General features: G+C 43.4%; 4 protein-coding genes across 4 annotated transcripts in view; 1 reads left to right on the top strand and 3 right to left on the bottom strand.

Annotated features, from left to right (window-relative positions):
• Positions 1-2,337: 2,337 nt before the first annotated feature.
• On the bottom strand, positions 2,338-22,617 carry snapin (SNAP associated protein). Its single transcript, XM_084312280.1, has 4 exons — positions 22,486-22,617; positions 21,632-21,678; positions 14,253-14,371; positions 2,338-3,454 (listed from the first exon to the last, which is right to left on the bottom strand). Exons 1-4 carry the CDS (start codon positions 22,596-22,598, stop codon positions 3,350-3,352), a joined length of 384 nt encoding a protein of 127 aa, XP_084168406.1. The 5' UTR covers positions 22,599-22,617; the 3' UTR covers positions 2,338-3,349.
• A 4,275-nt stretch (positions 22,618-26,892) lies between these two features.
• chtopa (chromatin target of PRMT1a) lies at positions 26,893-53,178 on the top strand. Its single transcript, XM_084312831.1, has 6 exons — positions 26,893-27,178; positions 27,770-27,861; positions 29,017-29,167; positions 35,147-35,324; positions 47,287-47,436; positions 51,294-53,178. The coding sequence occupies exons 2-6, from the start codon at positions 27,797-27,799 to the stop codon at positions 51,521-51,523; spliced, it is 774 nt and encodes a 257-aa protein (XP_084168957.1). The 5' UTR covers positions 26,893-27,178; positions 27,770-27,796; the 3' UTR covers positions 51,524-53,178.
• Positions 53,179-64,642: 11,464 nt separating this feature from the next.
• On the bottom strand, positions 64,643-96,205 carry LOC311227354 (zinc finger protein 706-like). Its single transcript, XM_084312970.1, has 3 exons — positions 96,110-96,205; positions 83,860-83,995; positions 64,643-65,682 (listed from the first exon to the last, which is right to left on the bottom strand). The coding sequence occupies exons 2-3, from the start codon at positions 83,992-83,994 to the stop codon at positions 65,587-65,589; spliced, it is 231 nt and encodes a 76-aa protein (XP_084169096.1). The 5' UTR covers position 83,995; positions 96,110-96,205; the 3' UTR covers positions 64,643-65,586.
• Positions 96,206-109,021: 12,816 nt separating this feature from the next.
• Positions 109,022-110,288, bottom strand: part of tert (telomerase reverse transcriptase) — a 155,036-nt gene continuing 153,769 nt past the window's right edge. The window contains exon 17 of the mRNA XM_084312955.1: positions 109,022-109,848. Within this exon, the coding sequence (XP_084169081.1) occupies positions 109,745-109,848 (104 nt within the window). The 3' untranslated portion in view covers positions 109,022-109,744. The remainder of the gene's footprint in view (positions 109,849-110,288) is intronic.

Raw genomic sequence — 110,288 nt, 5'->3', positions numbered from 1 at the left:
AAACAGCAGTCAAAGTGTATATTTTCAGCAATACGTTTGTTTACCAATAGGTTAAAGTGTTATTAGTGAAATATGAGTTTTGGAAATGTACACGGAAACAGGCAAATATCGATGCTAGGAAATGCACGCCGCCATTTTCTTTGTAGTCATATGAGGAGAGGAGACCCAGGGCTTTGGAATTTCGAAAAACGACACTACCCAGCTCCTGTCAATCGTATAACTTGTGGATTTACTTTTTTATTTATCTTATTTCTCGGGATTATCTCCCACAAACCTGAAAGTTATTGGCATAAATTAGAACGCAGTTCGTTTCTCTACCTTTCTGTGAACGTCTAGCAAAAAACAGCGTTGCAATCTGATGAAAAATGGAAAGAAATCGATATTATAAACAAGTAACTGTACTTACAGTAGATTTCATTTACGGTTTTTGCTGCACGCCTGGTGATACTAAATCCATATTGAACTCTGCCATTCTACATTATATAATCATATTTCAAATGGCATGTGTCCGGATGGCAGAATTCAGTACTGTATCTACAAAACCTTCTTTTTAATCATCTTCCCTTTATTCATTTGCTTAGATCTTTTGTACACGTGATCTCAGGAAGGTGCTGAATCTTCCATGTCTGGTAAATTTTTGCATGGTGTTTTTCACCGTCAAATATGTTAATAATCATTTATTTATCTTTTGCTGTAGTGGATAGGTATATTATTTTTTGATGTCGATAGATAACTTATTACATATTAATATGATATTGTAAGGAAGGGGCAGGACCAGATAAGCTTTGCTTAATTCTGTCCCTTCTCGACAACAAATTATGCTGATTCTTGTATTTTATTTAGTTTTTGTTATTACAAATGTGTGTTTGTTTTATGGTTGAAATGTTGAGATAAATAAAGATCAAATAAAATAAGAAAAATGAAAAGAAAAAAGAAATTTGATATTCTTCTTTGGTTCATTACAATTTACTCAAGCCTAATAACAGACACAATATTTCTGACACTGGGAATACATTCCCTGAGAGCCACAGATGTCCCTAGATACCAAGAAAATGCAAATGGCCTTGTAGAAGTGGAGCAATTACTTAGGTATGTATTTGTAGGCAGATTTTCAGAAAATAGGGCTTAAGAGGTTAACCTAATATTGTGCTCGTCATTATGGAAGCGATGACTAACTTTAATTATATTAATATACTATATTATATTAGGTGTTCTCTTCTAGTAAAAGGACAGTGTGAGTTCTCTCTTCTAGGACAGTGTGAGGATTTCTCTTCTAGTAAGAGGACATGCTATACCCCAAGTCTCATATTAACATCAATAGTCTGATGACAAGCTGTGTAAAAGCAGTATTAATAACAAGTTTGATGACAATCTGTCTAAAAGCTGTATTAACATCAAGTTTGATGACAAGCAGTCTAAAAGCTGTATTAACATCCAGTTTGATGACAAGCTGCATAAAGCAGGCATTTCAATATTATGACATTTGAATAGATTGGCGCTTCTCCATTGACCACCAACCATGTTTGAGATACAATATTCCCCCCGAATATTATGTTGACTGGCTACCTCTCGCAATCATACCTACATGAGGACCTTAACTTGCACCACACAAACATACCTACACAGACCATATCAACTTGCACCACACAATCATACCTACATGGAGAAGAAATTCCGACAGCTTGTTTAGGATTGAATCCATGGCAAAAACGGCAAGGAATAGCGTTAAATACTGCATTTCTGCAGTGCCCAAATATAACTGCTAAATAACACCCGACTGCTAAAGCCATGGAGGACTAGGCAAAGATCTTTTAACATAATATGTCCCCTTTAACTGCCACACTACATAAGGTTAACCCTTTAATATCACACTACCGACGGTTACCGTCGGTAGTGTGATAGTAAAGGGTTAACCTTCTGTAGTGTGGCAGTGAAAGGGTTAACCTGCTGTTGTGTGGCAGTGAAAGGGTTAACTTTCTGTGTATTGTCACAGTGAAAGGGTTAGCCGTTTGGTAGTGTGGCAGTGAAAGGGTTAACACTCACAACTCACACCATTCAACTTCATGGACATGAACCTCTAACCAAAGCAAGGAAGCTATGGAGCCTACTGCTAGCTATGTCTCGTCATTGTGCCCTATCTGGGGTGTATGGCAGAGCACATTGGTCCTAGAGTAGAATGACATGTCTCCTCATTATTTTGGATTTTCCCACAAAGATCAAAAGACATGCCAACAAAGATAAAAGGAGAATTTCTATGGAGCGCCCCCTGTCTGTAACTCGGCGAAGGCCAGAGTAGGTTCCAATTTCTCAGAAACTCAAAAGACCCCTGAGAAAAACTTGATTTTCAGAGACATGGTTAGTGATTAAAACAAAAGATCCTGAAACTAAGAAATGTGGGACAAGTTGGGTTGTTGACATGAGTAACCTCAACCAGCAAAAAAAATACATAATACTGTACATAGTCAAATATCAAGCACTTCCCACTTCTAACTAAACCATAAGCAACATATATTTGGTGTAATATTACAAATAAAGATGCAAACATTTCAGCAGGTAAACAGAGCTAAAATCCATGGTACGTGAAGCCTAAGCTTGCCACGGCTACAGCGTCCTTTGTGGCAAGTGATTTCATTTTAAATTGTTATCCAGTCTCAAAACACAGGCATTCAAGCACAGTCTTAGTAGACAATTCCGTTCCATGGAGTAGAGAGGAGCTGGTCATGGTTTGCTAGGTGACGGTGTGGAGAGGAGCTGGTCATGGTTTGCTTGGCCGTGAGGTGAGGAGCTGGTCATGGTTTGCTAGGTGACGGTGTGGAGAGGAGCTGGTCATGGTTGGCTAGGTGACGGTGTCGTGGAGAGGAGCTGGTCATGGTTTGCTAGGTGACGGTGTGGAGAGGAGCTGGTCATGGTTGGCTAGGTGACGGTGTCGGAGAGGAGCTGGTCATGGTTTGCTAGGTGACGGTGTGGAGAGGAGCTGGTCATGGTTTGCTAGGTGACGGTGTGGAGAGGAGCTGGTCATGGTTGGCTAGGTGACGGTGTCGTGGAGAGGAGCTGGTCATGGTTGGCTAGGTGACGGTGTCGGAGAGGAGCTGGTCATGGTTTGCTAGGTGACGGTGTGGAGAGGAGCTGGTCATGGTTTGCTTGGCCGTGAGGTGAGGAGAGGAGCTGGTCATGGTTTGCTTGGCCGTGAGGTGAGGAGAGGAGCTGGTCATGGTTTGCTTGGCCGTGAGGTGAGGTGAGGAGCTGGTCATGGTTTGCTTGGCCGTGAGGTGAGGAGCTGGTCATGGTTTGCTTGGCCGTGAGGTGAGGAGCTGGTCATGGTTTGCTTGGCCGTGAGGTGAGGAGCTGGTCATGGTTTGCTTGGCCGTGAGGTGAAAGCTCCCGACGCCTCCAGCATGGTCTTCCTCCGGGCCGTCTCTTTGGCCACGTTGTGGTTAAGCCGTCTAAGTCGTTCCTAAAGAAAGATAAACACTAAAGTTAGAACTGAAGGATGAAATCGAACCTAAAAACACACCAATTTGTCTCTAGTCATTGGATAATATAGTCATTGGATAATACAGTTTGACTATGTAAATAATACACATTCATACCATCTGTATGATACCACAAAAGGACAACACATTTCAAATGTCATCATGATCGAACAAGCTGCTGACTTTATGTAAATAGCACACCAATTCCTATTTACCATGCATTATTCAACATTTGATTGGATCTGGTGGTCAAATTGTTTGTTTAATAAACACATTTAAAGATAATCAGTGCTCAGTGTGAATTTTTCCACATCTGGTCAATGTAAGCATGGTGTTATTCACTGTCAAAGATGAAAAGAAAAAGATGATAATGATAATAATTGATATTCTCCTTTGGTTCATTACAATTGACTAATTAATATTTCTGGCACTGGGAATACATTCCCTGAGATCCCTAGATACCAAGAACATGCAAATGGACCTTGTAGAAGTGGAGCAATCTTCCATTTACTTAGGTGTGTATTGTTAGGCGAATTTTCAGAAAATATGGCTCGGGCACATTAATTGCCAAAAGCGAGAATTCTCGTTTCTGTGCCCCAACCGTTCAGTGCCAAAAAACGAAGATTCTCGTTTCTGGGTAATTTTTCCCTTTTTAATACCCTAGGCCTATTTAATCTCAGGGTGAGGGTTGGCTGAAAAATGTATAGTGGGAATCTGAAGGTGCAGTACCGGCCGCATCCTACCAGGTGGCGGTATCGAGCTACATTTCTAACATTGTATCCTGGGCTGTGGAATGACCCCAGGTCACGGATTTCATTTGTTGTTCTCTGGGAGGCGCACAGTTCAGCCGGTTACATCGAAGCCCGTCAACTATGCTTGATCCGTATGGTATGGTTGTTTATAACGTCGAGCAAATGGGGATTGGATCTACCAGATGGCGATCAAGAAATTGGAATATTCTTTTTGGATTACTTTCGGCCAAAGGTAAAAGCGATTTGACGTCAATTCTAGCTTGATCCTGCAATGCTTTCACAGCGATCGGGCTGGTAACCATTTTTAGTGTTCAATTCGAATGCCGTTACTGACGCTCGAATAATCAGAAACTACCCCCCCCCCTCCCCCTTTCATGCATTCATGATGGAACATAATACCGATAATGTGGATTTGAATCCGGAACAATAGCGGGTTCAGGCGAGGAACGCTAGCGTCTACAATGTAATCGATGTGTAGGACTTAGGGGTGGACGGTATGGTCTAAAATGTATATCACGGTATAATTTGAAGCATAGACGGTAACGGTATATATCACGGTATCATCGTTTTTTTTTTTTTTTTATTATTTTATATAATTTTTTTTTTTTTTTATAAAATATATATATTATATAATTAGACTTGTACTTGTATTATCTGCGAGACATCGCCACCACGCAACAAGCTCCACTGTCTGTGTGTACTCTAGTAGCCTCCAGCTACGGCCAGGATTCCCCGGAGCTGCACCTGGACCTATACTCGAGTAGCCTCGAGCAGAGCTACGGCCAGGATTCTCCGGCGCTGCACCTGGACCCTATTGTATTGGTATAACGTTAGCAAGCCCTCAGCTCGAATACACATCGAATCAGTGTTATAAGACATTGATATCACGAGCTATCTGTAGCTACTGCTAGCCGTATATATAACGTTAATACAACGCCTCAGTGAATTATTTAGTTAAATGGGACATTTCGTTTTGAACGGTGAACTAACTTGCGTTAACGTGAGCTAACAGGTAGCACACACGTCTCTCTCTACTAGACTTTGTGGAGCGTTTGTTGATGTCAGGAGCTATCGGTAGCTGGCCGACTAGATACCGTTCGGTTAGACAATGCCTCATCATGTATTAAACTAAAAGTGAATAGTTGACTGGGTCATTTTGTAACGGTAGCTAAGCTAACGTTAGCTCAGGGAGACGCCACCGTCCTCCCGTCCCACTAGACTACTAGACCCGTGTTTACATGCGTGCGGTAGGGGCTGGCACGCCCACTGCGCGAAGCCTCCTAAATAACTTTTTCCAGTTCGCACATATCTATTATCTATGACTAATTCTATCTATTTTTAGGGGCAAATGCGAGTGAAATAGTCGCGCTGTGGTTACATGACGTCATTGCTATTTTAGAGCTGCACTACCGGTTACACGGTATAGTCAAAATCCATACCGTAGAGCAAATTCATACCGTTTATACCGTATACCGTTTATACCGTCCACCCCTAGTAGGACTATAACTCAGCATTTCCTGGATTACGATAGACCACTCTAAAACCACTTATATTCACCACGGTATAACACGGGAACGTATAAATGGGAAAATTATTTCTTTTTTGCATCTTGACCGGAAGAAACCCAGTGTCAAATGACTATAGTACTGTATCCATAGCTATAATATAGAATATGGTTATAGCTCTACAAACAAGGTGATCGATTACATGGGTCTAATGGTTGGCATGAGGCGATAACTTCCCGGGAAGAGGCGCGATGCACTGCTCTATTGTTAAGTTAAGAGCAATAATATATATATAGCAACACCATATAATATCACACCTCTCTGGGCGTTTTTTAGCAGACAATATGAAAATATATCCATTTTGGTGTTGCCTTCACATACACACATGTCCATCATATAGCTCTTCTCTTCTGTTGTGGGCTCCCATCAATGTCCCTCTCTGCGTCTTCCAAATAGCATAGTTGCACACATGAATCATCAATGGGTGATTTTCATTCAAGCTGCACAATAAATTATAGTCGTCAGATCAATTGATACGAGGCTACTTCAAACCATAGCTTTAACCCTTCACTATGATTGTGGAAAGATGATTGTGGACTTCAGGAGGTCGGGGGTCAAGGACTACAGCCCCCTCAGCATCGACGGGGCACCGGTTGAGAGAGTCAACAGCTTTAAGTACCTCGGAGCCTACATATCCGAGGACTTGACATGGACCACACACATTGACAGTGTTGTGAAGAAGGCACGACAACGCCTCTACTTCCTCAGGCGCCTAAGGAAGTTCCAAGTCAGTCAGAAGATCCTTAAGAACTTCTACTCATGTACAATAGAGAGCATCTTGAACGGCAACATCACCTCCTGGTTTGGGAATAGCACTGCACAAGACCGAAGCGGACTACAAAGAGTGACACGTTCAGCCGAACGCACAATTGGAGGGGGGCTCCCCACCCTCCAGAACATTTACAACAAGCGTTGCAAGGGCAAGGCTAAGAGAATCATTAAAGACTCCAGTCACCCGAACAACTGCCTCTTTGAACTGCTGCGGTCAGGCAAGCGATACCGGAGTCTCAAGGCGAGCACAGAAAGACTCAGAAGAAGCTTCTATCCCCAGGCCATCAGGCTGCTAAACGAACAATGAATGAACACTACACAACAACAACCACCATAGATCCTCCCCTACATATGTCTATACCGAACACTGTGACCTCATTTTCTTCTTCTAAACTACATGCTATACTATGTTATTTGATACTATCTTGTCTAGCACAGTCTCTGGAGCGTAACAGTAAGAAGCATTTTGTATGAAAGTATTCTGTACTTCTGTATGACAACTATTAAAGAAACTTGAAACTTGAAACTTGATTGTCACCATCACTGTGTAGGTATCTGGCTCAAGAGTCCTTTTCATTTTATATGTTCTGTGTCGTCCTCAACAAGTTCCAATGCTTGTTGAACATTATACCTCTTTTCGTGTCTTTTTGACATTTCATTAGAAAACCAGGGACAAGCTCCTCTCTCCTCTGCAACCAGTGCTGTCTGACGGCTCGATCTGCGGAGCGCACTGGAGTACATTGAAACGATAGGAACTTTCCATTGGTCCTCCCAGCCCATGTGACAATTTCTAGCATTTCCATTGGCTATAGGCTAAAAGCTACATAGATGAAAAACTTTAAATTTGAATTGAAAACCTTTATTTATCCCAGAGGGGAGATTCAGGTGTCCATCACAGCATCAACAGCCATTTAAAAACAGTTAATACATAACATACAATTAGTTAGTATATGTTAAAAAACAAAGACTGACATAATACGTAGGGCTAAGAAAAAGCAAAAAATAGGGCTAAAATAGAGCTAAAAGTGAGAATTACAGTCCACAAATCAGCTCCTCCAGTCCATGGCAGTTAGCCCGTCCTGGCCTAACTGATTAAACAAAAAGATTAGATGCAGCCTGCATTCGGAAAAGAGAAATAGACTGATCTAGATATTCCAGATTCTAGGCCGTACTTCTAGGCGCACTGCCAGTCAGCCTGTGAGTGACCGATACTCAATTCTGACAGGGAGAAGATAATCTCCTGATTAAGATACTAAATCGGGAGTGATCAGAATGTCTAGTGTCATGTGGGTGACACTCTGCTTTAGAGTCTTAATTACATCAGTATTGACTGAACAGTTTGGTGTTTGTAGGTGAAGTATTTACCTACCTTCCTTTTAAACCTAAGCCTGAAATGTAGTTGTTATTGCTGTGTAATTGTCAGAGAATGTGCTGTGAGTAAGTGCTTTTCACGCTTTTTTTCAGAACTACTTCAGCTTTCAATGTCTGTTATTGTTTGAACTTACTGTATGTTTTGAGTGTGTATCAAACGGTTATTAGACGAGGAAAACAAAAATCGGAATGGAATTCTTACAGGTTTTTAGTGAAGTAGACACTGCAATTGACCATCAATTTAGCTTATCACATGTACATTTTTAACTTTGAACTATTATGCAACTGCAATCAAGTTTGTGAACCCTGGCCTTTGAGGCAAATTTGACTCCCTTTTTTCTAGGGGGAATTTTGACCTTAGTGGTTGACCTTGAAGCTTCTAAAATTCTTCTCGTGTTTAATTCCTCAATAATTCCTCAGTTTTTGGATTACCGTAAAAGACAATATATGTGAAGAAAGCTCAGCTCCTTGGCTTTCAGATGGCGCAAATACTCAAAGAGTTACGGTACAGAGAAGCAGCAGTGGTAAATGGGCCCCAGGAGGGGCCTGTAGGTTTAGAAGGGTTACCAGGAGATGCGCAAGAAAAGGTTGAAATATTGTGATCCATGCGCAAGAACACAGTAAATCTCTTAGTTACAACCAGATTGTCAGTTTTATGTTCCTACATATTTTTGTGTTAGTTTATAGTGATGACTAAGGCTGAGACGATATGCCATTTGGAAGAATAGATAAATCGGGACAAAATTATCGATCGTTTTTTTATTATTATAAATTAAAAAATATATATATATTAAAAAATATAATGTAAAATATTATTATCACACACAAAATACTAACGTTAAATAAATTTTCTTTCTTTTTTACACATGCAAAAAAATTGATAAGTGATGCCACTTTGATTTCGATTTCACGCAGTTTTATAAATCAATAAGTGGTCTCAGCCTTAGTGACGAAAATGGTTATTGGCGCTTTAACAACGATGCTATCGATTGGTAGAATCCTTTCTCAGCACAATCCATGCAGTTCTTCATTACATAAATGGTATTTTTAAGCATATTCTTGGCCTGCTTGCCAGCTAGAGAAAGCTAGAGCATCACACGCGAAGAGTAAATGAGGGAAAGCAGTTGGAGCGTGCGAGACAGCGTCTTGTCAGATTTGATTAAAAACAGGAAAAACTATTTCTTGATTCAGAACAATTTGATCATGGATGAACAAAACATTCAATGCGAATGGTTGACTTGAATTTCAAGGACTTTTTAAGCACCATGTTAAATAAAATGGGCTGTTTTCAAGGAATTCCAGGCCTTGACTTTTTTTTGTAAAAAAAATCAAGCACTTCAAGGACCCTGTCTTCTGCTCTGACCCTTCTGCTGAACTGCAGGTGTGTGAGAGATACGCGTGTATGTTTCAGGATGATGTGTGATGCAGATGCATCCTAATTTCAGTTTGTAATATGTAGGACTGCCCAAATGAAATCGTTTGTGAATTGAAATGACCATCGAATCCCGATAGGTGGCAGTATCGCGTACCTTTTGAACTGGGCTAGTTTACTGTGGGGGGAGGGGGGGGTTTGCTCACTCACTGCTGGCCAGATTAGTAGCCACTAGCCTCGAAACTGCCTATTCAATGGCGAGCGAACTATTGGAGATTATTATGAAGAGGACAAAACTATCACACTTATGGATGATAAGGTGCGTTTTCACCAGACTACATTGGACTCAGCACTTCTGGTAAATCCTAAAAATACTATAGTCGGGGGCAGCTGGGTGGCGCTCGTCACCAACGCAAGAGACACCGGGTTCGAATCCGGCTGTCGACGTTGCCTCCGGCTTGGGCCGGCCGTCATACTAACTTAATTGGCAGAGTTAGCGGGTGGAAGTCGATGGGTGGTAATCTGAACATTGTGGACAGCGACTCCTACAGGTCGGTTGGGGGACACCTGCACAGCAGAGACAAGAAATGGCGTGGGTAGTGTGAGCCTCCCACACGTTACACCTCGCCAATGAGAGTCCGCGCTGGCAGGTGAAAAGATGTGACAGGCTGCCTCCTTGTGTATCGGAGGAGACACGTGATGCAAGGCTTCTATCCTCCCTACAACCGGCCAGTGGGGGGCATATGTGAGCAACGTTCAAGACGAGAGAGGGGAGAATTGGCACAGCGAAATTGGGATGGGAGAAAAATAGAAAAAGAGGAGGAAAAAGTGGATAAAAAAAAATACTATAGTCAAACCGGTCGAGGAGGTAACGTTCCGCGGTAGTCGCCGCCGGAGTTGAGAGCACTCCAGAGGCAACTGGTACCAGCAATGGCGATCGAGATCACGAACTATTGGAGATTATTATGAAGAGGACAAAATGATCACACTTATGGATGATAAGGTGCATTTTCACCAGACTATGTTGGATTCTAGTATTTTCAAACAGGCTGTTTGGATGTAACACTAACGTTATATGTTGGGCACTGCCAGGGCCAACTAACGTTATTTATTGTTTGTCAAGTTTGTTCTTATTTTCCCCACTTGAAGGGCTCAGGCAACGTGATAAAGGAAGGATATAACTCTGTGACTTCTTTGACCTTTGTTTGTCATTTATTTGGTTGACAAATGATGATGCTGGTCACAATAGCAGGTTATAAACCTGAAAGGGTATGAAAGTAAATGTTTCAACATCAACATAAATACATAGGCTATAATAATACCATAAATTATAGTTAACATTAATACATTTAGCCTATATTATCAGTTCATTCAAATAAACAATTACCAAATGCATTTTCATTAAGAACATTCATTCAGCATTTACCAATACATTTGACATTTTGTATTATTCTTATTTCTTATTATATATATATATATATATATATATATATACCATACAACCTATATTATATATATATATACCACATATAACCTATATTATATATATATATATATATACACAACATACCATATAACCTATATTATATATATAGTATTTACTTATTTATTTATTACACCAATCAACATTGTTCTTTAAACTTAACCATGTCATGAATGTCATGCATCAAAATGTTCAAACAATATATTCAAACTGTTGTAATGCCAGACATTACAGGCCTACAGAAACACCATTTCCTAGGGTGCACTGGGGCCGCATGTCAAACATAGCATGTTGAGCAGAGCTAACATGCTACAAACATTTCATGTTGAGCAGAGCTAACATGCTACAAACATATCATGCTGAGCAGAGCTAACATGCTAACACAAGCAAAGCACATGAACAGAGCTAACACAAGCAAAGCACATGAACAGAGCAAGCAGAGCACATATCATAAAGCAAGCAGGGCACATGCACATTAAGCAAGCAGGGAAGGTAAAAGTGAACATACCATTGGGTCATCACGTTCCTGGTTTGATTGCAGCTTAACTCACTGAGCACAATGAGCTGACTCAATGACTGATTGAATCATGGACTGAATGAGCTGGGGTTTTAATGCAAGTCCTCTGGGCTGCCCCCATAGATGCCGCGTCTCTACAATTCGTAGCCGCATTTCTGCAGACCCCTCTCTGATTGGTTGAACTCTATTTTTGCAGACCCCTCCCATTTCTGCAGACCCCTCTCTGATTGGTTGAGCGAAGCCCCTCTCTGATTGGCCCCCCGCATGAGCCGAGACAGGCTCCTTTAGCCAGGAGTCGAAACTCCGTTAACTCCAGAGAGAGAGGCTGAACGCAATTTATACGCATGGAAGTATTGATTACGCCATAACGAATCATTAAAAAAATATACCGTTAACTGGAATATGTTGTGTGTGCCTTTACACATGTTGGATAGGATTATGTAATTGGTTTGTATAGCGTCGCGTATAACGTTATTTCGCGTGACTTCACGGTTTATTCACATTTCACAACACAGCCAGCGGTCAACTTGTTTACACTCCCCACTTACTGTACAATGTAACATTTAGATTAACCCAGTTGTCTATCTGTATGTCATATGTTACGATGAATTGAAAATGGGGGACCCTGATGTAAACAAGACGAAAGTCTTTCTCTGGGGTCTGCATTCCCTTAACAATTGTATGTATTGAGCTGTACTGTGTACTGTATACCCATTCTGCAATCTGTTAATAAAGTTTTCAATCAATTCAATCAATCAATAACTAGACAGTTACAATATAACATTTAGATTAATTAACCCAGTTAATGCCTTAAGAGAGAGAGGCTGGTGGTCAAGTCAAGAGTTATTTGTCACAAGTTGTTTATTAGCCTAGACATTTTCAATTCATCATCTTGTTTACATCAGGGTCCCCCATGTTCAATTCATGATAACATATATGACATACAGGTAGACAGATGGACAGTACTGCTACATTTAGACATTTATGACATACCAGATTTTGAACTTGTGGTAGGCCTAGACATTTTCAATTCATCGTCTTGTTTACATCAGGGTCCCCCATGTTCAATTCATGATAACATATATGACATATATGTATGGGCCACTCTCCAGGTGACCTGCATCGACCTTGCCCACACCAGGATCTCCTCCTCAGACTGGTGAGTCATTCGCACAGTGGCCTCAAAAGAGGTATGGTCAACGCAGGTCCAGGATGGGTTCACCGCACGTCTGTACGTGCAGACATGATATGTGTAACCCTTCGGTAAAAGTCCTTCAACACACAAGCAACAAGATGTTATTTTTTTGAAAGCCAGTAAATACTGACAAAAAAAAGCATAGACACTTAGAAGAAGCAATGTATAGTCCCCCCCACCCACCCAACCTCCTCCAATGTACAGTTTCTACGTCAAATGTATAGCCTTTCTTTTCTGGACTCTTTTTGTATCACAAACAGTACTGTATTTGTAAATCTGGTATGTCATAAATGTCTAGATGTAGCAGTACTGTCTATCTGTCTACCTGTATGTCATATATGTTATCATGAATTGAACATGGGGGACCCTGATGTAAACAAGACGATGAATTGAAAATGTCTAGGCCTACCACAAGTTCAAAATCTGGTATGTCATAAATGTCTAGATGTAGCAGTACTGTCCATCTGTCTACCTGTATGTCATATATGTTATCATGAATTGAACATGGGGGACCCTGATGTAAACACGACGATGAATTGTGAAATGTGAATAAACCGTGAAGTCACGCGAAATAACGTTATACGCGACGCTATACAAACCAATTACATAATCCTATCCAACATGTGTAAAGGCACACACAACATATTCCAGTTAACGGTATATATCTTTTAATGATTCGTTATGGCGTAATCAATACTTCCATGCGTATAAATTGCGTTCAGCCTCTCTCTCTGGAGTTAACGGAGTTTCGACTCCTGGCTAGAGGAGCCTGTCTCGGCTCATGCGGGGGGCCAATCAGAGAGGGGCTTCGCTCAACCAATCAGAGAGGGGTCTGCAGAAATGGGAGGGGTCTGCAAAAATGGAGTTCAACCAATCAGAGAGGGGTCTGCAGAAATGCGGCTACGAATTGTAGAGACGCATAGATGCCAGATGGTAAACCAGTCAAGTCCTCCCATGCTGCCCGCATAGATGCCTGATGTAAATTATTCTCTTTTTACCCCTAAAGTTAATTTAATTTCAATTTACTTTGAAAATAGTTGCAAGGAGTACATTTGATCATTTAGGGGACATTTAAATTGTACCATTTGTTTTGGATAAATAATATATGTAATTTTGAGTCAATAAAATACATTTGGCTCTCTTTTCTCCTAAAGAGTTCGACATTGTTCCTGTTCTGACTCAAGACACTTCGGAGCAAGAGTGGACAGGGTTTTGGTGGACCTGCTGACAAAGGCAACGTCTATTTTACCGAACCCCATCATAAAACATGCCTTTGTAATGATCCCAGCGTCAGAAAACTATTCCGTGAGGGACCCCCCCCCATGGTGGCTTTGTGAATAGAATCATTCTATGTATGGTCATGTTTACCTTTGACCTGGAAATAATATAGGTATCAGGTGAGCAACAAGGACGAAATGCGCATATGCGCACAAAACACATCATATCTCGCGTTCCAGGAAACTGAACTGGATTATTTTGAAACAGGACGATTTTTTGCATGGGATAGCGCAGGAACGAAGATATGTAGAAGTAAACGGGTTGTTCCCTGTTGGAGTATACATATTTCCTTTCAAATGAGCCATACTATTGTCTCCATAGCTATAATATAGAATATACGATGAGTCTGCAAACATCGTGAAAATGGTAAAAAAAAAAAAAAAAAACACTAGCGGCAGGGAGTACAGAAGGAAAAACAGCGTGGCTGTCAAAGAGTTAAGACGGATGACAAAACATGGATATTTCAAACACTGACCTGAGCATTCTGAAGAATATTGTTCACCAGCACAACTCTGCGTCTGGCGTTGAGGAGCTTCTTCACATAGGGGTCCAGGTCTAGCGCCACCTTCTGGTGCTCATTGATCCTGCACAACTCTGCAATGAATTGATATTATATTCATTTACACAAAGCCTAAAATGTAGATTTCACAAATAATCATTCATGTTTTACAGTATGATGAAATAAGTGCCTTTAATAAAACGTAATCTTAGTCTGCTCATTTCTTTCAGCTGGATCTTGAAAGACTTGAATAGTGTTTCAGGAAAGGTACTTTGTGGCCAATTGTATTTGTAAAGCATGGGGGTAAGAAAACGGAATACTTTGTATGTGTGAAATGGAATTTTTATACTGGTGTTGATTTTTAAATGTACATTTCTATGTTGTAACCATTGCATAGGTTATATAGTGTATTGTAGTGATGCACGATATATATAATTTTTTTTTACATGTTTTGGTCTTAGTTTAAAAATATCAGTCATTTCTGAAAATAAGTTACAAAAGTTTTTAAAAAAACATGCGTTTTGGAAAATAGCTCTTTATTTGATTATCATAACAAAAGTGTTTTCTATACAGAGATATCGACATCGGTAAATATCGGTATCGGTCAGAACAGCAATATTAATATCGGTTATCGGTATCGGCCACAATTTTCACATCGGTGCATCACTAGTGTATTGTAAGTCTGTGTATATATAATACAAAATTCATCAATCCACTGGGTGAAGATATGTGTAGCCAATAATTTGCATACATCAGGACAACAAAAACAATATATAAATATACACACAGTGGGAAAACAGTGATTATCTGTAAGTTAATCAACTCTAGTCTGCAGTAAGTGATTATATAAATTTCCTGGGAAACCTGTATCTTTACCAACTCTGTGGTAAATGTGCATATTAACTGGTTATTGTGCATATCCTAACCACATTGTATATCTGGGTGAACTACATTATATGTATCTATTTATTAGAGATTTGCACTACATTCATACCTCATTTGCACCTTGCCTTAAAAAGATGTTTGTACCTCATTATCTGCATTTTGTACCTTTGTCTGCATTTTGACTTCATTGTACTTAGGTTGTACTTTAGTTTGTTTATTGTACTGTATTTTATATAGTGTTATTCCTCTTTTACTGTATGAAGCACATTCTCAGGGGCTCATACAGAACCAAGCATTTCACTGTAATGTACATGTACCTTATACGTGACAAATAAAAACAAACTTGAAACTTGAAAATCCCACAACAACAACTCTTAAAGATGTTGATACTTTCAACTTGCAGAACGAAACCTCGCCTTCCCTGGCACTGGCTACAAATCCATCTGATGTTCTGGGATTCTGGGTGAGCTAGATTATAATGCCTTATATTTCTAGAAACCTCCAAACTTGCTGTTTCATTCGGTATGACGAGGGCTGTAGGCAGGGACGTGCACAGGACTTTAGAGGGGCAGGTGCTCAAAGGCTGAAAAGGGCACTACACTTGTGTGTATATATTAACCGAGCGCGCGAGCACGATTTTTAAGGGCCCTTTTCGGGCGGGGCCCCCTTTTTATGCTTTTTGGGGGGTTTTGGTGATCAAATATTGAATATTGAACTATAATAATCAGTGCAGGAGGGGAGGGAATAAGTGCTTACCCTACAGACCCCAAGAAGTGCTGTATATTCTGTATTGTTTAATATAAATGCATTTTTTATTCCAATCCCGATTTGTATTTGAGATTCCCAAATCCCATCGGACTTGACTTCTTCGTGTCCCTCAATGAGTGTAATACCAGCATTCAACTGTATGCGCCACAGCGGTTTCTATCATCGTCATCACCACCATCTGGTATGTCATAAATGTATAGATGTAGCAGTACTGACTATCTGTATGTCATGTATGTCATATATGTCTATATGAATTGAAAATGGGGGACCCTGATGGAAACAAGACAAACGTCTTTCTCAGGTCTGCATCCCCTTAACAATTGTATGTATTGAGCCGTACTGTATTGTACCCATTCTGCAATCTGTTAAATAAAGTTTTCATTCATTCATTCATTCACCCACGCTATGCATAAAATATATAGGTCCGCGGAGAGGCACGCTGAGGAGGCTGTGCAAACTGCAATGGAATATGGGGCATCGCTCTCTCTTTACCTAATATTTTGATTCTATCCTAAAAAAATGAAATGTTCCTGAGGTGAAAGTAGCATGTCTTGGTGATGTTGTTGATGTGTGGTTCGAATGATAGTTTGGGGTCAAAAAGAACACCCAAGTTTTTCACTGTGGGGGAGGGGAGGATAGAGTCAGTGGTTGTTGATGGATATGGAGCAGTCAGGGTTTTTACGGAGAAGCTGAGGTGTGCCCATTACAAGGATTTCGGTTTTAGCACTATTGAGTTGGAGAAGGTTGTGATTCATCCAGATTTTTATTTCAGAGAGGCAGGAGGAGAGGGCAATAGTAGCAGCAGTGGTGTCGGGAGGGGAGTGAATGTATAACTGTGCGTCATCGGCGTAGCAGTGGTATTGGAGACCATGTGTTCTGGAAATGTGGCAGAGGGGTAACATATAAAGGGAGAAGAGTATGGGACCAAGGACTGAGCCTTGGGGGACACCAGATGTAACGGGGAAAGAAGTTGAGGTATGACTGTCCATGGTGGTGAACTGCTGTCTGTCTGATAGATAGGAGTAAAATAGGTGGAGAGCTGAGCCTGTGATGCCAACTGTGTGTTCTAAACAGGAGAGTAGGATGTTGTGATCAATGGTGTCAAAAGCAGCGCTGAGGTCGAGGAGGATGAGTATGTAGAGAAAACCGGAATCTGAATTTACCAGGATATCGTTGGTGACTTTAACAAGAGCAGATTCTGTGCTGTGGTGTTTTCGGAAGCCTGATTGAAAGGGTTGAAAAAGGGAGTTGTTCTCTAGGTGGGTGTGGGGCTGGTTGGAGATAATATTTTCAAGTATTTTGGATAGAAATGGTAGGTTGGAGATTGGCCTGTAGTTACTGAGGGTATTGGGATCCAAATTGGGTTTCTTGATGAGGGGGGTGAGGGTGACAGCTGCTGTTTTCAGTAATGGGGGGAAAACACCAGATGAGAGGGATGTGTTGATGATGTGTGTGATGGGGGGGCTGAGGGCAGAGATGCAAGATTTTGTGAGAGAGGAGGGGATAGGGTCAAGGAGGCATGTTGTGGGTTTGGATTGCATTATAGTCTTGGTGACAGTATCTGTAGAAAAGTCAGTGATGTGTGAGAGTTTGGTGCCTGTGAATATAGGATCTGGGGGGGGGGCTGGGTGTGCTGGGCGGTTTTGGCTAAGATATCTTTTCGAATGTTGTCAACTTTGTTGATAAAAAAGTTCATGAAGAGGTTACATTGGTCAGTGGATGCTGGGAGTGTGGCTGGTTTAACTGGAGTGTTGATGGTGGAAAAAATAAACCTGGGGTTGTTGCGGCGTGTTTCAATCTGGGTGGAGTAGTATTGGGATCTGGCAGTTTGCAGGGCTTTAGAATCTGTTGATGGGACCGATAGGCAATGAGGTGATATTTTGAACCAGTTTGCTACCATTTGCGTTCAAGCTGTCGACCAGTTGTTTTAAGGGAACGCAGTTCAGGGGTATACCAGGGAGCAGAGCGGGAAAAGGAGACTTTACGTGACTTTAGGGGGGCAGCTTTGTCTAGAATGGAGATGAGAGATGTGTTATACAGTTGAACAGCATGGTTGGGGGAGTGAGATTGAAGCACATTTACAGAGGAGGTGATGTCATTGCACTGAATGGGGAGATTAACAGATTGTACATTGCGGAAAGTGATTATGCGTTTACTGTTAGAGTGGTAGATGAATAGACAGATTAAAGCAAACAGCAAGGTGATCGGAGATTCCAAGTTCAGAGCTTGTGAGAGAAGTAATAGATAAAGGGAAAGGCTTCCGCCTACCTCCGGTCAATGGTCTCCAACTACACACAGGTATGACTGCGTGAGCAAATGTGTTATTTATTTATTTTTATTTTTTAATTGGAGTATCGGAGTGTGTATTGGCGTTCCATGTAGGAGATGCGACAGGACTATGCCAAAGAGTGACCAGACGCAGGTCCCATTCTGTTGCATGTGAGGTGTGGACGGTTGTAAGCGGGAATTAGTCGTGTGTATTAAATCAAATCAAATTTATTTATTTTTGTTTTAGTCTCCTCCCATCGATCATCCATAGCAACACTACCATCACCGACATCCAAGAAGGGGGATCCCCCCTTGAACAGCCCTTCTAAGGTTTCTCTCCACATTGCCTGTGGTGCTTTTTCCCTATTGCTAGGTTTTTTTGTGAGTTTTTCCTTACCTTCGCTTGGGGTATGTCTGGGAGTGTTGTTTTGGATTTCATGATGGTTTTTTTGTTCTTGATTTATTGTGATGTTTCTTCTTGACTTGTTTAAAGAAGACTTGTCCAGCCCATGGGGACATTAACGTGTGATTGCGGGCTTTACAAATACACTTTATTTGATTTAATTTAGAGAAAATAGGAACCACAAATGCCCGGTTAGGGGAAACAGGGGGAGGGGGAGGGGGAGGGGCCGGGCTGGTTTTGATAGGAATAGAAAAAAGAGCGATCAAACATGTGTCTTCCATGCGGCTAGTTCGGGCATTGGGTAAAGAGGTGCCCCTATTTTAAAAATTGACAGTTTTAATGTTTTTTCTTGTAATCAATCATAAAGCTGCAGATTGCTCATATAAAAAGGATCAAAGTGACACAGTAGGGCAAATCATTACCACGACCACCCAGACAGGGATAAAGGTATAACCAAGAAAGTGAAATAGCTTGGCGAGATATATACTGTAAAGGGGTGTGTTACAGACAACCTGGAAAAACAGAATGAAGAATATTCTAAGGTAGAGATATTGTTATGGATGTTACTTAGAAAGGGAGCCCATAAGGAACCTTAGATTGTGAAATGCTTTTCCGTTGTTAGAAAAGGAGCCGGAGAGGGAAGGTTAAACGCCCTTCCCCCTCTCCTAGACAACAGGATGCATGTTTAGTTCAGTAATTTTTTTCTTCAGTTTCCACATCAATGTAAATGTGCCAGAATTAGCTAATGAGCTAGTTTTCATCTGTAGTCCCTGCGTAACATGTTAGCAATAGCTTGTTCTAGTTACTTGAACAGCACCAATTAGAAATCCTATTTGTTAAAGGTTGGAGCATTAAAAAAAAAGTACAATATAACCACAGTAGAACCATAAGTATTTGTAAGGCAGAATAGTTTTGCTTAAAGTCAATCTTGTAGTGTGATGTTATGTTGAATGTCTCACCTTTGCCTATGCTAAATACCGCCCCCCCCCCCCCCCCTATTGAAACCGGCACCGAGATGCGTCACAATTTATAGTGACAACAGCAGGAAGCAACGGCCGCAACACCAAGACAATGGGAGGGGAACCTCCAACCCTCTAACAAAAATACTTTTGAAATGCATCTTCATCTAGAGCACAATCAGGACACTACAAAAAGGTCACCTGTTGAGGTGTGAACATGTGAACCTCTTTCCACAGTGACACATAATGAATGTGGTATAAAGTGAGATATAATGATGAGGTTAAAAATAACATGCGCCCAGAAAAGCGGCAATTTTTTTTTTCAAAGCTTATCTTTATACTTTATACGTATAGCACATGCATAAGCCTGGTCTCTTTTGAAAGATAACGTTCTTTTTTTGTATCCGCTTTTTCTCCTTATTTTTCTATTTTTCTCCCATCCCAATTTCGCCTCGCCAATTATCCCTTCAATTCTCCCCTCCCCTGTCTCGAACGTTGCTAGACTATGCCTCCCACTGGTCGGCTGCAGTGAGGACCAAGCCTTGCATCACGTGTCCCCTCCGGTACACGAGGAGGCAGCTGTCACATCTTTTCACCTGAACAGTGCGATCTTAAATGAAAACGAAATGAAAACGAAAAAGATCAAAATCGTTTTCATCTGGACATGGCCTTTATGGTCAAAATTGGACTTTATGGTGTTCTTGTTTTGTTCTTGACTTATTGTGATGTTTCTTCTTGACTTGTTTAAAGAAGACGTGTGCGGCCCATGGGGACATTAACGTGTGTTGTCGGGCCTTACATATAAATCTGATTTGATTTGAACTGTTTTTAAATGGCTGTTGATGCTGTGATGGACACCTGAATCCCCCTCTGGTATTTTTGAACATGCAGCATTCTCTCCTAAAGCTAGAAATCAGAGTGAGAACCCTCTGATTGGTGATGTCACTGGGATGTAAAATCTGGGGGGGGCTGCTCCATAGACAATGAATGGAGCCCATACAATGATTGTGTGAGCTCTTACACCCAAATGAGGTTTATATTCTAGCATTGCTAGAATGTCTGAACCAGATTTAAAACCTAATTTGGGTGTAAGCTAGAAAGAAATTCATGGTTGGTTTTATAAATTAGTCAGTGGGTGCACAAAGGAACTCATTAGCATCCATGTGTAAAAAGATACAAATCTGTTAATGAGGCACAAGCTAACACTAACAAAATGCCCAACAGTCAGTTGTGTGCGTCACTGGCAATGAGTTGATCTATCACACTGTTAATAATTGGATTTTATTGTTTACACTGACTCTTTTTTATTCTATTTTTTACTTCTCCACTGTACTTTAATTGTATGACCTGTATCATGTCTTCTACTATCACATGTACCTCCCCTCCCCCCATGCTGCCTGAATTTCCCCATGGGGATCAATAAAGGAATATCTTGTCTTTTATAACCATCTAGCATAATCCTGGATCTAAAATATTTATTGAGCATAGTTTCTAATCTATGTCTCAATAACACAGAAACAAAAAGGTGTGGGATTCCCGAAAGTTCCCAAAAATAACAAAGTTCTCGTTTGGTCGGGGAATATGCACAACAACCAGTTCACGTTTGTGAATATGCACATTTCCAGGACAATGTGTACAGGTAGATAGATAGACCTGTTCGCTGTGTATACGTCAGACTCAGTGTGCGCACGCATCAAGGGGGCAAAAGGACAACGGGGCAGACTACAATATATTTGCATTTGTGAGCCATGCTAGCGATCTAAACGATCAATCCATGCCAAAGCTAGATATGTAAAAGGTGAAAGACTCTCACTCACAGCCATGCTGTGATTTGACTAAATGACATCCAGCCATTTTCGTTTGAAACAACTTTTAGCCAGGGCAGTGTCATGGTTTCTCCAGAGAGCCCTGTCGTACTTTATTAGCCAGCTCGCGCAAGTAGGGGGCCGCTTAGTCACGTGACTCAGTTGGTATTGCTGATTGGCTCGAACACGGTATGTTTGTATACAGCGAACAAGTCTATAGGCCCAATTGTCCTTTCCATATACGACACATCATCTATCATATATCACCTGTAGCCAGGTTGTCGATGTGTTCTCTCAGTTCCACCTGACTCTCCCTGTGAAATATGGAAACAAAGAGCATTATTAATGTTGACCTGCATTGATAATAATTTGTTCAATGTTTACTGTAATGGAACTGGTTCAAGTCCGTTAGGCAACACAACACGAAAAAATAGGTGAGAATACTTTGAATACAATATACCTATAAATTATATTATCGGTATTATCGGCCTCACACACACACACACACACACACACACACTTGTACAGTTTTGCTTGTACAGTGTCCCCCACCCCACCCCTCCTACCCAACCCCCCCCCCCCCCCCCCCCCCCACCCCAAACCCCCACCCACCTACCCAACCTCCTCCAATGTACAGTTTCTACGTCAAATGTATATACTCTCTTTTCTGGACTCTTTTTGTACCACAAACAGTACTGTATTTGCAAATCTGGTATGTCATAAATGTATAGATGTAGCAGCAGTACTGTCTTCTATCTGTATGTCATGTATGTCATATATGTTATGATGAGTTGAAAATGGGGGACCCTGATGTAAACAAGACGAAAGTCTTTCTCTGGTCTGCATCCCCTTAACAATTGTATGTATTGAGCTGTACTGTACTGTAGTCTGTGTACCCATTCTGCAATCTGTTAATAAAGTTATCAATCCATCCATCCATCCACCCACCCACCCACCCACCCACCCACCCACCCACGCACACACACACACACACACACACACACACACACACACACACACACTGGTAATGAGCATCACGGGACTGGAAGTCACTAGTGTTAGGTTGAAGCAGGCAGTTCGTTTATAACGCGGGGTTATCGTTAATGTGAATATATCATTACCTCACTGAGTGAACATGCAGGTCAAGCTGCTGGACAGCTGGTTTTAACAGGTCCAGTAAACCCTCGGCTACAGCGTCTTTCCCAGGTGGAGTCTCGACTGACAGCGCTGCCATGGCTGCGACGCGACGGGACGACAGGAAAGCAGACAGGAAGTAACGTATGGTGGGACAACAGGGAAGCAGACAGGAAGTGACGTAGAGGTGGTTAGAGAACTGCGTTATTTTTAAACCTAGTCGCATTTTGCGGAGACGCTCTCTGATTGGCCACTGACTGACGCTCTCTGATTGGCCACTGACATGTTTGCCCAATCGCGCGACGAGCTGTGTCTTTGCCCATTTCCGGGTCTAACAGCAGCAAACTACCTAACGCCTAGTTTATCACTGGTTAAGCTTAGGCGACTCTTTCGAAGTTGGTTATGGTTAGAGTTTGGAATCAGGGCTGGTGTTCTATCGCCCTGCTCTAAGACAAACTCTAACCTTAACCAACTTCGAAAGAGTGCCTGAATGAATGAATGAATGAAAACTTCATTTAACAGATTGCAGAATGGGTACAATACAGAATGAATGAATGAACACTTTATTTAACAGATTGCAGAATGGGTACAATACAGTACGGCTCAATACATACAATTGTTAAGGGGATGCAGACCTGAGAAAGACGTTTGTCTTGTTTCCATCAGGGTCCCCCATTTTCAATTCATATAGACATTTATGACATACACAACATACATGACATTTATGGCATAGGGACATATAGGTATTTAGTACTGATACATTTGTGACATAAACGGTATTCAAATATACACTACTGTTACCCCTAGATCCTGACAGAGTATATACATATGATGGGGAGGGGACTGTACAGGAGGGGGTGGGTGGGTGGGAGAGAAATATACATACGGCGGGGAGGGAATATATACATGTGGTTGGGGAGGAGACTGTCTATTAGGAGGTGGTGGGGGTTTTGGGCATTTACGGTGGCCAGTTTCAAATTGCGAAACGTGTTTAGTCCCTTGTTTGAGCCGAATCTGGGTTTAACATGATTTGTTGAGCTTCCTCTGGTGTAGTGGTTGTGGTATTCACTGACCTTTGGGAAGTATTTTGACATGTACATGGGTACCCCGGTCGTATAGTGTATCTTGTAGACCAGGCCCATTGCAAGTTGCTGTACTCTGTCGTCTACTCTAAGCCATCCTAGGTTGTCAAAGTGGGCAGGGGTGAGGTGGGTTCTAGGAGTCAGGTCAAGCAGTAGTCTGACCAGTTTGTTTTGTGATGTTTGTAATTTTGTTTTAAGCGCCTTTGAGGTGCTTTGGTACCATGAGGTGCACGCATAGTCGTAGTACCCTTGAATGAGTGCTCCTGCCAGAGTCTTCAGGGTATTCTTGTTTACCAGTACGGCTCAATACACAGTGGCTTAACCAGTGTAGAAACAGGCGTCGGCCAATCAGAGAGCGTCTCCGCAAAATGCGGCTAGGTTTAAAAATAACGCTAGAGGCCTACGAAACTCGTTTGATTGATTGATTGATTGATTGAACATTTTATTAACAGATTGCAGAATGGGTACAATACAGTACAGCTCAATACACACAATAATAATTATAATAATTAATTTAATTTATATAGCGCTTCTCAATGACCCGAAGTCGCTGACAGTATTGTTAACCCTTTCACTGCCACACGACAGAAGGTTAACCCTTTACTGTTTGATTGATTGATTGATTGATTGATTGATTGATTGATTGATTGATTGATTGATTGATTGATTGATTGAAAATTGTATTAACAGATTACAGAATGGGTACAATACAGTACAGCTCAATACTTTCGTCTTGTTTACATCAGGGTCCCCCATTTTCAATTCATCATAACATAATATGACATGACATACAGATAGACAGTACTGCTACATCTATACATTTATGACATACCAGATTTACAAATACAGTACTGTTTGTGATACAAAAAGAGAAAAAAAGAAAAAAAGAGAGTATATACATTTGACGAAGAAACTGTACATTGGAGGAGGTGGGGGGGGGGGGGGGGGTAGGTGGGGTGGGGGGGTTTGTACATTGGAGGTGGATGGGGGGGATGCCTGTACCCGTTCCGCAACTGTAAGTTACTTCCGGGGTAGGCCTGATTGGCCCCGACAGGCACGTGACGCGGCAAACTCAGGACGCGCAACGAGGCTGCTGAGAGCTGTCGCGCGGAAATAGGCTGTCTATTGCCATTCTCTAACACAAACTCTAACCTTAACCAGCTCCTTAACAGCGCCTAAACTTAACCGTTCTAACCTTAACCAACTCCGAAACAATGCCTAACCTTAACCTTAACCTTAACCATGCCTAACCTTAACCATAGAAAGAATATTGCCATTCTCTAAGACAAACTCTAACCTTAACCAGCTCCTTAACAGCGCCTAAACTTAACCGTTCTAACCTTAACCAACTCCGAAACAATGCCTAACCTTAACCTTAACCTTAACCATGCCTAACCTTAACCGGCGAAAGAATACACGTAAAAAAAAAAATCACGTTAAAAAAAAATTTTTGATGGGATTCGAACTCATCAACAACGGACCGCAGGACCGCAGGACCGCTGCTCTGCCAGGTGAGCTGAAGCGCCGAATGAAAATCATGGCGGATTTGGGCGGTTACATAATTCCGCAAGCTCTGCCGCTCCGCTCCGCGGAGCGTGCCGCGCGGCAGAGAAAGTTGCGCGTCACGTGCCTGTCGGGGCCAATCAGGCCTACCCCGGAAGTAACTTACAGTTGCGGATAAGCTATAAGCGGGGGGGGATGGGTAGGCGGGTGGTGGTAACTGCATTGGATTATCGACGAAACCTTACTTGGTCCAAGAAGAGGGTCTCATGTATTATTGGGTTAGGACATTTACTGTACATTGGAAGGGGTTGGGTTAGAACATTTACAGGGGTCAGTTTCGAATTGCAGTCTCCCGTAGGTGCTCTTTGAGAGTGGTTTTAAAAGTGGGTAGTGATTCACATTCCTTTACAGCTGTGGGTAGGGCGTTCCACATTGATGTGGCATAATTGCGAAACGTGTTTAGTCCCTTGTTTGAGCCAAATCTGGGTTTAACATGATTTGTGGAGCTCCCTCTGGTGTTGTGGTTGTGGTATTCATTCACTGACCTTTGGGAAGTATTTTGACATGTACATGTACATGGGTACCTTAGTCGTGTAGTGTATATTGTAGACCAGGCCCATTGCAAGTTGCTGTACTCTCGTCTACTCTAAGCCATCCTAGGTTGTCAAAGTGGGCAGGGGTGAGGTGGGTTCTAGGGGTAAGGTCAAGCAGTAGTCTGACCAGTTTGTTTTGTGATGTTTGTAATTTAGTTTTTAGCGCCTTTGAGGTGCTTTGGTACCATGAGGTGCACGCATAGTCGTAGTACCCTTGAATGAGTGCTCCTGCCAGAGTCTTCAGGGTATTCTTGTTTACCAGAGAGGAGATCCGGTCCCGGTCGCTGTCGGTTGTGTGATAGTAAAGGGTTAACCTTCTGTTGTGTGGCAGTGAAAGGGTTAACCGGCTGTCGTGTGGCAGTGAAAGGGTTTAACCTTCTGTGTATTGTCGCAGTGAAAGGGTTAACCGGCTGTTGTGTGGCAGTGAAAGGGTTAATGATAAATCAATCATGATTTAATGAGTCTGCTTGGTAAATTGCATATATTTAGTCTGAACACCCTCTCCGTGGGGGCAGGGTCTGAAAACCCTCTCCGTGGGGGCGGGGTCTGAAACCCCTCTCCGTGGGGGCGGGGTCTGAAACCCCTCTCCGTGGGGGCAGGGTCTGAACGTGTGAATATTTTAGGCAACCAACTTGTGTTTAGCGTTTCTCTGATTGGCCACTACGCCCATGTGACCGCGGCAGCGCGAGAGAGCTGCAGCGCGGAAATAGGCTGTCTATTGCCATTCTCTAACACAAACTCTAACCTTAACCAGCTCCTTAACAGCGCCTAAACTTAACCCTTCTAACCTTAACCAACTCCGAAACAATGCCTAACCTTAGCCTTAACCAACTCCGAAACAATGCTTAAAGTTAACATGCCTAAACTTAACCGGCGAAAGAATGCATGTTAAAAAATAATAATAATAATAATTGAAGGGAATCGAACTTGTCACGAACAGGATCCACAGCAAGGCGGCACTACCAGTTGAGCTAGTTGTCGATGTTAAAAAAGGGGGGATTACTGCTACATAATGCTGCCGCGACAGAGCTCTGCTGCTGCTGCGTCGCCGCGGGGGCGTGGCTAGACGCAAGTTGGGCGTGGCTAGACACAAGTTGGTTGCCTTTAATATTTAGGCGGTCTGAACACCCTCTCCGTGGGGGCGGGGTCTGAACACCCCTCTCCGTGGGGGCGGGGTCTGAACACCATTTCTCCATTTCATCCCGAAGCAGCGGCTCGAGCCCCATTTTAGGGAAAGCGGGAGAGAGCAGCAGCACAACATAATCTTTTTAACTTTTCTAAATACATTTCGACCAAGAAACAAAGGCGAGCTACACACTGCTTAGATAGTACACACACAACGCTAATCTACAGTCACTCAATAAAGGCTGTTGTAACGTTAAAGAAGCCAAAGAAAGGAAGGAAGCCGTGAAAGAAAGAAAGATCGAACGGAACGCAGTCGACGCACTGAGCTGCTAACCGCAAGCTAGCCAGCCAAGCTAACGACGCTATTCGATTTAGCTGTGAGTACAACACGATTATTGCAGTAGTTAGTTAGTGTGAGTAGGAGTCAAATTAAGTGCCGGGTTGTTAACGTTAAGCTAATTCACTTCAGTTGTTGGATTTATATAAATGCAATTTATAGAGCTGAAATGTAAAGCCAATGAATGACCACAACGTTAACTTGAGCTAGCTGCAAGCTAGCTATGGTAACGTTGCAATAGCTATCCAATGAGCTTAACTCAAGTATGTGCTTTGTGCTTTCTGGAATCCGCAATCTAAATAGCTACACGATACATGTTATAATTGCATGCCCAAATAATAAACCATGGAAGACATTTAGTAACTTAATTATAGGGTTTTTGAAACCCCATTTTGTTGCTAGTAATAACCACGTTGCTTTATTAGCAAAAAACATTCCATTTCCTTTTGTCTTGACCCCATTGTCTGTTTTTATCTGATGCTGTATTTTCAGTTCATTACTGTCTAATATTTTACATCCAGCTCCTCTGGTCACCATAGGTCCCTGGAATGTGCCAGGAGGCCAAGCCGGGCAGGCACCTAGAAATACATTGACAATGCCATCTTGTCCTTTCTTGTGTTTTTGTTTTTAGGGGTCTGTCAAGGAATCGAGAGTCAGAATGAGTGCCACCTCTTCACAAAAAGTAGTGCTGAAAAGCACCACCAAGGTGTCCCTGAATGAGCGGTGAGGCCTGGCACCCTGTCAACAATTACACCTGAAGCGAGGTCCAACCGTTGGTTCTGACCCGCTCTAGTGCGCTCCTCTACGGAAGGCCAGTGTCGGTGACGGGACCCGACATGGATGCTAGACTGCCTGGGCCCAACTTGTGCAATGCTCACTCAAAATGGCTGCCAGTGCCACCATCAGCATTTGCTGATGCAGGGACAGAGTATAATAGCGTGGTCTTGCATGCAGATAGTACACAGAGCTTGTCCCGGGCAAATGTCTTGTGTGAGCAGTGCACACTTGGTCGAGGAAAGAGGGTAACGGTGATGCTTGGTAAGGCGACTGTCCTGAAACGGGGCACTGCCCACATGAAAAGGCCTTGGCACTTATGCCTCCTGTGCCACACAGTGGTGTATACAAAAAGTATACTCTTCAAAATGGGAGAGTAGAGGCTAAACGTAAAGGATGCAGGAGAATGTGCTCCTCAATGCATTCTCCTACGGCTCTCCCGGCCTCTCAAACTTCTCTCTCTCTCTCCAAATGCAATGAAAGTTCAGCATGGTGTCTCCTCTCTTTTCTCTAATTTCTTTCTCTCTATCTCCATGGGAGATACGGTGCCCAGTCCAAGCTCGGACGTGACCAAGCCCCCCCCCCATCTTCTCCCTCTTATTAATACCCCCAGCTGTGGTGTGACCACACGGCGCGGTCCGGGCTGTAAGTGGCTGGGTGGCCACGCATCCATCTGCAGTCCAGGGCCTCATGTACAGAGAGGCCTGTAAGTGGCGACTCTCACCTGCTTTCCTTCCAGTGTCTTTTGCTTTTCTTCCAACTCTCTCTGCCTTTGTTGTTCAATCTGTTCCATCACTACTTACTATTGCTTTTCTATTTCAAATTCAACTTTCATCTTTTACTGCAACAAAATGTGCTGAATTTCTACTGCAAGGCATTTTGGATCGACTATACTTAAAGAGAGAAATGGAGAAGGAAATGCCAACAAGTGGGGCATAGGCTTAACATGCCGACAAGCCACCACAGCCAGTGTGTGGCCTCTGCCATGGTATGCGAAATGACTTGATGTGGAAACCCTCCTTCCTCCCTTCCTTCTCCGCATCTCCTTTTTTCCCCCCTACTTCCTCCCTCTCTTCCACCCTCCCACCCCTTCCACCTCCAAAGCTTCACTAATATGCTGAAGAACAAGCAGCCGGCAGCGGTGAGTGTGAGAGCAACCATGCAGCAGCAGCACATGGCCAGTGCCCGCAACCGCCGACTGGCCCAGCAGATGGAGAACAGGCCCTCGGTGCAGGCGGCACTGCACCACAAGCAGGTGAGGGGGCACACAGAGATTAGCCTGGAGATTATTTTAAAACCAACTGTTGTCGACCAACGACCTCCAGGCAAAATAACCCGTCTGTACCGTGCATTGTTTACGGTTTTTGTTTTTGATGGTGATATCATGTCGACCATGAAATTTAGACGTATTTGCATGTCTCCACCTCCACACTGTTATTGCTTGTGCCAGCACGGGAGATAAAGAAAGATGATATGTGTATATATATAATGGGCGCCTGGTGGTAGTAAATCCAGATTTAACTCTGCCATTGGAAAAAGGAGATTTGGCACGATCTATAAATGTATGATTTGACTATAATAAAGTAATTTATAGGCCTGATATTCATATTTCAAAATGCATGTGTTCGGGTGGCAAAATTCTGTACTTATACAAAAAACCATGTAAATCATCTGCCCATTATTTATTTACTTAGATTTTTAGTACACTATCTCAAGAAGGTGCTGAATGAGCTGAATGTCGGCATGTTATTCACTGTCAAAGCTTTTTTTCTTTTTTTCCCCTTTTGGTTCATAACTCGACCATAGTAACAGACACACTATTTCTGACACTGGGAATACATTCCCCGAGGTCCATAGATATCCCTAGATAAAAACATGCAAATAGCCTGGTAGAAGTGGAGCAATCTTCCATTTACTTGGGTATGTACTTTTAGGCAAATTTTCTGGTAATTGTAATGCTATTGCCCAATTTATAAAATGAAAAAATACTAATAAGATATTCCTTTATTGATCCCCTTGGGGAAATTCAGGCATCATGGCAGCATTGAGGGGAGGTACAGGTAGTAGAAGACATGATACAGGTCATAGAATTATAGTACAGTGGAGAAGTAAACATAGAATAAAAAGGCAGTCTATACAATATAATTAATTCTGGACATGGCATGGGCAACAAGGTGTGAGATGAGGAGCGGCTAGGTGGCGCGACTAAAGTACCGAAAAAAGGTACCGTTGGGTACCGGTATCGATTCACAGGTACCGGTATCGGTTCAAATGTGAAAGGTACCCATCCCTAGCCACGCCGCCCATGTGACCGCGGCAGAGCGGAAATAGGCTGCTGCTCCGGCGAAAGAAAGACAGGCATTCTATTGCCATGCTCTGCAACAAACTCTAACCATAACCAACTCCGAAAGAATGCCTAAACTTAACCCTAACCTTAACCAACGCCGAAAGAATGCCTAAACTTAACCTTAACCAACTCCGAAAGAATGCCTAAACTTACCTTAACCAACTCCGAAAGAATGCCTAAACTTAACCGGCGAAAGAAAGACAGACGCTAGTTACGTTTATATAGAGGCGATAAATTAATTAAACATGTGGGCGTCATGGCCAATCAGAAACGCGGAAGCGCTCTTGGGCTGCCTTTACAGATATAGCATCCCTCGCCGCTGAGAGATCGCGCTGTGCAGGTGAAAAGATGCAACGGCTGCCTCCTCGAGTACCGGAGGGGACACGTGATGCAAGGCTTCGTCCACATTGAAGCCGGCTTGTGGGAGGCATGGCATAACAACGTTCGAGACAGGGGCGGGTAGAATTGGACAATACGAAATTGGGGACGGGAGAAAAATAGAAAAACGGGGAGAAAAAGTAGGTGTGAGATGAGGGTATGTATGCCCCGACTGCCCCGTTATATTTGCCCTACAATAAATAGTTACAATATCTAATATAAAAAAAATGCAATATATAATCTAAAAATACTAACTATATGCTCTGATGAAGTATACAGTATTCGCATAAGGTGCGGTATGCATAAGGTACTAAGTATATTGTCCTTTTAGGTGGGAGTCAGCTACTAGGTTCCTAGTAGTTGGATGTCTGGCAGCAGTCCCTGCCTACTGTTGTGGAGCCTGATGGCCGCTGGTATGAAGGACTGGCCGAGGCGGTTAGTTGAGGGGCGGGGGGGGGGGGGGTTGAGTCTGTGACTGAACGTGCTTCTCATCTTGACTAGCTCATCGTAGAGGGTGGGAGGGATTCACCAGGATAGCGGCCAGCTTCCTTCTCATCCACCACCTCTAGTCTGACCAGCTAGCCTTCCTCATCAGCTTGTTCAGTTTGTTGATGCATTATATTACTTTGTTACTCGGAAATTAGATATTATGTAAGGGATAATGTATAGCTATACTCTTATCCCGCTTATTACATGGCTAACTTACTAACAATATACCTAATTAATTTTACACCATCGACAAGACGAGATCAAATGCAGACGCAGTTGTTCTGTGGCTCCTCTGTCATCGCCGGCAGGTGTGGACGTGATTCACCTGATGTAGTGCAGCTGTGCGAGATAAAGCTGGGAACGAGGTTATAGCTTTCGTGACTGCGATCAAAATGCTTGCTTGTGATTGGTCAATAGCGCTCTGTTGCCCCTACAGGGTGTCCGCGGGACCTTAAGTCTTAAATTCAACTATCAACTATTAAGGCCTTAATTTGTCTTAAAATGTCTTAAATCCGACTTTCGGAGGTCTTAAAAACATGCCATGTCATCTTATGTTTAATTGTGAAATCTGGGGGGAAACTATTAACGGGAGATAAATCAGGCTTTTTTTTTTTCCTTTCACGCAAACGGTACGCAGTGGGGCGGAACCTTAATGTGGTCCTTAATGTGTGTCGCCGTCGGGAGCTATTTCAGAACACCGGAGCATAGGTAACACGTTATTCAAGCCGTAGTGATAACGCTGACGTTTAGTTTAATTGATTTGTATTTATTTGCACTCGTTAATTTAACATGGGAAAGTGCAAATTTAATGAGAACTGGCTCGAAAGCCCTCCGTTTGCACCGTGGTTGGTCCCAGTGAAAGACATGTACGAGGCCCGCTGCAAACTCTGCAAAAAGGATTTTAAACTGGGAACGATGGGAATAAAAGCAGTCGAGTCACGCATGCACAGCTCTAAGCATGTTACCTCTGCAAAAACCCGCCTGCAGACAACTTCAATATCAAATTTCTTTTCGACGCCGACGCCGTCCACATCAACTGCTGAGGGACAGGTAGGTCTACCACCAATTACATCTGCACCTGTCCGGGTAACGTTCGGCTCCACGCCAACCCTTGAAGCTGATGTACTGTGGGTTCTAAATACGGTCGCAAAGCATCAGTCCTACAATGGAAATGAGGGACTAGGAGAGGTGTTTCAAGCGATGTTCCCTGACTCTGAAGTCTCTAAAACATTCACGTGTGGAAAAGATAAAACGTCCTACATAGCCAGGTTTGGATTGGCTTCTTGCATCCAAAAAATCTCTTCACGGATGTAAACAAGGACACGTTTGTGTTGATGTTCGATGAGTGAGAGCTTCACCCCACCCTATGTATTTATTTTCTACCACCCACCTACCCCCTCCTAATGTACAGTCTCCTCCCCATCATATATATATATATATGTGTTAGGATCTATGGGTAACAGTACTGTATATTTGCATATCATATGTCACAAATGTAACAGTAATATATACCTGTATGTCATGTATGTCCCTATGCCATAAATTTCATGATGTCATGTATGTTGTGCATGTCATAAATGTCACTATGAATTGAAAATGAGGGACCCTGATGTAAACAAGACAAACGTCTTTCTCTGGTCTGCATCCCCTTATTATTGTGTGTATTGAGCTGTACTGTATTGTACCCATTCAGAAATCTGTTAAATAAAGTATTCATTCAACCAAACCACAAAAACAAAACAACTGGATGAATGAGAACTTTATTTAACAGATTGCACAATGTGTACAATACAGTACAGCTCAATACACACAATAATAAGGGGATGCAGACCAGAGAAAGACGTTTGTCTTGTTTACATCAGGGTCCCCCATTTTCAATTCATATTGACATACACAACATGGAATAGAAATACTTTTATTATCCCGTGGGAAATTTGACACTGCAAATCGCTCAACATTTAGACAGGACAGGTCACGAATTAGAATAATAACACAAATCAATCAAGTTGCCTAGGATAAGAGTAGAATAAAAATGAAATAAAATATACAGAAATAAATACAGTAAAAACATGCATGACATTTATGGCATAGGGACATACATGACATACAGGTATATACTGTAGTACTGTTACATTTGTGACATATACGATATGCAAATAATATACAGTACTGTGTTCTGAGCCCCCTCCTCTACTCCCTGTACACACATGACTGCGTAGCACAGCGGAACAACAACACCATCATCAAATTTGCTGATGACACAGTAGTGGTGGGCCTGATCTCTGCCAACGACGAAAGGGCCTACCTGGAAGAGGTAGAGAACCTGTCACAGTGGTGTCAGGAGAACTGCCTCTCCCTGAACGTCAGCAAAACAAAAGAGATGATTGTGGACTTCAGGAGGTCGGGGGTCAAGGACTACAGCCCCCTCAGCATCGACGGGGCACCAGTTGAGAGAGTGAACAGTTTCAAGTACCTCGGAGCCCACATATCCGAGGACTTGACATGGACCACACACATTGACAGTGTTGTGAAGAAGGCACGACAACGCCTCTACTTCCTCAGGCGCCTAAGGAAGTTCCAAGTCAGTCAGAAGATCCTTAGGAACTTCTACTCATGTACAATAGAGAGCATCCTGACCGGCAACATCACCTCCTGGTTTGGGAATAGCACTGCACAAGACCGTAGCAGACTACAAAGAGTGACACGTTCAGCCGAACGCACAATTAGAGGGGGGCTTCCCACCCTCCAGAACATTTACAACAAGCGGTGCAAGGGGAAGGCTAAGAGAATTATTAAGGACTCGAGCCACCCGAACAACTGCCTCTTTGAACTGCTGCCGTCAGGCAAGCGATACCGGAGTCTTATGGCGAGCACAGAAAGACTCAGAAGGAGCTTCTATCCCCAGGCCATCAGGCTGCTAAACGAACAATAATCGCTAAACGAACAATAATCACTATGCAACAACCATCAAATGCACACAGCACACACACCCACACGCACACACTCACTCAAACAAACAACACACTGCAGCACCCACTCTCCACACTTTAGATCACACAAACACACTTACACTTTATATTTATTGATAAAGGATTTGCACTACAACTCGTACACCTACTGTGAATTGTACCTAAACTGCACCTCGTCCATTTATGCCTTGCACTATATAGTATTGTATATTAGTACACTGCACAGTATTGTATATTGTATGGTAACTACGTCTACGAACATTGTACATATGTCTAAACTGAACACTGTGACCTCTTTTTTTACTTCTAATTTTTACTATGTTTTTATTTCATACTTATCTTGTCATGCACAGTCTCTGGAGCGCAACAGTAAGAAGCATTTTGTACAAAAGTATTCTGTACTTCTGTATGACAACTATTAAAGAAACTTGAAACTTGAAAACTACTGTTACCCAGAGATCCTAACAGAAAATATTATATATATATATGATGGGTATGAGACTGTACATTAGGAGGAGGGGGGGGGGTTGGACATTTACGGTGGCCAGTTTCGAATTGCAGTCTCCCGTAGGTGCTCTTTAAGAGCGGTTTTGAATGTGGGCAGGGGTAAAGTGGGTTTTAGGAGTGAGGTTAAGCAGTAGTCTGACCAGTTTGTTTTGTGATGTTTGTAATCTTGTTTTTAGTGCCTTTGAGGTGCTTTGGTACCATGAGGTGCAGGCATAGTCGTAGTACCCTTGAATGAGTGTACTGAGAGTACCCATGATTTTTGCCATTTTGTTATCATGAAATTGGTATTAAATTTAATTCTGAGTGGCATTAAAAAGTCTTAAATCTGACTGGGCTAAACCTGCAGATACCCTGCCCTAACAGCGTTGCCCATGACGGCTGTGAATTATCGAGAAATAATTATTCGCTGCAAGGGGTAACGGAGCGCTATTGACCAATCACAATCAAGCATTTTGGCGAATGTTAAAACGCCATGTAATAAGTGATATTATTACATTACCTAACATGTTACCAACAACACACTTGCTGCATGTCAACCCGTCAGAGCTTGAAACAACGCCTGGGGAAGAGCAACATCCAGGCCAGGCTGGGGCGGCCCATCGGGGCGCTGATGCGGGGAGCAGTCGTCGGAGGTCGTGGTGGGATGCGGGGCCTGGCCAGGGGAGCTCTCAGAGGAGGACGTGGTCGCGGAGGAGTCATGAGGGGCGCACTGTCCCTCAGAGGTCAGCAAATATTTATTTAATATTGTTTTTAAATGTGTCGGATTAACCGAAATTGACAAAATCCAAAGGATACCCAAGGCCTAACAAAAAAAATGGTTCAGTTCTGGTTGCCGACCGTCCCTGCCGATTTAGGTGCGACCCAAATTATTTTAAGTTAAAAAAAATTACAATAAAGTTTAGTTAAATCTTAGTCAAAAAGTGCAGTCCATAATGAGAATATATAAAACAAGTATTTCACAATATTTGCACAGCTCTCTGACGTCAGGATATTTAGTGAGTAGTATTTAGTGGTGGCATTTTTAATACTACTACCTTTGTACATTGTACTTTTGTAGTACAGTGTCTTTGTATTTTAACCTTTAGAATTATGGATATTAAACATGCTGGCAGAGTACATGCATCCATGTTGTCGTGAACATTTTAATTAAATAAAGAAATTCCCTATCCATAGTCGTCGTTGGAAAAAATGTAATAAAATAAATTCCCTACCTACCCATGGCCTTAACTGACAACCAACAGGAACCAAACAATTTATTTTGTTAGGCCCAACTCTGAGAAAAGTCACACCCTATGATGTTCTCAAATCAATGAGTAATTGTGATTTTAATATCAATATTTTTGGCAGCCCTAAGTGTTCTGTTCTGGATGTGGGTTAGTGTTCTGTGTTCTGTTCTGGATGTGGGTTAGGTCGCTTTCACATAGTTTTGGTGGACTCTGTGCGGTTCGGGGGGTGAAGTTGCAACATTGTTGCATTCTTCATTTGGTTCGGTTTGCTTTCACACTGGAATTTGTCAAGTGCACCAAACTTTCTGAACAATGTCACGTTGTCGAAAAGGGCGCTCATCTATTGGATATATATAGAATCCCCAAAACAGACTTCGGGGACAGCGCACACCACATTATTCTCAGGGCAGCCCAGCGCACACCCATACACACCACATTCGACACACTCCACTTGCGTCTCTCTCACACACACGCGCACACAGCACACTACGCTCCACTGACAGCAGGGACTCTTTCACAGTGAAGTAGAGCAGGCGGGACAGCGCCGCTGTGTTTGTTTTGTTTCCTTCTCCCCAAGATGCACAGTTTATCGTGTCACTTCCGATATTTGGTCTTGCGTTTGGTCCCATGAGCATTCACACCACAAAAGTACGCACCAGGGTTAACTTGGAAGCGAACCGAGACCTACGTTTTCAGGCGGACCAGAGTTCGCTTTTTTGGTCCGCACCAGAGTTTGTCAAGAGCATTCACACCAGCCCAAACCAGGCAGACTATCCGAGGAAATTAACTCTGGTCCGGACCAAACGGCTCTGGTGTGAAAGCGACCTTAGTGTTCTGTGTTCTGTTCTGGATGTGGGTTAGTGTTCTGTTCTGGATGTGGGTTCGTGTTCTGTTCTGGATGTGGGGTTGTGTTCTGTTCTGGATGTGGGTTTGTGTTCTGTTCTGGATGTGGGTTTGTGTTCTGTTCTGGATGTGGGGTTGTGTTCTGTTCTGGATGTGGGTTTGTGTTCTGTTCTGGATGTGGGTTTGTGTTCTGTTCTGGATGTGGGTTTGTGTTCTGTTCTGGATGTGGGTTCGTGTTAGGGGTGCACCGATGTATCGGTCGGATATCGGTATCGGCCGATAAGCTCGAATGTGCCGATGGCAGTAGCCGATAAATATCCATCAATTTGTGTAGCGTCAAAAGACAAAAAAAATACTTGCGAGTCGCGACCTCCACAACGGTCCCCAGTCCCCCACACACACCATTGTTGTTGTTCTAGAAAACCCCTCGTCAAAATCAATGGCGGACAAAAGCGGAAGTAAAAAATGTAAACGTGCTTGCCGATTGGTGGTAACAGCAGAGGCGGGTGCAAGCGGTGTGTGACGTAATTGGCAGAATCGACTGTCAATCAAAATGTCATTGGTTGAGACTCTGGTTGAGATAATAGTATCCAGCTGCAGCCCAGCCGGTAGACCATACTGGGATAACTAGTATCTAGCTGCAGCCCTGCAGAACATACTGGGAGAGAGATAGTGCTATTTCTTGATGTTTCCTTTTTTTAAGTAAGTAAAGAGGCCTATGTTCATATCGGTGAGCACAATTTGTAACCCAAATAAACTATCGGCCGATTGTGTTAGTTGACCAATCGGTATCGTGGCAAATTTTCATATCTGTGCATCCCTAGTTCGTGTTCTGTTCTGGATGTGGGTTAGTGTTCTGGATGTGAGTTAGTGTTCTGTTCTGGATGTGGGTTAGTGTTCTGTTCTGGATATTAGGCATGTGCCTGTGAGATTTTGATACCAATGTATAAAATACCACGGTTTCACAGTATATTGCGGTAATGAATAAAAAAGACTAATTACAGTGCACAGTTCTCTCCCTTTTACCGTAGGAATGGGTTATGCTTAGAGTTTGGAATCAGGGCTGGTGGTCCATCGCCCTGCTCTAAAGAAACTCTAAGCATAACCCACTTCGAAAGACGGCCAAACCACTTTGAAGCAGAGAATATATATGTACAAGGCGGAAGAGCCCTTCGGAGCTAAACCAATCGGAGGGTCTTCGCTGCATGCGGGCTAGCCAATCAGAGAGCGTCTTCGCAAGCTGCGGCTACGGAAAAAAATCACGCAGAACATGGGGCTTTGGTAGAGCCATATGAAATCCATTTTATTTTTTCCAAATTCCGTTTTTTCCGTTTTAATATTTCAGAATTCTGTATTTTGCTTTGTACGCTCATTTTACCATCAGAAATAGTGTCTAATAAGTGGGAATTAATAAATGTCCACAATTTAATAAGACATAACAGTCCATTTAATAGGGCTGTCTTAAATACTTCGAAGCTTCGCATGGGATTCGAATATGAAAATAAAATTTTATTATTAAAAAAATATAAATGATATATAAAGTGCTGTACAAGTCCCACAATATTTTTTTTTTTTTTTTTTTTTTTTTTTAAATATAATATACAGTTGATTCCATTTTTATTGCTCAATTCCGTGATCGCGGATTTCATATGGCTCTAGGCTTTGGTTGAGAGAGATACAGTGCAGTCTCTTAAAACTCAAACAAGTCTTGAGCAAGACAAGTTAGTCTGTTAGGTTATGAAAGCCAGTGAGTATTGTATGACTCGGACTTCAGCAATAATCATGAGCATTATAAAATAAAACGCACATGGCATAGTGGAATACCATAAACATATTTCTTGATGTTTCCTTTTTTAAGTAAATAAAGAGGCCCATGTTCATATCGGTGAGCCCAGTTTGTAACACAAAAAGAGACGTGTAGCCTATTTATTTTAATTTATTTATTCATTTTATTTTATTTGTTGCCATGCCTAAAATAATCAAGTATAGGGCTAAAACATTTTCTTAAACAATAATATAATTTGTTATATGAAAGAATGTTATAATAAAAGCTTTTCTATACATTTGTCTGATTGATTGAAAACGTTATTAACAGATTGCAGAATGGGTACAATTAGTGATGCACGATATATCGGCCGCCAATATAATATCTGCCGATATGGCAGTTTTTTTACACATCGGTCCGATATCAAGATAGGGCCGATATTAAAAAAATATATCTAATATTATTTTTTTCTTGACATGTTTTGGCCTTAAATAGTTTTAAAATATCAGTCATTTCTGAAAATAAGTTACAAAAGTTAATAAAAAAATTTGGAAAATAGCTCTTTATTTGATTATCATAACAAAGTGTTTTCTATACAGAGATATCGACATTGGTAAATATTGGTATCGGCCAGAACAGAATATTAATATCGGTATCGGCCACAATTTTCACATCGGTGCATCACTAGGTACAATTCAGTACAGCTCAATACAACAACTGCTAAGACTGGAGGATGGAGGATGAAGACCAGAAAAAGACTTTCGGCTTGTTTACATAAGGGTCCTCTATTTGCAATTCATCAAAACATTTAGAGACGTATACAGTACTTCCAGTAAAAAATTTTTTTAAAAGGTTTTGTTATTTAAAAAAAGTGCCCATAAAAAAAGATTCTGTGCCCCTACATTTTTCAGGGAAGAAAGACGCGCGCGTCCATCGTCTTGACATCATGAGGGTTAGGTTGTGTTATTGTACAGTCTGTCTGGGAGTTTGCCGCCTTGGCAATGACTGCCTCAAGGTGCCGTTGGGTAGCAGTAGATTTAATTCGCAGTCTTTGCTGCCCTCTAGTGGCTGCCTGGTGGTACTAACTCCAGATTTAACACTGGAATCCTCTTGGCCATTTATATACATACGCCTGATATTCTATAATCATATTGCATGTGTCCGGATGGCAAAATTCTGTACTGTTATCTACAAAAAACCCTGTAAATGACTATTGATCAAGAAGTAGCTGAATGAGCTCAGTGCCATCTTTTTAGCTTTTTGTCACATGGTGTTATTCAGTCAGGAAAAAAATAGGAATACATTCCCTGAGGTCCATAGATGCAAATGGACCTTGTAGAAGGTGAGCAATCTTCCATTTACTTGTGTACTATGTACTTTTAGGTGCATTTCTGAAAATATGGCTAGGGCTGAACAGGTTATTGGTTTTGACACTATGCCGTTTCGGGGTAAACTGTGAAACCGGTAACCGGCCCATACCTACTGAATATGTGAGTTGGTGATAGTGGTCTGTTCTGGATGTGGGTTAGTGTTCTGTTCTGTTCTGGATGTGGGTTAGTGTTCTGGATGTGGGTTAGGGGGCTTTCTCACTAGCCATCCGGGGTCGAATCCGAGCACGATCGTACCAAAATAAGTGATGAGAACGCCCCCCGTCACCAGGGACGCTGATTTGCTCCAAGACGGGACCGTTTGAAAAGGTGGTTTCAGGTGCGAACCAGTGTCCCAGACAACGGAACGGAACGGAGCGTGGTGTGCAAGCAAACCTGTAATGCTTTCATGCTTGCTTGAATTTTGGGCAGATAAAAACATACAGCAACAACTGGACAATACCCACAAAAACGGCGATATTTATGGGCAATTTGGCGACTATTTGCGTGCGTGCATGGGTACAACAGATCAGTCAACAATGTCGAGCTAAAAGTGAAGAAGATGAGGCTTCAATATCTTAAAGTACGGGATGCAGTGCGCAAATTAGGCAGCTCATCTGATGACAAGGACACATTGTGATGGAACGGTCTTTCTCAGTGGAACACAAGTTACTTAACGTTACACAGGTCGCGTTACACATGCTTAGCTTGCTAACGTTGGATAACAGTGTAGATCAGTGGTCACCAACCCGTCGATCTTGATCGACTGGTCGATCTTTGAGACTGTCCCTGTAGATCTTTCCATGAAAATAAAAAAAAAAAAAAAAAATTAGATCTTACCCTGAGAGTCCACATTACAGTTCTACTTTTGTTTTGATGTGAAAAGTGATGCTGCACTTAGCACTGACTGAGAAAGTACACATACAGTTCTACTTTTGTTTTGATGTGAAAATGATGCTGCACTTAGCACTGACTGCACTTAGCACTGACTGAGAAAGTAAACATTACAGTTCTACTTTTGTTTTGATGTGAAAAGTGATGCTGCACTTAGCACTGACTGAGAAAGTACACATTACAGTTCTACTTTATAAAATGCTAATTGTAAATATGTTTGTCAATGTTAATAATATGAGAGTCCACATTACAGTTCTACTTTTGTTCTGATGTGAAAAGTGATGCTGCACTTAGCACTGACTGCACTTAGCACTGACTGAGAAAGTACACATTACAGTTCTACTTTATAAAATGCTAATTGTAAATATGTTTGTCAATGTTAATAATATGAGAGTCCACATTACAGTTCTACTTTTGTTTTGATGTGAAAAGTGATGCTGCATAAGATGACTGCACTTAGCACTGACTGAGAAAGTACATAATGGTTCTACTTTCACGTTTTAATGTTGGACCAAAGCATTGCATGTAATTAGAATACAGGCAAATAAAAGTAATTTAGTTTAAAGTACAATCTTGGTATTTTTCTCTCAACACTTCAATAGGTAGATCTTGCCTTCACCAAAAAAAAAGTGATCTTGGGCTTAAAAAGGTTGGTGACCACTGGTGTAGATGATTGTTGTTTCAACAAATGTATTCACAAAATTGTTGTGGGGTAGTGTTGACTCCTCTCACTCCATACCATTACATAAAGATGTGTAAAACACAATCTTTTTGTGATTGTTATCTACTTTGGACATGTTCTAGGTAAGATTTCAGGCTTTGGCCCCAGCAGTGTTTTCAGCTAATAACTAAGAGTAGATGGATCTGCACTCTGCAGGCATTTGTTTGCAAAATAATTCAGATTTTTTTTATTTCTATGTGTTCAAACCTCTAACTCTGACAATAGCACTCAGTGTTTCCTTTCAAAAGAGGCCAGACTTGTGCATCTGCTACAAATGGTTCCAGAATAGGGAGGTGTAGTCTGACGTCACTGGTTGTTCCACCCGTATAGGGCAGTGTTTCCCCTATATATATATATATATATATATATATATATATAGCGGTGCTGCGCCACTGCTGAATATTATTATTATTTTTTGTATCATTCCATTTGGGCTGTGGGGGGTGCTTAAATGCCCACTTGCAGGTTAAACCCTACTCTTCAATTATGGGTAGTTTACATCATTGGTATCTAATTTCATTTATTTTTGAGACGCCGGAAATTCCACCCGGAAAGGGTTAAAAAGGTCCATGCACGAATACCGTATGGAGTAGAGATGTTCCGATACCATTTTTTCCCTTTCCGATCCGATTCCGATACCTAAGCTTTGGGTATCGGCCCATACCGATACTTATCAGATACCAGTGCATACAAAAAAATTATATATATTTCTCACGAATGGAACTGGTGTCGTGGAGTCCGCTTTGAGCGTTTTCCAGTGTTAACGCCTATTTATTACTAGTTAGCAGCTAACATTAGCCCATCGCTCGCGTCAATTATATTGCATGTCATTGATCTACCGGTCGATCACGACCGACTGGTTGGGCACCACTGGTCTATAGAAATAAATGCATTCGAACAAGAAACCAATATATAGTAGACATTGCAAAGGCAAAAAAATTGCCAGGGAAGTCTTGTGCTTGTAACGTGGCTTCATGCACTGAGCCGTGAGGCTCAACATGGTTGTTTGGTTGAGGTCTGAACTCTCCAAATTGCCCATAAATATCGTTTTTGTGGGTATTGTCCAGTTGTTGCTGTATGTTTTTATCTGCCCAAAATTCAAGCAAGCATGAAAGCATTACAGTAAGCTACCACGCCCCCCGCTCCCACTGGCGCGCACCCGGAACCACTCCAGCAGTCCAGGTTAATCAGCGTCCCCCGGGACCAGGGGGCACGTCCTCAGTAGGACGATCACACCCTATTTGGGTGCGATCGGGCTGTGATTCGACCCCGAATGGTTAGTGAGAGCCCCCTTCGATTCTATTGGCCCATAGCCTGAGCAGCTGTTGTGCTGTTGAACATATGGTGGAGGTGGAGCAGCTGCAAACGCCTTTCTGTTGGCTTTGTCACTGGTCCACAACCTCTCAGGTTTATGGTAGACATACATTATGTCGTTAAAGGAGCACTTCACCCAAAATCGTTTCAATGAATCGCCCTGTGCCTTGGATTCATGAAGATTATTTTCTCTACAATGAACGTAGAATCAAAAAACGGAAATACTTGACTTGAAGAGATTTGCTTTAACAACCGCAAAACTATCAAAACAATAGCAAGGTTTTGAATTGTACTCTACAAGTTGTGACAAGAGTTTGTAAACTGAGGTTTTGATGGAGCCCCTTTTGCTGTTCAACCAAATCTCCATTAACTTCCAAGTCAAGTGTTTCTAAAGTTTGTCGGATTCTATGTTCACGTGGAGACATGTGAGAAGAAAAATAAGTCATGAATCCAAGGCATCACAGGGTGAGTAATTGATATACAAATTATAGACCGTCGGTAGTGTGATAGTAAAGGGTTAACATTCTGTAGTGTGGCAGTGAAAGGGCTAAATGAACCCGGCATTCTGTATAATGGTAGTCCCACACCAGCTCTCTACTGTTGTATCGTTCTCTAAGCATGTTCCCGCACTCCACCTGCTGCTTAAGATTTAATACACTTCAGGTTACACTTCAAATGTGTGCCGTTATTTAGTCTATTGAGGCTACTTACAGAGCAAGCTAGTAGTGTTTTATTCATCATCCGTCTAGTAGGGGTGGACGGTATGGTCTAAAATTTATATCACGGTATAATTTGAAGCATAGACGGTAACGGTATATATCACGGTATCAGTGTTTCCGTTAGAATAATTTTTTTTGCCTGATAGGCAGGCTATATAAAGAATGACATCCTCAAGGCATGTAGATTTATAATATTTTAACTTAAAACTAGGCTACTTTTGCGTATAAAGTCATTATATTCCAAATAAAATAAGTCCCGAGTCGAGACTCCGTGCTGCTCCCATTGCAACAGCGGGGCTGGATACTGGATTTTGCTAGAAGCATATGTAGCTGCAGAGCCGCAGAGCCAGGGGCTCTTTCAGGTCAATTCAGGGCAATTCAGCCGTTGGGTGGGGGGGCGCTGTTGAGCGGCCTGTGACCAGACCTGAAAGAGCCCCTGGCTCTGCGGCTCTGCAGCTGCATGCTATTTCGCAAATCCACTGCTGCTCTAGCCGTCCTCCCGGCTCCGCTGCAGCCGTCGTTATCATAACACTACACACATATCATAATGTTTACAGCAAACTGTAGTTGATCACCAGGTATGTTTTATTAACGTAGAATAATTCATATAAGAAAAACGATAGGTAAGATATCTTACCTTTCTCCACTGGTTAAAAATGCCAGGAACTGAAATTGAAACTTGCTGTGCGCCGCGGTGATATGTGTTTATTATGAAATGACAATTGCGTGTTGACTGCGCCCACTGCGCGAAGCCTCCTAAATAACTTTTTCCAGTTTGCACATATCTATTATCTATGACTAATTCTATCTATTTTTAGGGGCAAATGCGATTGAAATAGTCGCGCTGTGGTTACATGACGACGACGTCATTGCTATTTTAGAGCTTCTCTACCGGTTACACGGTATAGTCAAAATCCATACCGTAGAGCAAATTTATACCGTTTATACCGTCCACCCCTACCGTCTAGTATCCTCTACTTACAGAGCAAGCTAGTAGTGTTTTATTTATCATCAAGTCAAGTCAAGAGTTTAATTGTCACGGCATACAAGTATACAATGAAATGCGGGTGATCTTGCCCGCAAAGATGTGCAATACAGTGGTACAACATATAATAGAATCCAATAAAAAACAACATTGTGCAATTAACAGGTAACATGGTGTGACATCTCGGTATCTGTACATAGTTATTTACAGAGCATATAGGACATGCTAGGTAGCTTTGGTAGTGCAATACACTGTTCCTGTTATTCTAATTTAAAGTGGCCTTTCCTTTTGGCCATAAGTGTGCGTGTGTGCGTCATGAGTGTGTGCCCGCTCATGTTAAAGTGTTAAGTGGCTGCTAGTGTGTGAGCGTGCACAGCGTGCGTGTCGTGTGTGTGGATAGTTCAGTGTTCTGTGGCACTCAATGTTCATTGTTCAGGGCTCTGATGGCCTGGGGGAAGAAGCTGAGCCTAAGCCGCTCTGTCCTAGTAGCTGGGGTTCGCAGGCGTCTGCCTGACCTCAGCAGCTGGAACAGGCTGTTATTGGGGTGGTGAGGGTCTTTCATTATCCTGCAGGCTCTGGATTTACACCTCTTGTTGTATAGAACCTGCTGGGGAGGTAGTGCAATACCCGTGGTACGCTCGGCTGAGCGCACCACTCTCTGTAGGGCCTTCTTGTCCTGTGCCGTGCTGTTTCCATACCAGGCAGTGATGTTTCCGGTCAAGATGCTCTCTACAGCTCCTGAGTAGAAGGACTGGAGTATCTTCCCCGATACTCTGAACTTCCTTAACTGTCTCAGCTGGTAGAGGCGCTGTTTCGCCTTCTTTACTACTGTGTCTTATGTGTGTTGACTAGGGTTGGGCATCGTTTGGATTTGAACGATTCCGGTTCCGATTCCGATTCTCCATATCGATTCCTGTTCTAAACGATTCTCGATTCCGATTCTTTGAGGTGCAGGTCAAAACAGGTCACAGCTTATTTCGAAGGAGATTTTTTATTTATTTTTTTTTTCAAAAAGAAAATCATACTATTCACATTTTCAGTTGACTTGATACAGTTTAATTTGGTTGCTGTACTGTAACTAGGGTATTAAAGTAAAAAAAAAAAAAAAAAAGTAAAAAAAAAAAAAGTAAAAAAAAAAAAAATCTAAATTTAGAATCGAAATTCAAATATGTTACTTCCGGTTCCAGAACCGGAAGTTAGGAACCGGTTCCTATTAGAACCGGTTTTCGGTGCCCAACCCTAGTGTTGACCATGTCAGATCCTCTGAGATGTGGACCCCCAGGTACTTAAAGCTGCTCACCCTGTCCACGGTAGCCCCGTTAATCATCAGTGGTGTGTGTGTCTCTTGCTGTCCTCTCCTATAATCCACAATCAGCTCCTTGGTTTTACCAATGTTCAGGAGCAGGCTGTTGTCCTGGCACCAGCGTTCCAGTACCTCAACCTCCTCCCGGTAGGCCTTCTCGTCGTTGTCCGAGATCAGCCCCGCCACCACCGTGTCGTCTGCGAACTTCACTATGGAGTTGGAGCTGAACTTGGCCACACAATCGTGTGTGTAGAGTGAGTACAGCAGGGGGCTTAGAACACAGCCCTGGGGGGACCCGATGCTCAGGGTGATGGTGTTGGAGGTCTGACCCCCCACCCTGACCGCCTGGGGTCTTTCACTCAGAAAGTCCAGTACCCAGGCGCTCAGGGCGGAGCTCAGACCCAGCTCGATCAGCTTGTCCACCAGTCTGGTGGGGACTATGGTGTTGAACGCTGAGCTGTAGTCGATGAACAACAGTCTCACATAGCCCCCCTTCTGACGGTCAAGGTGGGAGAGGGTGCTGTGCAGTACCTGGGAGACCGCGTCGTCAGTGGACCTGTTTGTCCTGTATGCAAATTACATAGGGTCCATATCACTGGGGAGGGAGGCACAAATGTGGTCCTTGACCAGCCTCTCAAAACATTTCATGACCACAGAGGTGAGTGCCACTGGTCTGTAGTCATTTGGACATGTTGGGGAGGTTTTCTTCGGTACAGGGATGATGGTAGACATCTTGAAGCAGGCAGGGACCACTGACTCCGCCAGGGATTGATTAAATATGGCGGTGAACACCGGGGCAAGCTGGTTGGCACAGGACTTAAGTATGCGTCCTGTTATACCATCTGGGCCAGCAGCCTTCCTGGTGTTCACCTGCATAAATGCTCTTCTCACACTGTACCGTCAATGAGAGAGCGTCCCCGCCCCCCCGCGGATGCCCCCCCCTCCACAACAGCCGGCGTACCAGTGACGTCACTAGCCGTTGGGCTAGCAGTGCCACTGTTTGCACCAAACCGCGCGTAGAAGGTGTTGAGCTGGTCCGCAAGGGAGGCGTCGTTGCTCCCCATTGAGGGGGCGCTGACTTTGTAGTCAGTTATAGCCCTCAGTCCCTTCCATAAGCCTCTTGTGTCATTTTGTGCCTCCATCTTGTCGGCATACGTCCTCTTAGCAAGTTTGACAGCCTTGCGCAGAGTGTAGACTGTTGTCTTGTACTCTTCCATGTTTCCTGACTCTCTGCCCCGGTTATAAGCAGTGGTGCGAGAGTTCAGGGCTGCTCTGATAGTACTGTCCACCCATGGTTTCTGGTTTGGGAACACCCTCGCCTTCTTTGTGGGGACGATACTATCAGCCAGTGTTGTTATGAATGACACCACAGCGTCTGTGAAATCGCTGACGTCACTGTTACTCCTCTTGAACATTCCCCAGTCGGCGGCGTCTAGTGCGTCCTGAAGCGTGGCCTCTGATTGGTCGTCCCATTTTTTTACCTCACGTGACACGACGGTCTAGTATCCTTGACCATAGAATGACACGTTGCTCTGTGTCTTTAACAGGGAAGCGGCTGTCTGCAGGCATGAGCCCGATGCGCGGCCGCGGTGGTCCGGGGCGGGTGGCCCTACGCAGGGGCATGCGTCAGCGAGGAGGCCCTCCTGGTCGGGGAGGCGCCCCTCCCAGAGGAGCAGGCAGAGGACTTGGAGCTAGAGGTGAGTGGGCATGATGTTGGACGAGTTCTCATTCTCTGAGCATTCACGATGTTGGATGAGTTCGCATTCTCTGAACAGATGTTGCTTTTATTTATTTACAGGGCTGTACAGTGACATGCCTGTGCGATGAATGAATTTACTGCAGTAGTACCCGTACCATAGCCTGTGATAAAAAGAAAAAACTTTTTTTGTGTGAACTAAGTGAATCAATGTGCCTCGCTATTCTACTTGGTAGTTGTAGTCTATTGTGCAATTAAAAACCATGTAGTAGAGTCCATACATCCAACACCAAATCCCACAATTCCTGGTGAACAATCCTCTAGCTCCTCAGTGAGTCGAGCTATCTATCTGGGACGCCTTTTGCTTTTTCCAAATCCAACTGTGCAAAAATGCTTCCGCATTCGTCACCGGAGGTACCGTAGTGGCGTGCGGTAATGCGCCTTTCATTTTCCTTCACGCAGCGCCCAGCGGCGGCGTGCTCGCTCAGGTGCGTGCGTCGGCGTGCTCGCGAGGTGCTCGCGCATGCGCATGAGATCCCGCCTTAACAATATATATAAGTCACCGCCCCAAAATCAGTATCTAGAAATAGCTCAATTGGCAAGACGCCATGGCTGTGGATCCTACAGCTAGTTGCTGGTGAGTTCGAATCCCGTCAAATATATTTTTTTTAGCGTGATTTTTTTTTAACGTGTATTCTTTCGCCGGTTAAGGTTAGGCATGGTTAAGGTTAAGGTTAAGGTTAGGCATTGTTTCGGAGTTGGTTAAGGTTAGAACGGTTAAGTTTAGGCGCTGTTAAGGAGCTGGTTAAGGTTAGAGTTTGTTTTAGAGAATGGCAATATTCTTTCTATGGTTAAGGTTAGGCATGGTTAAGGTTAAGGTTAGGCATTGTTTCGGAGTTGGTTAAGGTTAGAACGGTTAAGTTTAGGCGCTGTTAAGGAGCTGGTTAAGGTTAGAGTTTGTCAAAGAGAATGGCAATAGACAGCCTATTTCCGCGCGACAGCTCCCAAAGCGGGCCTGAAAAGAAAGGCGCTTTACCGTAGTGGCGTGCGGTGACGAATGCTTCCGCATTTTTGCACTGTTGGATTTGGAAAAAGCCACACGCATCTGGGACACTGGGATGGGCAAAACTCACAACATTCAATGTTACGGGGAACTAGTGATGCACGATATATCGGCCGCCGATATAATATCGGCCAATATGGCAGTTTTTTTTACACATCGGTATTGGGCCGATATAATTTATTTTTATTTTTATTTTTTATTATACATGTTTTGGCCTTTCAAAATGTCAGTCATTAATGAAAATAAGTTACAAAAGTAAATAGAAAATGCGTTTTGGAAAATAGCTCTTTGATTATCATAAAGTTTTCTATACAGAGATATCGACATCGGTAAATATCGGCATTAGCCAGAACAGCAATATTAATATCGGTTATCTGTATCGGCCACAATTTTCACATCGGTGCATCACTACTGGGAACTATTGGACTACTACTATTCAAAGATCGACCACCCCACCAGATGTTCATCTTTCTTTAATGTTCTTGAATGTACTGTAGCGACGGAGCCTCTCCTAACTGTTATGCTACCAGCTAGCTAGCAAGCTGTACTCGGCATTTGCACACAACTTCCAATCAATGGGTCAAAGTTTATGTTGCTACCATTTACCATCTCCCAGGAATTTGTATACACATTTCTAAAGAAGAAAAATAAGCACTTTGTGCTTGAAACCCTAATAAATAAATTGGTAGAAGAACAATAGGGTTCCAGCACTTGTTTGAAACCCTAAATATCGATTACCAGGTTTCAAGCCAATATTGATGATCAGGATTGCAAACTAAGTTCACACAAGGTTCAGCAGTGTTGTGAACCATGTCCGGCAAGTTTTATGTTTGGATAAAAAAACTTTAGTTAATTGGTTAATGTGAAAACTAAAATGTATATCAACAATCCTTATAGTAACTTTAATAAGCTTCATCCAATAAGCTTCCACTGCTAATTTGGAAGCAATCAGACTTACAGTTTAGGAGGAGATGTCAAAATCCCAAATGGCAGACTTTATGGGTCCTTGAGGCAATTCTGTAGAGGGCACACAGGTGGACGTCTGTACCAAGTTTTGTGTGAATTGGACTCATGGCATAGGAGTTATGACATTTCAAAGTATATAATCTTTAATTATACCGCCCCATCAGGCCAATTGGGGTCATATTTCTTGGAGTGCATTTACACACAACTTCCAATATATCGGCCAAATTCCATGTTACCATTTACCACATGCACTTTGTGCTTGAAACCCTAAATATCCTTTTTCTTTTAAGATAAAATTATAGTCTCAGAAATTATTCAATACTTTTTTTAGAATGTCATTCCTATTCTAAAATCAATGCCCATACCTACAAAATTAAGAGGTATTTTCAAGTCTTGAATCAAAGTAAAGAAACGAGCCAAACCCCGAAACAAATTGTAACATTTATCTGTTATGTCCTTGCAATTTACCATTATGGGCAAATTAAGAAATATGTTTTTTTGTAAAGGTTTAGGATCCGTGTGCCCTGTATGCAACATGTCTCATACCTGTTTCAATGATTAACTGCACTACTTTTTAGAGATGTTTTTATACTTGTTTTTGGCCTGTGCTACAAAACTATCAACCTCAATGTACAAAAGAAGTTTACTTGCAGCCCTGATTTTATCTATTTACTAAAAGACATTTCTTATTTTTGAACTTTGGAGACTACCCTTATCAATGGGGTAATGAAAACAATACTGGCGAGTAAAGAAAACAAAAATCATGAACTTCGGAAAATGCCTGTCAGAAATGTCAACTGGAATGCAGGAACAGCTGGGAGTTACCATGGCTAGTTAGTTAACTGTAATGGATCATACATGACGTGGTGTGCTGTTAGTTATCTGAAAATAATGCTCTTATTAATTAACGTTAGCCCTTCGACGAGTAGTTTGCATGGACAGTAACGTTAGCTACAGCTTCATTAGCTACATATCTAGCAAGCTACAGACAAAGAATGTTTAATGTGACTGATCTAGAATCAGAATATTCCACCCATAAATAGCTAATGTCAAATATAAATAGCGCAATGGCCATACCATCCCGTTCGTTTTGACAGGAGCTAGTTAACGTTAGTTAGTTAGCCAGCTAGCTAGTAGTACCGGTGAATCATGTTGCTAATTGATTTCAGTCGACTAACGTTAGCGAGATTGGCCTACATTCCGTTACATATTCATAATCATGAAGAATAGGAGTCTGAGGCGGGATGTCGAAAGACAACATTTAACATTTATTAATGTTAAACTGAACTGTTGAGCTAGTGTGCTGACAGGAAAGTAACAAACAACATGGTCCGTGCGGAACCCTTATCCCCAACACATAGTTCCGTGGGTGGTTGTTGGAGTTGTTTATCTTCCACAAAAGATTTATTTTTGGCTGGTAAAAAAAAATCATCTACTCGCCAGTTGGCTGGTAAGCCAAAAAGTTAGTTTCCTCCCCTGATTCACTCGTAAACTATGGTGTCATTCAACAAACTGCAAGGTTCTTTCACTGGGTGTTTTTTTTTATTGTGTAAAATATTGTAGTATGCTCACACAAAGGTAATGTATGATGGTCACTTAACACTGCACCAGAAATGAAGGGTAGGTTCCCCTGAATCATAAAAGGTATTACACTTGATACTGACTCAAAGAATAAGCGTAGAAATGGCAATGTCCAGGCGAACAATTGTCCATGTAGGTTTTAGAGGGTTGATGAGGGACTTGCCTGCTCTCAACATGTCCTGTAAATATTAACGCCGGGCTGGGTGGTCATTAAAGAATCTAATCTAATCTGTTTGGTCCCCCGTCAGGTCGAGGCGGGCTGCGCGGGGGGCGTGGCGGCGCCTTCCCCGGCAGGGGCGGCGGTCGAGGGCGCGGAGGCCGGGGGGGCAGAGGAGGAGCGGGAGTGGGCCGTGGCGCGGTGGTGACCAGGGAGCTGCTAGACAACCAGCTGGACGCCTACATGTCCAAGACCAAGGGGAGCCTGGACGCCGAGCTGGACGCCTACATGGCCCAGGCCGACCCGGAAGGCATGGAGTGACCCCCCAACGAGGAGCCACAGCGCTGCCCGGGGGGCCTCCTGCCCACAAGACTGACGACGGGAAGAGTAGAGATAGTTTCATGATTACAGACATGTACAGTCACACTCGCACACATACAGTGTCAAGTCTTAGAGTCATTTTGTACCATCAAATTGATGTGCATTGAAATATTTCCACACAAATTCTCATACAGATACAATTTAAAAAATTGCTTTTATTCAAAGTTTTTCCACACAACATTCTTGCCGGATGTCTCGACGAGCTGCATCGTGGGGCCCGAGGAAGCACCCGGCGGAGACTCTGGAGGACCAGGAGACTACGCTGACTACATCTTTTGAATGTGGACTTTTAAAACCATCACTCACATCTACACCGTTACATCTGGTCTCATGCAGTGCAAGATCTGAGCGGTGGAAGGACTACGAGACAAGACTTGGACTTTTTCAAGAATCAAATCCTGCCGTCTAAAGGCGCTTGTGGATTTTTTTTTAATGTTTTGGACCATTTTTGGCTGAACTGTTAACAAAAAAAATAAGCTGAAAGGGACAAACTGTTTTCATTGTGTTGCATTGCGAAGAAATGCCACTTTTCCGTTTCCATCATCATCCGTTTCCTGTTCTGTTGCCATCATTCGTTTCCTGTTCCTTCAAACGAGCTACTTCACTTCAATCTGTGTTTTTAGTAACTGTATTAGTGTTTGGGGCTTCCTTTTGTTATTTTATTTATCGTTACCCACATTGAATGCAGCACACTGGAAAGAGGAAACATTTGCAAGCCATGTTATGCATTATATTTGTATTGAAATAATTTTTTAATGTGGGTTCAGCATTCTTGCCTCGATTCGAGTTCAAATATCAGACCTTTTTATATCCTACTTGTTTTCAACATGCGTTAACCCTGTGTAGAGGGATTCACTGGCCATTTTGTGACAATTGGTCGCTGTCGTAGGTTTCCAATGTATCCGAGAATGAACTTTAAAAAACACCTTGTTGATGCTCAAACTCACATCTGTTGAAAATGACCTAAAGTGACATTTTTGAAGTTGCTTCATTGATAAAACGTTCTCTCTCACCCCCGTCTCTGCCTCCTTCGTCTGTATGGCAGAATGAAGAGTATCGCCCCACAGTGTTCATGCTATTTATTCAGGTGTTAAAGTACATTTTCAGACACGGGAAACCTATGATGGTGTTTACGCTACTAGCAATGGCTACCACACGAGGCATATTGAACACAGGTTTGATATGACATCACATCAAGGCAAACATTTAATTGGAACCACATATCAAAATGAGTGATCTGTACGATAGTATTTTTAAGATTCAACTGTTGTCCCCAAGTCTATGCTTGTTCTTCCATATCTTACCTTTCAACATTCATCCGTTATGGAATGTTAATATTCTCGACATGTCCTGAAAAACATTAGTATTTTTGTTTGTCAACAAAGGATGTTTTTAATGAAGGGGAAACGAGTCTTCCCAACGGTTGTCAATTGAACAAATTCCAAATGCACCAAAAAATGGTTTGCGCCTCAATTAGAATGAACAGAGTAGAAAGCTTAATATTGTTTTTATTATCTTAAATGATTTTGATCTCTTTTCCTTCACCTGGTGATTGACAGAATGTATAATAAACTTTATATTGTTATTTCTCACAAGTGATGTTGAAGAGTGGAGGATTTTCTCAATAAATCAGCAACATCACTATCACACTGATTGTAATGACAACACTATCACACTGTAATGACACATAACATCACTAGTACTGGTTGTAATGACACATCACGATCACACTGGTTATAATGACAACATCACTATCACACTGGTTATAATTAGGGATGCTCGATATTGGCTTTTTTTACCGATATTCCGATATTGTCCAACTCTTAATTTCCGATACCGATATCAACCGATACCGATATATGCAGGGTTTCCCCGTCCAAAAAACTGAATAATTTCAGGTAACTAATAATTTCACTGGATATATATATAACAAATATTGTTATTGTTTTTTATTTTTTTTAAACCGATACCGATATTTTCCGATATCACATTTTACTGCCGATATCGGCCGATAATATCGGTCGGCCGATAATATCAGACATCCCTAGTTATAATGACAACATCACTATCACACTGGTTGTAATGACAACATCACTATCACACTGGTTGTAATGACAACATCACTATCACACTGGTTGTAATGACATCACACTGGTTGTAATGACATAACATCACGATCACACTGGTTGTAATGACACAACACGATCACACTGGTTGTAATGACACATCACTCACTGGTTGTAATGACACAACATCACGATCACACTGGTTGTAATGACACAACATCACTATCACTGGTTGTAATTGACACAACATCACGATCACTGGTTGTAATGACACCATCATGATCACACTGGTTGTAATGACAACATCACTATCACACTGGTTGTAATAACACAACATCACTATCACTGGTTGTAATGACGCAACATCACGATCACTGGTTGTAATGACAACATCACTCACACTGGTTGTAATGACACAACATCACTATCACTGGTTGTAATGACACAACATCACTATCACTGGTTGTAATGACAACATCACTATCACTGGTTGTAATGATATAACATCACCATCACACTGGTAATGATACATTATAACATCACTATCACACTGGTTATAATGACATCACTATCACTGGTTGTAATGACACAACATCACTATCACTGGTTGTAATGACACAACATCACTATCACTGGTTGTAATGACACAACATCACTATCACTGGTTGTAATGACACAACATCACGATCACACTGGTTGTAATGACAACATCACGATCACACTGGTTGTAATGACAACATCACTATCACTGGTTATAATGACACAACATCACGATCACACTGGTTGTAATGACACAACATCACTATCACTGGTTGTAATGACACAACATCACTCACTGGTTGTAATGACACAACATCACTATCACTGGTTGTAATGACACAACATCACTATCACTGGTTGTAATGACACAACATCACTATCACTGGTTGTAACTGAGGGGTACAATTCCCTGACTGTATTGATAAGTATGGTATTATTAAACCACTACCGCTTGTACTTTAACTTCTGGCCATCCAGTACATGATATAGATATGATGAACACTTTCCCACCTGATGAAACGAAGTCCACACAAATGTATAAATCGAATATTTTATATAGCAAAGGGTATATACAACGTTCACTTAATGACATTTATGATTTGAAATGCACTTGTAAGGCAAATGAGTATTCGTAGGTAAATCAACATTGAATGTCCAATCTCTGGTTACGCAGGGAGCAAATATACAACCTGGTTCTTTAGGGAACTATAGCGATGGTACTTAAATGATTATAGCTGGATACACTAAGGGGGGGTCCCGCTGGTTGTAAGACAGTAGGGGGGGGGGGTTAGAAGAGCCGCTGGCGGTATCCCATCTGGCCGACGATTTCTTGGGAGAATTCAGAGTCCTGAACACAGTGCCCACAGAACCTCGGTCCGCAGATGAATACAGCTGGACCCTCTGGTGGACGGTAGCTGCCGGTCCACAACGAAGAGACGTGAGGCGACCTCACTCGGGGTAGAGCGCCGTCTCACCTGGACTCCTCTCCGGGGGGTAGTTCCAACACTCAGCAGTGTTGGCCGTTATCCATGGAATAATCAAAGCACCCAAAGCATGTAGATAATCCAAGCCGTGGAAGGCTCGCCGTCGTCCGGGTAAAGTAATCCAATGTACAGGTCCACTCGTCCTGGCCCGGAGCTCCTCGGATGCAAGCACCACACGTGGTCTGCCCAGCCTGGTTAAGACTCCAGATAACGTCAGGAACGATGGGGGGTACTGCTCACTTTATAACTCTAACCGAACGATGCACCATACATAATAGACTATTATTAACTTAATAGAAATACGTCCAACTCGACGGTATAGTGCCAAACTATGACAATTCAACTATTAATCCACACGATGTCTCAATGCCTATTCTGAGGCCAAGTAGGCCTTACTGCACCACACGTGCGTCGTGGGTGAGGCTTCACGTCTGTTACTAGGTTGGAGGGTAAAGGACTAATGGACTAAAAGAAAGTTCTACTTTACTTGCGCCATATATATATGCGCTGTGAACAAATAGTACCATTCGTATTTCGCCAGACGTATTCCTACGCGGAACCGGGCTTGCCACGACATGTTGGTCGGCACGATTGAACTTGAACCAAGGGGCATGGCTGCTGGCGCCAGGTTCTCGTCCAATGGTAGAATGAAACTATTATGGGCTGTTAGTAGACTAAAGGGATATTTAGTGCATATTGTACAAGGAATATACAGGGGATATCAAACGATATACAAATACTATTAAATATATATCCATAAATAAATATATATATTCGGTTTAATCTGATCCTTCACAACAGCCGCCCCCTAATTAGTCCCACCTAATTAGCTAAGCAGAGACAGATTAACCGCACTGTCTACCACTCAAGGTCCGCTGTAAGGGTCAGTCAACTCACAAAGTCATGGGGTCATGGTCGTCATCGATAGTGTCTGGGAGTCTGGGCAGTTCTATTAGCCTCGCCACGGGTCGTGTGTAAGTTCGCCCTTGGACGAGCACTTCAGCTGCTCGGACCTTGCCATCGGCACCGGTGATCACTTTGCTTACGCGGCCAGCCGGCCACATAGCTCTGGGTAGTGACTGGTCGATAATCATGACGACTGTTCCTTCTGTCAAATTGTCTCTCTCTTTTACCCACTTCTGGCGGGTCTGTAGAGACGGTAGGTAGTGGAGTAGGAAGCTGCTCCAAAACTTGTCAGCTAGTACTTGACTGTACCTCCACATTCTTCGGCCGTTCGCTTCTTCAGGCCTGTACATTGTCTGGGGTAGCGCGGGGTCCAGCCGCCCCATTAAGAGTGTGTTGGGGGTGACTGGGTCGACATCTGCTACATCACTGGAGACGTAGCCGAGGGGCTTGGAGTTCAATACTCCCTCGATCTCCGTGAGGACTGTCATTAGGACTTCCTCCTCCACAGTCTGGGCCCCAAGCACGGCGTACAGGGCTGTCTTTATAGAACGTACTTCTCGTTCCCAGGTTCCACCGAAGTGGGGTGCGTTCGGGGGATTAAACTGGAAGTCAATCTGGGATGGAGCGAGGTGGGTCTTAAGTTCTGGGCCCATAGCTTGGAAGCTCTCTCTCAGCTCTCTTTCTCCGCCTTTGAAGTTTGTCCCGTGATCAGACAACAATGTAGACGGTTTTCCTTTCCGTGATGTGAATCTTCAGAAGGCCATAAGGAATGAGTCTGTGCTCATGGTTGAAAGGAGTTCGATATGTATCGCTCTGGTGGTCATGCATTTGAATACAATACCCCACCGCTTCTCGGTTCCTCTTCCTCTCTTTATATACAACGGGCCAAAACAGTCCATGCCTGTGGAGTGGAATGGCTTGTCGCCGAGTCGGAGGCGACAGGGCGGTAGGTCAGCCATCCGGGGTATGCTGGGCTGCGCGCGGCACTTTCGGCAGTCTAGACAGGTTCGCTGGAAGCGTCGCACCGCTTCTCTTCCTTGAAGTATCCAATAGCGACGTCTGATCTCCGCGAAGACTCTCTCTGCTCCTGCGTGGTGTACATCCTCGTCGTATTTCTTTATGATCAGCTCTGTAACCTTGTGTCGGCTGTTCAAGACTATCGGGTACTTAATGTCATCCGGTAGATCGGGGGCTCTCCGCAGGCGACCACCCACTCTGATGAGATTATGGGCGTCGCTCTCGGGTGCCAGGTGGAGCAGTCTGCTGTCTGATGGGACGGGCTTTCCTCCCTGTAGACAGTCTAGCTCATCGGGGAACAAGTCTCTCTGGGCTCGTTGTAGTAGAAGAAGTTCTGCTTCTTCGTAGTCAGCTGCTGAAATGTCAGTGGTGGACTGAATCTCTGGGTGGTGCCACAGGAATGTCTTTAGCTGCGCACTCTGTAGGGTAATGCAGTCATCTATGTTGGGGTCTGTGGAGGCGACTGTGCTCAGTCCACAGAACATAGGTTTCTTGTTCTCAGCCTCCTCTTTACTTGCTTCCCGTGGGGTGGGCGTAGGCCACTCTTCTTCCGGGAGCTTGAGGAATTCTGGTCCGTCACTGTAGATGTTGCGACGGGTGAGGTCATCCAGGGACATTCCCCGGGTGATGACGTCAGCTGGGTTGTGTTTGGTGTCCACATACCGCCAGCTCGCTGCTTCTGTTAACTCTTGAATCTCGGTGACTCTGACTCCCACGAAGACTTTGTATCTGCATGAATCAGACTTGATCCATGTGAGTACTGTCGTGGAATCTGACCACAAGATTGTTCTGTGCACCGGAATGGTGAGTTCACGTTGGATTAACGTGGCTAGATGCGCTCCTGCTAGGGTTGCGCAGAGCTCTAGATGCGGGATAGATTGTTGCTTTCGTGGGGCTATTCTTGAGCGAGCCAGGATGAAAGCGGTGTGTATCTCTCCTCCCTTCTCTTGGGCACGCAAGTAGGCCACCGATCCATAGGCTACTTCGGAGGCGTCGCTGAAGACGTGTAGATCCATCTTGCATGTCTCTGGCCTCACCGTGGGTGGGAAGTAGCTGCGGCGTATATTGACGCCTGGGAGTGAGCGGAGTTCCGTCTCCCACTCTCTCCATGTGGAGGCAAGGTGTGCGGGTATTGGGTCGTCCCAGCCCTGGTCCTTGTCCCATAGTGCTCGTACAATCATCTTTGCCCTGGTGGTGTAAGGTAGAATACATCCCAACGGGTCATATTGTCTGGCGAGTGTTCTGTACACACTCCGTCTGGTGGTCGGTGTCGCCGTCGACCTTCCCTGCTCTGGAGTCAGGGGTTTGTGTCTATAGTGGAGCGAGTCTGTTTTGAAGCGCCAGACTAGTCCTAGTGTCATTTCTTGGGCTTCTCCTGGGATGGTCGCCATCCAGGTCTCGCTGCTGGCAGCCTTGTCCGCGGGGGAGAGACTGCGCAATACGTGCGGGTCACTGCTGGCCCACTGCCTGAGATCAAAGCCGCCTTTGATCAGGGAGGCGCGTAGCTTGATTAGGAGAGCCTCGGCTTCTTCTTGAGTCGAAACGCTTTGTAAACAGTTGTCCACGTAGAAACTGTTCTTCACACTGTGTCGGACCTCTTCATCTGCTGCTGGGTCCTCTGCGACCTCTGGGTTGAGGTTGCGCAATACTGGGGGGTCGCTGCTGGCCCGCTGCCGGAGATCAAAGCCGTCTTTGATCAGGGAGGCGCGGAGCAGCGCCCGACGTCGCCAGTCAATTTTCTTCTCGACATGCTGCAGGAGTGTGGTGTCTCCTTCTGTCGCTCTGGAGTGGAGGCAGCTAGTGGCTGCTGTTCGGTTGAGAGATTTAGCGAGGGGGCCTTGTAGTGTCCACCCTAGGCGGGTCTCGACTGCTGCAGGACAGCCTCGGGGTCCTGTATGGACCCGGTCAATCGGGACTATGAGTTCTGCATGGTCGGAGCCTATCAGCAGGGTTGGGGTGGCGCCGTCTATGAGCGGGATAGGTAGTTGACGCAGGTGCACATATTTATCCATCAGCTTGGCGATGGGGTAGGTGTACTGCGATAGTCCTATTTCTTGGCTGGTGAAAGCATTTGTAATCCTATACCGTCGCTCTGGCTGCCCGCTTGCTGCGATAGTGAAGGAGACATTCTCGCCCTTTATCGTCTTTAAATCTCTTCTTATTGTCCGAATCGTCATTTGGTTCTCGCTCCCCCGCAGTCCCAGCTGGGCCGCAGCGGACGCGAGCAGAAGGGTCTTCTCTGACCCGTCATCAAGGACGGCGTAAGTGTCCATGACTTTATCTTGGTAGCTCAATGTCACACGGACTACCTTTAAGAGCACATGGGCGCCGCTGCTGCTGGCGGGGTCAATGTACATGACACTTGCCTTGGTGCCGCTCGATGGTGCAGGTGCAGGCCGTCTTCTGTTACTGTCGTGTAGTATATCTAGATGGGCTCCGTCACACCGACTGCACCTTTTCTTTAGGCGGCATTCGGCTGCCATGTGACTACGCGCACATCGGTAACAGCGCCTGTTGGACTTTATCCATTGACTCACTTCTTCTGCATTCATCTTTGTGAACAGGTCACATTGTGACAGCCAGTGTTCTTTCTCACAGTAGGGGCACACCATCTTCCACTTCTCTTTTCTCGAGGGGGTACTGTGGCTCTTACTGCTCGGTACTGACTCTGATTGGTGCATGACAGTCACCGATCTTCTTCCATCGTTTATTCTCCTGGGTCCCTCTCTGGAGCTTGGCGTGCTCCGCACGAACGTATCCAGTCGTAAGCTGCTGACTTCTCTCGCCAGGAAGTCGGCTAGATCAAGGAGGGATGGTTCGGGACCGTTAGGATCACGGTGGTCTCTCTGCCGCCTAAAACGCTCTTGTCTTGCGGGTGGCAGCTTCTCTAGAATCCTCTCGACGTTAGAGTTGGCGTATAGCTCATGCATGCCCTTTTCCCGTTGCGCTCCCAGCATCCCTACCAGGGACTGCACTTTGATTGACAGGTCGTCTAATGAGCGATTGTCTGTTGCTGGGGGTAGGCGATCAATATGCCTTATCTCTTGGATTACGTAATCCCATATACGTCCATATCTCTGGTCCAGCGCTGCTAGAGCCGCGGTGTATGGGGTCGTAGAGGTGGCATAGGCTAGCGCTATATTGTGCGCTCGCGGTACTTTCAGGTGCTTCAGTAATATTGCATACTTGTGGCGTTCATCAGCGACATCCACCATCATTGTCTCTAAGCACATCCGGAGCTCCGTGTACTGTGCTCGATTCTCATAGGTGAAGTCTGGAAACGACGGCGTGGCAATGTATGACGCCGTGGATGGCTGATACATCGGCGAGCGTTGGGGGAGAGACCTCCTAGGCGAGTCTCCTCTTGCGCCTCTCTGTGGGCTGGTACCGACAGGGTACCATGGCCCGCTGGTCCAGGTGCTATTCCTCGGGGCTGGTCGTGCGTCGTGCTCACCCGTGAATAGAGTCGGGGGTCTGTAGCGCAGCGCCGCGGGGGTATAGCCTGGGCTGTACTGGACCTCCTGGTCCGGTGGAGTACTGTGCTGTCGTCGGGCTTGGCCGACGCAATGCATATGTGTGCGTGTGAACGTTTGCATGTTTCAACCACCTATATAATAGTGGGGGTCGCGGCTCTCTGACCCCGTTATTTCGGGGGTCGCGGCCTGAAAACTTTAGGAACGATGTATTTATTATATTACATGATACCTAAGCGCATACAGTAGAGATATCCTCATAAGTATCTATTCATTCGTATCAATTAGATATACTCTTTATCTTTGGGCTTGTTTTTGTATACTTATTCTGAAAGAGTTGAAATAATTATTTTCGCTAGCAAGATCTCATTTCATTATTCAATCCATTAAGCCTATTGCCAGCAGTTACATTTAAATAAATATAATCTGATTGATTGGGGTAATAAGGGACTTAAAATGTGCCTATAGATTATGCATTTAACTTGTTGGCGAGGCTATTGAGCCGTAGAGGAGAGTGGGGTGAGTAGTGCCAAGGGGCATGTAGTTCCACCCCTGTTATCTAGAAAACCATAGAAGAAGTTGGTCATGTGACAACATATTTTTGAAGAGGCATCCATTTCACTCAACCTGCAGAGAAGGGAGACACCTGGCTTGAGAGGTAAGCACATTTAAGTTCAAAAAACAGTTTCCAAAGTAAAATTTGTATGATCAAGGTTTTTTGATTGCTGTGTTTGAACAATTATAGACAACTTTGAAAACAGTTCACACATGTTTTAGTGCTTTAGTAAGCTACACCATGAGTCTATACAGTTAGCATGATGCTAGCTCAAAACAGCTGGGGGATGCATTTTTTTTCAAAATGGTAGGCTTGGGGTGATTTGTGCCAGATATTCTCTTTGTTAAGTTGCCCCAACTTATTTTATTAACTATATATATATATATTACTTTATTGTTTTTTTTTATCCACTTTTTTCTCCCATTTTCTATATTTTCTCCATCCCAATTTCGTATCATCCAATTCACGAACGCTGTTTCTTGCCTCCCACAAGCCGGCTGCAATGTGGACTAAGTCATACATAGCACAAGTCCCCTCCGGTACTTGAGGTAACAGCAGTCGCATCTTTTCACCTGCGCAGCTCGATCTCTCAGTGGCAAGGAGTAACGCGTGGGAGGCTCACGCTGCCCCCGACACTTCCTGATTCTACTGCGCAGGCGCACCAACCGACCTGTAGGAGTCGCTGTCCACAACGCCCGATCCCCACCCATCAGTTTCCCACCCCCTAATACGGCCAATGTGTATTAGTACGGACAACCAGCTAAACTGAAAGCAAATGTGGAGCGCTGGGCTCGAACAGGCAAGCCCAGCGTCTCCAGATTTCGTGGCGAGCGCCTTGCCCACTACGCCACGTAGCCGCCCACATTGTATTTTATTGTTATTGTACATTGCATTCTTGCATTTGATCACTAAAACTATGTGATATTCTTAATTTTAGACCAAAATCCATCATGCCACGCAGATATACAAACGGAAGACAGACAGGGTTTCAACTTCTCTTGAGAAGTTGGAAAGAGCAGTGAAAGAGGTGCAACAGGGGAAGACTATAGGAGATGAAGATCTGCAGGATGCTTTTACCGCTTTTGAGATTAAAATGATCTGTTTTACGTAAAATGATCAATGGCACAATTTACCCCAGTGTATTCTCTCTAATGTCACAACTTACCCCGCACCGGGGGCAAGTTGTGCCACAAAACCACTTTTTTTTCTAAAGCTATATTTCTGAAAGTTTATTTAAGATCCAAAGTGATTGTCCCCAGGGATGCACAAAACCCTAAACTATATGTACATATTTTAGTTGGGGGCATTACTGTAATCCCCTTGCTTTAAAGGCACTTTAAGTAAAAAGTGGCACTACTCACCCAGGGGCGGATTTAGGATTGTAGGAGATCCGGGGCTTAGCCCAGATAGGTGCCCTTTATTTAAATTTTTTTTTTTAAGATTTTTTTTGAATTTAATGAACCTGTACGTGCAATTTCCTGCAATATAGAGCCTTCAATCTTGACCAATAAAGCTGCTCTTTTCACTATAAAACTCAGTTAGATTTATATATTGGGGGGGGATATATCATATTTTTCATATAATCAAAAAGTGGTGGAGCAAGATCATACCTTTGCTCCCCCAAGTTCAATAGTGGGAGAGCAGAGATGCTCCGAATGCTCTTATGGCCAGGCGTCTATGATTCACTGATACAAAGTAAAATAGTGCAGTGCAATAAAATAGTTAGTAAAATAGAATAAAATAATGCAATAGTGCATTGCAATAAAATAGTTATCATCGTATTTTTTCGGGAGGCCGGTAAGGAGTGCATTACAGTAGTCGAGTTGGCTTGAGATAAAGGCATGGATCTGGTTTTCAGCGTCCTTTTGATTTATAAATGGCCGTACTTTAGCTATGTTTCTAAGGTGGAAGAATTAAGTTTTTGTCAACTTGTTGATTGTGATTTAAAGCTTAGGTCTGAGTCTACCATAACACCAAGACTTAACTCACTCAAATACAGTTAGCAGCTGGATAGACCACAGATGGAAATTAGCCTCTGCTAAATCTGGTGCAAACATATTTTCATGTAACAATGATGAATTGTAAAAAAAAAAAAAAGAGAAAAATTTTTTTTTTTCTTTTTTTTATATAAATAGATTCAGGGCTTTTCAGAATACATTCAGGGCTTGAGCCCAAGTAGCCACCCCCTAGCCCCGCCTAACTCACCCCACTCTCCCCTACTGCATTGTACCCATTCTGCAATCTTGTTAATAAAGTTTTAAATCAATCAATCAATCAATGCCGTTAGAAAATCAGGATTTCTGCGATCGACACCTGCTGTCTTTTCAACTGAAGCGGCCGCGCGCACTGATCCTGAGTATCAAGTCTGGTTCGAATGAACGAGACTGAATCCACCTTCGAGGAACAGGGAAATCCCGGATTCAAACATCTGGTTAATTGAATCTGGATAATGGGACTTTTGATCGACTTAGTTGAACCAGGTACGGGGAATAGGGCCCAGCTTTAGGAACCTTTGCTTTCCTTGCCACTGCAATGACGTAATGGTACAGAGATACATTTGAACATAGCTCTGCATAAATAATTCCACTGTCAGTGACGTATGTATGTCAATCAAAATCTAGTAATGTAAAACCTCAATCGGCCCCATCTCTGGAGTGGCTGGCATTCAATAACCAGAGCAGGTGTGGCCTGAGATTCTCTAAAACAGAACCTGTCAGACCAGCTAAGCCGGGCAGGATCTCACTTGTGCTGCAGGTGTGACTGGGGTTTATTGTGGGAAGATTGCCAGAGGAATATCCACAAGGAGTCCTTTACAACAACCGCTGGTACTAAATGATAACGGGAAGTTCATTTTCCACATTAAATTGATCCAAATCCAATTATTCCCCATTAACTAGTAATTTTAATGTCATCACAATAAGCCTCTACCGATATAGCATAATATATATACAGCCTCTCTACCTATATAATATCTATATACATCTACAGCCTCTCTATAACAATATCTATATACATCTACAGCCTCTCCACCTATATAATATCTATATACATCTACAGCCTCTCTACCTATATAACAATATCTATATACATCTACAGCCTCTATATAACAATATCTATATACATCTACAGCCTCTCTATAACAATATCTATATACATCTACAGCCTCTCTATAACAATATCTATATACATCTACAGCCTCTCTATAACAATATCTATATACATCTACAGCCTCTCTACCTATATAACATATATCTATATACCTCTACAGCCTCTCTATATAGAACAATATATATATACCTCTACAGCCTCTCTATATAGAACAATATATATATACCTCTACAGCCTCTCTATATAGAACAATATATATATACCTCTACAGCCTCTCTACTTATATAACATGTATATATACCTCTACAGCCTCTCTACCTATATAACAATATCTATATACATCTACATCCTCTGCCTATATATCAATACCTCTACTACAGCAACAAAAGCCCACAAACAGGAAAAGGAGATATTAAACAAAGTAAAACTTTATTAAAATGTTATATTACATTATTGGAGCACAGACACTTCTATTTCCAGACGTATAAATGTTGCTGACAAGTTCCAATAGGTATAACTTAGACACAAGTCAGGTAGCTGCTTGCAAATTTGGCTGGCAAGATCAGACACTTTTATGACTCAACATAAATCAATGATTAGCTGGATTGAAAGATTACAGAACACATAAGACTATGGATTACCTTAATATCCACCTTGAACAATTGCAATATGCTTTCCAATTCAATACCCAACATCCATAAACCACAGGAAAATTAAAAGAGCAAATAGATTGACGTTTTCTATTTATTTCACAGGACAAACCATAAATTAGGATGGAAAAATAAAGTCTAAGCAACAGGTTATTTTTCTTTTTTTGTTCTCCAAGGGTTTACTCCGACCCAGCTAAAATCCTTGATTATAAACACTGTGCGTGTGTAGTGCACCTTGCCAGTGACATGTGCGGTCGACTGAATGTGGTAGTATTCAGAGGCTCAACCCTTCAGAGGTTTTCAGATAGAGATGTACGGAGGCGACAGAAACACATTTCTATGAGGCGTGTCCTCTCCTGAACGAGCCTCAGCTGTGTGCCTGGTGGCGTTATCCCAACAGGGTCCTACACTCTGAAGAGGAAATAGCTGCATGGATCAAAGAATTGTACAGGTCTTCAGTGGCCCTGAAAACAAAACCCAACATCTTGGTTTTAAACCCCCAACCAGATTACACACGAGACTAGAAGAAAAAAAACTAAAATAAAAGACTGCATGGGTGGAAGCCGGGTGACGAAAAAGAAAACTTGGCCAATCAAACTACCGTGCTGCTTCCACCAGAATTCTATTCATAAAATTGTATTTTAATTTGATCAGAATTAAATGATAGTGGTGCGAGGGGCCTCCAGGCCAGGTGGAGTGATGGTTCATGCCTCCACCCCTTCCAGCTCGGGGGGCATGGGGGACTTGGGGTGCTTGCTCTCAAAGTGCTGCTTGAAGGTTTTTGGGTCGGGCATCTGGGACTGTAGGGGACACACAACAACATGGCATTGATACAAGGTACAGTGTGTAGCTTACAGGCTCCACCGAGTACATTACTTGGCCACCCTCCCCATTGGTGTATGCTTTTTTATATATAGAAATAAAACCCATTACTTTTATTTATTTATTATTTACTTTGGCATATCAGTGCCTACATTGATCAATATTTATGTCAGACAACATTATAAACTGAAAGTGTCTGCGTGGACAGCAGAGCTATTTTATAGGTCTGTGCAGCAGAGTTGCAGCACAGAGTAGCTTAAGTTTCACTTTCACTGGGGGGGGGCGGAGCTTGGCGATTATGGAGTAGACGTGTTTCACGTGAGCTCCCTTCTACCGTGCGGAATATACGTTTTTCCCCATTAGTCTTTATTTTATTTTTATTTGTTTTTTGTCTGCTTGTTAAGTCGTCGAGTTTCAACTACTGTCGTCAACTTTTTTCGACTTTCTGCGATGTCGGTGGTGGAAACCAGATCCATGAGCGCTCCAGCCAGCAAACCACCACCGGGCCTGGCCGCACCATCGCCCGGTGTCGGGGAGATAAGCGAAGCTGTGCTCTCGGTCATGACCAAGCTCCATGCAGAATCTGAGACACGCTTCGCTGAAACACAAAGAAAAGTGCTGGCGGATTTTTGTGATAACCTTCATCGAGAGATATCAGAGGAAATAAGGTTGGCGGTCGTCCCGTTGATAGACAAGATGGAGTCGCTGCACGCTGTCTCCTCGGCTAATGCTATCGAACTAGCTGCGCTAACGACGGAGGCCTCATTACAGGGCGAGAAGATGGCGGATCTGGAGCTCTCCCTGCTGGCTAGGCAGGCCGAAGTTGCCAAACTACAGTCGGTAATTGTGGAAATACAGTCCCGGGAGAGACGCTACAACATCAGGATTGTTGGAGTACCGGAGGGCAGTGGGGAAGGCCGTCTCTCTGAGACCATGCCGGAATTGCTGCAAGTAATACTGGGGAATGACGTCCTCCCCTCCCCTCCCGTATGTGAATCGGCCTACAGAGCGGGCGGGACCACTCCTGGAGTGAACAAGGAACCGAGGCCCATCATTGTCAAGCTGAACAGGCTACAGCAGAGAGAACTCATCATGCGGTCGGCTCGTGCCAGAAGGGGTAATCTAAGGCTGGGCGATCACAAAGTGGCCATTTTCGAAGACTTTACGCCGGAGGTTCAAGCACAGAGAGGCGAATACAAAGTGGTCCTGTCCAAGCTATGGAAACTAGGCCTGAGGCCCACGCTATTCGCTCCCGCGAAATTATCTGTGTTGGATAAGGTCGATGGTCGCCGTTCATTTTGGTCGTTGGCTAAAGCGAAGGAATATCTCGAGGGGATAGCCGAGACTGTAGCTTGATATCTATGACGGGTGAGTGACTTGGCGATGTGGGCCTGAATACATTGATAGGGCCGGCTATTCATGCTGTCATGCCTAGACATGCTAACTGTCCACTGCCCATCCAACTAGCGGGGCTTCCCAATGACTTCTGTTACTTGCTAATGCTGACCTCATGGTCGTACTTGTGTATCGCCTCTTTGGAAGCTAACGAGCTAGCTGAACAATGTACATAACAGACTCTAACGTGCTATCCGGATTCATCACTAGTTTACGCGCTAGCCTCGGGCTAGCTAGCGGGCTGCGTCTAACGTCTGCGCTGAGACATTCGAGACCCGTTAATATTTACGCACTTTGGTTGTTGTTGCTGTTTAAGTGTCATCGGTTCGCACAATTCAACGGTGATCGGGTCCTTAACTAACTTCTTGTATGCTTTTATTTTTATATCCAGGCTGTTTTGAGCTTTGGGCTCCGGTAGGAGAAGATCGGTTGATTATATATATAAACAATATATGATAACAGGTTGTGTCAGGTATTGCTTATTACCATCCCCGGGTTAATGAATGTGTTTAATTCTATTCTTACAAAGGTTATGTCATTCCAGCCGTTGTGCCTGATCAGAGGGGCACTTACAGGTGTGCACTTTGACCATAACCCCACTTTTTTCCCTTTCTTATTATTGTCGTTGTTTAAATGACATCTGTTTGCACAATTTACCTGTGATCCGATCCTGCCTTAGACTATCTGCTGGTATACTTTAATTTAATTTTGTTTTGAATTTTCCTTTATCCATTTGTGCTATAACATTGCGACGTTGATGCGCAGACTTGGAAGTAGATGGTTGCAGGGTTGATGTTGAGTTATTATATAATAATGGCTATTTTTTCCATTATAGTTATCTCATGTTAGGGCCAAGGCTCACGGTGGTTTTCGACCGATATCTTTATTGAAACAATATATGATAACAGGTTGTGTCAGGTATTGCTTATTACCATTCCCGGGTTAATGAATGTGTTTAATTCTATTCTTACATAGGTTATGTCATTCCAACCGTTGTGCCTGTTCAGAGGGGCTGTTACTAGGGATGTCCCGATCCGATCACGTGATCGGAATCGGCGTCGATCACGTGCTTTTCAGAGGATCGGGGATCGGGAAAAAATAATAATAAAAATCGGCAGTCAAAAAAAGAAAAATTTTATTCAACAAACATGACCATGTCCACGTCTTAAACTCATACGGAGGCCTTAGTTTTGGTTTTAAATTACATATAATATATATATATAATATATATATATTAATGTATTTATTGTCACACAGAGCAGAATAATTGTCCACAACAAACACATTCCCCTTTAATTTTCACCGTTGCAACAAACACCCCTTTAATTTAGACGCTACACGCTACACGCTCGACCACATCACAACAACAGTACAACACGTCGCTCCCGAAACACGGTTAATATCCACTGACTTGAGCAGCTAGACTTAATGTCAGAGGTTTGGAACTAAGCATTTTAAAATAGAAAGTCAAGCCAGTTGCAATGTTTGCAAAGAGGACAGGCTGGAGGCGAAGTTTTCAGTAACTTTTCACCTGGAGGATAACGTTACGTGACTGAGGATTATCGTCTGCGTTTCAGACCAGAATGGACCATTACGTAAGTCGAACACTGAATGTATACTAATGTGCAAACATATATTGAAACTTTTAATATTTCTCATATGAAGCAGAAGCACATTTCTCAGGGTGAATGTAATAACAAAAGCCTCCGCTCTCGCGCCCCGGACTATAGGCAACAGATGGGCTTGTCTCGCTCTGCCAGTTTCTGACAAAAATGCGTCAAAATTGATTACTAATGTGAAAGATCGGATCGGAAACGATCGGATCGATAGATATTTAAAATCACATGATCGGGATCGGATCGGAAGCAAAAAAAGGCGATCGGGACATCCCTAGCTGTTACAGGTGTGCACTTTGACCATAACCCCCTTTTTTCCCTTTCTTATTATTGTCGTTGTTTAAATGACATCTGTTTGCACAATTTACCTGTGATCCGATCCTGCCTTAGACTATCTGCTGGTATGCTATAATTAAATTTTGTTTTGAATTTTCCTTTATCCATTTGTGCTATAACATTGAGACGTTGATGCGCAGACTCGGAAATAGATGGTTGCAGGGGTGATGTTGAGTTATTATATAATAATGGCTATTTTTTCCATTATGGTTATCTCATGTTAGGGCCAAGGCTCAGGTGGTTTTCGACCGATATCTTTATTGAATTTTATTTTTATTATTATTTGTGTTTATTGGACTAGTGGGGGTTTAATCAGGGGTTTATCTAGAGGGGGGTCGGAGTGGGGAGCGTCTTATTGGATCCATGACTCCAGTGGGAAATGATAGGAAGATGACCATCCTTAGTGGATGGGGCATAGGGAGGGGATTGGAGAGTGGGTATAGGAGGGCTTATAATAGGACGGGTGGGTTAGGGTTTAGAGTAGAAGGAGGGGGGGTTGTAACTGGGGTGGTATTTTTATGTGTTTTATGTACTGTTGTCTTATATGTGTGTAATTGTTCCTCCTCTGAACTCCTGGGATTGACCGTCTGGGCCGGCCTGGATCAGCGCCTCTGTACTCAGCCTGGCTGCACTGGTATGTTCTCTACGCATTTAGACAAACTCGACCATGGCTAAATTGAATATTTTAATTTGGAACGCAGGAGGTCTTAACGCCCCACACAAGCGTGCCAGTGTCCTTTGGTTATTGAAGAGAAGAAATATTGACATTGCTCTCCTTAGTGAGACGCATTTATTGGTGGGTGATGTGTCAAGGCTAGCAAATCGACAATATCACGTTATCTCCTCATCCTCAGCCGATGATAAGACGAAAGGAGTCGTCATAGTTACAAGACGTAACCTTGATATCAAAGTCCTGGATGTGTGGTCGGACACGGAGGGAAGGATTACTATAGCAAAAGTTGAGTTCTCTCATAGGAAGATGGCAATAATAGCATTGTATGCCCCTAACACATTTGATTCAGTGTTCTATAATACAATCACGAAGAATATGTTGGAACTTACTGGATACGCTCTCATTGTGGGTGGCGATTTTAATGCGTGCTGGGATGCGGAGATGGATAGGTCCGGGCCCTCTGAAACAAGCGACCAAAAACGGTCCTCTAAGGCCCTCAGGATGTGGGCCCAGGACACTGGGCTCGCAGACCTATGGCGCTTATCCAATCCCACCCTCAAGGATTACTCTCACCTGTCTGCCAGACACAAAACCTTCTCTCGAATAGACTATGCATTCGCATCCCCTAATTTGTGATAGTTTCGACGTCTCATTGGTTCCCCTGGCTCTCTCGGACCACAAGGGGATTTTCCTTGTGGCAACCTTTGGCAGGCTCTCCACGAGAGCTCCCAGGTGGCGTTTTAACTCAACCTTATTAAAGAACGATGATTTCTGCTCTGAGTTCGGGAGTAAACTAGCTGAATTCTTGCAGATCAATGTTGGCACGGTCGATGACCCCAGGGTCCTATGGAACGCATTGAAAGGATTTATCAGGGGTCATGTCACACTTTTCTCCTCCAACTTACGTAAATCCCGATCAAAAAAACTAGAAGGACTGGAAACATTATATGCGGATCTATACGCATCTTTGCAAACTAACTATAGTGAACAACTAAACACACAACGTAAGATAGTCAATAAGGAAATAAACTCCATACTTAAACAACAGTCTGAGTTCTTGATACATAGGACAAGGCAAAATTACTACTTTCACGGCTCCAGGCCTAGCCATCTATTGGCAATGAAAATACGCTCAAATGATCATTTCTCGGATATCCCCTCGATCAAGACGCGACAGGGTACAATCACTACTGATTCGAAAAAGATCAACGACACTTTTAAAGAGTTTTACTCAGTTATATAGCTCAGAGGTTAATCTCGACGACTCTAAATTTGAATCGTTCATTGGCGGGCTTGAGATACCCCACATTTCTGAGGAAGAGGCTAAGGAACTGGGGAAACCGATCACCCTTATGGAACTAAGGGAGACGATCGCTGAAATGCAGAGGGGTAAGGCACCAGGCTGAGATGGTATTCCACCCGAGGTGTATTTAGCTTTCTGGGACCAACTGGGCCCATTGATGCTCGATATGATCAATTACGCTATCGAACAGGGGGAGTTCTCAAGAGATGTCAACATGGCGCTGATTTCTTTACTTCTCAAGAAGGACAAAGATCTCAATGATTGTGGTAGCTATAGGCCCTTGAGTCTTCTCGGGGCCGATTTAAAAGTGTTTGCCAAGGTGCTGGCCCGCCGCCTGCAGAGATTTATGACGGTATTGGTACACTGCGATCAAACTGGTTTTATCCCGGGGCGCCTGGCTGCAGATAATCTTAGGAGGCTGTTGCATGTAGTCGATAACAGTAAAGACAATACAGCTCCGTCCACTGTTCTGTCTTTGGATGCCATGAAGGCGTTTGACAGACTAGAATGGTCATACCTGTGGAAGGTACTTGAGGTCATGGGTCTGGGAAAGAATTGTATTCATATGATTAAAGTCCTGTATGCCTCGCCGTCGGCAATGATACTGACAGGCAAAAACTGTTCCACACTTTTCCCAGTCTCCAGATCTTCTAGACAGGGTTGTCCTCTGAGCCCGGGACTATTCGCGCTTTCCCTCGAACCATTGGCCCAATTTATTAGGCAATCAGAGGACATCGTCCCCATAATGATCAATAATACACCACACAAAATTGCTCTCTATGCGGATGACCTACTGATTTTTATGGATGACCCTTCCCGGTCGGCCACAAAATTATTGGAAATAATCGCCGACTTTGGTAAATTGTCAGGCTTTAAGATTAACTGGAACAAATCAGCCTGCCTACCTCTTAATGAGCTGGCCAAGGTGGTGCGACTACCAGCTGATATCCCCATAGTGGAACATTTTAAATACTTAGGTATAGAGATATTCCCCACGCTGAGTCAAACTACTAAGTACAACTTCACGGGTACTTATGATAAAATACGCCAGGATCTAGACAGATGGTCGTCCCTTCCTAACTCCCTTCAAGCCCGAGCTTCCATAATCAAAATGAACGTTCTGCCTAGGATACATTTTGTTAGCTCAATGCTCCCCCTGCCCCCTTGAATAGACCACTGGCGCAAGGTACAATCGATGGTATCTAAATTTATCTGGAATAACAAACGCCCGAGAATCAAAAGAGCTACTACTCAAAGTAGGAAACAAGATGGGGGCCTCGCAATCCCTGATTTTAAGCTTTATTTCTGGTCCTTCTCACTGAGACCTCTGATGTGCTGGCTAGACCCTGTAGATGCTGTATCTTGGCGCACCTTAGAAGCGGCGGCGGTCTCACCGCTAAGATTGCAGGATGTGGTGTACTCCACTGTCTCTATTTCGAAATGCCGGCTGAGGTATGGACCGATCATAACTCACGTGATCCAAACGTGGCGTAATGTACAGAGGTCGTGTGGGGTTAAATGCCCATGGCACCTGGACTCTCCAATTTTTAATAACCAGCAATTACTTGTTGGGCACAAGCCGGTTAATATTCCTCAATGGCAGAGGGGAGTTCATACTCTGGAGGATATTTATGATAAGAACGGCCTCCGTGCGTTTCAGGACTTGAGAGAATTTTATGATCTTCCAGGCGAGTCCTTTTTTCTTTACCTTCAACTAAGGTCAGCGCTGAGGGCGCATGGCGTGCCGTGGGCTCAAGCTTTGCAACCACACCCCTTCCTCAGGCTCATAGTGGACAGGACGACCTCCAGAGGGTTTGTCTCAGACTTTTATACGCTCTTAATTCAGTCCACGTATAAAAATGTATCATTGGATACAATCTGGCGTGTGGATATCCCGGAGTTGGACCCCGAGTTTGACTGGATGATGTTTGGGCAAATGTGGCATTATCTTCCCGCAACCCCAATCACCAGCAAATTAATTTTAATTATATTCATAGGACCTATCTTACACCTAGGAAGCTATTTGCTATGGGACTGATAACCGACTCTCTGTGCACTTTGTGCTCTCAAAAGGCCACTGGCACTTATATGCATATGTGTTGGGATTGCCCACCAGTGGCCCGCTTCTGGAGGTCAATAACGGACAAACTTTCAGATCTGTGTGGCTTAACTATCCCATTCACAGCTGTTATGCTACTCCTGAACGATATAACGACACTACCTGCGTCCGTCCAACTAAAAAGGGTTGTCCTAGCGGGTGTCACAGCAGCGAAGAAGCTAATAGCAATGAGGTGGAAGGAGCCTGAGAAGCTTACAGTGATTAACTGGTCCCTAACACTATTGGATGTGATTTATCTTGAGATATCCACGGCGCGGGTGATTGGGGTGGGACAGGCAGGTATTGACCTGTGGTTTGCAGCAGCCGAAAAGGTCAGGACCGCCGTGTGCGGCTGAGCGGGGTTGAGGTGCATGTTCGGGTGAGTCCGGGGGTCTCTTGGGAGGGGGAGGAGGAAATGTTTTGTCTGTCTTGTCTTTTGTCTTGTCCTCTTGAGTTTAGCTGGGGATTTTATGGGGGGGCAGCTATTTAACTATTTCTTCACTGTTTGGTCACTTTTACACGGTCTCTGTGAGTCTATGGAACACCTCTACAGGTTTTTGTTTTGTCATGAAGGTTCATTGCTCTGTTTTCGGGTCGTGTTCTCAAAAAGTGGTCCTTGTGGTGAATTGGAGATGTACGTTTTATTAATATAGGGTCACACAGCCGGGAATCGGGGCTGAACACTGGGAAAGACCATTTATTGGATAGTACCCCTTGGATTTAAAATTTAGAAGGTTGAACTCTGTTTTCTTTTCTCTTTGTCTGTATAAATTGTTATTCTGTATTATTATTGTTTTTGTTATTTTCTTGTGAAGTTCTATGTATTGTGATTGTGTTTAATGTGTTGTCTTGTTTCATGTGAATAATAATAAAAAAAAATTGATAAAAAAAAAAGTTTCACTTTCACTTTGAGAGTAGATTTAACCTCTTAAACCCTTTAGAGCGAGCGGTCCGGTACCGGACCGACAATAATTGCACGCCATAAATAGATCAATACATTACAGGCTGTATTAATTAATGTAGCATGTTTTTTTTCTTCAAATGTAGCCAAGAGTAAAGACCCTAACCCTATCAAAGTCAGTCACAGTCAAAGTGTATATTTTCAGCACTATGTTTGTTTACCAATGATTTTAAGTGTTATATGAATACATCAGTTTATAGAAATCTCAGCACATTGGAGTCAGAAACCGGTGGATATTGACACGAGGAAATGGCGCAGCCAAAAGTGGGTGTAGTCTTTTGAAAGAAGAGACCCAGGGCTTTCGAATTTCATAAAACTACAGTACCCAACTCACGCCAGCCCCTGTCAAACTTGGAGCCGTCTGACGTGAAATAATCTTTCAACGTTATTTTTCATGATTATGTCTCATGGGTCGAACAAACCTGAACGTTACCATTTCCATGTTCTTGGTATCTAGGGACATCTATGGACCTCAGGGAATGTATTCCCAGTGTCAGAAATATTGTGTCTGTTACTATGCTTGAGTAAATTGTAATGAACCAAATGAGAATACAAATTATTATTCCGTTTTTCCCCCATTTGTGACGGTGAATAACACCATGCTAACATTGACAAAGTGAGAAACCACTGAGCTCACCTTCTTGAGATCAAGTGTACTAACCACGTCCAAAATCAAATGCTTTAAAGGGGACTGTTGTTTATCGTGCCATCAATCATTGGAATAACTGCCCACTGAACATAAGTAAATTGAATAGTAAAGTGTCTTTCAAATACCACCTGAGAATGCACTAGTTAAATATGTGAGCAAAATATTCTGATGTTGATAATGATGTCTACAATGTTTTACTGTTTTTAGATTATCATTGTTAATTGTGATTGTCATATGTATCTCATGTTGTTATGTTTTGTGTTTTCTGTTGTCTTTCTGTGTGGACCCCAGGAAGACTAGCTCGCCACTTAGGTGACAGCTAATGGGGATCCTTTTAAACAATAAACAATACTAAGACACTTAACCCCTAATTGCTCCCGATGTGCAGGTTGGCACCTTGCATGGTTGCCTCCGCCATCGGTGTGTGAATGTGTGCGTGAATGGGTGAATGTGAGGAACAAACATTTTATAACATTTTAAGAGCACATTTCCCATGTACTGGCGTCCCTCCACTGGGTTCCTGTGCGTTTTAGGATTGATTTTAAGATTTTGCCGTTTGCTTTTAAGTGCCTGAATGGCTTGGCACAGGTGTACCTCTCGGACCTGCTGGAACTTTATGTTCCTTCAAGGTCCCTCAGGTCCTCTGATCAGCTCCTCCTGGCTGTTCCTAAGTCCAGGCTGAAGCTTAGGGGGGACCGTCCTTTTGCAGTGGCAGCCCCAAAGCTCTGGAACGAGCTGCCTCTGCATGTTAGGCAGGCCCCCACTCTGCAGGTGTTTAAATCACGTCAAAACATATTTATTTTCTTTGGCTTTTGGCTTTGACACAGCTTAGAGACCTGCCTTTTTATGCGACATATTGTATATGCTTTATTGTGTGCTTTTTATCTCTGTAAATATTTGTTGTGTGACTTGTACAGCAGGTCAATGTTGTTGTTTTTAAATGTGCTTTATAAATAAAGTGGATTGGATAAGCTGCTTAAAATAGCTCAACTGTGGAAATATAAATCTAACCCATGTGCCAGTAAGATAGAATGACATAGTACCGTACCGTTGGATTCCTCAAGATCTCAAATTTGTAGCTTAAAAAAGAAAAGCCATTTTAAAGCCAGCTAATCAAACAGCGGGATATTGGTAACAAATTAAACAATGCAGATATATCGGTGATAAGCCAATATTGACCAATAATATTGGCAGACTATATTCTAACTAAGGTTCTAACTAAAACTGCTATACTTGGTGTCAAAACCAGAATTTCTGTTCATTCCTTAGTCAGAGTTATAAGCACTTTTGTAAATTACTCTTAACCACATAACGTGCACCGGGACGTATACGTACGTGCTCACAAGCACTTGCACGCAAGTCACGGCACTTTGCGAGCGTCTAACGGCTCAGGGCTGCATTCTTCGCTGAACATATAATATACCGATCGAAATATCTATTTGTTGCTGTTCGAACGGCACCTCACTCGACCAAATCCGTGCCTCGGTTCTTGAGTTACATGACGATATGTCAGGCGAGCGTCTTTTTACGCACCGCGCATCAGATGACCACCCCGGACTCCAGAACTGAAAATCATCAATGATTGGTCAGCGTTGTAGCCAACGAGTGTACCTTTCCAACGATACAGGTGAAAATAAGGGAACTAGTTGAATCTTGACAAGCGAAAACCAGAAGTGATTCAGACTTCAGAACGCACGGCTGTGAAAGAGGAAATGGATTTTGGAAAGCTTTTTTTTTGTCTCGGTTTTCTGAACGGATCTTTATAAAAATGTATGTGGACCTGTACTACATAAGACTTCAGGCTATGGAACCGCAGTGTTTTCCAGCTTATACCTCTATACTGGAATATTGGAATATGGAATCTTGCAAGTAACTACTACAGAAAAATGTGAGTACACAAGTTCAACTCAAGTTCAGACCTCTGTTACTCCATTTCATTAGCACTAAAAGTGATTTTCCTTTTTGCATTAGTAACTTCAGAATGTTATCTTTCAAAAGAGACCAGGCTCATGCGTGTGCTATAAGTACTGTATAAAGTATAAAGCTAAGCTTTGCAAAAAAAGTATGCAGTCCTCAAGTTCAAGTAAATAAATGGCCACTTTTCTGGGTGCCTGTTAACACTTTGATCGCCATGGTTCAAATTCATAATTTACCATCCCTAGCCAGCTCTATTTGTCTATGGAGAAGTTCCCCTTCTTTGCAGGGCTATAACTTTTTAAATTCTATTGCTAAATTGCCATTATTATGGCCCATTCAATGTCCTATATCCATTGTTCAGGGTGTAGCAACGATATACCTTTTCATTCACATATTCATACTAAAATATGGTCTAAAGTATAAGTATGTTTTTATCGTTTTCTGCAGCTTTCTCCAGAACTTGATTTATAGCTCCAAATGCATTATATTGATGATCAAATACAGTTTGGTAGCGATCGTTGCCAGATGAAAAATTTCAACTGGAGGTACTTCTAGAAGTTCCTACGTATCATCTGATATTGACCGGATGGGCGAGGGGGCGTTTATAATTCCGTGGGCAACGTTATACCATTCATCTAGTGTGGGTCATATGATCATCAGATCAGTTAGTATAGAATACGTTAGAAAATAACGCTGGATCTTACCATATCTTCCTCGCGCCGTTGGACGATCAGCGTGGAGTAGACAGTTTTCGATTATGGGATGTTGATCCTGATGAACCATTTCCAGGTTGTATAATACTATATACGTCCAAATAACGTTGTTTATTGAGATAGGGCGAGCGATTGATTATCCAGTGTGTTGAGATGGAGTCCGGCTACCGATCGCGAGTGACCGGACGGATTATGGATGAGCACTTCCTGTTTGGCGCGCCCCTCCCTCTTGGCCGATCTGCCGATCGGCCACCAGATGGTGCTCTCGAACCGTTAAGACAGTTGAGTGGAGCTCACCAGTACATCTCATGTCTCGGGAGGAGAAATATGATTTCGATCACAGATTTTTTAATTATTGATATCAAATACGAGTTACGGCGTCTTCGGCAGAATGAGCATGGCGAGGAATGACGTCTAAACACGTCATCGGCGATTAAAGTGTTAACCCTTTGGGTGCCGTTAACGTAGAACTATGCTTCTGTCGCCCAACCGTTGAGTGCCGGAAACGTAGATCTACGTTTTTCTCACGGAATTTCTTTTAATCGCTATTGCCATTCATATTCAGCGGGGCACCTTGTGCATACTGTTCTGAGTGTGTCTGAGCTGGCAGACGGTCTTATACCGCCCTCTAACGCCTTCAGCCATTATTGCACCCCATTAGAAACGGGGTTCGTTTATTTTCTCTACCGAGCTGCGGCGTGGGGGCGGGTCCTAAACACTCTGGCAAAACAGACGCTTGTAGGGATGGTTTGGACAACTGACCCCGCCCGCCCGTTGATGTGCAATGCCCAACAACATCTGAGACAGGATCGCTGTGGATAACTGGAATGGCGATCAGATAATTGGATTATTTTTTTTGCATTACATCAGAGACCAGGTAAGGACTCTATATATCCAATCTTGCGTTGATCTGATATTTTCTTCCCCCGCGATTGAAGCTGTCTGTGTGTGCTGTGTGTGGCTGTTTACCGTTGGGTGCAGGAGGGGAGATAATAATGATAATCTAGCGTTGATTTCAGGAAGATTCGATAATCAGGCGTCTTTTTCCTGGAATTACTCAGAAGCACCCAAACTATATTCATATTCAAAACGGTATAAAACGGAAATGTACAGATGTTTTTTGCACGTTGACCAGAAGCAACTCACTGACAATCGACAGCGTTATTAGACCCATAGCTATAATATAAAATATAGGTTTAGCTCTACAAACAAGGTGAGCGTTTACATGGGGTTAATGGACGGCAAGGCCAGATGCACTTCCCGGAAGGGGCGTGGCACTCAATGTGTTAAAGGGGAACTATTTTACTATTTCTTTCACTATTTGGAACAGTTTATGGAACACCTCTGTAATTTTTTTTTTTTTTAATTCATTGTTTTGTATTTCTAATCAAGTCCTCAAAAACAGCATTTTTCTACCTGAAGATCTTAAGCTGTTTTGAGGCTGGGCTCCTAAACCACTGTGTGGCCTTCGAAGCATCTGGGACATTAAGGTCGCTTTCACATATAGTTTTGGAGGACTCTGTGCGGTTCTGGTGGTGAAGTTGCAACATTGTTGCATTCTTCATTTGGTTCGCCTGCGTTCACATAGCAATCTGTCAGGCGCACCGAACTATCTGAACAATGTCACACGGTCGAAAAGGGCGCTCGTCTATTGGAAATGTGTGTGTGGATGCGAGCCCGTGTGTGTGTGTCTGTGTGTGGATTGCGAGCTCTGTCTGACTCCAGATCAGCGGAGGCGAGTTGTTCTATTGAAGCCGATTACCACCATCCTCTCGCTAAACAACTTGTACACCACGTTGTTATATATATATAATAATAACAATATAATAAGCCGCGTTTTTTCTTCCTTCTTCCCAAGATGTACAGTTAGATATATAGATATATAGATAGATAGATTAGATAGAGAGATAGATGCAGTGTGCTTGTTTTGCATTGAATGCTGCGAGCAGTGGTAATATAAGCACTTCCTATATTTGGTTCGTGTTTGGTCCGATGAAGCGAACCGAGACCTACGTTTTCAGGCGGACCAGAGTTCGCCTGTTTGGTCCGGCGGACCGAGTTCGACCGCATTCACACAAACCCGAAAAACCGGACTATCGAATTCTGGTCCGATAATCCGGACCAAACAGCCCCTGTGTGAAAGCGACCTAACATGCAGCTGTTTCTCCCTGACATCACAAATCATCACATTTTCAGATGACTCAGTTCAGTGAGGGTGAATATTGTGAGAGGAGAATTGGAAGAATGCACCAATATGAGAATTAGAGACATAGATCATATTAATATAAGTCCACATAGCTAGGAAACAATGCTAAACACTGAAAAAGGCCATTTATAAGATAATTCCCCTTTAACACTTTGAGTGCCGGGACACGTCTTTTCACGTCTTTGCTGGCCATGCTAAAGTTGCCGGGGGACGCTGTACAGCGTCCTTATATCAATATTTCAAAAATCTGCGATCGGATTCATAATGTCCCTCCGCTGGCCTGAGATCCACCAGCAGGACCCACTGAGCTCTCTGGCGGTTCAGGAGCGCCATCTGGTGGCCGATCGGCGCAATCGCCAAAACAGGATGTTGAATAGAGGTTGTCATGACGACCGTAGTACTTCCGGGCACTCGCTATAGTTCATGTGACTCTGGCTCGTCACGCTACACGGTGATCGATTGCCAATAACTCGATAAACAACATGATTTGGACGTATATACCATTATACAAGCTGGAGATGGACCGGGTAAAAATATATCCCATAATGATAAAATTTCTACTCGACGATGATCGCCCAACGGCGCGCGGAGACTGGGGTGAGTTTCAGCGTGTAACGTTACCGTCTTCGATAATAACTGATATTATCAACATTTGACCCACATTAGATGATTGGTATAACGCTGCCCACGGAATTATAAACGCCCCCTCGCCCATCCGGTCAACATCAGATGACGTGTAGTAACTTCTAGAAGTACGTCTAGTTGGAATTTTTTATATCGCGCTGATTGCCATCAAACTGTATTTCATCATCAATATAATGCATTTGGGGCTATATATCACGTTCTGGAGAAAGCTGCAGAAAGAGATGAAAACATACTTATACATTAGACCATACTTTACTATGAATATGTGAATGAAAAAGTTTAACGTTGCTACACAATGAACAATACATATAGGACTTTGAATGGGCCCTAATAATGGCAATGTAGCAATAGAATTTAAAAAGTTATAGCCCTGCAAAGAAGGGGACTTTCTCCATAGACAAATAGCGCTGGCAATCTATGGTATATCATTAATTTAACCTTAGGCAACCAAAGTGTTAAGAGGTTAAGTTAAAACTCCTTGCTAAGAGAGACTCAGAGTATCTCAATGTTTGTGAATATGGACCAAGGAATACATTTTTTGTTCAGTTACTGTCAGCTGTTGTCATCAAATCAGTAAAATAATCATTCATTAACACATTGACCGCCAGCACCAGGGGGTGCTGATACCCCATTCATCGCAAGGTCTTTATTCAATGGATATAGTTTTAGACTGTGACATTTGCGAGTGCTTAATATATATCTTATATTATATCTATGAGTCTAATAACGCCGTCGGGTCTCAGTGAGTTGCTTCTAAAAGCGGCACGGTGGTGTAGTGGTTAACACTGTCGCCTCACAGCAAGAAGGTCCAGGGTTCGATTCCCGCTTGGGGACCAGGTTTCCATGATGCCAGGTGGGGAATCTCCCAGGCCTTTCTGTGTGGAGTTTGCATGTTCTCCCCGTGCTCGCAAGGGTTTCCCCCCCGATAAGATAAACCCAATGGAAAAACATGCACAACAGATCGCTAACGTTGTGGCGTCCTTGACGAAGACGGACAGGAGCACTTGGATTGGTCCCCGGGGCGCGGCTCACGTTGACGCCCTATCTGCTCCCGGCTGCACACAGGACAGCGGGATGGGAAAAGTGCAGAGAGACATTTCATCGGCGACTCAGTGTGTGTGTGTGTTCCTGTGGGTCGCCCATCTTGCGTGTGTGTGTTAAAACTGCATGACAAATAAAGACTTCTAGTCTAACAATTATTATAGTCTTGAATAGAGTATGGTTTGGGTGCTTTTCAGTAATTCCAGGAAAAAGGCAAGAAAAAGACGTTTTACTGTAATCCAGTCATCACGTTGTAATTTTTCGGCTGATTATCTAATCATCCTGAAATCAACGCTAGATTATCATTAGTATGTCTCCTCGTCCATACATGAAATGACCGTCGTAGAGGGGCGCTCCCCCCCCAACGCAGCCAGCGGTAAACAGCCATACACGGTCCACACATATAGCTGTGATCGCGGTAGAAATAAATGTCAGATCAACGATCAAATTTATATATAATCTTCTTACCTTGTATCTGATGTAATGCTAAAGAGATAATCCAAATATCTGATTGCAATTCCAAATAATGCTGGTCCGCACCACACTACCGACCGGTTCACAATGACGGGCGGGTGGAGTTACTGCTCGATGCCACCGTTGTATAGAACTGAATCCCCGCCCACCCGGCTCAGATCGCCTCATAAAACACACCAACCCATTTTCAATGAGATGCAATAGCTCCGCCTGGCAGTAGAGGGCGGTGTTGACCGTCTGCCAGCTCAGACAGGCTCTGAAGAGGATACCAGAGGCTGCAGCTATGAATTATGAATATATAGCGAATAAATTAAATAACGATCCCAAAAACGAGTTATCACTGGAGCTAGCCTCCCAGATATCTCCACAGTCTTCACCTCTCGCTGCCTACGTCGTGTGAATAACATCTTACAGGACCAGTACCACCCAGCACACCATCTTTTTCAACTGCTGCCCTCTGGTCGAAGGTATATATCCATCCAGTCCGGAACTAGCAGACTGACCAACAGCCTCTATCCACGGGCTGTCAGACTGCTCAACGATCAACATCAACTTGCCTTGCCCCCCCCCCCCCCAACCCCCGGTGACATAACTCCCACTTCTCCATTACAACAATAACTGTGAACCGGACTTGCATTGCTGCACTATACACTATTCCATCCATTGCAAGTCAACGCCCCCCCCCCCTCCATCCATTAACTCAACTGGACTGTCACTGTAATATTATTATTATTGAGGACATTGATACTATATTATTATAATTGACATTATTATTTTGCACATGTATTCAGTATGTTTGTATGCCAGTGGTGATGCTCCAAACTCAATTTAGTTGTACCAACAATGACAATAAAGATTCTATTCTATTCTAACTAGTTTCTGGCGCTCAACGCATGGCGGCCAATAACGAGTTAACTCGTTTATGGCGCAGAATGTGTTAAGTCAGTCTTGGAAATGGCAAGTGAAGTCAAGCTACCGTTAAAATTTCCTCTAGCATAGTTCCAAGTCTTCTGTTTGGGCCGCAAAAGGGAGTTAGTGATCGTGATGAATTTAGTCAAGTGATGGAAAAAGGAGATGGATAAAATAGCGACTGTAAGCATTACGCATTAGCCGTATACTAGTGGCAATACTTTAAACATGATGGCCATTTACCTATAACAAACCTGAACGTTATTGCCATTCATTAGAACAGTTAGTTTATCTACCTTTCTGTGAACGTCTAGCAAAAAACGGTGTTGCAATCTGATGAGAAATGGCGGAGAAATTTACATTATAAAAAAATAACTGTACTTACAGTAGATTTCGTTCACAGTTTTTGCTGCACGCCTGGTGACACTAAATCCAGATCCAATTTTTCATGTCTGGTCAATTTTAGCATGGTGTTATTCACCGTCAAAGATGAAAAAAGAAAAGAAAAAAAAAGAAAATTGATATTCTCCTTTGGTTCATTACAATTTAGAATAGAATAGAATAGAAATCCTTTATTAATCCTGAGGGAAATTCGGCACTACAGATCACTCACATTGAACAATAAACATTTAGGTAGTCAATAGGACTAAAATAAGAATAAGAATATAATATAAACAAATAAGAATAAAATAGAACAACCAATAAAATACGGTCCGGGATATACATTCTGGTACATTCTAAAATCTTAAATATAAACTATACAGCCAAAAATATACAGTAATAAGTGTAAAAATGTACGTGTAAAGTGTAAACATTGTAAAGTGTCCAGGAAGCTTTGGCCAGGCTGTACGGTCACCCTGTGCTCAGTGATGCAGCACTCAAGCATAGTTCTTGAATCTTGAAAGCCTCAAGCATAGTAACAGACACAATATTTCTGACACTGGGAATACATTGTACTTTTAGGCACATTTTCTCAAAATATGGCTAGGGCTGAAGAGGTTAAGTGTTTAAGTAGGGCTGTCAACGAATATTCTATATTCAAATGAATAATCGACTTGTAAAGAAAAAAGAAAAGAAATTATAATATTTGATTGTGAAAAAAACCTGCCCCCGGTGGACGTGGGCCTGAATGCGCAAATAATTGCCCAACACACCCACTAGGCCTACAGATGGGGCTGGTATTACCATAGGGCCCTAGTTGGCTGGGCCCAGTACCTACCCTGCAGACGGCACAGGTGAACACTAGTGCAGCCATGGCTGCCGTCTTCTGGTCATGGCCCTTGCCCTTCTTCATCTCCGCCTGCTTCTTGGCATTCTTCTGCTGCGACTGGAGCTTCTGGTGACCGCGCGCCATGCTGGCCAATAGGAAGGACAGAAGTAGCACAGGCTTAAGTAGGGCTGGGCGATAAAACAATAACGATAATTATGTGATATATTTTTCTTCGATATAAATATGAAACATGGTCAATATTTTTTTCATTATTAATGCCAATTATAAAAGTTTTATTGTTATACAGTTCGTGTTCATGTGTACTTATGCACGCTATAGAAGCGATCTGAAAAATATATTCTCTCATTTCCTGATCAGCGCGCACACACACACACGCTGATATATAGGTCAAAACAGATCCGATTACCCCAAGACTGGTAAAATAAATTGCTTACCTCAGATCAGATGTTATCCAAAAAGATTATTCCAATTCCTGATCGCCATTCCAAATATCGATCGCGTTTATTGATTCAGCGTTGGGTACTGTAAATATGTATTCCACGCGTTTTCCGGCTCTGCGATCAACTTGGGTCTCTTCAGATGCCTCGCCGGAGAAGTAACATGAGGAGGCTGGACCCCCCCCCCCCCCCCATCAGTCTAAACCAATGGGGTGCAGTTACACAGGGAGAGACGATAGGGGGCGGTATTTTCCCAATTGAGCTCAGAGAGTCTGCAACACTAGCGTGAGGCTCGATTGATGAAATATGAATTCAAATCGCGAATAAATAAAAAAATACGACAAACAAACGCTATATAGCGTAGGTGGCACTCAACTGGCGGCCTGAACTAATGACAAAACACGTCCGTGGCACTCAAAGTGTTAACAACGACCAGGACCCACCCTCGCCAGGTTTCCCACCCGCTAACACAGCCAATTGTGTTAGTATGGACGGTCGGCCAACCCGGAAGCACCACAGCTGGATTCGATCCCACTGTCTCTGTGGTGGTAGACAGACGCTTAGTCCGCTGCACTACACGGCCGCCCACAATAAAGAATATTCTTTTTTGTATTTTATTTTTTTATAATTTTTTAAACAAACATGTAACTGAGGGGTACAATTCCCTGACTGTATTGATAAGTATGGTATTATTAAACCACTACCGCTTGTACTTTAACTTCTGGCCATCCAGTACATGATATAGATATGATGAACACTTTCCCACCTGATGAAACGAAGTCCACACAAATGTATAAATCAAATATTTTATATAGCAAAGGGTATATACAACGTTCACTTAATGACATTTATGATTTGAAATGCACTTGTAAGGCAAATGAGTATTCGTAGGTAAATCAACATTGAATGTCCAATCTCTGGTTACGCAGGGAGCAAGTATACAACCTGGTTCTTTAGGGAACTATAGCGATGGTACTTAAATGATTATAGCTGGATACACTAAAGGGGGGGTCCCGCTGGTTGTAAGTCAGTAGGGGGGGGGGGTAGGAGAGCCGCTGGCGGTATCCCATCTGGCCGACGATTTCTTGGGAGAATTCAGAGTGCTGAACACGGTGCCCACAGAACCTCGGTCCGCAGATGAATACAGCTGGGCCCTCTGGTGGACGGTAGCTGCCGGTCCACAACGAAGAGACGTGAGGCGACCTCACTCGGGGTAGAGCGCCGTCTCACCTGGACTCCTCTCGGGGGGGTAGTTCCAACACTCAGCAGTGTTGGCCGTTATCCATGGCATAATCAAAGCACCCAAAGCACGTAGATAATCCAAGCCGTGGAAGGCTCGCCGTCGTCCGGGTAAAGTAATCCAATGTACAGGTCCACTCGTCCTGGCCCGGAGCTCCTCGGATGCAAGCACCACACGTGGTCTGCTCAGCCTGGTTAAGACTCCAGATAACGTCAGGAACGATGGGGTACTGCTCACTTTATAACTCTAACCGAACGATGCACCATACATAATAGACTATTATTAACTTAATAGAAATACGTCCCACTCGACGGTATAGTGCCAAACTATGACAATTCAACTATTAATCCACACGATGTCTCAATGCCTATTCTGAGGCCAAGTAGGCCTTACTACACCACACGTGCGTCGTGGGTGAGGCTTCGCGTATGTTACTAGGTTGGAGGGTAAAGGACTAATGGACTAAAAAGGAAGTTCTACTTTACTTGCGCCATATATATATGCGCTGTGAACAAATAGTACCATTCGTATTTCGCCAGACGTATTCCTACGCGGAACCGGGCTTGTAACGACATGTTCGTCGGCACGATTGAACTTGAACCAAGGGGCTTGGCTGCTGGCGCCAGGTTCTCGTCCAATGGTAGAATGAAACTATTATGGGCTGTTAGTAGACTAAAGGGATATTCAGTGTATATTGTACAAGGAATATACAGGGGATATCAAACGATATACAAATACTATTAAATATATATCCATAAATAAATATATATATTCGGTTTAATCTGATCCTTCACAACAAAACACATAAACATAACATAAAATTAGATATACAAGCATTAATTAACAGTGCACATCCAATGAAATCACCATTTAAATAAATGTATTATACAAGATATACACCTAATATACACCCTAAGCCTGAGCTGACTACACTGATCTTGCTGAGTAATGTAAGTTAGTTCCCAATCCATTGTATATTTTGGTAATTGTTTGTTCTCTGAATCAATCAGGCTCTATTCACCCTATTGGGTTTGACTTGAGCAGCCTGTGGTAATTAGTCCAATCACTCAGAGTCAAGGCCTGTGTTAAATACAGCTGCCTGTAGCTCACATTGCTCTAAGCCTGAGCTGACTACACTGATCTTGCTGAGTAATGTAAGTTAGTTCACAATCCATTGCATATTTTGGTAATTGTTTGTTCTCTGAATCAATCAGGCTCTATTCACCCTATTGGGTTTGACTTGAGCAGCCTGTGGTAATTAGTCCAATCACTCAGAGTCAAGGCCTGTGTTAAATACAGCTGCCTGTAGCTCACATTGCTCTAAGCCTGAGCTGACTACACTGATCTTGCTGAGTAATGTAAGTTAGTTCCCAATCCATTGTATATTTTGGTAATTGTTTGTTCTCTGAATCAATCAGGCTCTATTCACCCTATTGGGTTTGACTTGAGAAGCCTGTGCTAATTAGTCCAATCACTCAGAGACCAGCCCCCTACAGGTGTGGGACAATATTCATTAGGGATTTAAGTGTAGTCTATCCAAGCGCCAGCAGAGCGCCGGCGACCGACTAAGACAGACAAAGACTTGGAGTTTTCCTGCTGGAGTTTTCCGAGGAGCCAACCGAGTGCATATCTACTGCCCCTCACCTGCCCTCCTCTAGCAGGCCACTCTTTTGTACCTGCTTTTTCTGGTCTTGCCTTGTTAGCTTGTCAACTAACTCGACCCACTGGTTTTAGCTCCTTAGCTAAACCTTCAATCGGCTTCATACACATAGCCTTTAGCAGTTGATCCATAGTACTTCGTATTTTTATTTGTTCCTGCTCTACCTGGTGTAAGCATGGCTATGTGTTCTGTCTGTCCTGTCTGTCCCTCTCTCCTAGAAAGGTTAACTCGGTTAGTCGTGTCCTTGAACTTGAGTCAGGAAAACAGTCAGCTTTAGACGTCTCGGACACTACAGGCTTTTCTAAGGAGCCTCTAGCGAGGTCTTCTTGTCTGGAGAGTCCCAGACATAGTGCTCAGGACAAGGCCTTTGCGCCCAATACGGAGCGGCAGTGTAACCGCTCGGCCTCGGCCTCAACAGCACCTGCTCCGCAACATGATTTTACACGTGTTGCGGGTTCCGGTCCCAGTACGCAGCGGCCTCCACTGCAACCCCGTCTTCCCGTCCTTGTGATTGGCGACTCCATCACCTGGCATATTAAGCTAGGTAAGCCAGCCGAGATCAAATGTTATGGGGGAGCCAGAGCTACCGACATTGAAGCCAACCTGAGATTTCTGGCGAATAGCATAGTCAAGGCAAAAGGTAACCCACATATCCCACCCACTGAAGATAAATTCGACCATATTGTTATACACGTCGGAAATAATGACTGTAGGATGAAAGTCTCTGAGGTCACAAAGATCAACATAGTTAGGCTTTCTGACCTCGCCAGAAAGATGAGTCGGCATCGAGTAATCTTCTCTGGCCCCCTGCCTGTAAACCGGCATGATGATGAGTTCATGAGTAGGACAGCTTCTCTACACCGATGGCTGGAAAAATACTGTAAAGAACAGGGCTTAGGGTTCGTGGATAACTGGTCCTCTTTCTGGGGGCGCCCTGGCTTGCTGAGAAAGGACGGCGTGCATCCTAACATGCAAGGCGCCTCTCTCTTATCTCGCAATATAGACAAGATTATAGCTTCGGGCTGACAGCCACCCCACAAGCATGCCAGGGTGCAGGCTCTTAGCGAGCCTGCTAGTCATGCTAAACCGATGGAGCCTGCCAATCCTTATACCTTTCTTGCTCGGTCCCTCCTCGACCAGGCTCCCCACTCCTCTCTTTCTATCTCTACCCTTAAACCTGTATACCCAATCAAAACTAGAATATCCCGTTACGCTCCGCTTTACCCAGCTCGTCCTTGTGCGATAAACCATGCCAACTTAATTGCGATTAAACCTACCCGCATGGCTGAAAACCGCGCTGCTAAGTATACAGAGTGTGTGAAGGTTGGCCTTATCAACATCCGCTCTCTGCCAACCAAAGCTCTTTTGGTAAATGAACTGATAACAGACCATAGTCTCGACCTATTGGGCCTCACTGAGACATGGCTTAAACCTAATGACTTTCTGCCCTTAAACGAGGCCTCGCCCCCTAATTTTAGTAGCTCCCACATCGCACGCACCTCCAAGAAAGGAGGCGGAGTTGCTCTAATTTATTACTCTAAGCACAACTTTACATCCGACGCAAACTGTAAGTTTTCCTCGTTTGAGGTGCTCCTGTTGCATCCCTCTCCACCCAACAGAAAGTGTGGCGGTCTGATTCCTACCTCCACTGCATCCTTTGTAATGGCTGTCCTATACCGCCCCCCAGGCCCTTACACCCTCTTCCTAGATGAATTTTCAACTTTCATCTCTGAGCTTGTTATGCGCTCAGATAACATTTTAATTGTTGGTGATTTTAACATTCATTCCAACAAAACTCTAGATCCCCTAAATAAGGCTTTTACCGACATCATTGACTCTGTCGGTCTCATTCAAATCGTTGACCAACCTACTCACAGTGGTGGGAACACCCTTGACCTAGTCCTAGCCCGCGGTCTCACTGTGTCAAATTTGACCGTCTCCCCCTATGTTCCTGCTCTCTCAGACCACTACCTCATCAAATTTCAAATTGATCTGACGGTTTCTCGCCCAGACAGTGTAGAATCCTACATGAGCCGTCATATTAACGCCTCAACTGTCCCAATTCTAGTTAACTGCCTACCAGACACCCTCTCTCCCTTCCTCTCTTACTCTGGCCCCCTTGATCTCTTTACAGACAAACTAAATGCCGCCCTTCGTAGCACGCTCGACATTGTCGCTCCCCTTAAACCTAAAATTAAACGTGCTCCGCAAAAACTAACTCTCTGGTTTACGGAGGAAACGCGCTCCTTTAAAAAGGCTTGTCGCAAACTTGAACATAAATGGCGTTCGACCAAACTCGAAGTATTCCGCCTCGCCTGGAATGATAGTTTACGTAACTACAAAAAGGCACTCTCACTTGCCAAAACCTCATATTTTTCCAGGCTCATAAATGAAAACAAAAACAACTCAGTTTCTGTTTGACACAGTTGCAAAACTTACGCAGAAACAACCAAGTGCCCTAAACCATGCGTTCTCGGCTAACGAATTCATGACATTTTTTACCAAGAAAATTTACCTCATTAGAGATGAAATTGTTGCTTTACTCAACAATCAGAGTCCCTCCCAACCTTTGACGGGCATTCCCCCTGACTTTGATTCCAGTCATACGCTATGCTACCTTGAAAACGTCTCACTTAGTGCCCTCTCTAAACTGGTTGGCGCGGCTAAACCCTCAACCTGTCTGTTTGACCCTCTCCCAGCAACTCTCATCAAAAAACTCTTCCCAACTCTAGGCCCTGCCCTACTCAATATCTTCAACACCTCCTTGTCTACTGGCGTGGTGCCCCTGGCCTTTAAATCAGCCGTCATTAAACCACTACTTAAAAAACCGAACCTCGACCCTCTAATCTTGAAAAATTACAGACCTATCTCCAATCTTCCATTCCTATCCAAAGTGTTAGAACCAGGGTTAGAAATTAACATTTTTTTTCAAGGGCTTTTTTTGCCCCCCTTAATTGATTTTCGGGGGCTTTTTTTTGTATTTCGGGGGCACTGCATTTTTATGATAAACGGTAGGGGTGGGACGGTTCACAAAATGGGACGGTTTGGTTCGTATCACGATTTTGGGGTCACGGTTTTCAGTTCGATATATGTTAATTTTTATTAAAAAAAAATTTAACACTCAAATCTAAACATGCTTCTCATTTATTAAAAATAAAATAAAAGGTTTACAGTGTTTACAGCCTTAAATAATGTTTGGCACACAAAGACCGAACTGACTGAAAAATATAGGCTACATTTGTCAAAGTATTAACTTAACAAACAATATGCTCAGCCAGCACTAGACTTTCCTTTCTTTAATATAAACACACAAAAACAATGTCAACCATGTTTAAATTCCCTGATTGTCAGTTCTTAATGGAAAGATTCGTTTTCTGCTTGAAATTATTATGTTTCTGTCTACATTTATTTAGACTAACATTATTTAAATATTGAGTGCAACTGTGGTGGATTACGTAATTCGGTGAGTTGGAACTATCTATGGGTTGGCGCGGGTCCCCACGGACATTTTAGCTTCACGGACCACCAGTTCAGACAATGTTATCAGCTCCGGTAACGTTAGGAGGAGACGTTCTAACATCAACATGCAGTGGAAAAGCGGCAATAGTCCCGGTTGGAGTTAGTAAAACACAGTTGTATGTTAGCCTTCTTGGATGTTGAATAAACGCCTATCATTGTCTTTAAACACCCCGCCTCTCAGACTCCCATTTCCTCCTCTGCTACACGGTGACATTTCATTGACTACAGTATTAGCTTGCGGGCTGCGTCGGGCTACCATAGTTAAAACGTGCGTTGTGTTTACAAACTCCTAACGCTATGGCAAGATGTGTGTAGGCATATGTAATGTTAATGGCTATGTTTTTAAAGTCGTAATGAAGATTGATTTATATTGTGCGTGCCATTTTTACACAAACTGACTAGCACCTGGCAGCTGGCTGCTGCTGCCTGCAGCCAGTGCAGAACACCGGCTCCGCCAAATAATTTTTTTTTATTTGCGCGTCATCTGAACCGTACTCCCACAGACGCTCCATTACCGGATAAATATATATATATAATTAGTAAACTGTCGGGGGCATTAAGTGCCCTCCTTAACTGATTTTCGAGGGCATTTTGTCCATTTTCAAGGGCATTATGCCCCAAGCCCCCGTTAATTTCGAACCCTGGTTAGAACGGATCGTCGCAACGCAACTTACTGACCATTTATCAAACAATAATCTTAATGAATCATTTCAATCTGGCTTTAGAGACTTACACTCCACCGAAACGGCGGTTACCAAAGTCACAAATGACTTACTGCTCTCTCTTGACTCAAACCTCACTTCTGTGCTCTTATTGCTTGATCTCAGTGCAGCCTTTGACACTATCGATCACTCGATTCTTCTAGGTCGGCTTGAGAATCATGTTGGCATTCGGGGTCTCGCACTAGCTTGGTTTAAATCCTATTTAACTGATAGAACACACTGCGTGGTCTATAATGATTTAACATCTGAGACCCTCCCAGTGCAATGTGGTGTCCCACAAGGCTCTGTCCTGGGCCCTTTGCTATTTTCGATTTACATGCTACCCCTCGGCGATATCATACGCAAATTTGGCATAAACTTTCATTTTTACGCTGATGACACCCAATTATATATACCTATTAAGCCAAATGATTCCTCCCAACTACAAAACCTTGAGGCCTGCTTGCTTGCCGTCAAAAAATGGATGTCGCAAAACTTTCTACTCCTTAATGCAGATAAAACTGAGATGTTAATTGTTGGCCCCCCAAACCACAGAGGCCTGTTTCAGGACATCTCCCTCAACTTTGATACCTGTCATGTATCCCAGAGCTCCACCATAAAAAACCTCGGAGTCATTTTTGATTCCTCCCTCTCATTTAATGCACATATAAAAAATGTCACCAATTGCATTCTTCCATCTTCGTAATATCGCAAAAATACGCCCCATTTTAACTCTGGCTGATGCTGAAACCCTGATTCATGCTTTTGTCTCATCACGTCTGGACTACTGTAATGCACTTTTTTCAGACCTACCTAATTCAAGCATCAAAAATCTTCAACTCGTGCAAAATGCGGCTGCACGGATACTAACTAGAACTAGAAAATTTGATCACATCACACCAGTTTTGTCCGCCCTACACTGGCTTCCTATCCAAGCCCGTTCTGACTTTAAAGTGCTACTCCTCACCTACAAAATTTTAAATGGGCTTGCACCGCTCTATCTATCCGATCTCATCTCCCGATACTCGCCCGCTCGTGCTCTGCGCTCACAAAATGCGGGGCTTCTATCGACCCCTAGGGTTAAAAAGAAATCCGCCGGCCACAGAGCCTTTGTCTACCGCGCTCCCTACCTGTGGAACAAATTACCTGCCGTCATCAGGGGCGCCTGCTCTGTCGAAGCTTTTAAATTCCTGCTTAAGACTCATCTTTTCTCTCTCTCCTTCAACCTACCCTGATCTCACCTGGTCGGGGACTGACCTTTAGATTAATCTGTCTAGTTTAGTTAGGGTACAGGGTACTACATGGTACCACAGAGTACTACATGGTACTACATGGCACTACAGGGTACTACAGGGTACTACATGGCACTACATGGCACTACAGGGTACTACAGGGTACTACAGGGTACTACAGGGTACTACAGGGCACTACAGGTACTACATGGCACTACAGGGTACTACATGGTACTACATGGCACTACAGGGTACTACATGTCTGCTCTTTTGCAGCACCACAAACATGGGAACTCTCTAACTCTTCCCCCCCCCCCCATTCACCACTACTCTCGTAGTGGTGACCGGAGTGCCGGATGTCCCGCGATGATGTCGGGGAGTTTGCGACCCTCTCTGCGCCGCCCCCTATCTCCCTGTCTCCGGCTGTCCCTGAGCAATGACCGGAGTGTTGAATGTCCCGTGACTAAGACGGGGAGGACGTGACCCTCTTTGCGCCGCCCCTGTGCCTCAAATAGATCCGCTATCAGCTCTATCTTTAATCTTTCAAAATGTTCAGTTGCTATCGCTATTAGCTCTATCTTTAATCTTTCAAAATGTTCAGTTGCTATTGCATGCACTCCTCTGTGTTTCACTACACACATGAGTGCATGCTTACCAACTGTCCGTCTGCAACACTACTATCACCAACCTAGGATGGCTTAGGCTGAGGTTACACCTTTCGTATCATCTTCGTATTGTTTTCTTATACGCATCGCCGCGTATCGCCGCGACGTCATGCGCCTCGAGTCACACTTTCGTTTTTTTTTCGTTTTTGTCAGCCAAGCACACTGATGTAGTACACTGCCAAAGCAGTAGGTGGCAGTAGGTGGCAAACATGAAGGCAATTTCAACCAATCAGAACGAATGTGCCAATACACTTCCTGGAAGCTCCAGCAAAGAAAATGTCAACAAGGCAGGCGCCTATGCCGCGCCACCATCTTGCTCAATGCAGCAATTCTTTTTTCAGCAAAGCCTAATAAAAGTGCAATAAACAAAACGGATACATTCACTGTGTGTTCTGCCTGTCATTTGTTGATGAAACAAAACTAACATCAACACAAGTGACCACCAAGAGCGGATAGTTTAGGCTAAAAAACGATCGGTAGCATTGTAGCATTGTTAGCTCACGCTACTTAGCCAGCATCAAAACTGATGATATCGCGAGCTATCAGTAGTTAGATAACATTAGAGACAACGCTGTGTGTATTAAACAAAGGTGAATAGATGACTGGGCCATTTTGTTTAATGCTTGTTAAGTTGAAAGAGGAACTCTGAGCTAACAGGGTCTGAATCCTGATAGCTCACGTTAGCCAGCTCATGCAATCGGTAATGCCAGCAGAATGAATGGATGTAAACTTTATTTAACATATTGCATATGGGTACAATACAATACGGCTCAATACAAACAATTGTTAAGGGAATGCAGACTGTTGTAGCTTGGACTGGGGTCCTTATAACAATAACTTGACAACACACGGAGCTCTGTCCCAAACACACACACACTGTACACAGGAAGGGCACGCAGATGGTATCTACTGCGCATGGGCGTTTTCGCAACAACTGCTCCGTGCTGACTACACGCTGTATTCCTGGCGTTTTTTTTGCGTATCTCCAAACGCAAACACAATTTTGCGTTTCAGCCGTATCCACAAAAAAACGCCAAAAAACGCGTTTCTGTGTAGATAGGACATGATACGTCGTCAAAAACGTATAAAAAAACGCCAGGAATACACTAGTCTAACCTCAGCCTTAGAGTAGACGACAGAGTACAGCAACTTGCAATGGGCCTGGTCTACAAGATACACTACACGACCAAGGTACCCATGTACATGTCAAAATACTTCCCAAAGGTCAGTGAATACCACGATCACAACACCAGAGGGAGCTCCACAAATCATGTAAAACCCAGATTCGGCTCAAACAAGGGACTAAACACGTTTCGCAATTATGCCACAACAATGTGGAACGCCCTACCCAAAGCTGTAAAGGAATGTGAATCACTACCCACCTTCAAAAACACTCTCAAAGAACACCTACGGGAGACTGCAATTCAAAACTGGCCCCTACAAATGTCCTAACCCAGTTGTACAATAAAGACCAAGCATGGCTTTGTCAGTATTCCAATGTACCCACCCCCCCCCCCCCCCCCCCCACCTCCAATGTACAGCCCCACCCAACCCCACCCCACCTACCCAACCTCCTCCAATGTACAGTTTCTATGTCAAATGTAGGTCAGTATTCCAATGTACAGTGTCCCCCCCCTACCCAACCCCCCCCCCCCCCCCCCCCACCTCCAATGTACAGCCCCACCCCACCTCCCCAACCTCCCCCAATGCACAGTTTCTATGTCAAATGTATACACTCTTTTTCTGGATTTTTTTAGTATCACAAACAGTACTGTATTTGAAAATCTGGTATGTCACAAATGTATAGATGTAGCAGTACTGTCTATCTGTATGTCGTGTGTGTCATATGATGAATTGAAAATAGAGGACCCTGATGGAAACCAGACGAAAGTCTTTCTCAGGTCTGCATCCTCTTAACAATTGTATGTATTGAGCTGTACTGTACTGTACCCATTCTGCAATCTGTTAATACACTTTTCAATCAATCAATCAATCCCTAATGTCCATCATAGGTAGTGTGATCCATAACTTTGGTGCATAGTTTGCAAAGGCTGCATCCCCGATTTTCCTTAGACTGTGGCTTGGATCATGGATGAATGAATGAATGAATGAATGAAAACTTTATTTAACAGATTGCAGAATGGGTACAATACAGTACGGCTCAATACACACAATTGTTAAGGGGATGCAGACCAGAGAAAGACGTTTGTCTTGTTTACATCAGGGCCCCCCATTTTCAATTCATAGTGACATCTGGAACCTTCAATAGACAGTAGTAGATGATCGCAATGTTCTAGGAGGCACATAGTTGACTAGAGAATTTGCAATGTAGCTTGGTCCTGTTCCATTTAGTGCTTTGTATAAGGAGTATTAGACACGTACCAAGCTAAAGACATGCGGACATGCGACGGATGGAATGCCAGCCGACATTAGCAGCATTGAAATAGACAATAGTCAACAAGTTAATGACTGCTAACAAACTGGCGTAATGTTACTCTGCTCTCCAAGCATCTCAGTGAACATGACGTAACTTATCTTCTACGAGAACAGAACAGATCGCATCGTAATGTTAAAGTTAGCACGTTAGCCAAGGAGCAGCCAGTCAGCTGTATGTATGAGCAACTCTAGACTTACGTTATTAGCTTAGCTAGCTTGCATAATATGGCATATAATGTGGTTTGTTTGTATTTAGCTATACTGGGGCATTCTCTACAAGGTTGTTGTCAATAATAACCTTCTCACATAGCATCTTTGGAATAGTAAACGTACGTAACAGTTATCTACCTGTTGACTTGGAAGACCGTTACTAGATCCACTCCCAACGGCGTCCTGCTTTATTGTGGAACTGGACTCTTCTTCTTGGTGAATGATGGAGTAGGGGGTATCTGCAGAGCCGCAGAGCCAGGCTGGACGGGTTGGAGGCGGGGCTTCGTGGTCTGGACAAGTATTAGTGGTCTCATCTGGACAAGTATTGCGGATGAGGGGGGGGGGGGGCTCTCTCGCTATTTGTTGGAGTGCGCAATGTGTATGCGCATGCGTGTGGACTGGAGCATGTGAGAGTATAAAGAGTCAATTTTTTGAAACCCGTCCAATCTTTCGCCGTCGACTAAAGACTCACTACTTCAACCATTATCTAAATAAAAAAAATCTAACCCTAACTAACCTTACTGTCATGCACTTGTCCTAATAAACTAACCTACACTGTAGCACTCAACACTTTATGAACATTGTTACTCAGCTGATAGAGTTGTGCCCTTCCTGATGGCTTGTCGTACAGAACTTGTAAGTCGCTTTGGATAAAAGCGTCGGCTAATCATAAATGTCTAGATGTAACATTACTGTCTATGTACCTATGTAAACGAGACAAAAGTTAAGTTTACTCTATTATTTCGCCGTCGACTAAAGACTCACTTCTTCAACCATTATCTGAATAAAAAAAATCTAACCCTAACTAACCTTACTGTCATGCACTTGTCCTAATAAACTAACCTACACTGTAGCACTCAACACTTTATGAACATTGTTACTGAGACGAAAGTTAAGTTTACTCTATTATTAGTATTACTAGATCTGGTATGTCATAAATGTCTAGATGTAGCAGTACTGTCTATGTACAAGTTTACTCTATTATTACTAGATCTGGTATGTCATAAATATCTAGATGTAACATTACTGTCTATGTACCTATGTAAACGAGACGAAAGTTAAGTTGAAAATGGGGGAAGGTAAGTTGAAAATGGGGGATCTATGTAAACTAGCATGGCTTTGTCATTATTCCAATGTACAGTTCCACCCAACCCCACCCCACCTACCCAACCTCCTCCAATGTACAGTTTCTATGTCAAATGTATGTCAGTATTCCAATGTACAGTGTGTGTGTCCCCTACCCAACCCCCCCCCCACCTCCAATGTACAGCCCCACCCCACCTACCCAACCTCCTCCAATGTACAGTTTCTATGTCAAATGTATGTCAGTATTCCAATGTACAGTGTGTGTGTCCCCTACCCAACCCCCCCCCCCCCCCCACCTCCAATGTACAGCCCCACCCCACCTACCCAACCTCCTCCAATGCACAGTTTCTATGTCAAATGTATATGCACTCTTTTTCTGGATTTTTTTAGTATCACAAACAGTACTGTATTTGAAAATCTGGTATGTCATAAATGTATAGATGTAGCAGTACTGTCTATCTGTATGTTGTGTGTGTCATATGATGAATTGAAAATGGGGGACCCTGATGGAAACAAGACGAAAGTCTTTCTCAGGTCTGCATCCTCTTAACAATTGTATGTATTGAGCTGTACTGTACTGTACCCATTCTGCAATCTGTTAATAAACTTTTCAATCAATCAATCAATCAATCAACGAGACGAAAGTGAAGTTGAAAATGGTGCGCAGTAGTGCAAATACTTGTCCAGACCACTAATACTTGTCCAGACCACGAAGCCCCGCCTGTTAAATAAAGTTTTCATTCATTCATTCCAACCCGTCCTGCCTGGCTCTGCGGCTCTGCAGATACCCCCTATTGGAGTGATGACAGACTGTGCGAATTCAGCACTTTGCTGCCCTCTATCGGGTTGGAATTAGCACGGCTGGTTGGCCGTTCGAGTGAGTAGGGTATATCTGCAGAGCATGCGGATGAGGGGGGGGGGGGGGGGCTCTCTCACTCGCTCTCGCTCTGAATTGATTGATTGATTGATTGAAAAGTGTATTAACAGATTGCAGAATGGGTACAGTACAGTACAGCTCAATACATACAATTGTTAAGGGGATGCAGACCAGAGAAAGACTTTCGTCTTGTTTACATCAGGGTCCCCCATTTTCAATTCATCATATGACACACACAAGTCCAGGCATGCGTTGTTCATGGGACGGGGTAGCACGGTGTGGGACCTCACTCGCTATTTGCATATCAATAGCTCCGGTCGTCAGGTGTGTTAAATACGTTCTCAGACACATTCACACCTAACCTTGTTGTGAAGACGTGTTACATTCCATTCGTAGAGGCAATTAGGCACTGTCTTTAGTCTGTGCCCAAGCGAGGGGACATTAAATGCGCATTCGCGGGAGCGCGCGCACGCGCAGGGAGCGCGCGTGCACGTGGTGCGTGTCACCCCAGATGATTTCAATAACGCACCACTGCACACAACATACAGATAGACAGTAGCCTACTGCTACATCTATACATTTATGACATACCAGATTTGCAAATACAGTACTGTTTGTGATACAAAAAGTGTCCAGAAAAAGAGTGTATATACATTATATACATAGAAACTGTACATTGGAGGAGGTTGGGTAGGTGGGGTGGGGTTGGGTGGGTGGGGCTGTACATTGGAGGTGGGGGGGGGGGGTTGGGTAGGGGGGGGACGACGACACTGTACACTGTACATTGGAATACTGACAAAGCCATACTTGGTCTTTACTGTACAACTGGGTTAGGACATTTGTAGGGGCCAGTTTCGAATTGCAGTCTCCCGTAGGTGTTCTTTGAGAGTGTTTTTGAAAGTGGGTAGTGATTCACATTCCTTTACAGCTTTGGGTAGGGCGTTCCACATTGATGTGGCATAATTGCGAAACGTGTTTAGTCCCTTGTTTGAGCCGAATCTGGGTTTAACATGATTTGTGGAGCTCCCTCTGGTGTTGTGATCGTGGTATTCACTGACCTTTGGGAAGTATTTTGACATGTACATGGGTACCTTGGTCGTGTAGTGTATCTTGTAGACCAGGCCCATTGCAAGTTGCTGTATCAACTGGTGGGTCATTTTGAGTGGGTCGCGGATGTGTGTGTGTGTTACTACCTATCTTTGTGAAAGTGGCTTCTCAGCTCTGGTCCAGCTGAAGACAAAGCGGAGGAACAGATTGGACATTGAGCGTCACCTCAGAGTTGCTTTGTCTACCATCACCCCAGACTTTTGTCAGGAGCAAACAACATCCCCAGTTATCCCATTCGTTCCCTGCATGTTAAGCTAAGAAGTCTGCTAAGAAGGATATATTATTTATTATTATTATTATTTTATTTCATTGTGTTTTTAGCCCTTAGTTGCACTTTTGTTGCAACCCCAGTTATCCCATTAGTTCCCCCAAACTTACTGTAGGTCTGTTATGTTAAGCTAAGAAGTCTGCTAAGAAGCATAATTATTTATTATTATTATTATTATTATTATTATTATTATTATTATTATTATTATTATTATTATTATTATTATTATTATTATTATTATTATTATTATTATTATTATTTTATTTCATTGGGGTTTTAGCCCTAGTTGCACTTTTGTTGCAACCCCAGTTATCCCATTAGTTCCCCCAAACTTAGGTATGTTATGTTAAGCTAAGAAATCTGCTAAGAAGCATTATTATTTATTATAATTTTATTTCATTGGGTTTTAGCCCTAGTTGCACTTTTGTTGCAACCCCAGTTATCCCATTAGTTCCCCCAAACTTAGGTCTGTTATGTTAAGCTAAGAAATCTGCTAAGAAGCATATTATTTATTATAATTTTATTTCATTGGGTTTTAGCCCTAGTTGCACTTTTGTTGCAACCCCAGTTATCCCATTAGTTACCCCAAATTTAGGTCTGTTATGTTAAGCTAAGAAGTCTGCTAAGAAGCATAATTATTTATTATTATTATTTTATTTCATTGGGTTTTTAGCCCTAGTTGCACTTTTGTTGCAACCCCAGTTATCCCATTAGTTCCCCCAAACTTAGGTATGTTATGTTAAGCTAAGAAATCTGCTAAGAAGCATATTATTTATTATAATTTTATTTCATTGGGTTTTAGCCCTAGTTGCACTTTTGTTGCAACCCCAGTTATCCCATTAGTTCCCCCAAATTTAGGTCTGTTATGTTAAGCTAAGATATCTGCTAAGAAGCATATATTATTTATTATTATTTTATTTCATTGGGTTTTTAGCAATAGTTGCACTTTTGTTGCACTTTTTTGTGTATATTTCATGTTTTGAAAGATTGCGTATTACTGCAAATAGTATTTTTTTTACATAAATCATAGTGGTTAAAAATATTGGGTCGCGACTTAATGACAAAGGAAAATGTTGGGTCCCGAGGCTAGACCAGTTGAGAACCACTGCTCTAAGCCATCCTAGGTTGGCAAAGTGGGCAGGGGTGAGGTGGGTTCTAGGAGTCAGGTCAAGCAGTAGTCTGACTAGTTTGTTTTGAGATGTTTGTAATTTGGTTTTTAGTGCCTTTGAGGTGCTTTGGTACCATGAGGTGCAAGCATAGTCGTAGTACCCTTGAATGAGTACTCAGTCTTCAGGGTATTCTTGTTTACCAGAGAGGAGATCCGGTACAAGAATCGAGTTTGTTGGTTGACCTTTTTTATTACATTGGATGCCATTTTGTCACAGGAAAGATTAGCCTCTAGGATGGAACCCAGGTAGGTAATTTCATCTTTCCTTGTGACAATATTGTCATCCACTGTAACTGAGAAGCCGTCAGTCTTGCTGAGTTTGTTATTTGAACCGAAGAGTATGGACTCTGTTTTGCCCATGTGTAATGATAGTTTGTTGTCGGCAAGCCATATGCAGATTTTGCCTAGTTCCGAGCTGAGGGTTTTTTCAACCTGTAACTTGTTCTTGTAAGAGACCAGCAGGGCTGAGTCGTCCGCAAACAGGAACAAGTTGCAGTCACAAGCTGACGTCATGTCATTTGCATAAATTAGGAACAGTAGCGGTCCTAGTATGCTTCCTTGTGGAACACCACAGTTCACTGTGAGGGGGGGGGATAGGGTACCGTTTACCGCCACCATCTGTTCTCTCCCCTCCTCTCTCTCTCTCTCTCTCTCTCTCTCTCCTTGTTTACAACATACACAACTTTCGTCTTGTTTACATCAGGGTCCCCCATTTTCAATTCATCATAACATGACATACAGATAGACAGTACTGTTACATCTAGACATTTATGACATACCAGATCTACAAATATACTAGACATTTATGACATACCAGATCTACAAATATACAGCACTGTTTGTGATACAAAAATAGTCTAAAAAGAGAGTATATACATTTGAGGGGGAATAAACTGTACATTGGAAGAGGTTGGGTAGGTGGGGAAAACTGTACATTGAAGGGGGTTGGGTGGGGGGGACTGTGCATTGGAGGATTGGAAGAGGTTGGGTAGGTGCCTTTCTCAGCCTTTCCTGAGCTAGACATTATCAAACAGATCTATAAGCAGATGTATGGATGTCTGGCATCTTTGTCATGGCAGCTAAAGCTTCTTTCGGTTTAGTGTCTGTGGCTGTGCAGGGATTCATGGGGAAAGAAACAGGTTGGTACGTAATGGGCTGCTGGAGTTAAAATGACTTGTACCTGAGGCCTGCCTGGACACATGACATAAGTGGTGGTCCACCCGTCACTTTACCATGACTGCACATTAACCTGGCACACAACATGCTTGTTCACATGTCATTTTTCTTTCACTCTAAAGGAAATATGTCTCACATACAGTAGACCCCCCCAGTACTTTGTGGAGACGAAGATGGGAGGCCCGTCTGTGGACCTGATGATGAGTACCAGTCTTCTCCTCAGACATATAAAATCGTTTTTCACATTAGGATCTAACATCCCAACAGGCCACCTTGTTTATGGTTTGATTCAGTTTTAGTAGAATGTGAAAGACAAGAATGACATTGATGTGACATACTATAAAATCAGTTTCTTTACAGTGCAATGAAATTGTTCTGGATTACTGTTACTGTACAGTTCAAAGTCATCTTTACCTTCTGTTTGGTATCCAGTTTAAAACCTGAGTCTTCCCTCTTGTCTGACACCCACTCTTATATGGTATATATCAGTAAACACAATGGGTTTGATAATCAACCATGTGCGAAAGTACTGTATATCAAGTGCAATGCTGCATATTTCCATATCTAGATTCCACATACTATAAATACCAATACAAATGCCAACAATGTAGAATGCATTACAGTTACCAGGAATGGAAAGATTGTCTACACAACTTCACCGACATTGATCTACCCTTGTGCCTTTACGTTTGGAATGTTACAGGTTAGAAACTGCTGACAACTTATTAAATGTACATGGAAATTTGAGGCTCTTACAGATTGAAACTTTATTAACAGATGGAGAATACAAGTACGACTCAAGACACAGAACATTTTGTATGCAAAATAAAAAATGAACACAGATTTGAGTGTGAATGAAAACTTTATTTAACAGATTGCAGAATGGGTACAATACAGTACGGCTCAATACACACAATTGTTAAGGTGATGCAAACCAGAGAAAGACGTTTGTCTTGTTTACATCAGGGTCCCCCATTTTCAATTCATATTGACATAGGGACATACAGCCTGCGGGACTTCCATAACAAGAGGTGCAAATCCAGAGCCTGCAGAATAATGAAAGACCCTCACCACCCCAACAACAGCCTGTTCAAGTTGCTGCGGTCAGGCAAATGCCTACGCACACCAGCAACTAGGACAGAGAGACTTCGGCTCAGCTTCTTCCCCCAGGCCATCAGAGTCTTGAACACTGAACTCTCCACACACAAGCACACATGAGCACACACACAACACACATACTGTATATGCTCACACACTAACAGTCACTTTAGCACGAACACACACACACACACACACACACATGCTGCACACGCTCACACTCAACGGTCACTTTACACAATGAAAAGGTCACTTAAAAAAAAAGAACGGGAGTGGTTCTTGTATAGTAATAGATGGATATAGCAAGATAGCATAAGGATATATAGTATAACTGTATATTGTATAGTATAGTAGTGTACATAAGACCCAGTGCTTCATCCGTAGATTAACACTGTATTGCAGGACCTTAGCATGTCTTTTACCATGCATTTTTAAAACATTATGTACATTATACCTGTTATGTCTTATTCTTATTACTTGTATTATTGCACAATTGCTGCGGGCATGACCACCCGCATTTCACTGTATGCCTTGTATGCCGTGACAAATAAAACTCTTGACTTGAATTGACTTGTGTAGCTCAGTGATCTTTATGTGTAGCTCAGTTATCTTTATGAGCTCAGTGATCTTTATGTGTAGCTCAGTGATATTTATGAGCTCAGTGATCTTTATGAGCTCAGTGATCTTCATGAGCTCAGTGATCTTTATGGTCCCGTGTAGCTCAGTGATCTTTATGAGCTTAGTGATCTTCATGAGCTCAGTGATCTTTATGGTCCCGTGTAGCTCAGTGATCTTTATGAGCTCAGTGATCTTCATGAGCTCAGTGATCTTTATGAGCTCAGTGATCTTCATGAGCTCAGTGATCTTTATGGTCCCGTGTAGCTCAGTGATCTTTATGAGCTCAGTGATCTTCATGAGCTCAGTGATCTTCATGAGCTCAGTGATCTTTATGGTCCCGTGTAGCTCAGTGATCTTTATGAGCTCAGTGATCTTCATGAGCTCAGTGATCTCCATAGTAGTACATTTAATTGTAAGCATTTTACACCTACTTTGATGTGGTGATAATATGTCAATTTTATTGTTCATATTCCATCATATTGAACGGTATTGTTATAGGGACAGCCCTAATGAGTAGAGCATGGCACTGCCAGGGTTAGGGGTTTGATGATTCTCAGTGGGGCCTCACCCCATAAAGCGCTTTGAGTGGTATACTAATACTAGAAATGCAGTCATTCATTCATGTCCGTGTCCAAACTAATTAAAGGAGAATATTCCTGAATAGGTATAAACTCTTGCTGCACTATAATTCTATTAATCTTTTATGTGGCAGCCTTTATGTCCAAGACAAATCTCCCTAAGGGCAAATAAAGTAATCTTGTAAAGTAAACTGCTGACCCTAGATCCTTACTCCCACTTTGAGTAAGAATATGTTTTTGTGAATATGGACCTGGTCATCCTTATGTTCTAGTAGTAGACAAACATATCACAGTTACACCTGTTCGCTGTATACGTCAGACCCAGTGTGCGCCGCATCACCGGAGCAGAAAGGAACGTAATCCTGGTCAGAGCAAAAGGGCAGACTACAATATACTGTATTTGTTAGTCATGCTAGCGATCTAAACTATCAATCCATGCCAAATATGTAAAAGGTGAGACTCTCAAAATGGCTAAATGACATCCAGTCATTTTCGTTTGAAACTACTTTTAGTCAGGGGAGTGTCATGGTTTCTCCATAGAGCCCTGTCGTATTATTTTAGGGCAGCAGCTCTCGCAGGTCCGAGGCAACCTAGTCACATATTGCTGATTGAACACGGTATGTTTGTAAACAGCGAACAGGTCTACAGTAGGATGACGAGGTACAATGAGACAATGTGTCACTTGTTAGCAGTCTGCCGACATATGTGAGATGTAGGGCTGACCCCGATTAGTCGAATAGGCGACTACAAGTATATCTAACCTTAGTTCCCTTTCATTGGTGAGAGGCTCGGGCCCGAGTTTCCTACACCCCCGACTGCAGAGGTGGGTCCCAAGTCAAGACTGGCCAGTCTCAAGCAAAGTCACAAGTCTGAAACTTTGTTTCAAATCCTAATGCATTCTTTGAAAATGAAATGCCATTTAACCCTTTCACTACCACACTACAGAAGGTTAACCTTTCACTACCACTACAGAAGGTTAGCCTTTCACTACCACGGTTGTGAAAGGGTTAACCCTTTGTCGTGTGGCTGTGAACGGGTTAACCTTCTGTATTGTTGCAGTGAAAAGGTTAACCCTTTGGTAGTGAACAGGTTAAACATTTTAAGTCAACAGAGTAATAGTTAGTAGTATATTACGGTTTAGTTGATTCTGCACTGACGCACAACTTCCTTCTCTGCTCGCACCACTCGGCTGACGGATTGGTCCAAAGCGGAACTGTAATCAGGGAAATTAAGTTAATTCGCTTTACACAAGTCATTTTATCTTATTTTGACAGTGGCTCAGGAGGTAGAGCAGTCGTCTGGTAATCTGGAGGTTCCCGGTTCAATTCCTGAGCGTGTCAAAGTGTCCTTGAGCAAGACACTTAACCCCTAATTGCTCCCGAGGAGCAGGTCGGCACCTTGCATGAGTGAATGGGTGCAATGTGAGGAACAAATTGTAAAGTGCTTTGGATAAAAGCTGCTATATAAATGCAGCCATGTACCATAACATTTTGAGTCCACACCTCTGCCTGACCCGTCTCTTGTTCTCTCCAGGACAAGTTCCCAGACACGAAGGAGAGTGGAGTGGAGTGTGCCCTGACGCCTGCGGGGGGAACCTGTCCGGCCAAAGTGTAGCAGAGGGCAATGCCCTCGCATAACCAATGTGACAGGCGTTGCTTGGACAGCGCCTTACCCGCGTGAGAGCCACCGTAACAAACAAACAGTTGATCGGTAGCCCTAAGATCCTGCGTGCGACTAAGGTAAACCATCAGCGCACGGACAGGACACAACAGGTGAAGGCTCGCCTCCAACTCACTAGCGCGAGGAGGAGGGTGAAACGCCTGGAGCAAAATATCCCTGGAGTGATAAGAGCTCTGGATATTATTTGGCACAAAGGCCGGATTAGGCCTCAGAGTCGCACTGTTATCGGCCTGAATAGACAGGCACTCTGACCGCACAGAGAGAGCACACAGCTCACCCACGCGTTTAGCGGAGGTGATGGCCAGAAAGAACGCAGTCTTAAAAGACCGTCGATCCAACGGCGCCTGCTCAAGAGGCTCAAACGGGGTCCCCAACAGCCTTTCCAGGACCAGTTGGAGGTCCCAGCTCGGAGACAGAGCACGTTCCACAGGCTTGAGATGCCGTGCGCCAAGCAGGAAACGTCTCACGAGAGGGTGGCTGAACAGCGTTCTGCCCTCAAAGCCCACATGACAAGACGATATAGCCGCGGCGTATACCTTCACTGTTGAGGCCGACAGCCTATCCAGGACAGACTGGAGGAAAGACAGAACCGAGTCCAGGGGGCATGACACCGGGTCCAGGCCCCCAACCTCACACAACTCTTGAAACATACGCCACTTCCCTGCGTAAACCGCGGTAGTGGACGGAGCACACGCGCATTCTGAATGGTGTTAACCACAGTAGAGTTAAGACGCATCCCCTCCAGATTCACCCTTTCAGCAGCCAAACCATTAGAGGCCGCTCCAGAACAGGAGGCAGAAACAGAGTTCCGCGTGCCTGAGAGAGGGCCCGTGGTGACCACGGAACAGGCCACGGCACCCACATTCTCCCTGCCGGGGATGTAGAGAGCCCTCAGGCTGCGCAGATTGAGAGCCGCCCATAGCCAGAGTTCGACCACCGCCCGGGGTAGACGTGGGCGAGGTCCCCCAGTACTGACATGGGAACCTTCAGTTGCTTCCACTTGCCTCTCACAGGGTCTATTTTCATACTGAAAAACCACCTCTGTATCCTCCTCATGAAGAGGAGGCCAAGAGGGACCACAGCTTGAGCAGATGCCATCATACCGAGCAGGCGCATCACGGACAGCGCCGGTCGGGGGTCTCGCCGCAGTCGCTGGCGAGACCGTGCTCTCACCGCTGGCGGTGTGGGGCGGCATGGGGCCCCGGTCAAGTACCGCCCGCGCCTCCGTTGACAGACCAAAAAGTCCATCCACGGAGAGGAGAGCCCTGAGGAGAACTCTCCTCTCCTCCTCCAGGGGAGATTGCTCCAACCAAAGGTGTCGACAGCATCCTAGAGTCGACAGCATCCTAGCCCTCCCTGCGGTTATTGCCTGCGGCTGGGGCAAAAGCTGAATAACCTCAAAACCTCACGTGATGGTTTTGACGTCGGCTGGCCCTAAGACCCCATCACCCGACACCATTTTCGACAGAAAAGCAGCCAATTGAGCAATGTTATTAGTTGCTGCTAAATTCTGTACTGCGGCGGTATAAGCTTCATCAGCCCACTCAGCCACCTGCCGGGCTGACTCGCCCCTTGGCGTCGGCTACCGGGCGGGATACCGCTCTACCATGTCAGGGCAAAGGACCGATGCCACCTGCTTCTCTAAGCACGGCACACCAGTGGCGGCTGCTGACCAAAGTCTATTACTAGTGAAGCACTGCCTCACTAGTAGTCATGCAATAACCTCCACTGCGGAACACCCGTCCTGAGCCCCGTCGTCAGACCGTCCACCCGTGTAAAGGGATGAATGAATGAATACTTTATTAACAGATTGCAGAATGGGCACACTTACCACGGCCCAATACACACAACTGTTAAGGGGATGCAGACCAGAGAAAGACGTTAGTCTTGTTTACATCAGGGTCCCCCATTTTCAATTAATAGATTCATAAATTCATAGGGTAGACAAGCCTCAGCCAAACCAGCAACATTAGATACCGTTTGACCTTCAGCAATGTAAGGGTTAAGCGGTGGGAAACTGAACACAGCCCCGGCGGGACACGTGGGAGCGGTGTCCCGAAAAACAACAGAATTAGCAGTAGCTGCGCGCGCCATGATAATTGGAAAAACATTTAACAATGTGTCATGTTGACCACATTCATCCAAATACACAGCCCCCCGCGCCATCACCCCGCCCGGTCGTCTCACGGGACAACAAGCAGTAGTGAACATGCTAGTACCAAAACCTGCCGGTGCCGGCCCTACCCGAGTGGCTCGAACGCTGACCGTTGCGCGAAGTCCGTCGGCCCACTGCCAGGAAACGAGGCCAGAATAGGGCCACCATTCCGTCTGGACGCGCCGAGGAGGGTCCGGGGGCTGGCGAACCTCCGGCGAAAGTCCAACATTGTTTAATTTCTCCCTTCTCTTCATAGTAACGTTCCAACTGGTTGAAGTGCATAGTGTGTGTGATAGTGTGATAGAAGTGTCAACTTTTTCACATGCACATTAGGTGCATGGAGATAAGACATATCTCAATATGGCAGAGCGGGACGCGATGTCAACTATGAAATATAACTGATGTTTTTGTTTAATTGACCATATTCACACTGCGGCCATTTTGCTCTTATGTCATGCTCAGGTTGAGATTCCGCCATCCTTTTGTGTCACTGCATCAGTTGTGTACTGTAACAAACTCAAGTTGAGAATCCACCATCCTTTTGTTTCACTGTAACACACTTTCGTGTCTGACCTGCAGATAGAAAACAAGTTTCTTGGAACTCCATGATCCTAACCCAACCCCCTCCAATGTACAGTAAATGTCCTAACCCAATAACCAATAATACACAAGACCCTCTTCTTGGGACCAAGGTTTCGTCGATAATCCAATGTAGTCCCCCCCCCCACCTCCTCCAATGTAGTTTCTTTGTCAAATGTATATACTCTTTTTTAGACTATTTTTGTATCACAAACAGTACTGTATTTGTAAATATGGTATGTCATAAATGTATAGATGTAGCAGTACTGTCTATCTGTATGTGATATGTTATGATGAATTGAAAATGGGGGACCCTGATGTAAACAAGACGAAAGTATTTCTCTGGTCTGCATCCCCTTAACAATTGTGTGTATTGAGCTGTACTGTATTGTACCCATTCTGCAATCTGTTAATAAAATTTTCAATCAATCATTATAACTAAACAACAAACTTTAATCCAATGTTTACAAAAATACAAGTGCACATTATAGAGCTTCAAATTATATTATTTAAAAGTAATGTTGTCAAACTGTGACCTCTAGGCAAAAGAGCCCCACTTGGTTTTGCGCTTTTTGTTTTTGCGTTTGCGTTGACGTGTGAGTTGGATTTGTGTGGGGGAGGGGCTGCCACCGCTGGCCACACCTCTGGCTCTGGGGGAGGGGCTGCCACCGCTGGCCACACCTCCAGCTATGGGGGAGGGGCTGCCACCGCTGGCCACACCTCCGGCTCTGGGGGAGGGGCTGCCACTGCTGGCCACACCTCAGGCTCCAAAAGCGTGATACCAAGTGGAGCAATTTGGTCTAGATGTCACAGTTTGACAGCATTACAGATTCTACCTTTAATGATCATGTAACAGTCTGCATGGGAGGTATACGGACTATTAAAATATGTTGGTGTACTTATTGCAATGGCTCTCAATATTTATTTTCAACGAACATACTGCATTTACATAATACAGTCACCCAATAACGGCTACTTCCCTTAGTGGGGAAACTACAGTGGAAAAGATTAATCAACAGGGAAAGTCCAAAGAGCAACAGCTGGGGGGATAGATGGGGAGATAAGAGTCTATTGTTGATTCCACTTTTTCTTTTTAAATATATATAATGATCCGTGTTTATTGATGTTATGGTTTCATGGGAAATGTTTATAACCAGCGTGTTACAGTGTTGTGTGCAAGACCGATGCCCTTTATAATATAGGTAATTTGTCACATAGTACATTGAGCATCAGGAGAAATTCCACTTGTCGTCTTTGAAAATATAACAATAAGTCAAGACACTGCTACAAGCTAGTTGAGGAAACCACAAGGAACGATAGAGGCCTAGTACGGAATGTTTGTTCAGTTCTTTCTTCCATCTGAAGGTTGGATCTCTGGTGATCTTAGGCCCGGATGGCCAGAAACTCCTCTGGGATGTGGCGGGTGATGGCCTGTCGGACCCTGGCCAGCCGCAGGGCCCCCAGACGCCTCTGCAGACCACGCTTCCCTGTCAGGGGGCACAAGATGGAAAATAACTTTTGGTTTTTTGTATCGTAGATTTGCTGGAATAAGGAAGATGACAAACATCCCATGTGGACCCCAACATCAAATGACAGGCTTCATTTTTCGTGGTCATGTCTACTATTTAATTTAATTAAAATCCTATTTATTCGTACATGGAATTATTACAGTCCAACAGTACATATTAAATATGCTCCACTAAATTCCATGGCCGAAAGGAACAGGAAGAAGTAAATTCTTATTTGTACCTGCCCCTACACACATACAGTACACTGATAGACTTAAGTGCAATGTTTACCAAACCAAACAAAATGTACATACTTATTTAGCAGAAATGGAAACATCAACACAATTAAATTAACACTATGATCGCCGGGGACGAGTTAAGACGTCATTCCTAGCCATGCTCATTCTGCCGAAGACGCC

The sequence above is a fragment of the Notolepis coatsorum genome, assembly GCF_963971535.1.
Source record: "Notolepis coatsorum genome assembly, chromosome: 4".
In the NCBI taxonomy this organism is placed as follows: domain Eukaryota; kingdom Metazoa; phylum Chordata; class Actinopteri; order Aulopiformes; family Paralepididae; genus Notolepis; species Notolepis coatsorum.
This window is presented reverse-complemented; position numbering and strand designations above follow the sequence as displayed.

Excerpts from the sequence above, each read along its gene's own strand:
- snapin (XM_084312280.1), bottom strand. The coding sequence starts at position 22,598 with ATGGCAGCGCTGTCAGTCGAGACTCCACCTGGGAAAGACGCTGTAGCC. Across the intron at positions 14,372-21,631 it reads CATCGACAACCTGGCTACAG|AGTTGTGCAGGATCAATGAG; the intron begins GTGATATATGAT and ends AATTCATTGCAG. Across the intron at positions 3,455-14,252 it reads ATATTCTTCAGAATGCTCAG|GAACGACTTAGACGGCTTAA; the intron begins GTCAGTGTTTGA and ends ATCTTTCTTTAG.
- chtopa (XM_084312831.1), top strand. The coding sequence starts at position 27,797 with ATGAGTGCCACCTCTTCACAAAAAGTAGTGCTGAAAAGCACCACCAAG. Across the intron at positions 29,168-35,146 it reads CGGCACTGCACCACAAGCAG|AGCTTGAAACAACGCCTGGG; the intron begins GTGAGGGGGCAC and ends TCAACCCGTCAG. Across the intron at positions 47,437-51,293 it reads CAGAGGACTTGGAGCTAGAG|GTCGAGGCGGGCTGCGCGGG; the intron begins GTGAGTGGGCAT and ends GTCCCCCGTCAG.
- LOC311227354 (XM_084312970.1), bottom strand. The coding sequence starts at position 83,994 with ATGGCGCGCGGTCACCAGAAGCTCCAGTCGCAGCAGAAGAATGCCAAG. Across the intron at positions 65,683-83,859 it reads TCACCTGTGCCGTCTGCAGG|TCCCAGATGCCCGACCCAAA; the intron begins GTAGGTACTGGG and ends TGTCCCCTACAG.